Source organism: Hemiscyllium ocellatum, chromosome 19 (genome assembly GCF_020745735.1).
Source record: "Hemiscyllium ocellatum isolate sHemOce1 chromosome 19, sHemOce1.pat.X.cur, whole genome shotgun sequence".
Taxonomy (NCBI): Eukaryota; Metazoa; Chordata; class Chondrichthyes; order Orectolobiformes; family Hemiscylliidae; genus Hemiscyllium; species Hemiscyllium ocellatum.
In genome coordinates, this window is record NC_083419.1 from 5197502 (window position 1) to 5341680 (window position 144179).

General features: G+C 42.5%; 2 protein-coding genes across 4 annotated transcripts in view; one reads left to right on the forward strand and one right to left on the reverse strand.

The window, feature by feature from the left end:
- The first annotated feature begins 7191 nt into the window (after window positions 1-7191).
- Window positions 7192-88613, forward strand: LOC132824844 (carboxypeptidase M-like). Its single transcript, XM_060839621.1, has 9 exons — window positions 7192-7245; window positions 7414-7594; window positions 32374-32471; window positions 52826-53004; window positions 68409-68647; window positions 70478-70645; window positions 74914-75066; window positions 77782-77930; window positions 86773-88613. The coding sequence occupies exons 2-9, from the start codon at window positions 7429-7431 to the stop codon at window positions 86989-86991; spliced, it is 1371 nt and encodes a 456-aa protein (XP_060695604.1). The 5' UTR covers window positions 7192-7245; window positions 7414-7428; the 3' UTR covers window positions 86992-88613.
- Window positions 88614-98247: 9634 nt separating this feature from the next.
- Window positions 98248-144179, reverse strand: part of mdm2 (MDM2 proto-oncogene) — a 52693-nt gene continuing 6761 nt past the window's right edge. The window contains exons 5-13 of one of the 3 annotated variants that reach the window (XR_009645712.1): window positions 142201-142250; window positions 133454-133518; window positions 133047-133137; window positions 131228-131388; window positions 128057-128185; window positions 127899-127982; window positions 127229-127361; window positions 101042-101119; window positions 98248-98296 (exon numbers count right to left, since the gene is read on the reverse strand). Coding sequence is in view for 2 of the 3 variants with exons in the window: in XM_060839619.1 (XP_060695602.1) it covers window positions 126843-127361; window positions 127899-127982; window positions 128057-128185; window positions 131228-131388; window positions 133047-133137; window positions 133454-133518; window positions 142201-142250 (1099 nt within the window). In the remaining variant the exon portion in view is untranslated. Of the gene's footprint in view, window positions 98297-101041; window positions 101120-126339; window positions 127362-127898; window positions 127983-128056; window positions 128186-131227; window positions 131389-133046; window positions 133138-133453; window positions 133519-142200; window positions 142251-144179 lie in introns of those variants that run through there. The other 2 variants (XM_060839619.1, XM_060839620.1) reach the window with 2 other exon arrangements.

Consider the following 144179-nt stretch of genomic DNA (forward strand, 5'->3'; position numbering starts at 1 on the left):
CAGGTATTCTTTTGAAACCACAAGTTTTCAGAGTGTTGCCCCTTCGTCAGGTCAGGTTTCTTTATCACTTCACCTGAAGGGGCAGCACTCCGAAATCCTGTGGTTACAAATAAACCTGTTGGACTCTAACCTGGTGTTGTGTGACTTCTCAACTCAATTTAGGTAATAATCTGCCTCTCTGATTTTGCTTCCAAAGTGGATAACCTTACATCTATCCACATTACATTGCATCTGCCATGCATTTGCCTACTCACCCAGCCTGTCCAAATCACACTGAATCATCTCTGCATCCTCCTCACAGCTCACTCTTAGAGATATTACATTTATTTCCCTCATCTGAATGATTAATTTATATGGTGAATAGCTGGGGTCCAAGCACTGTTGTCTGTGGCATCCCACTGCCTGCCATTTGGATAAAGACCCACCTATCTCTACTCCTTATTTCGTGCCTGCTAACTAGTTTTCTATTCAAGTCAGTACACTATGCTAAATCTCACACATTGAAATTTTACAACTAATCTCTTAAGTAGAACTTTGATAAAAGCCTTCTGAAAATCTAAGCAAAATTCACCCATTGGCTCTTTCTTATCGACACTAAGAGTTACATCCTCAATTGTGAGAAACGAGGCTCACTCACTTCAATAATTTCAGTCCGAGACAAGATCTGAATCTGTAGTGTCATTTATTTCGCTCTTGCAAGAGTGTGTGGTGTCTACTGTGTACAAAGGCAGTCACACACACACACACTGAATTCAATTTGTACACATTCTTATGAAATTTGTTTCCCTTCTCTCCTCCCATTGCTCCTCCCCTGTTTACATCTCCCACTTCTCTAAGACAGGCGCCCATTACTCTTGTTTATCTCTTGCCTTATCTGGCCCTGTCTGTGACAAAATGCTTATTTCTGGCCTCACAAGGCCGTTTGACCACCTCCCTCTGTGGTCCATTGTTAGGGATATCCTCCTCCACTACCATCCGTTTCCTTTACTTATTATGACCTCATGACTTCTTGATTGTGGTTTGTTCTTGTTTTTGCAGAAGTGGGAATTAGATGTTTATAACTACTTTTTGTACAGACATATCTAGCTTAACCACTCCCCTCACAGCACCTTATCTACTTGTCTGTAACATCTACCATTATTTACAGGCATATTTCATTTTTGCGTGCACATTTTAGCTAATACAAAAACAATTATGTATTTCCTTCACATAGTTTTCATTCTTGTTGACTCAGCTCTTGGCTGAAACAATTATACACTGGTGTGAGTTCATTTACCTTCCAGAAGTAATTATGATTGCAGAAGTAACACTACTTTACCTATATCCCACATCAATGATTTCCAGAAGATTGATCAAGTATAATTTCCCTTTCATAAATCCATGCTGATTCTACCTGATCCTCCCACTATTCTCCAAGTACTCTATGTAGACTATCAAATTTTCCTCACTATCAATGGCACCTTTGGTAATATGCACCTTTGTGATTAGATTAGATTCCCTACAGTGTGGCAACAGGCCCTTCAGCCCAACAAGTCCATACCGACCCGCCGAAGCGCAACCCACCCATACCCCTACATTTACCCCTTACCTAACACTATGGGCAATTTAGCATGGCCAATTCACCTGACCCGCACATCTTTGGACTGTGGGAGGAAACCGGAGCACCCGGAGGAAACCCACGCAGACACGGGGAGAATGTGCAAACTCCACACAGTCAGTCGCCTGAGGTGGGAATTGAACCCGGGTCTCAGGCACTGTGAGGCAGCAGTGCTGACCACTGTGTCACCGTGCCGCCCTGTCACTTCTTACTTTGATTTTCCAATCTGCCCTCCATTGTGCTATCATTGGAGAGATCTCAACATTAAATTTCTATGCAATGTCCAATCACTCTGAGTCTGCTGCTTTCCTTCAAGGCTATCATCACTGTTAGGATTGTGCTGGAGAAAGAATTTTTGAGAATGATCCCATACTTTGTCTGAAAGCACATACTGGGACTCACCAGCCCTCTGCTTGGATTCTGACAAGCCTTTTAGAGCATTATCAAAGTGGGTGGCACGGTGGTTAGCGCTGCTGCCTCAGAGCGCCAGAGACCCAGGTTCAATTCCCACCTCAGGTGACTGTCTGTGTGGAGTTTGCACATTCTCCCTGTGCCTGTGTGGATTTGCTCCGGTTTCCTCCCACAGTCCAAAAACGTGCAAGTTAGGTGAATTGGTCATGCTAAATTGCCCGTAATGTTAGGTGAAAGGGTATATGTAGGGGAATGGGTCTGGGTGGGTTGCAGGTCGGTGTGGACTTATTGTGTCGAAGGGCCTGTTTCCACACTGTAAGTAATCTAAAAAAACTCTAGCAAATGTTTCCAGCCCATCAGCCTCACCGTCTCCAACTCCTAGTGACTCGCTTAAATGACATAGGCAAACACTTATAAATATCTTTATGTTGCAATGTTGTAAATTTTGCACAATAGTTACTCTGCTGCAGTTAGACTGGGACTTGGATTCTCCGTATGGCAGGAGCATTGCAACTACTGGAACCATGGCAGTGTCCACGCCCTCCCACTCTTGAGGGATTTCACTAATGAACCTCGACAGGAGTCGGGGCATTACTGGTGTTTTCATTCAGATTGACTGTTCAGCAAGATCACACCAATGTTCACTGAAGGCCAACTGACACCAAAGATTGGAATGCAGACAAATCCAATTATCTCAGTTGGCTTAATGACTGGTTTGTGATTCAGAATGATGCCAACAGTCCAGCAATCCCTATATCGCTAGCAGTTCCCGTGAAGGACCCTCAAGCTCATACCTAACCTAAGGTCCAATGCCCTCAAATTAAAGAGCTATTGTTCTCTAAAAGGAGAGATGAACTATGGTAGCTTTAACCTCATTTTAAATCAAATCTCCTCTCATTATGGGTGGGACCAGATTCTCCCAATCAATGCTACGTGGAAGCCATCTCCCGATCCCTCACACACACATACACACACACGCGCTAACACAGTAATCCAGTCAACTCCACATCAAACATGCCACTGTAGTCAACCCTTCTCCCTAGCACACACTTGCACCCCCACACTAACACTGCCATCACCCACTCCCCCCTATAGACACCCACACACGAACACTGTCATCACCCACTCCCCCCAATAGACACCCACACACTAACACTGTCATCACCCTCTCACCACGATAGACACCCACACACTAACACTGTCATCACCCTCTCACCCTGATAGATACCCACACACTAACACTGTCATCACCCTCTCCCCCCAATAGACACCCACACACTAACACTGTCATCACTCACTCCCCCCAATAGACACCCACACACTAACACTGTCATCACCCTCTCACCCTGATAGACACCCACACACTAACACTGTCATCACCCTCTCACCCCAATAAATACCCACACACTAACACTGTCATCACCCACTCCCCCCAATAGACACCCACACAATAACACTGTCATCACCCTCTCCCCCCAATAGACACCCCCACACTAACAATGTCATCACCCTCTCACCCCAATAGACACCCACACACTAACACTGTCATCACCCACTCCCCCCAATAGACACCCACACACTAACACTGTCATCACCCACTCCCCCAATAGACACCCACACACTTACACTGTCATCACCCTCTCACCCTGATAGACACCCACACACTAACACTGTCATCACCCTCTCACCCTGATAGGCACCCACACACTAACACTGTCATCACCCTCTCACCCTGATAGACACCCACACACTAACACTGTTATCACCCTCTCACCCTGATAGATACCCACACACTAACACTGTCATCATCCTCTCCCCCCAATAGACACCCACACACTAACACGGTCATCACCCTCTCACCCTGATAGGCACCCACACACTAACACTGTCATCACCCACTCACCTAAACAGACACCCACACACTAACACTGTCATCATTTCTGATTTTTATTTCTGTTTTTATTTCTGATTGCCAGCATCTGCAGTATTTCACTTTTATTTGTATAATGTCAAACTTGAACTGCTGTTACTTTTATAGCTTATGTGAACGGAGTATATTACTGAAAGAGAAACCGCTGCCCTATGAACCAGGATGGGCACAGTGTGTGATGATAACGTTAACACAGGGAGTGGCAGAAAGCCAGCATGGTCAGGATAACACATCGCTGGACTTGGCAAAGTGTGGGTCAGGGGCTGAAAGGTCCAGGGCAGAACCTGCTCTTCTCTCCCTCTAAACCAGCCCTACCCTCCTTAAGGAATGACATGGAGGTGCTGGTGTTGGACTAGGGGGGGACAAGTCAGAAGTCACATGACATCAGGTTATAGTCCAACCAGTTTACTTGAAATCACAAGCTTTCAGAGCACTGCTCCTTGGTCAGCCGGAATGACCAAGGAGCCTGACCTGAAAAGGAGCAGTCCTCTGAAAGCTTGTGATTTCAAATGACCTCTGACTCTTTAAGGAATCACAACAATGATGAAGCCTTGAAATGGGGTCACCGGAGGAAATGTGGCATGGGGAAAGTATTCGGTGTCAGTGGTAGTGACATCGACACCATAGCGATGTTGAGGGAGATGGATCTGAGCTATGTTCCTTTACCGCCTCAGAAATCCCTCTCAGTAATTTCTGAAGTAATCACAACTAAATTTTGAGATTAATTTTAGACAGAATGTCACATTAGTCTTTGTGTAACTTCTTTGTTTTTCATCTGAACGCCTCAAATTTTTCTAACCAGAAACTGAGCTGGATAAAATATAACAGTTGCACAAGCAGGCCAGAGGCAGAAATCAGAAGCTTAACAAAATTGCAGTGGTTCATGAAGGCGACTCCCGCCCACCTTCTCCAGGGAAAGGAGAAGTCCCCACAGTCCCTCTCTCTCATTACAGAGAGACGACTGATAGAGAGTTTAACCTGAGGGTCACCAAATCCCAGGTAAGAGGAGACATTGAGGAAAGCTCTTCCAGGTACACATAGCTCTCTGTGGAAAGGAGTTCCAAAGACTCAGAACCCTCTCACAGAAGAAATTCCTCCCCATCTCAGTCTTAAATTGGTGCCCTTTTATTCTGAGATTGTGCCCTCTGGTCCTACCATCTTGCACAAGGGGAAACATTCTCTCAGCTTTTACCCTGTCAATCCTCTTAAGAATCCTGAGTCAATAGATGAGAAGCTGGAAGAATACAGCAAGTCAGACTCATCCTGACAAAGGGTTTCAGCCCAAAACATTGACTTTTCCGCTGCTCAGATGCTGTCTGACCTGCTGTCCTGTACTTTATCTGCTTCACATCCATTGAGTCTAACTTCCACTCTGCAGTCCTTACTGTCCATTAAGAATCCTCTATGGTTCAATGAGGTCACCTCTCATTCCTCCAAATCCCAGTGAGTAGAATCCCAACCTGCTTGACCTTTGCACGTACGACAATGCGTCCATCCAGGTCAACCTTCTCTGATCTCTCTCCAGTGAAATTGTTCGAGAACCCAGGATTCAAGAGGTAAGGGCAGAAATGTTGGATCAGCCATGGTCCTATTGAATGGTGCAGCAGGTTCAAGGGGCCGAATGGCCTATTCCTGTGCCTATTTCTTATGGGTAACATCAACCAGCAGCAGGAATTGACCCTACGCTGTTAGCATCACTCTAGATTGTAAAACCATGCCCTCCAGCCAGCTGAGCTAACCAACCCCCTACCTTTCTAAGGGTAACTAGGAACAGGCAATAAATACTGGTGCAGCCAGCGACTCCCACATCCCAGCAGTAATTAAAAATTAATAAATGACAATGGAGGCGCTGAAGTGTTATAAACACAGAGAATACTGGCGAACCTCTGTGGGTCTGACAGCATCTATGGGACAAACTCCAGTACACCTCTCCTTCGGAACCTTGCCCTGCTGAAGAACAGTCACACTGACTCGCAATGTTAACTCCACTTCTCTCTCTCCACACAAACGTCAGCTTCAGAGTCGACTCAGACTCCCACCATCCAGAAATTTGATTTTACTGAAGTGTCCTTTTTGAGGTGTAATGTGGTTTTGTGCCAGGAATCCAGACACCCAGGTAACATTCTGGGAACCCCTGGTTCAAATCCCATCACGACAGATGGTGGAACTCAAATTCAATGAAAAATAGACTCTGTAATAAAGAGTCTAATGATGACCAACAATCCATTGCCAATTGTTGGGAAAGCCATCTGCTTCACTAATGTCCTTCAGGGAAGGAAAGTGCCATCCTTACATGGTCTCAGACTCACAGCAATGTGGTTGATTGGTAACTGTCCACTGGATCATTAGGCTTGGGCAATAAATGTTGCCTGGCCAGAGATACCTGCATCCCTTGATTGAACTAAAAAAAATGAAGTTACACACAAATTAAAAGTGCTGAATCGAGGCCATCCATCTAAAATGACGTATAAGTCCCAGTATGGACTGGAGTGGACAATGACAGGAGTTAGTTGAAAATGTGTTGCTGGTTAAAGCACAGCAGGTCAGGCAGCATCCAAGGAATAGGAAATTCGACGTTTCATCAGGAATGATGAAGGGCTTATGCCCGAATCGTCGAATTTCCTGTTCCTTGGATGCTGCCTGACCTGCTGTGCTTTAACCAGCAACACATTTTCAACTGTGATCTCCAGCATCTGCAGACCTCATTTTTTACCCAATGACAGGAGTTACACGAGTATAGCCCAACAGGTTTATTTGCAATCACAAGTTTTTGTAAGGCTGCTTCTTCATCAGGTGCTGGGCGACTCCTGACTTTCCCCGTCTGAAATGTTGACTTTCCTATCCTCCCTGGCCTTGAATGTTTCCAGCATGCTCTTACAACATTCCCTTCTGATTTGCAGCACTGGCTGTATGTTGATAGCATGAGGTATTATTATCGAGCTGGAGTTGGTGCTGAAGGGGGTGACTGTACAGGGGGAAGAGCTGAAAGATTACACCTATTCATGACACTGTCATCCTCCCTATCCCCCACGGGCAAGCCCAGATACCCAATCCCAGAGACAAAGGCGGATTCAGGGGGTGGGTGCAGACAGCAGGATCCCCCTCCTGTGCTGCTGATTGGCGTTCAGCTGACGGTGTAAAACCAATTGGAACTGTTCAATGGCTCTTTCTGCTGTCCATCAAAAAGGCCAATGCCTGGTGGCCAATCGGAGAGGCGCCGTGTGCCTTTCAAAGCGATAAATAACAGAAACTGCTCAGTAATGTGAGCTCTTGTGTTTATTTCAGGCATTTGGAGAGATTCGTTCACGTAAGGAATGGGTCTTCCCTGGTTACCCTATAGCGCGTGCATTCCTCGTCTTAGAACTTAGCGAAGGGTCTAAACAGTTTTGCTGTTCAAAAAAAAGATCACGGATATTTCTCGAAACTGAATTTTGACAGTGGCTAGATTTGTAATTGATGTTACTGTTTCTTTCAGAGAGCCTTTTGAAAGATGCTCCGCACCTTAAAGTTTTTGTGGATTTGGATAATTATTCCCCAAATTGCTGCACTGGAATTTAAATACCACAATACAAAGGAACTGGAGTCGTTTTTACGAGATATCAACACGAACTACTCATCAATTACCCACCTCTACAGTGTCGGGACATCTGTAACTGGTGGGTTTGTACAGAAAACGCTGAGGGGGGTTTGACTGAGTGTGTTAGCAATGGGTTTACAAAAATTACTTGTAATGTTTTGTTGCACTCTGCGAGAATTTCAGTTCTCTGCAAAAATACTTCTTTGCAAACTGCCTACATTTCGAAATATGCCAAGTAGTCGCTTGCGAATTTTGTTTAATGACTTGCATTAACTTATCATTTTAAAGTCAGCGCTCAGTTTCACTTGGAAGAGAAAGTTGATATGTGATGGGAATGTCAATGCTCCAGTCTTTCAAAGCAATGGGTTTGAATCCCATTACATTTGAATTCAGTATGAGGGTTTATAATAGTCAGTCTGGTGCCCACCTAACTATTTGTGACTGGTTTTTAAAAATCCAGCTGGTTCACTTCATTTTTAAGGAAGTCATGATTTGGAGATGCTGGTGTAGGACTGGGATGTACAAAGATGAAAGTCACACATCAGGCTATAGTCCAATAGGTTTATTTGGAAGCTGTAGCTTTCAGAGCACAGCTCCTTCACCTGATGGAGCACCACAACCGCCTGATTGAAGGAGCAGCGCTCTGAAAGCTAGTGCTTCCAAATAAACCTGTTGGACTATAACCTGGTGTTGTGATTTTCAACTTTTTAAGAATGGAAATCTCTCATTCTTATTTGTTCTGTATTTGTCTTCTTAACTATCCTTTGGGGCAATTAGGATAGGCAATAAATGCTTATCCAGCCAGTGACACCCACCTTCTGAGGCATCTAAAAGGAGTCTTATCACTGAGACCAGTAAGAGCCACAGAGAATTCAATTAATTTCCTGTGATTAGATTAGATTAGATTAGATTAGACTTACAGTGTGGAAACAGGCCCTTCGGCCCAACAAGTCCACACCGACCCGCCGAAGCGCAACCCACCCATACATTTACCCCTTACCTAACACTACGGGCAATTTAGCTTGTCCAATTCACCTGACCCGCACATCTTTGGACTGTGGGAGGAAACCGGAGCACCCGGAGGAAACCCACGCAGACACGGGGAGAATGTGCAAACTCCACACAGTCAGTCGCCTGAGTCGGGAATTGAACCCGGGTCTACAGGCGCTGTGAGGCAGCAGTGCTAACCACTGTGCCACCGTGCCATATTTCTGTGATCTGTGGCATATTTGTAGAACTGACCGAGGTAAATAATCCCAATCATCGTAGTGTCAGAAATCTTAAGAATTGTAACTGCACAATGCTGTGCAAATGCACACTGCAAATAAACCATGCTGTGCAAGTGCTATTCATCGAACTGTTTTGTATATGTGGGTAGGGTAGGGTTCCCTGGTTGACAAGACTCTTACCTTTTGGATGCTGTATTGTAACTGATCTCACTGGTTTAATTTTAATGATCTGACATAGCAACATTCCCCATGATTACAAATGGCTCCTTTACACTGTCCTGCAATGTGTTCCAACTTAGTTACAATCAACTCAAATTCTCCAGAGTAGAACCTGTTTGCAATTGGGCACTGACTTTTTTTTGTATAAAGTTTATTTTTCAAGTCTGTGGCATATTTCTGATTAAGACAATGTATGGTTTACTCATTTAAGTGTTGGATGTTTTCTAATCACCTGTTCAGAGACTTTGAACACCCCCCCCCCCCCCCACCCCACCACCACCCCAAAGAAAAAGCTCTGGAGCAGGTGGGAATTGAAGCTTTGTCTCCTGACTCAGAGGCAGGGATACTACCACTATACCACAAGAACTTTTTTAATGTCAGTGGATTGCAACCTGCTTTATTTCTTTGGTGAGGAGGTGCTGGTGTTGGACTAGGGTGGATTAGCTCGGAAGTCACAACAGCAGGTTATGGTCCCAACCTTTCAGAGCACTGCTCTTTCATCAGGTTTCTCCTTGTGATTTCAAGTAAACCTGTTGGACTATAACCTGGTGTTTGACTTGTGACCTTGTTTGCTGCTTGTTTAAGGACCTTACCCTGCCATGCCCTCTTTGAGTAAATTCAGTGGCAGTTTTGGAAGTAGACAACTGTAAAATAAATGTGATTCTTTTTCTTTCCCTGAATTGCACCTGTTTAACATCCCCTCTAAATATTCCTCCATTTAGTTGACAAACAGCAGCAATTTTCTAACTCCTTTTGGAATGTAGCTGAAAGGTATGTAGCAGAGACAGGCTGTACGCAGGACAGCAACACTTAAGGGTATGAATGACCTAACCATCCAATGGTTAGCAATAGTTGGTGGTGGCAGGGGATTTGGAGAACATGGCGGGGTGTAGAGGAGAGCAATACAACAGACGTTGAGGGGAACCCGACACAGTTTACTTTGCCTGGGAGGATTGAAGAAGGGGTGAGGGTGATGAGATGTCAACATCATGAGAGAGAGGGAGTAACAAATGTGCTTGGGCCAAGGAGTCGAGGTGAATCAAGAGTAGCTTTATTTGTCACTTCTACCATGTACAACTGATACAGTAAAAAATGACAGCGTTCCTCCATGACCAAGGTGCTGCATGGACAGCACAAACCACACTATCATACACAGGATGACATAAAGTGCTTAAGAAGGGGAAAACGCAAGACAGCACAGTAACTCGTGTGGACGGCACAGTGGCACGGTGGTTAGCACTGCTGCCTCACAGTGCTAGAGACCCAGGTTCAATTCCCACCTCAGGCGACTGACTGTTTGGAGTTTGCACATTCTCCCCGTGTCTGCGTGGGTTTCCTCCGGGTGCTCCGGTTTCCTTCCACAGTCCAAAGATGTGCGGGTCAGGTGAATTGGCCAGGCTAAATTGCCCATAGTGTTAGGTAAGGGGTAAATGTAGGGGTATGGGTGGGTTGCGCTTCGGCGGTTCAGTGTGGACTTGTTGGGCCGAAGGGCCTGTTTCCACACTGTTCGTAATCTAATTCCTGACACGTCAGGACAGGAATTGAACCCGGGTCTACAGGCGCTGTGAGGCAGCAGTGCTAACCACTGTGCCACCGTGCCGCCCACAATGGTGGTGTACAAATTAGTGTAATAAAAGAATGCTGACTAATAAACATTGCATGACTTCAAATTACTGCTAGAACAAAGAATTTCAGATGGGAAAGTATCCAGTCTTGCGGTGTTAAGGAGCCTGATGGCTCAAGGGGAGAAACTGTTGCACAGTCTGGCTGTGAGAGACCGAATGCTCCAGTACCCTCCACCAGATGGCAGGAGGGAGAAGAGTTTGTCAGGGATGTGAGGTCTTCCACAATGCTCCTAGCCTTGTGGATACAGTGTGTGGTGTAAATGGGATGGGGAGAGGGGGACAACATGGAATGGGATGATTTGAGGGAGAAAGGGATGGATAGCGCATGAGAAGCATGGAATGGGAAGCTTGAAAGGGCATTGCTCGGACATTTGAAGTACTGTTACAATGAAAAGTAAAGTGGGCAGAGTCCTCCACCCCAGGAGACAAGTGGTAGTTTAATCTAGGGCAAGGTGAGAGGTCCTGAAGGAGTCCTTTGTGGGAACATCAGACAATCTGGGAATTGAACCCACTCAGATGGCATCAGTTTGCATTACAAACCAGCTGTCCAATCAACTGACTCCCAAAGGTATTAACTTTACTGCCAATGTTTTGTTAGTGGTAAAAATAACTAATCAGTACAAAAGGTTAGCTTTTCAAAACCAAAGTACAAGCATCCACAAATAGGTTTATCTTGGCTATAAGCTACCAAAATATATTCAATGTTTAATATTTATCATTGAGGGAGAAAGTTGAGAAACATTGTAGAGTTATTTTGCTAAGAAAGTAAACCGATTATATTTGGTAATGAATGATTTTAAAATCAGCAGCTCTGTCCATGGTCCAACTCTTTGTAGATGGTCTCTTGGAGAAAGGGTTTAAAGTCTGAAACTCATGGCACATAACTTAAAAGCACTTGATCAACAGTAAGATTAATTTACCACCAATTAAGTCTTAAACTATGACATACAAAGTGCAAATGAGAATCAATAGATTGAAGTTTCTGTACAGGTGTCTCCTAAACAGACTGGCGCCAACATGAAACCTGATATTCCTTGTCACCAGCTGATGCCCAGAAAACTTTTTAACATCCTTTTGTGGGATGTGGGTGTTAATGGCTGTCCCAGCATTTATTGCCTGTCCCTAGTTGTCCTTGAAGATGGTAATGAGTGGTGGCCTGGAATTGCTGCAGTTTAGTTGTGCTTCTCTCTTGTCGCTTATTTGTCCTCTTGAGTTTTACAGCCCTGAATGTTTGAAGTGGGCTGTTACTTCTACCAATCCTGATATACATTTGTTTCGCTCTCGCGCTCGCTCTGGCTGTGTTTAATCGATGTACTTATTTTGAAGTGCAGTTACACTGCTGCCTCACAGCACCAGAGACCCGGGTTCAATTCCCGCCTCGGGCAACTGTCTGCGTGGGTTTGCTCCGGTTTCCTCCCACAGTCCAAAACTGTGCAGGTCAGGTGAATTGGCCATGCTAAATTGCCCGTAGTGTTAGGTGAAGGGCTAAATGTAGGGGACTAGGTCTGGGTGGGTTGCTCTTCACAGGGTCGGTGTGGACTTGTTGGACCAGGAAAGCGAAAATCATGGAGGTGGAGGGTGTGGGTGGAGTCCCGAACGTAGGTGGGGAGTTCTTGGATGAAGGGGGACAGGACCATGTTGAGGTCTGCAGAGATGAGTTCTGTAGGGCAGGAGCAGGCTGAGACAATGGGTCGGCCGGGGCAGTCAGGTTTGTGGACTTTGAGCAGGAGGTAGAAACGGGCGGGGTTGTGGGACTATGAGGTTACCTCGACACGGTCCTGTCCCCCTTAGTCCAAGAATTTCCCACCTACGTTCGGGACATCACCCACGCCCTCCACCTCCTCCATATTTTCACTTCCCCGGTCGCCAACGTCTTATCTTCACCATGGACATCCAGTCCCTGTACACCTCCATCCCCCAACACGAAGGACTCAAAGGCCTCTGCTTCTTCCTTTCCTGCCGCACCAACCAGTACCCTTCCACTGACACCCCCCTTCGACTGACTGAACTGGTTCTCACTCTGAACAACTTCTCTTTCCAATCCTCCCACTTCCTCCAAACCAAAGGAGTAGCCATGGGCACCCGCATGGGCCCCAGCTATGCCTGCCTCTTCGTAGGATATGTGGAACAGTCCACCTTCCGCAGCTACACTGGCACCACCCCCCCACCTTTTTCTCCGCCACATCGATGACTGTATCGGCGCTGCCTCATGTTCCCACGAGGAGGTTGAAAGTTCATCCACTTTACCAACACCTTCCATCCCTACCTTAAATTTACCTGGAACATCTCAGACTCCTCCCTCCCCTTCCTAGACCACTCCATTTCTATCTCAGGCGACCGAATCAACACAGACATTTACTATAAACCAACCGACTCCCACAACTACCTAGACTACACCACCTCCCACCCTGCCCCCTGTAAAAATGCCATCCCATATTCCCAATTCCTTCGTCTCCGCCGCATCTGCTCCCAGGAGGACCAATTCCAATACCCAACAACCCAGATGGCCTCCTTCTTCAAAGACTGCAATTTCCCCCCAGACATGATTGACGATGCTCTCCACTGTATCTCCTGCACTTCCTGCTCCTCCGCCCTTGAGCCCCGCCCCTCCAACCGCCACCAGGACAGAACCCCACTGGTCCTCACCTACCGCCCCACCAACCTCCATATACATCACACCATCCGCCGTCATTTCCACCACCTCCAAACGGATCCCACCACCAGGGACATATTTCCCTCCCCTCCCCTATCAGCGTTCCGAAAAGACCACTCCCTCTGTGATTCCCTCATCAGGTCCACACCCCCCACCAACCCAACCTCCACTCCCGGCACCTTCCCCTGCAACCGCAGGAAATGCAAAACTTGCGCCTACACTCCTCCACTCCCCCCCCACTTCCCTCCAAGGCCCCAAGGGATCCTTCCATATCTGCCACAAGTTCACCTGTACCTCCACACACATCATCTATTGCATCCGCTGCACCCGATGTGGCCTCCTCTTTATTGGGGAGACAGGCCGCCTACTTGCGGAACGCTTCAGAGAACACCTCTGGGACACCCGGACCGACCAACCCAACCACCCCGTGGCTCAACACTTCAATTCCCCCTCCCACTCCACCGAGGACATGCAGGTCCTTGGACTCCTCCATCGCTAGACCATACCAACATGACGGCTGGAGGAAGAGCGCCTCATCTTCTGCCTAGGAACCCTCCAACCACAAGGGATGAACTTAGATTTCTCCAGTTTCCTCATTTCCCCTCCCCCCACCTTGTCTCAGTCCCAACTCTCGAACTCGGCACTGCCTTCCTAACCTGCAATCTTCTTCCTGACCCCTCCGCCCCCACCCCCACTCCAGCCTATCACCCTCACCTTGACCTCCTTCCACCCATCGCATTTCTAACGCCCCTCCCCGAAGTCCCTCCTCCCTACCTTAGCCTGCTTGGCACACTCTCCTCATTCCTGAAGAAGGGCTCATGCCCGAAACATTGATTCTCCTGCTCCTTGGATGCTGCCTGACCTGCTGTGCTTTTCCAGCAACACATTTTCAGCTCTGATCTCCAGTATCTGCAGTCCTCACATTCTCCTATATGAAATCTGTAACCCATTCCAAAAAATGAAAGACTTTACAACAACCTAGGCTTGTTCAAAATATCATTTCAGCTGCATAACACTAATCTTTTGCTATAAATTGTCTTCTCCTTCTCCACACCTACATGATGGAGCAGCACTTCCAAATAAACCTGTTGGACTATAACCTCTTGTTGTGATTTTTAACTTCTATTGGAAGAATGTTGTGAAACTTTAAAGGGTTCAGAAAAGATTTACAAGGATGTTGGCCAAGTTGGAGGATATGAGCTACAGGGAGAGGCTGGATAGGCTGGGGCTGTTTTCCCTGGAGTGTTGGAGGCTGAGGGGTGACTTTAAAGTTGATAAAATCATGAAGGGCATGGATATGATAAATAGACGATGCCTTTTCCTTGGGGTGGGAGAGTCCAGAACTAGAGGGCATAGGTTTAGTGTGAGAGGGGGAAACCTTTGCTCATGTGGTTTGGGAGGGTTTAACCTAATTTGGCAAAGGGTTGGAAATCAGAGCTATATATCTGAGAGGGGGTGGTTGTAGATGCAGTGACAGGATGTAATGAATCTATCGGGAAGGTTTCTCTCATGATGAAATAAAGGGATTGGTTAAAGTGTCTGCTTTAACGCAAGGAGTGTCAGAAATAGCCATGAACTTTGAGCGTGGATCAGTATTTGGGGCTAGATGTTATGGCCATAAGAGACATGGGTTTCATAGAGGCAGGAATGGTTGCTAGATGTTCCAGGGTTTAGAACATTTAAAAAGACCAGGGAGGGTAGAAAAAGAGGGGGTGTAGCATTGCTAATCAGTGCTTCATAGCTACAGAAATGAAGGTTGTTGAGGAAGCTTTGTCTACTGAGTCAGTATGGGTGGAAGTGAGGAATAGCAAGGGAGCAGCCACCTCATTGGGGGTTTTCTATAGACCCCCTAATAGCAGTAGAGAGAGATTGAAGAACCGATAGGCCAGCAGAGTTTGGAAGAATGTAGATGTAGCAGGGTGGTTATTAGGAAAATTCAAGTCACCCGTATCGACTGGAACCTCCTTAGTGCAGATGGTTTGAATGGAGCAGTTTTTGTCAGGTGTTCAGGAGGGTTTCCATACTCGGTATGTAGACAGACTGACGAGGGGAGAGGCCATTTTGGATTTGGTGCTCGGCAACGAGCCAGGACAGGTGTCAGATCTCACGGTGGGAGAACACTTTGGTGACAGTGACCTCACATTTACTATAGCCTTGGAGGGGGAAAGGAGCAGTTACTGAGGGAATATATTTAATTAGGAAAAGGGAACTATGAAGCTATCCAACAGCAGTTGGAAAATATAGACCAGGAGCAATTGTTCCACAGGGCATAGCAGACATGTGGAGACCATTTAAGGAGCAGTTGTTGAGTGATGCATGAATTTCTTTCTCTGAGACAGGTAAGAAGAGGTATGAGTAAGGATCCTTGGATGACGAGAACAGGAGCTTTTAGTCCAAAAAAAGGCAGCTTACGTAAGGTGGAGGAAACAAGGATCTAGCAGAGCTTTAGAGGATTACAGGCTTGCTAGAAAGGAGCTCAGAAATGGACTGAGGAGAGCCAGGAGGGGCACGAGAGGCTTGGCAAGAAGAATTAGGGAGAACCCAAAGGCATTTTACTCATACATGAGGAATAAGAATGATCAGGGAGAAGGTAGGACCGATCAGGGTTAGCGGAGGGAACATGTGTGTGGAGTCTGAGCAGATAGGGGAAGCCCTAGTTTATTTGCTTTGGTTTTCACTCAGGGAAGGGACCTAGTTGTGAATGCAAACTTTGAGGAGCTGGGCTTGAACAGATCAAGATTAATGAAATTGATGAGCTGGACCTTTTGGCAAACATTAAGATTGATAAGTCCCCAGAGCCAGACCAGATTCTTCCTAGATCGCTCTGGGAAGCAAGAAAGGAGGTTGCAAAGCTGCTGAAGATATTTGCTTCCTCATTCTTCACGGGAATCATACCAGAGGATTGGATGGTTTTCAAGAAAGTAATAGGAAGCAGAGTCTTTAGGGACATTTAAGCAACTGCTGAACATGTACGTGGACAGCAGTGAATTGAGGGGTGTGTAGGTTAGGTTATTTTACATTAGGATTAATCCTTGGCACAACATCGTGGGCCAAAGGGCCTGTTTTGTCTTGTACGTTTTTATGTTCTCTATATAAAAGGGACTTAAGGGGCAACTTTTTCAGAGGCTGGTGCGTGCGTGGAATGAGCTGCCAGAGGAAGTGGAGGCTGGTACAATTACAGCATTTTTAAAAGGCATTTGGATGGGTTTATGAATATGAAGGATTTAGTGGGATACAGGCCAAGTATTGGCAATTGGGACTAGATTAATTTAGAATATCTGGTTGGCATTGAAGGGACTGAATGGTCTGTTTCTGTGCTGTCTATCTAATCTTGGCACAAGAATCAATTTCACTCCAATTCTCTCCAGTGTCAGGCTATGAATATTGCCATCCAGGTCCAGCTTTTAATCCTTGCTCAATGTGCAGTGACCAAATCTTCCAACTGGAATCAATAGATGTTGACTTACATCTGAAATTCTTTGGCTTGGTTCTTCTTGTCAACTGCAACCAAAGGTCACTGACCAATTAAAAGATCCCCACTGCTAGACTGACAGTCAGTGAGTCCAGAAAGAGTGATTCTTGATCTATTGGCCAAATGGGCTCAATTGATGAACTCCTGCTTGAATACAATGGAGGTAACTATACATAATTGTAAATATTCATGGTACAAAGTTTCAGACACTAGATTAAGGCCGAGTTTAGGGATTTCCCCCATCAGCTGTTGTAACCTTGAGGATTGGTGGAAATCCTGTTTATGTGCCTTCTGCTGAAGTTGCAGAAGGTTATCCACACTTTCTAGAAAACATCTGCATTATTCAAACCATCCACAAGATTTTGTTTAAGTCTGTTATTTCCACTCATTATGTCCATAGCAACTTGCAACCCCCTATCTTTCTATTTATTTCAGTTTTGGGTGAATTACAGGGGCCCTTGGCCAGGATCCTGTGGAAGATGTCACTGACTACTTTTTTCCTCCTTTATTACCATTCATTTCCAGCCTCAACAGCCAATAACAGAGCTATTAATCACTTCCTCATGTATTTCAAGGTCTTGAACTTTCCAACTTGGAAAAGTTGCTTCAGTTACCCATCCCAAGAACACTCCTTTGTTTTTTTTTTGGCATAATCTGGAGACTGTCTGCAATGAATCATGGCCAACGGGTCTGTTCCTATGAGACTGATGTACTGCACTTTATTTAACAAAAACATTACTATTTGCCATCCTTTAGACCTCGAGCAATACTTCAACTTGTAGGAAACTCTAACCTAACCAATGTTGGATTTCCTTATTATTTAAAGGCTTCCTGGACATATGGATCCAATGGTACAACAGATATAGAGTTTATTTGTAAAATTAGCTGTGTATCACAAACCACTTGCCTCTAATGTACCAAGACTAATATTTTCTCACTTCTGATGAAAATGAGAATAACCCATAAGTTATATTCTATCCTGATTCTCTGTAATCTTGTCTCCTATATTGCATTGTTTACTCATCATCCAAATTGGGACCATCGAATGGATCTGTGGCTTTGAAAAATATTTAATGTATAATTCAGTTTTGAAAATCCAATCTACTTCAGTGTCACTAGTTTTGATGCAAGTGTTTGAAGTTTTGGGACCCACCTGAAAATATTGGTGCCAGGAGGCATCTCTATGCCCATGCCAATGTTAATCCTAATGCCAGCTATATCCACAAGGTGACAGAACAGGACAGAAATCCTACTTTTACCCCCATTTAAGACCAAATAAATCAGTTTAAGAGCATATCATGGGGTGGCCTTTACATTTTTAATCTGATGGATAACTTGCCTGTGCTTTCAGAATGATGAGCTGAAGATGGGGAGTTGAAGTGGGAATTTATCAATTTACCATTACGTGGTAAATGGTGTCAAAGAGAGACTTCGCACTTAAAATGTGGTGCCTTGTTGTTGCACAGGTGTGAAGGGGAAAGAGTACCTGGAGCTTGGGTCTTGAAAAGAGCCAGTATCCACTGGCATTGCCAAGGACAGTTGGTCAGTCATCAACTCAGGAGCAAAGTTCCAGCTGGCAATGGGAACACGTCTGTTGATTTGGGCCCCATGGTAGAGGGGCAATGTCCTCTGAAAGGGTGTTCCCCAGACATCTGGAAGAAGTCATAGAATTCTGACAATGTGGAAGCAGGCCATTTGGTCCATTGAGTCCACACTGACCCACCAAAGAGCAACCCAACCTCCTACCCCCACCCCTGTAACCCTGCATTTCCTGTGCCTAACCCACCTAGCCTGTACATCTTTGGACTGTGGGAGGAAACCCTCACAGACACTGGGAGAATGTGCAAATCTCGACAGTTGCCCAAGGCTAGCATCAAACCCTGGTCCCTGGTGCTGAGGTAGCAGTGCGAATCACTGAGCCACTGTGCTGGTCCAAGGTATGAGAGAAAAGAGCAAGAAGATAATGAAATCAACACTCCAAAGCAAGTTCCACCTTTGGTGGCCAATATCTGGGTGATTAAGGACCAGTGCTGTGGAGATAGTCACAGGTCTGTGCCACACATTGTCAAACTCTCCACACACCTGGTCACTGTGACCTGTCAGTGGATTCAGATTCATCTGCCCTCAAATCGCTTCCATTTCCCCCTATGGACCTGACCATAGAATCATAGTCATAGACATACAGCATGAAAGCAGACCCTTCGGTTCAACTTGTCCATGCTGACCAGATTTCCCAACCCAATCTAGTCCCACCTGCTAGTGCTTGGACCATATCCCTCTAAACCTTTCCTATTCATATACCCATCCAGATGCCTTTTAAGTGTTGCAGTTGTACTAGCCTCCACTTCCTCTTGCAGCTCATTCTATCCAGGCACCACCCTCTACATGAAAAACTTGCCCCTTAGATCCCTTTAAAGTTTTCCCCCTCTCCCTAAACCTGTGCCCTCTAGTACTGGACTCTCCCACCCTAGGAAAAAGACCTCGTCTATTTATCCTATCCATGCCCCTCATGATCTTATGAACCTCTAGAAGGTCACCCCTCAGCCTCTGACACTCCAGTGAAAACAGCCTCCTCCTATTCAACCCCTCCCTATAGCTCAAATCCTCCAATTCTGACAACATCCTTGTAAATCTTTTCTGAACCCTATCAAGTTTCACAACATCTTTCTGATAAGGAGACCAGAATTCCATGCAATATTCCATAAGTGGCCTAACCAATGTTCTGTACAGCTGCAACATGACCTCCCAACCCCAGTACTCAAAGCTCTGACCAATAAAGGAAAGCGTGCCAAGCACCTTCATTGTCGTATCTACCTGCAACTCCACTTTCAAGGAGCTATGAACCTGCACTCCAAGGTCTCTGTTCAGCAACAATCCCTAGGAACTTACCTGTATAAGTCCTGCTGAGATTTGATTTCCCAAAATGCAGCACATTTATCTCATTTATCTAAATTAAACTTCATCTGCCACTTAGCTCATTGGCCCATCTGATCAATATCCTGTTGTAATCTAAGGTAAACTTCGCTGTCCATTACACCTCCAATTTTGGTGTCACCTGTAAACTTAATAAATATACCTTATGCTCACATCATGATCATTAATATAAATGATGAATAGTGGACCCAGCACCAATCCTTGTGGCGCTCCACTGGTCACAGGCCTCCAGTCTGAAAAACAACCCTCCACCATCCCCCTCTGTCCTCTACCTTTGAGCCAATTCTGCATCCAAATGGCTAGTTCTCCCAGTATTCTGAGATCTAACCTTGCTAACCAGTCTCCCTTGGGGAACTTGTCACACACCTTACATCCGTATAGATCATTTTTACTGCTATACCCTCTTCGATCCTCTTTGTTAGTACTTCATAAACTCAGTCCAGCTTGAGTCAGATTTCCCATGCACAAAGCCATGTTGACTATCCCTAATCAGTCCTTGCCTTTCCAATACATGTACATCCTGTCCCTCAGGATTCCCTCCAACTTGCCCACCACCGACGTCAGGCTCACTGGTCCATAGTTCCCTGGCTTGTCCTTACCACCCTTCTTAAACAGTGGTACCACATTAGCCAACCTCCAGTCTTCAGGCACCTCACCTGTGACTATCGATGATACAAATATCTCAGCAAGAGGCCCAGCAATCACTTTCCTAGCTTCCCAGAGTTCTCGGGTACACCTGATCAGATCCTGGGGATTTATCCACTTTTATGCATTTCAAGACGTCCAACACTTCCTCCTCTGTGATATGGACATTTTTCAAGATGTCACCATCTATTTCCCTACAGTCTATATCTTCCACATCCCTTTCCACAGTAAACACTGATGCAAAATACTTGTTTGGTATCTCCTCCATTTTCTGCGGCTCCATGCAAAGGCTGCCTTGTTGATCTTTGAGGGGCCCAATTCTCTCCCAAGTTACCCTTTTGTCCTTGATATATTTGTAAAAATCCTTTGGATTATCCTTAACTCTATTTGCCAAAGCTATTTCAGGTCCCCTTTTTGTCCTCCTGATTTCCCTCTGAAGTATGCTCCTACTTCCTTTATACTCTTCTAAGAATTCACTTGATCTATCTTGTCTATATCTGACATATGCTTGCTGCTTTTTCTCAGCTAAACCCTGAATTTCTTTTAGTCATCCAGCATTCCCTATACCTATCGGACTTTCCTGTCACCCTAACAGGAATACACTGTCTCTTGACTCTTGTTATCTCATTTCTGAAGGCTTCCCATTTTCCAGCTGTTCCTGCCAGGCCCCCTCAATGTTATTCAGGTAGTCTAGACCCAACCTTTTCTTTAAGGTAAATGTCAGATATTGTGTTCCAGATGAATTTGATTGGTCAAACTATTAAGCAAAACAATTTATTCAAATGCTATAGTTAATGGGCAGCAAAAGAAGCACTTGGAATAAATTAACTCTATTGGAAAACTTAACAGAATAATAAATGCTGTAACTACTGCCAATTAACAGTTCCAATATAGTAGCATCTCAAACACACCCTTGGCAAAAGGGCAAATTCAGAAAACACACGGTGTCTCATTGCAGTTCTCCAATCCTGAAGGAGAAAACATCAAAAGACATCTTGGGGAGTGTAGCAGCGAGGAGAGGTCCAATGTCTTCCAACTCCTGCTGAGACTCTGGCAACAACTGACTCCCATCCTGGAACTGACAGCTTGGCCACACCCACTTAGGCTGCTTCTATTGGTACAACCTTTTCAAAAAAAAACACTGAGGCCTCAAGTTTTATTTATCTTCTCATTGCTCGGCACCTGTTCCCCAAACTCTCAAGAAAGCAGGAGAAAACACATGTTAAAATGACAGGATCATTACACCACCAAGGATAAGATGGAGACCTTACTGGCAGTTCGTACAATAACCCAGTGCATCTCAAGTTGCTACCCTCTGCATTTAACATCAGACAGTCTCCCTGGGAAATTGGGCAGCGGCTATTGTCTCCAATGGACTGCACTCCATATCAAGGTATTATTGATCTCCATAGGCTGGGTGACCTATCAACTGGAAGGTTCTACATGCTTATGACCACAAGAACATCTTCCATGTGTTCACTTCCCTGGCAAAAGCCCTGACTCATTGCGATAGGCAAGGCAGTGGTGTTATGATAATGTCACTAGCAATCTAGAATCCATGCTGAAAAATGTGTTGCTGAAAAAGTGCAGCAGGTCAGGCAGCATCAAAGGAGCAGGAGAATCAACGTTTTGGGCATAAGCTCTTCTTCAGGAAATCTAGAATCCATGGCCAATATTCTGGGATATATTCAAATCCTGCCACTGCAGATTACAAGCTTAGAATTGAATAAAATCTGAAAAGGAGGAACAGCCGGTTGAATGGTAGTATGTAAATGCTACATTGAGTCACATTGCAAGGATGGTTTTTTAAACAACATCACTCTGGGCAATTAGGGATGGGCAGTAAATACAGCCCTAGCTAGTGATATCATGTCTGGTGAACAGATTTTAAATCTCCAATTCCAAGAAGCCTCAAATAATTTCTTAACGTAAGGGGACAAAGGATACCCCTTCAAATAATCACTGGAAGCCATTGCCTCCAGTGACACTTGTCTGTTGGGCAATGACTAAGCTGGTCACTGGGCCTCAGATGTAATTTGGTGCCAGTCAGGTGATCCTTTGAGGGTCTCCCTTGGTCTGCTGTGCTGTCCATCATATGGTGCTTCAGAGACGTGGACCTTGATTATTGCAACACCCTGTTGTGACGTCCATCCTTATTGGAATTCACTCTCCTCGGAAAGAGGTTGAGGCCAAAATGCCAAATGTTTCAAGTAGTTAGATACCCTTTGAATCATTTTAGCCCCTACGAGGGTATGGGGAGCAAGCAGGAACAGTGGACTGAGTTGGATGATGAGCCATGATCACAGTGAATGGCTTACTCCTATCGTCTGCTTTATTTGCGACAAGCTCAGTATGTTGCTCACTGGGGCTATAGTGGCTGCTCTCAAACTATTCATTTGGTAGTGAGAACTGTTAAATGAGAATTTTGTGGAAAAGCACAATGTTACTTGTGTTAATTTATAAACAAAAATAAAACTTGGCTATCATGCTGCTTTAGTTCCATTATTGGGGGGAAACCCCAGAGTGTTTGAAGTGAGGGGAACCAAACAGTAAATGTTGGATATTTGAAATATTCAGCAGACCCCAGCCAGCATTTGTGGAGAGAGAATACTTCTAGTACAAGGATTACAACCTGAAACCTCAGGCACTGTTGCTTCTAGTAAACAAGGGCATCAAATTAAAAGTTATCGGAGCATGCAATTGCCAGCAAAAGGTTAGTGGCCAAGATCCGGTTGCATAACATTTGGGGTAATCTAACAGCATGAGCTTGTGGTTAACTGAGAAGCCACAAGTCAGCATGAATAAGGCATTTTCAAGTTGGCAAGTTATGACTAGTGCCACTATGATCTGTGCTGGGGCCTCCGCTATTTACACTCTAATGACTTGGATAAAGAGCAGCGAATAATGTATTGATGTTTGCTAGAAGAAAATCAGGTTGAGAATATTTTTGCTGTGAAGAGACATGGATATTTTATTATCAAATGTGGGGAAGTGAGGTTCCAGTCACTTTGGCTGTATGAATAGAAAAGCAATGTTTAAGGGATAAAACATTTGTAACTGATCAGAGTCTTTGGGGTACTTGTATAACAGTCAGCACATGGGTAAGCAACTTTGCAGATTTTGTCTTATTATAAGAAATCCAAGTAAAAGTATTCTGAAATCTTTTACAGGGTTTTAGTGAGACTACACAAACAGAAGGAAGGATAGATTTTGGATTACAGGTAGTGCAGTGGGAGTTGATGCAATTGGTTCCTCATGAGAGGCTTACCAAATGAGTGGTGGAGTAAGTTGATTCCTGAAGAAGGGCTCATACCCAAAACATCGAATCTCCTGTTCCTTGGATGCTGTCTGACCTGCTGCGCTTTTCCAGCAACACGTTTTCAGCTCTGATCTCCAGCATCTGCAGTCCTCACTTTCTCGTAGAGTAAGTTGGGCCTATATTCCCTCCAGTTTAGCAGAGCTGGAGGTGACCTCCATTAGAGCACTTAAAATTATGATCAAACAAGAACTGCTGGGAAAACTCAGCAGGTCTGGAAGCATCTGGAGAGAAATCAGTTCGTGTTTCGGGTCCCATGCCTCTACCCCAGAACACTGAGGTTGTTTTCCCTGGCTGTGGAGTCTAAAACAAGGAGCACTGTGTCAGGGTCAGGTAGACGGGCAATCATTAAAGACTAAATGTACAAGATTCCAAAATCCAATTTCACATTCACTAAGAATCAAGGTCTGACCAAACACAAAACCACTCAGCCTCTGTGTTTTACATGAGGTTTGGAAACTTATGCAATTACTTTGAATTATAAACTGAATGAGAAATATACTTAAGGCAGGAGGCTCTGCATTTTCATGAAGGAATACTGTCAATATATCTTCTGAAATTCTTCCCTCTTTTGCTCTCCGCACAAGGCCTTTTAATGCTTTCTAAACCATAGTTACAGCATGGGAAGTGATATCTCTGAACTCTGATCTGAACACTGCATGCTAGATTCTGATAAATTAAGGTTAGGTTGGGCATGAACAGTGGCTGGTCTGCTGATGTTCTAGATGGAAAGTACGATAAAGTCATTGTCTGAGAGCTTATTCATTGTGAATTTTGAGAAATCAAATGCTCCCTTACCACTTTATATGTGCATTAACTAAATCAGCCACTTTTGTCAAATGATTGTGCTTTTTTGAAGACTTCCTGTTTGGGTTTGTTTTTCCTGCGACTGTTGGAAATTGCTATTTCACTTAGAATACAGATTTTAGTTTGGATTATAGCATATAGCTTTAAATATGACCCATTTCAGCATTTTCAAATTGGGCTGGGCAAAATATTCTTGCACATTTAGTTTGTATGGTAGCAAATGATAAAGTCCAAGGGGATTGAACAGTTCCCAAACTAATCACGGAACAGAAGTTGTATCTCCTAGTTTGGAAAGCTGCCCGTGTCGCTCCTCCCTTGAAGGGTGACAGAGGGGAAACTGGAATTTCATGACCAGTTAGCCTACCATCTGTGGGCTGGGAAAACTATCTGGGTCTCTGATCAAGGGCAGGGTAACTGATCCCCTCCAATCTCAGTTCATTGGTGAGATGAATTCATGCAGGGTATCATGCCTGATAAATCTCAGTTTTCTTGAGGTGGCAAGGATGGTGGAAAGAGGTAAGAGGATGTTTTTGGACTTCCAGAAGGCTTTTAATGAAATACCACATGAGATGAAGGTTAACATTAATGTGGAATTGAGGGAAAATTACTGATGTCAATAGGAAATCGGTTGAGTGACAAGAATTCATTGGAATAATGGGTGAGTACTTAAGTTGGCAGGATGTGACTGGTGATGCCCTGCATTAGGGCCTCAATTAGTCACAATATTCTTTTGATTTGGATAATGGTACAAAGAAACTAAATATTCAAATTTGCTGCTGACCCAAAATTGGGTAGCATTGTAGAGTATTGATGACAGGATATTGATAGGTTAGGTCAACGGGCAAAGCGATGGCAGATGGAGTTTAGTATAAGCAAGGATGAGGTTACCCATTTTTGGACTGAGGAAAAGAGATCGGGATTTTTTTTAAGGCACCAACTTAAAGACAATGGATGTCCAATGTGATTTGGGGATTTAGCTGCACAGCTCTTTAAAATGCTACACAAGTTTAGGAAATGTCAAGAAAGCTAGTGGAATGCTGCCCTTCACCTCTAAAGGGCTGGAGTATATGGATGCAGACCTCATGCTGCAATTATACAAAACCCTAGTTAGACCCTACTTTGCCTACTCTGGGCAGAATTGGGCATCACATCTTGGGAAAGTTGTTTTTGGCCTTGTAGGGCATTTAATGCAGGTTCATAAAGTTAAGACCAGTGAAGTTAAGACCAGTGAAGTTAAGACCAGTGAAGTTAAGACCAGTTTAGGCCTTTTATTCTCTAGATTTTAAAAGGTTACGGGATTATCTGATTAGTCTTCAGGAAAATTGGGAAAGACAGGGTAGATAAATTGTTTTCATTGGTTGAAGATCCTAAAACCAGGGTCATAGCCAGAGAATTGAAGCCAGTCCATTCAGGGCTTGTTAAAACTGCTACTACATGCAAAGAGTAGTGGAGGTTTGGAACTCTTCAAATGGCAGTCAATGTTAATTCAGTTATGGAATTTAAATCTGAGACAACTTTTTAATGCAAAGTTATGGCTCAATGCAGGCATCTGGCATTAGGCCATAGAACAGCCATGATGTTGTTGAAGGATGGAGCAACATCAAGGGACTGAATGGCCTACTCCTGTTCCTAGTTCCTAAAATATTTTATGCCTGTACTTTAATTAAACTTCTCATCCTACAAATAACTGTCTTCATTCAAAAGATTGTAAATCTTTGACATTCTCTACCTCCAGAGGTTGCAATTGCTCCATCCCTTAACAGGCCATAAGACAGGAGCAGAAATTGGGTCATTCAGCCTTTCAATCATGGCTGGTAGGTTTCTCGGCCTCGTTTGTCCTACTTTCTCCCCTTAACCTTTGATCCTTTACAATCAAGAACCTATCTCCACCTTAAATATACTCAATGACCTGGTCTTCCACAGCCTTCTGTGGCAATGAATTCCATAGATTCACCACTCTCTGGCTGAAGAAGTCTCTCCTTATCCCCATTCTGAAAGGTCTTCCCTTTACTTTAAAATTGTGTCCTTGGAACTTGGTCTCCCCAACAATGGAAACATCTGCCCAACATCCACTCTGTCCAGGCCATTCAGTATTCTAAGCTTCAATTAGATCCTCCCCACCCCCTCCCCCCCCCTCCCCCCACCATGCGTCTAAACTCCATTGAGTATAGACAGTCCTCAAATTCCTCATGTTAAACTGTTCATTCCTGGGACCATTCTTGTGACTCCCCTATGAACACATTCTCCAGGGCCAGTACATCCATCCTAAGATATTTGGCCCAATGTTGCCCATAATACTCCAAATGTGGTCTAACCAGAGTGTTATAGAGCCTTAGAAGTGCATCCCTGCTTTTATATTCAAGTCCTCTTGAAATAAATGCCATCATTGCATTTATCTTCCTAACTACTGATTCAACCTGCAAGTTTACCTTGAGAGAATCCTGGACTAGAACTCCCAAGTCTCTTTGCATTTCAGACTTCTGAATGTTCTCCCCATTTAGAAATCAGTGCATGACCTCACACTTTCCCACATTGTACCAAGTTTAATCTTATGTCAAGAGGAAGAAGGCTTATGTTAGGATGAGATGTGAAGGCTCGTTAGGGTGCTTGAGTTACAAGCTAGCCAGGAAAGAACCAACGAGAACCAAGAGGGGACATGAAGTCATTGGCAGATATAATCAAGGAAAACCCTAAAGCTTTCTATTGGTAGATCAGAAATAAAAGAATCGCCCTAATTTTTTTCTAGTCAATCAAGGACAGTAGTGAGAAGTTGTGCGTGGAGTCGGAGGAAATAGGGGAATCACTAAATGATTTTTTTTTCTCCCTATTTCCAGTGTGAATACTGACAATGTTGTTGAGGACAATACTGAGACACCGGCTACTAGACTAGATGGGATTGAGGTTCATAAGGAGGAGGTGTTAGCAATTCTGGAAAGTGTGAAAATAGATAAGTCTCCTGGGCCAGATTGAATTTATCCTAGGATTATCTGGGAAGCCAGGGAGGAAATTGTAGAGCCTTTTGCTTTGATCTTTGTTGTCATTGTCTACATGAATAGTGCCAGACGACTGGAGGATAACAAATGATGTTCCCTTGTTCAAGAAGGGGAGTAGAGACAACCCTGATAATTATAGACCAGTGAGACTTACTTCAGTTGTGAGTAAAGTTTTGGAAAAGCTTATAAGAGATGGGATTTATAATCATCTAGAGAGGAGTACATTGATTGGGGATAGTCAACATTGTTTTGTAAAGGGTAGGTTGTGCCTCACTAACCTTATTGAGCTCTTTGAGAAAGTGACCAAAAGGTGGATGAGGGTAAAGTGGTTGATGTGGTGTATACGGATTTCAGTAAAGCATTTGATGAGGTTCCCCATGGTAGATTATTGCACAAAATAGAGGCATGGGAACAAGGGTGATTTAGTAGTTTGGATCAAAAGTTGGCCAGCTGAAAGAAGACATGATGGTGGTTGATTGGAAATATTCATCTTGGAGTTCAGTTACTAGAGTTGTAAAACAAGGATCTGTTTTGGGGCCACTGCTGTTTCTCATTTTTCTAAGTGACCTAGATGAGGGCGGAGAAGGATGGGTTAGTAAATTTGCAGATGACACTCAGGTTGGTGGACTTGTGAACAGTGCAGAAGGATGTTGCAGGTAACAGAGGGTCATAGACAAGCTGCAGAGTTGGGCTGAGAGGTGGCCAATGGAGTTTAATGTAGAAAAGTGAGGTGATTCACTTTGGATGGAGTAACAGAAATGCAGAGTACTGCGCTATTAAGATTCTTGATAATGTAGATGAGCAGAGATCTGTGTCCAGGTACATAGATCCCTGAAAGTTGTCACCCAGGTTGATAAGGTTAAAAAGGCATGTGGTGTTAGCTTTAATGGTAGAGGAATTGAGGTTCAGAGCCACAAGGTAATGTTGCAGCTGTACAAAACTCTGGTGCAGTTGCACTTGGAGTATTGTGTACAGTTCTGGTCACCACATTCTAGGAAGGATGTGGAAGTTTTGGAAAGAGTTCAAAGGAGATTTACTAGGATGTTTCCTGGTATGGAGGGAAAGCCTTGAGGAAAAGCTGAGGGACTTGAGGCTTCTTTTTTTGAGAAAATAGTTGAAGTAACCTAATTGAGACCGAAGATATGCAGAAGGTTAGGATGAACAGTGAGCGCCTTCTTCATTGAATAGTGATGGCTGGCATGAGGGGACAGAGCTTTAAACTGAGGGGTGATAGATATAGGATAGATGTCAGAGGTGGTTTCTTTACTCAGTAGTAGGGGTATGGAACACACTGCCTGCAACGTTAATAAACTCTCCACCTTTACATGCATTTAAATGGTCATTGGTTAAATATATGGATGAAAATGGAATAGTGTAGGTTAGATGGGCTTCAGATTAGTTACAGGTCAGCATAACATCGAGGGCCGAAAGGCCTGTGCTGCACTGTTATGTTCTGTGTACTCCATCTGACACTACTTTGCCCACTCTCTAACCTGTCCAAATCCTTCTGCAGCCTCCCTGCTGCCTCAATGCTACCTGTCCCTCTTCCTATTTTTGTGTCATCTGCAAACTTAGCCAGAATGCCCACAGTTCCTTCATGTAAATCAGTATACTATAAAGTTGTGGTCCCTAAACTGCCTTGTGGAACACCACTTGTCACCGGTTGCCACCCTGAGAATGACCCTTTTATCCCCACTCTCTGCCTTCTGCCTTCTATCCATGCTAGTACCTTGCCTCTAACACCATGGACCCTTATCAAACTCAACAGCCTCCTGTGTGACACATTATCAAAGGCTTCCTGGAAGTCCAGATCGATAACATCCATTGGTTCTCCTTGATCTAATCTACTGGAATTCTTTGAGGAAATAATGAGCAGATTAGACCAAGGAGAATCAATGGATGTTACCTACCTGGACTTCAAGTCTTCAAGACTTTCCAGTCTCTAAAAGACAGATCTTTAGCTTTTAGGAACTAATGGATGTGGGAAATGAATTGAACGCTGAATCAGCTGTTCAAGGTCAATCAAATTGCATTAGATTGTTGTGCAATCGAAATGGATCACACGGGCTGGTTCTTGTATCCTGTCTCCACAGATGTTGTTATGCTTCATGTATTCCAACAATTTGATTTTTAAGTTCTATAGATTTTCCATAGATGTTATACATTAATTGTGGTTCTTCCATTGGAATTGCTTCATAGATTTGCAATTTAGGATACCATGATATTTCACCATAGCAAATTATTCCAGTTGGGAGGCAACAATTCTTGTTTGAAACCTTTTTTTCATTTTAGTGATTTATATTCTTTATTTACAATTTAATCCCTGACCACCACCAGCTAAAAAGGACATGAACAGCAGATACATGGGAACACCTCTTTGCAGGTTCACCTCCAAATCCCTCGCCATCCTGACTAGGAAATGTGTCACTGTCTAAATCCAAACTCCCTCCTTCATGGCATGATGGGACTGACATGACAGCAGCAACTCAAGAAGGCAGCTCACCATCCCCTTCAGGGCAACTCTGGACAGGCAATAAATGCCACACCAATCGCAGTTCCCACAAAAGTGACCAAGGGCTGAATTTAGTGTAGAGTGTGGTGGAGGAATGTCAGAATGAGGCCTCATTTCTGATGAAGGGTTTTTTGTCTGAAACATCAACTCTCCTGCTCCTTGGATGCTGCCTGACCTGCTGTACTTTTCCAGCACCCTACATTTGACTCTAATCTCCAGCATCTCCTAATGCTGAAATTGCCCAAAGATGGGCTAAGAGTACATTTCAGCACTCTCCTGCTCTTTTTTTTTTATCTCTGCACTTTACCTACTGAACCCAAAGCCTTCAGTTTAGTTTTTCCAACAGTGTGATACTCCTTCCATTCCTTACCCCACTCTCCCTATTTGAAGCCAGGTGCCTGGTCACCATTGCCCCCCACCTCTTCCACACTAACTTGTGTCCTCCAATGCAACATCTCTCCTCCCTCAGCAACCCCTGGCCCCATATATTGAGTTGACCTGGCTCTGTCCAGTCACTACAAAAGATTGTCCCACCCCAGCAGTTGCCCTGATGACCTGCATGACTTTCAGTGAACAGAACTCCAACCTCACCCCAGTTGGGCTATGGTCCCTATCACTCCTGTGGAAGGATAGTCCTGACTGATCTCTGCTCACTTCCCTGACTTACCGTGGTATCTCCTGACTAATTGATTGTCCAGGACCCACAAGCCTGAACATGGCCCCCTCAGACTGTGCAGCAATATAGAACTCCTCGTTGCCCCGAGCCCCTGCACAGAGACCAGGTTATGCCCTTTACCAACTGACAGAATCCTCCCATACTGTTAGACCTCCTTGACTTTTACTGAAGACTGCTCCCTTTGACTGAGACATGGCCATTGTGTTGATAAACATCTGTGTTTGCTGTATAAGCTGCTGGTACATGCTGTAAGTGTGCTGTTGGTAAAATACAGTGCAGTACAGCAACATGCTAACACATGCTTCTGCTTTTCCCCCTCCTGCTCCTGTGTGGGATGAGCTGCCTGGCTTTGTGAAATGCAAGGCAAGGTGGAAGTTGTGTGAACCTTTAAGCTCTGGATGAGGCAGCAGAACGCACAAAAGGAAACGGCTAGGCTGAGATGCGAGCATTATTGTCGGCACAGGATGATTGCATGTTTCAGCTTGCTGCAAGGTGCAGTATTGCTGTGGTGACCTATATTCTGTGAACTGAAGATGAGCCTTGATGAGGTGAGGCTAGGGCATGTCTGATGCCATCCTCCATGAACAGAGGGATGTGTGGGCAGGCATCACTCATGGAGTATGCCAGAGGTTGGTGATTCAAAAATGGAGGCCTAGAGGAATCCAGGGAGGTACCTGCTGAGTTTCACGTTGAGCTGTTACTATGCTCTCTACCATGTTGGAGAATGGTAAATGAGGCACACGTGGATCATTGAGTGAATGCAAGCAGGTCTCTTGTTGTTTTAGATTCTTATCTCCCTGGCAAAACCTTGGGTAAAAATGGTCCCTTTTATCTTAATGTTGCATTTTTTTTTCCCCAATTTTGCCTCAGCATTGGCCACTTTGCTCAGGGGTTGTGAAAATTTCAGTCCCTAAGCCCCTGTCTTCAGACAGCGTACCAGTGATTGGTTTTGAATCCTCCTTTTCCACTTTTGCTGTCTGGGGAGATGTTCACAATCTGGTTGGGACGGGATCTGACCTGTTGACGTTACCAACAATTGAACTGACTTCTGGAACTTTCTGAATTCAGTCAGTGAATGCCATGGGAGGAGATGATTGACCTCAAACAGTAACTTCCTTTCTTTGCATAGATGAAGACCCAAACTGCTGAATATTTACAGCATTTCCTGGATTTTTGACAAAAATATTTCAAATGTCCAGTTTTGACATTACTTTGCTTTTTATCAATGTTACTGTTAGCAGCTTGAGGGAAATCAGTCAGTTTCTGTTGTGATTTTTAGGCATTTCAGCATACACGTGAAGTTACCAGTGAAGGAGCGCTTGGACCAATCTGTAGCTGCACGGCAATCAGAGTCATGCCTCAATGGAGAATACTGACTGAAGGGAATATCATAGTCACACACCCCAGACAAGAGTGAACAAAAGTCAGAAATGGATATTCTTGGAATTTTGAAAACAAAACCATTAAAAGACTGTCAATCTCTGGAAAGTTGCATGAACTCAGTTGAGTTGTCCATACACTCTTCAGTATACATTCCAGATTGATATGATTTCTAATTCCTGATTTTTCTTAGACTGTTCTGAACAGTAATTTGCAGTTACACAGCAGTTAATGTTAAATTAATCCTGAAATGGTTGCTTGGGAGAAGATGAGAAGAAAATTTAAGGGAATGAAAAATCATTACTTTGCCTGCTTTTCCCCCCTTGAAGAACGATTCTTTTAATTGAACCTCCTGGTTAATAAAACATACTTTATTCTTGCATGTTTGTTTTTTTAGGTCTTAATCTCTGGGTTCTGGCCATTGGAAAATATCCAAAAGACCATACTGTAGGCATTCCAGATGTGAAGTACATTGGGAATATCCATGGTGATGAGGTAACTTTCTCTTCTTTGAATCCCATATAGTCCATTAAACTTGTCAATGCATTGCTGTGGCAAGGGTGAGTATTAACCCTTTAAGTCCTTAGACCAGATGAGACTTGGGTTTCTCATGTTTTAAATGTACATTCATGCATGCACAACATACATAATTCAAGGATGGTGTATAACTCATTTTTATTACAAATTTTTAATATCAATTTTACAGATCACAAGCTCACAATCAACTATTCCACAAAATAATTTCCAAAGTTGTATCTCATTCACTCTTTTATTCAATTGTGTTCACACTGTACTAACTTGGAATCTGAACTGATGACTATATTATCCAACAATACCATTACATGTTCACATCTCATACTTGTCACGACAAACCTTTTACAACTCCTTTCTCCCTCAGAGTCTCTCTTATTGGTGATAATGTCAATTTTCCCTTTCATGTTGGGCTTCAGTATATGTTTCAAAGCAAAGAAAGAAAAGACATTCCAAACCCCTGGAAAAAGTCTCACCTGCTTAAGATAGACTGGATTTTTAAACAACAGTCTTACATACTGCTGAACAATCTCAAGCCCTGCAAGATATTACTTTGTGTAATGTTCAGTGGTTTTGTGATTTTTTTATTTAAAAATTGCTTTAGTTCTGCCACGTATATTGCAAATCTTTATTTTGAACCCTGCAAAACTTATAAAAATTGAAGGATAACTAATCTGTTTTACTTCCTGGTTTATACCTGAGAATTTTCAATGTGACTGGTTGCTTGATATCAAAATCTCTTTGAATTGATGCTGGGTTTGCTGATGGAAATATCACTCAGGGTGATCACACATCTGGATATAAAAAAATTGCAGACCCAGGCACCGGTGGTTGCATGGTGGTCAAATGTTTAAAAAGAACATTAGTGATTTGGTGGTGGGAAAGCTGTTGGGTTTCATGAAAACATTCCAGACATAAAGTGGGAAAAAATAAAGCAGGCCCAGAGGAGCCCTTGTGGTGCAGTGGTAGTCTCCCTACCTCTAAGCCAGGAAACTTGGGTTCAAGTCTCATTTAGTCCTGAGGTAGGTAATAGCATCTCTAGAGAGGCTGATTTAAAATATGAAATTTTAAAAATCCAAAGATATATCTGCAGGCCTATCCCAGACTGAGACTAGTCTGTATGACGTAACTTGTGACATACAATGTTGGTGTTCAACAAGAACAATGCTACTTTCCTGTTGAAAATGTGTTGCTGGAAAAGTGCAGCAGGTCAGGCAGCATCCAAGGAGCAGGAGAGTCGACGTTTCAGGCATGAGCCCTTCTTCAGGAATGAAGAAAGTGTGCCAAGCAGGCTAAGATAAAAGGTAGGGAGGAGGGACTTGGGGGAGAGGCATTGGAAATGCGATAGGTGGAAGGAGGTCAAGGTGAGGGTGATAGGCCGGAGTGGGGGTGGGGGCGGCGAGGTCAGGAAGAAGATTGCAGGTTAGGAAGGTGGTGCTGAGTTCAAGGGATTTGACTGAGACAAGGTGGAGGGAGGGGAAATGAGGAAACTGGAGAAATCTGAGTTCATTCCTTGTGGTTGGAGGGTTCCTAGGCGGAAGATGAGGCGCTCTTCCTCCAGCTGTCGTGTTGCTATGGTCTGGCGATGGAGGAGTCCAAGGACCTGCATGTCCTTGGTGGTGTGAGAGGGGGAATTGAAGTGTTGAGTCACGGGGTGATTGGATTGGTTGGTCCGGGTGTCCCAGAGGTGTTCTCGGAAACGTTCTGCAAGTAGGCGGCCTGTACTTTCCTGTTGGGCTTCGAGAGTTATTCCACCCACTATGTCCCTGGTTCTAAACTCTCCAAATTGGAAACCATCTCACTTGCATCTGCTCTGTCTATCCCTTTTTTACGTTTGCAGGTTTCAATGAGATCGTTTTCATTCATTCTTTGAAAGACTAGAGGATACAGGCCCAGTTTGACCTCCTGTGCATGCTCTCTCATGCACCTTGGTTACACTCACTCCATGACAATAATATTTTTATTCTGAAGACAGGAGACCAAATTGCATATAATGCAGTTACTGTCTAAAAACCAAGCTGCTATAAAACTGAAGCCAGATTTCACGATTCCTGTACCCCTATCTTCTTCACAATACAGTGTGACATTTCATCAATTTCCCTGAATGCTGGCTGTATCTGTGCTAGCCTTTGGTGAGTCATTGACAAATCACCCACATCCTTTTTGTACATTTACACTTTCCAACCTCTTGCCATTTAAGAAATAATCTGTTTCTTCAAGCAAAATGGGGACACCTTTCTATTTTTCCACATTATATTCTATCTGCCATATCCTTGCCCTTCACTAACTCTTTCCAGATTCTTGAAGCTGTTTTACATCATCCTCGTGACACATTCCTGCTTGGTTTTGTATCATCTGCCAATTTGGAAATATTATATTTGGTCCCACCACCAAATCACTTATTGATTTATCATGAACATCTGGGGCTCCAAGTACTGATCTGTGTTGTTCCTAGTGTTTTCTATGAGCCAATTATTAATCCATATCAATGTGTTGACTCCTAACCCACTTTTACATTTTAATTTTTCTACTTGGCCTCCTGTCAGGGACTTTGTCAATGGCTTTCAGAAGGTTTTTGATGCCCAATGGCTTTCCTCTTATCTGTTTTTAGCTATATTCCTTCTAATTCCTGCAGACCTGAGCTCCTGCATAGCAGTGACTTGTGGAACCTGAATTCAATATGTCTGCACTCTGACCAACCTGCACAGGAAGGGAAATGTGATTTGTTAGTAACCTCTTCAAACAGCTCCTACTTTGTCAAGCACAATTTCCCATTATCAAATCTATGCTGAATTGATTTATTATCCAAATGTCTGTGTACCTCTATTCCATTCTTTAATAGACAATCGTAGAGATGTACAGTACAAAAATAGGGTTCAATTCACCCATACTGGCAAGATATTTTAACCTAATCTAGTCCCATTTGCCAGCACTTGGCCCCTATCCCTCTAAACCTTCCTGTTTATATATCCATCCAGATGCCTTTTTAAATGTTTTAATTGTACCAGCTTCCACTTCTCTAGCAGCTCATTCCAAACATGCACCACCCAGTGTGAAAACATTGCCCCTTAGATCCCTTTTATATCTTTCCCCTCTCACCCTAAACCTATGCCCTCTAATTCTCAACTCCCCCACCCCAGGAAAAATACTTTGTTTATTTACCCTATCCATGCCCCTTGTAATTTTATAAACCTCTATAAGGTCACCACTCAGCCTTTGATGTTCCAGGGAAAACAGCACTAGTCTATTCAACTTCTTCCTATAGTTCAAATCCTCCAACCCTGGCTACATCATTAAATCTTTTCTGAATCCTTTCAAGTTTCACAACATCCTTCAATAGGAAGGAGACCAGAATTGCACATTATATTCCAAAAGTGGCCTAACCAATGTCATGTACAGCTGCAATACCAATAAAGGAAAGCATACTAATTGCCTTCACGATCCTATCTACCTACGACTCCACTTTCAAGGAGCTATGAACCTGCTCTCCAAGGTCCCTTTGTTCAGCAACTCCCGAGGACTTTATCATTTAGTGTATGTGTCCTGCTCTGATTTGCTTATCCAAAATGCAGCATCTTACATTTATCAAAATTAAACTCCATCATTAGCCAATCTGATTAAGATCCTGTTGTAATTAGAACCTTCTTCACTGTCCACGACATCTCTAATTTTTGGGTCATCTGCAAACTTACTAACTATACCCCTGTGTTCACATCCAAATCATTTATATACATGACAAAAAGCATTGGACCCAGCACGATCCTTATGGCACACCACACGCCTCCAGTCTGAAAAATAATCCTCCACTATCTCACTCTGTCTTCTACCTTGAAGCCAGTTCTGTATCCAAATGGCTAGTTCTCCCAGTGTTCCATGAGATCTAACCTTGCTACCAGTCTCCCATTAGGAACCTTGTCAAATGCCTTGCTGAAGACCATATAGATCACGTCTACCACTCTGCCCTCATCAATCCTCTCTGTTTCTTCCTCAAAAAACTCAAGTTGGTGAGACATGATTTCCCACACACAAAAACATGCTGACTATCCCTAATCAGTCCTTGCCTTTCCAAATATATATACATCCTGTCCCTCAGGATTCCCTGCAACAACTTGCCCACCATTGACGTCAGGCTCACTGGCCTGTAGTTCCCTGGCTTGTCCTTACCACCCTTAAATAGTAGCACCACGTTAGCCAACCTCCAGTCTTCCGGCACCTCACCTGTGACTATCGATGATACACGTATCTCAGCCAGGGGCCCAGCAATCACTTCTCTAGCTTTACTGATGTGAGGCTAACAGGGCTGTAGTTCTTGGTTTTTCTCCCTCATTCCATCTTTAAATACGACACTTGCCACCTTTCAATCTGCTTCTTCCGCCGCCTTCGCCTCCGTGCCTACTTTCATAACCAAGACTCCCGCCCACCCTCTGACGACCCCTTCTCCCGCCTCCAACACACCCCATCCACCTGGACACCCCGTGCTGGCCTCCTACCCGCCCTCGACCTCTTTATAGTCAACTGCCGCCGTGACATTAACCGACTCAACCTGTCCACCCCTCTCACCCACTCCAACCTCTCACCCTCAGAACGTGCAGCCCTCCACTCCCTCCGCTCCAATCCCAACCTCACCATCAAACCCGCAGACAAGGGAGGCGCGGTGGTAGTTTGGCGCACTGACCTGTATACCGCTGAAGCCAAACGCCAGCTCACGGACGCCTCCTCTTATCGCCCCCTTGACCACGACCCCACCTCCCACCACCAAACCATCATCTCCCAGACCATCCAGGACCTCATCACCTCAGGGGATCTCCCATCCACCGCCTCCAACCTCATAGTCCCACAACCCCGCACCCCCCGTTTCTACCTCCTGCCCAAAATCCACAAACCTGCCTGCCCCGGCCGACCCATTGTCTCAGCCTGCTCCTGCCCCACCGAACTCATCTCCCAATACCTCGACACGGTTCTGTCCCCTTTAGTCCAAGAACTCCCCACCTACGTTCGGGACACCACCCACGCCCTCCACCTCCTCCAGGATTTTCGCTTCCCCGGTCCCCAACGCCTTATTTTCACTATGGACATCCAGTCCCTGTACACCTCCATCCCCCATCACGAAGGACTCAAAGCCCTCCGCTTCTTCCTTTCCCGCCGCACCAACCAGTACCCTTCCACTGACACCCTCCTTTGACTGACTGAACTGGTCCTCACCCTGAATAACTTCTCTTTTCAATCCTCCCACTTCCTCCAAACTAAAGGAGTTGCCATGGGCACCCGCATGGGCCCCAGCTATGCCTGCCTCTTTGTAGGATATGTGGAACAGTCCATCTTCCGCAACTACACTGGCACCACCCCCCACCTTTTCCTCCGCTACATCGATGACTGTATCGGCGCTGCCTCGTGCTCCCACGAGGAGGTTGAACAGTTCATCAACTTTACTAACACCTTCCATCCCGACCTGAAATTCACCTGGACTGTCTCAGACTCCTCCCTCCCCTTCCTAGACCTTTCCATCTCTATCTCGGGCGACCGACTCAACACAGACATCTATTATAAACCGACTGACTCCCACAGCTATCTGGACTACACCTCCTCCCACCCTGCCCCCTGTAAAAACGCCATCCCATATTCCCAATTCCTTCGTCTCCGCCGCATCTGCTCCCAGGAGGACCAATTCCAACACCGCACAGCCCAGATGGCCTCCTTCTTCAAGGACCGCAGATTCCCCCCAGACGTGATCGATGATGCCCTCCACCGCATCTCCTCCACTTCCCGCTCCTCCGCCCTTGAGCCCCGCTCCTCCAACCGCCACCAAGACAGAACACCACTGGTTCTCACCTACCACCCCACCAACCTCCGCATACAATGTATCATCCGCCGCCATTTCCGCCACCTCCAAACGGACCCCACCACCAAGGATATATTTCCCTCCCCTCCCCTATCAGCGTTCCGCAAGGATTACTCCCTTCGTGACTCCCTCGTCAGATCCACACCCCCCACCAACCCAACCTCCACCCCCGGCACCTTCCCCTGCAACCGCAGGAAATGTAAAACTTGCGCCCACGCCTCCACATTCACTTCCCTCCAAGGCCCCAAGGGATCCTTCCATATCCGCCACAAGTTCACCTGTACCTCCACACACATCATCTATTGCATCCGCTGCACCCGATGTGGCCTCCTCTATATTGGTGAGACAGGCCGCTTACTTGCGGAACGCTTCAGAGAACACCTCCGGGCCGCCCGAACCAACCAACCCAATCACCCCGTGGCTCAACACTTTAACTCTCCCTCCCACTCCACCGAGGACATGCAGGTCCTTGGACTCCTCCACCGGCAGAACATAACAACACGACGGCTGGAGGAGGAGCGCCTCATCTTCCGCCTGGGAACCCTCCAACCACAAGGTATGAATTCAGATTTCTCCAGTTTCCTCATTTCCCCTCCCCCCACCTTGTCTCAGTCGGTTCCCTCAACTCAGCACCGCCCTCCTAACCTGCAATCCTCTTCCTGACCTCTCCGCCCCCACCCCACTCCGGCCTATCACCCTCACCTTGACCTCCTTCCACCTATCCCACCTCCATTGCCCTTCCCCCTAGTCCCTCCTCCCTACCTTTTATCTTAGCCTGCTTGGCTACTCTCTCTCATTCCTGATGAAGGGCTTATGCTCGAAACGTCGAATTCTCTATTCCTGAGATGCTGCCTGGCCTGCTGTGCTTTGACCAGCAACACATTTGCACCTTTCAATCTGCAGCAATTTCTCCAGAACTACAGAATCTCAGAATAAATAGCTTAAACGGCTTAATTGACAGCACAAGTATCCAAAATTTACTGTGCCAAATTTGATTGACAGTTGCTTTGGCTCATACATATATTTTGGAAACCACTTAGCTAGTTTTAATCTTGAAAGGCATACTTGACTTAACTATTACATTTTAATTGGAATTAGTTTCATTTGAGCTGAAAACTAAATGCTGTAGAATTGTAGCTGTACAATACAGATCTGACCTTTTTTTTTGGTTAAATTTGTCCATGTTGACCAGCAAATCTAAACTGATCTAGTCCCATTTGCCAGCACCCGGCCCATATCGCTCTCTACCCTTCCTCGTCATAGACCCATCCAGATGCCTTAAATGTTGTAATTGTACCAGCCTCCACCACTTCCTCTGGCAGCACATTCCAAACATGCACCACTTTTTTTTTTAGATTACTTACAGTGTGGAAACAGGCCCTTCGGCCCAACAAGTCCACACCGACCCGCCGAAGCGCAACCCACCCATACATTATCCCTTACCCCTTACCACTATGGGCAATTTAGAATGGCCAATTCACCTGACCCGCACATCTTTGGACTGTGGGAGGAAACCGGAGCACCCGGAGGAAACCCACGCAGACACGGGGAGAACGTGCAAACTCCACACAGTCAGTCGCCTGAGTCGGGAATTGAACCCGGGTCTCCAGGCGCTGTGAGGCAGCAGTGCTAACCACTGTGCCACCGTGCCGCCCACACACTGTGCCACCGTGCTGCCCACCTCTGCATGAAAAAGTTGTCCGTCTTTAATTTTTTCCTTCTCACCTGAAACCTATACCCTAGTTTTGAACTTCCCTACCCTGCGGAAAAAAATCTTGTCTATTTACCCTATCGATGCACCTCATGATTTTTTTAAATCCCTCAGCCTCTGACGTTCCTGGGAAAAACAGTCCCAGCCGATTCAGCCTCTCCTGATAGTTCAAACCCTCCAACCTCGGCAATATCCTTCTAAATCTTTTCTGAACCATTTCAAGTTTCACAATATCTTTCCTATAGCAGGAAGACTAGAATTACATGCAGTATTTCAAAAGTGGCCTCTCCAATGTCTTGTACATCTGCAACATGACGTCTCAACTCCATACTCAATGCACTGACCAATGAAGGGGATTGTGCCAAATGTTGTTTTCAGCACAGTAAAAAGTGAGGTCTGCAGATGCTGGAGATCAGAGCTGAAATCGACGTTTCGGGCCAGAGCCCTTCATCCTGATGCTGATGAAGGGCTCTGGCCCAAAACGTCGAATTTCCTGTTCCTTGGATGCTGCCTGACCTGCTGTGCTTTAACCAGCAACACATTTTCAGCTGTTTTCAGCACAGTCTTGCTGCAAATTCACTTGCAAGGAATTATGTACCTGCACCCTAGGTCTCTTTGTTTGCCAACTCTCCCCATTAACTGTGTAAGTCCTGCCCTGGTTTGCCTTACTGAAATGTAGCACTTCTTATCTAAATTAAACTCTGTCATTCCTTGGCGCATTGGCCCACTGATCAACGTCTCGCTGTACTGAGGTAACCTTCCTTGTCCACTACACCATCTAATTTTGTCATTTACAAACTTACAATCTCTCATGTTCACGTCCTTATATAGAGCTGATGGTTCCCTATAATAGAAGGAAAATATTTCAGTATGTTTGAATTATCTGAAATGTTATTGACATGAATCTCCATAGAATAATGCAGCAAACAGAAGTTGCCAAACAATTTCACTGGCTTTGAAAATTAACTTTGTTTTTATAAATAGTGTCCCATTCCTGTTTCTCTTTGCTTTGTTTTATTTGTCGCTCTTGGTAATCCATCTCTTATTGTTACTCTGATTCTTCCATCTGATTTTTGGTTTGAGATCTGCAGGGATTTTTATCTTTGGTAATGGGAACTTTCCAATACAATTAATGTATAGACAAGTACAAATGTAATGAATGACTTTGTTTATTTGCTAATGACTGTAAAATCTAATGCAATGCAACCTTCAAACAGAATACTGTTAGCTGACTTGTGAAAATTCTTCCCTTCTTTATGAAAATTCTTCCCTTCTTTATGAAAATTCTTCCCTTCTTTATGAAATAAGTCTGTCCAAATGTAACATCATTTCAAGAGTTTGATTCCTCACTCAATCATTTTCTCTAGATGGCAAGATGCTTGGATTGCTTACATTCAGAAATATACATTTTCTTTTAAATGTTATTGTTCCCCTCACACTGCAAATTATTAGGTTTTTAACGATAGCTACATCAGTAATTGACTCCAGATGTTTTTTCCATTCTCTGTTCAGTCCACATTTAATCAGTGAGTTGTCAGAAAATGATAACCCAGTGTCTGAGAATTCAGAACCAGAACTCCAGGCTAAGAATACCGGCTAAGCTGTTCAGGACAGTGAGACGTCTTCACCTGGAGAGTAGTGAGCCTGTGGAATTCCGTACCACCAAACTATTGAGGCCAAATTTTGAATATTTTCCAAGTTAGATACCTTTCTTTGGGTTAAAGGGATCAAAGGGTATGGGAAGGAAACAGAAACATGGGATGGAGTTGGATGATCAGCCGTGATTATATTGAATGGTGGAGCAGGCTCAAAGGGCTCATGTTTTCTACGCTTGTCTTTCAAAGTAGTCATTCTTAAAACCAAGATTTATCATAACTGACCACACAGAGGATTCAAAGTATCCCTTAATCATCTTTCCTTCACATAAACAAAAGTTTAGAAGTATTTATTTAGTACATCCAATTGTCTGAGCTGGTTGGCCAATAGAAATAGCTGCAAAAGCATTCCCCAGTTCCTAATTACTGTTTCTTCCATGTTACTTTGTCCTTACTGATCAGGCTGGCCTTTGAGCCCACTGCGTCACACAATGTGATCATGGCTGATTATCCAAGTGAGCTGCTTCATTCTGGATGGTGTCAGTTTCTTGTGTTGAAGCTGTACCCATCTAGGGAAGTGGGGAGTATTCCGTCACCGTTCTGACTTGTGCCTTGTAAATGGTGGACAGGCTTTGGACAATCAGGACAGTCACTCACACCACCTTAATCCTAGCCTCTGACCTGTTCTTGTCATCACTATTTATATAGTTAGTCCAGTTCCATTTCTGGTAGAGCTAACCTCCAGGGTAATGAACGTAATTTGCATTTGTCGAAGAGTGTGGTGCTGGAAAAGGACAGCAGGTCTGGCAATATCAGAAGCAGGAGAGTCGATGGTTCCTGCCGAAATATTCACCAGGAATAAGGCTCTTTTCGGGCTTGTGCACAAAACATTGACTCTCCTGCTCCTCAGATGCTGCCTGACCTGCCGTGCTTTTCCAGTATCACACTCTTCGAATCCGATCTCCAGCATCTACAGTGCTCCCTTCCTCCTATAATTTACATTTGTGTCCATTTTACTCATGTCCCTCAGCACCTTGTAACAGTTTTCCACAGTTTCTGCAGCACCTTCATAGCAGTTGTTTTTATAAGTAATTACAGTGGTTCACTGTGTGGTTAGCCTTCTCTCTGCACAACTGTCAACAGTTTGGTAGCTTGCCACCATTTTTTCACTTCATTTCTACTGTAGAAAGAGGTGGCTCAGTGGTTAGTGCTGCCTCACAGCGCCAGAGACCCAGGTTCAATTCCAGTCTCTGGCAACTGTCTGTGTGGAGTTTGCACATTCTTCCCGTGTCTGCTTGGGTTTTGAGTGCTCCAGTTCTCTCCCACAATCTGAAGATATGCAGGTTAGGTGGCTTGACCATGCTAAATTGCCCATAGTGTTCAGGAACTTGTACGTTAGGGATGTTAATCAAGGATGAATGTAGAGTAACAGGGTATTGGAATGGGTCTGGGTGGGTTACCTTTCGGAGGGTCGATGTGGACTTGTTGGGCAAAATGGTCTGTTTCCACACTGTAGGGATTCTATTCTATGAAATCAGCGCAAACCACACTTCATTGAAGATATGATAGTTAGAAATGTAATGAGCTAGGTATCCATCTTTTTAAAAAGTATTTCCTTCATCTATTTAAATCTGATTATCAAGCACAGATGTAACATATATTTAGCCAAATCTTGACACAATCTCTGCAATAAATTCACAATTGTTTATTCACTTGAGACACTGATGTCGCTGGGCTAGCATATACTGCCTCTCCCAAAGCTGCCACTTTGAGCCACAGTCTGTGCTGTAGGTAGACTCCACTGCCCTTGGGGAAGGAATTCCAAGATTTTGACCAAGTGACGGTGAAGGAACGGTGATATAGTTGAGTCAGGACGGTAAGTGGATTGGAGGGGAACTTGCAGGGGGTGGTGTTCCCATTACCTGTTGACTGTTAATGTTTTGAGTCAAATGACTCTTCCTCAGATCCTTTTCTGATTTCTCTCCACAGATGCTGCCAGACTGGAGCTTTTCCAGCATCTGATTTACAGCATCTGCAGTTATTGGTTTTTCCAGTTTTTCTACTTCTCACCAATGTTCTGTTTTCCCTGTTTGTGCAGTTTCAGTTTATAAGACAATTAGTGTTTCAGTTTATAAGACAATTCTTTCTGCTTGCTTCTAAGTAATTTATTCCAGGTACAGGTAATAACTCTTGTTAGTATAGCCTGCTCCATAATTTCTATCATGAGCCCTTCCTGAAGAAGGGCTCATGCCCGAAATGTCGACTCTCCTGCTCCTTGGATGCTGCCTGACCTGTTACGCTTTTCCAGCAACACATTTTCAGCTCTGAACTCCAGCATCTGCAGTCCTCACTTTCTCCCATAATTTCTATCAACCTTGGTCTGAAAGTTGGGTGACTCAGGATACAGAGTATCATTTTCAAAATAAAAACTTTAACATTTGCGGTAACTTCAGGAATAGCAAAGTTCTATTTACAGTACACTTCCCTGGGGATTGTAACAGAAGTTATGGAGGAAAGGTCAGATTGTTCAGAGGCTTCATTTTTGCTCTGCCAGATGAATCTTTACAGTCTAATGACCAGCATTCTGAATAATCTCTCCAATAAACTATTTATGGTTAAAACATCAGGTACCAACTTGTTTTACTGTCTATGCACAATTTTTATCAGTCATCTCTAATTCATGCAGCAGACTGGAAATTATTTGCCCTCATTCCTGACTGATTACTAAGACTTGCCCTGAGCTAGTTACATTAATTCTCCTTAACATCTCCCTGTATGGTGACAAACTTCAAACAAAATTATTCAATCCATATCTTAGCCCAGTCAGCCATATTTCACACTATAGCAAATCTAAAGCATCTTGGATTGAACAAATTTAAACAATGCAAACTAATCCATGAGATGAAACTGTAGTGGTTAATTCTCCATACAAGTCAATAAGATTTAAATAGGCAGTTTAACTTAATGTTTCTTTAAATAATCTCAATCTTTTCAAAGTGACTAAACAAAATTCTGTCTAATACTCTGTCCCAACTCTGCCTGGCTCTGTTCCACCTTTCTCCATATAGAAACCTTTACAGCCTCAGTTACGCAAGTAAATGGTGTACAACAATGAAATTCAAACAAATGTTTCATTCTAGATATTCGTCCTTTATCCTGTCAATAGGAATCTGTTTGCACACTCGTCTGCTTTCAAGCCTTTATAGTGTGAGGTTCCTTTCTGGTCACATGGATCCTGAAGTTCAAGGATCATGCAGCTGAAATGTGCCTTGGACCACCAGCCATCTGACCTCTGTTGGAATCCTTTATAAAATTGTATTTGATTCCTGCTGCAAACCAGAATACTAATCCAACATGTGCATATTTCAGACAATATTTTTAAAATATCCAATGCCTAAAATGTTCCAAGTTAAAAATCACAACATCAGGTTATAGTCCAACAGGTTTAATTGAAGCACACTAGCTTTCGGAGCGACGATCCTTCATCAGGTGATAGTGGAGGGCTCGAGGGTAACACGATTGAGCCCTCCACTATCACCTGATGAAGGAGCATCGCTCCGAAAGCTAGTGTGCTTCCAATTAAACCTGTTGGACTATAACCTGATGTTGTGATTTTTAACTTTTGTACACCCTAGTCCAACACCGGCATCTCCAAATCATAAAATATTCCAAGCTTTAACCTGAACCAGTCTAACAGAAGGTCGTTTATCATGTGACCACAGCTGGTATGCCCTACTGGGTGGGTGTCTGAGTATGGGTTTGTTATGATACAGCATGCCCAAACTAATGGTCATTACACTATGACTACACATGCAAATGAGTCACTTGGGTGAAAGCTGCCAGAACATGTGGAAATGTACATTGGTGCATTCAGGGAAGGAAATTAGAGCATAATTATAGCAGGAAATGCTTTTTCTCTTTCGTGTTTTTGCTTGCTGACTTATTTGACTTTGTTTGGGTTTCTAAACACAAATCGGATTGGACTTAATTTTTATTCATGAAGCCTCTGATCTGACAAGTTCCTACCAAAACCTGCCAAGTTTTATCTTTCTTTCTTTCTTTCGTTCTTTTTTTCTTTCTTTCTCTTGATGTCTTTGATAATGCCTTGAGTTAGGAAGTTATATGCCTCAGAACTAACCCATCTGACTGAACTTCTGTTTTTCTGCGGCCAAGTTACCAGATGGATTTTTTTTGTTGCAAACTGATTCTGAACCACCTTTAGTCTAGTTGTTAGATCACATGGTTTTACTACAGAGACAGACTTTTCAATGTGTCATTCTCCTTTATCGGTTCTACTAATTACATCCTCCACGCCAGTCAATTTAGTCAAACATGACTTCCCTTTCAGAAATCCATATTGACTTAGATCAAATATAGTACTCCTTCTTCCACTCCCCATCCTGTTAAATTCCTATTGCATAATATTCAGACTGCTTTGAGCAATGTTGTAGTCTGACTTCCTCCAATTTTATCCACCACCCCTCAATGCTGACTCATAGGCTGTCATCTGAAATGTGAAGTGTAGCATAATACATGATTGAAATATATAAGCAATAAGGACAGATTCCCCTGGGCCTCACCTTCCACCCCACCAATCTCTGGATACAACTCATCATCTGCTATTTCTGCCACCTACAAACCGACCCCACCACTAAAGATATTTGTCCCTCCCCACCCCTATCAACATTCCAAAAAGGCCATTCCCTCCCTGACTCCCTTGTTAGGGTCCACAGCCCTTACCAACCCACCCTTCACTCCTGGCACCTTCCCTTGCCATTGCAAGAAGTGCAAAATCTGCACCATCCCCACCGCCTTAGGACCCAAAGGATCCTTTCACATCTGACAGATTTACCTGTACTTTCACACATCATCTAATGAGCCTGTTGCTCTCGATGTGGTCTCCTCTGCATTGGGGAGACAGCATGCCAACTTGTGGAATGTTTCAGGGAACAACTCTGGGACATGCACCAAATAATCCTATGGGCCCTGTGGTCGAGCACTTCAACTCCCCCTCCCACTCCGCCAAGTTCGTGCAGGACCTGGGCCACCTCCATCACTGAACTCTAGCCACCTGGCACCTGGAGGAAGAACACCACCTCTTCTGCCTTGAGGCCCTCCAACCACATGGGATCAATGTCAATTTCATGAGTTTCTTAATTTCCTCTCCCCCACCTAATCCCAGATCCAACCCTCCAACTTGGCATTGTCCAACCTGTCCCTCTTCCTTCCCACCTATCCACTCCAGCCTCCTTTCTGACCTATTGCCATCACCCCCTACCTCCATCCACCTACAGCATTCCCAGCTACTTGCTCCTCCAGCACCACCACCTCCCATTTTATCTCTTAGCCCCCTTGGGCCACCCCCTCATTCCTGATGAAGAGCTTATGCTCGAAACATTGACTCTGCTGCCTGACCAGCTCTGTTTCCATCACCACACCTTTTTGATTTGTTGGCCATGAGTTCAGTTAACAATTTTGTCCCAGGGAAGCTTAATTCCCCGCTCCCCCCCCCCCCCCTTTCAAAAACTGATGAAATAAACAGAACAAAAGGTGTTTTCACTGAGTTCATCTTCTCAATTTGGGCTTTATTGTCTTAATGCTTTCATCATGTGCTTTCCCCTCCTGCCTGATTTCATGACTAGTTTTCTACATGGTTACATCAAAGGAAATCCAACTTGGCCACATAGAAAAGGCGCTGGAGGAAATAATGGGACTGAAAGCTGATAAATCCCCAGTTCCTGGTTACTCCCCAGGTTACTAAAGCAGGTGGCCATGGGAATTGTATTTCAGCTGTCATCTTCCCAAATATTGTAGATTCTGAAACTAGCCCAGCAGACTGGAGGGTGGCAAATGTAAGTCATCAGTGCTTTCTTTTACAGAACGGGAGGGAATAGAAACTAGATTAGGTAGCCTAATGTCAAAATTAGGAAAAATATTATAATCTATTACAAATGAAAGGCTATTTAAGCCATCAATTGGATTAGACGAAGTCAACATGGATTTCTGAAAGGGATGATTTGGAGGTGCTGGTGTTGGACTGGGGTGTACAAAGTTTAAAAATCACACAACACCAGGTTATAGTCCAACAGGTTTAATTGGAAGCACTAGCTTTCGCAGCACCGCTCCTTCATCAGGTGGTAGTGGAAGACACAATTGTAAGACTCAGAATTTATAGCAAATGTTTACAGTGTGGTGTAACTGAAATTATACATTGAAAAATACCTTGATTGTTTGTTGAGTCTTTCATCAGTTCAAATACTGTGATAGTTTCACTTTTTTTCATATGTAAGTCACAAAACATTGTTTTAAAGTCATATTCTCAGGTTAACTATCACAGCATTTGAATCGTTGAAAGACTCAACAAACAATCAAGGTATTTTTCAATGTATAATTTCAGTTACATCATGCTGTAAACTTTTGCTATAAATTCTGTGTCTTACAATTGTCCTCCACAACCAGCTGATGAAGGAGCGGCGCTCCAAAAGCCAGTGTGCTTCCAATTACACCTGTAGGACTATAACCTGGTCTGGTGTGATTTTTAACTTCTGAAAGGGAAGTCTTGTTTGACTAAGTTGACTGGAGCAGAGGATGTGATTAGCAGTATAGATAAAGGAGAGTCACTTGATGTGGATGTTGATTAAAGTATCTCAAGAGGCCAATATGCAAGGCTTGGGATTGAGGAGTTGTACCGGCATGCTTAGCAGACAGGAAACTGGTATTATGATGTGTACTGTACCTTAAGAGTTAAAAGTTAGCAGAACTACCTGACAGCACCAAATGTTCTGAACAAGATATAATGTAACCTTTTTGTCCCAGTAGCTAGGGTAGCTGGTTACCTAGAAATGGCACAATAAATTTGAATTAGGCCAATCAGTTTAAATTATACCCTGAAAAATACCAAACTCCAAGTTTGAATTGAGTATATCGACAATATTAAAAGCCAATGACACAATCCAATGCTATAAGACTGGGGAAAATTGAACAGTTGGGAGGAGAACTGCCCAGCTAGCAGCATTAAAAGACTACTTGAAAAAAGCTCTTAAAGGTATCTTTATTGATCACTAATCTGTGAAACAGAAATCCATAAGAAAAGACAGGAAAATGTAAGGAGAAGATTCGACATCTGGCTGGTTTTGAAAACTTGAATTATTGGTAAATCTTAATTGGGGGTTTTATTGGAATAGTATTATAGAAGAGAAAGTAAAAGGTTGGAGGAAGGAGTTGTAAATAGTTGTTAGCTAATTATTGTTATACTTTGAGAAATTTAATTTTTACTTTAAATATTTCTTGGCCCCTCATTTTCACAGAATACTGCACAGGATAAATCTTGTGTTGCTGGTTTAAATTAAGCAGGAAGGTTTACCCCATGATGTAACACAGGAAGCATAAAGTTTTGTACTTTGGTGTGGAAGACAGTGATAAGGGAGGGGTACTGTAGGAATTGATGCTTGGTCCCTAGCTATTCACAATGTCTGCATCAACAATAAGTGGATCAAATGTAATCTTTGCAAGTTTGTTGATGACATGAAGCTGGGTAAGATTATGAATGTGTGCAAAGGGGTTGAGTGGCTAAAGATGTGGGCGATGCAATATGAGTGTGAAATAATCCACTTCAGTGGGAACAATAGAATGGTGTATTATTTAAATGAAAGATCAGGAAATGTAGATGTACAACAGATCTGGGTGTCTTTGTATACCAATCACTGAAAGGTAAGCATGCACATGTAGTAAGCAGGTAGATAAATGCAAAGTTAGCCATTGATGCAAATTTGAGTACAGGTAGCAATGATATCTTGCTGCAACTAAGCAGGGATTTGGTGAGACCATATCTGGAGTACTGTGCACACAGCTGTCCTTGCCAAACAAGTATGCACCCGACTGCTGGGATAGCAGGATTGTTGTATGAGGAGAGATTGAATCGACTGAGACTGTATTCACTGGAGTTTAAAAGAACAAGGGATTGGATTGAAACTTTTAAAATTCTGAAACGCCTGGACAGACTAGCTGTAGGGTGGATGTAGGGCCTCAGGAAGAAGGCTATTTTGGGACTGATCGGGAGAGATTTCTCCACTCTTGTGAATGTGTGGCATTCTTAACTTCCACTCAGCAGAATGGTAAAGTCACCTGAACATATTTAAGAAATATCTTATTAGATAGTAAAGGTGGCAAGGTGTATGGGGGGAGAGCAGGAAGAGTCATGAATGCATTAACTGATGGAACAGGCTTGATCAGCTGAATATCCTTTGTTCTTATTTTCTATCTCCTGAGCTTGTGATTTGCATATCTTCCTACTTTTGTTCTGATTGGCAGCTGCCTCATCTTCTGCCTGGGAACCCTCCAACCACAAGGGATGAACTCAGACTTCTCCAGTTTCCTCATTTCCCCTCCCCCCACCTTGTCTCAGTCAATTCCCTCAAACTCAGCACCGCCCTCCTAACCTGCAATCTTCTTCCTGACCTCTCCGCCCCCACCCCACTCCGGCCTATCACCCTCACCTTGACCTCCTTCCACCTATCACGTCTCCATCGCCCCTCCCCCAAGTCCCTCCTCCCTACCTTTGATCTTAGTCTGCCTGGCACACTCTCCTCATTCCTGATGAAGGGCTCTGGCCCGAAATGTCGAATTTCCTGTTCCTTGGATGCTGCCTGACCTGCTGCGCTTTAACCAGCAACACATTTTCGGCTACAGCTGCCATTTCAGGCCAAATGGGGAAGTCTAGTGTTGACCTGATTAATGCTTGATTGAATCCTATTAGTGCAGGAAATCAAGTTAATTTGTAAGTAAAAACTCCTACAGCGTGCATGCACCTGTTTGTCACACTTTAGCCAGAGCACCTCTGCTCTTATGATTAGAGAAATTGCATTTATTTTTACTTTGAATTTGGTATTCTTAAGTGACACATCACAGCAGGTAACTAGTTTCTCACTGAAATGGGGGGGGGGGGGGGTGAAATCTACTGAATACCCTGATTCTACGCTGTAACTTTTCTGCATGTTGTATGTGCACTGTATCTCAAAGGGCAATTTGACCCAGTCCAACATTCCCTGGCCTTCTCCATGTAGCCCTGTGTGTTCAGTTTGTTACACAATCCTTTCTCCAGCACCCTGATGGTCCCTGCATCCAGCACACACACTCCCGGTCATCCCAACTTGCTGCATGAAAGTTTCTCCACTTTTCTCCATAGCTTTTACATCTTGTCCACTCTGCCCACTTCATTATGCCTCTCTTCTGTGGTTTTCTTTTCTATTGTCTTGGCCTCAGATACCTGACCCCCCAGAGTGGGGCGCCGGTGACCAGGTGCTTGGAGCAGAGTGTGTGGGCAGTGGTCTTTGAGAACAGTGACATCCAGTGGTCAGACCACGGAGGCTGCTGGCACTGGTCTGCGAAGAGCTCTTGGAGAGAGACTTTGTCTTTATAATTTTAGAACATAGAACAGTACAGCACAAAACAGACCCTTCAGCCCACGATGTTGTGCCGACCACTGATCCTCATGTATGCACCCTCAAATTTCTGTGACAATTTTTGACCTATGGTTATACAGTTGGTTCTGCTATAACACACACTACTTCAATACAAATTGGCTATAATGTGATTAAAGAATTTAAAGCATTATTTGTAGAATGTGAACTTCACCTGTGTTGGCTATAGTACAATCTGGCCCCATTGGTTTAAATTGCATGGCTATTATGTGATTTTCTTATAAATGCAGAATCACACAGGCACAGAACTATTGTCATGTCAGAACTGACTGTAGCTGTATTGTAACTTTTCCTTCATGACTCTATTCTGTAACTAAGGATCGGACCTTGCTACTCTGTACCTAACATGGCACAGAATAAGAAATGGTGGACTTTGGTAGGAAAAATGGAAATATTACCTCAGACTTTAGATTAAAAAATTGAATTGCAGTGTAACAATTCTGGGACTCTATGTTCTTTGTGTCACTAAGTAATTCTTAGGAATAGTGCACTGGAGTGTGAAAAAAAACAAAGGGGCGAGATTGGGGATGGTGATGGAGGAACAAGATAGTATCTTGATCCAAAAACCCATTAATCCACTTCAGCCTTGCCATCTTCAACCTCCACATCAGCTTCACCTTGTTGCCAGCTCATTATTGTGGAATTGTACAATTTTGCTGCCTTGGACAGGTGTTGCAGTACTCTGCTTTTAAAAATAAATCCTGTTTCTCTTGTTTAAATCTTGGAATTAAGAAATTGAAAATAAATCCATCTATTTTAATGTTGCCTGTGGTGGTGAAATGTGTCAAATTTTATTTGTATGAATATAACTTTATTGGAGTCTTGTTTTTAAGATCACTTCTTTGGTTTGTTTGAGTTTTGGTTTTGGGAAAATAAAAGATTAATTTGTTTAGGTGGGTGGAGCAGTCACCTAATCGCATTTGTCGGAGCAGGATACTCTGGAGATTTACTGGAAGTTTTTTGAGCTATGCTGGGTTTACAATAGGGAGTGTAAACATTGAAATCATTTAGCTTGTTTTTGGTTCGGGATGGTCAGCATTGATGTTAGTTTACAAAATTTGAATGATTTGGAGCAGTTTCAAGGAAACCTTACTGGCCTCAAAAGCACAATTTTCTTTTAAAACAAAGGACTTTGAGGTGACTGTGCTTTCGAAACTATTCCAATGTAAAATGTTTAGTTTGTGCAACAGGAATGTTTGGTTAGAAATCTGAAAGTTATTCAAAAACTGGGAAAGTATAAGCTTAGGCTGGGAATCTTCATGTAAGAAGACTTCACAGTTCACTGGAAAACACTGAAGCAACTCTGTGAACTTGAGAGCGGTCATTCCTTTGATTTGAATCACTATAAAGTGGTGCTATTGGGGAGTAAATTGCAACTTTCATTAGCCATTTTAAGATTTTTGTTTTAAAAATTGGTCATGCTTAAATATGCTAGGAGAAAGTGAGGACTGCAGATGCTGGAGATCAGAGTCGGGAGTGTGGTGCTGGAAAAGCACAGCAGGTCAGGCAGCATCCGAGGAGCAGGAGAATCGACATTGTGGGCAAAAGCCCTTCATCAGGCCCTTCCTGATTTTGAGTTGTAAGTAACTGGAGTTGGCCTCTTGTGTACTTACAATGTACCCACAGCAAAATCTTCACTGAAATGTGAAGCATTTTTGGAACAGTTGAATTAATGCAGTTGTGGTTTAACACAGGTTGTGGGCAGAGAAATCCTGCTCCACTTGATTGAATACCTGGTTGGAATGTATGATAAAGATACCATGATAACCAATCTAATAAACAATGCTCGGATTCACATCATGCCATCCATGAACCCAGATGGATTTGAAATCACTCAACGTGAAAAACCAGATTGCTCTTCATCTGAAGGCAGGTAAGAAAAATCTTTACACTATCTCAAACTGCTGAAAATTACTGTGTCCACATTTCCATTTTTAAACTTGCAGCCAGCATTTAATGCCCATTCCTAATTACCTTTGGAGGTAACTCACCACTTTCACTTATTCGGCTGCAGCCCGTGTGTTGGTTTACAGTGCTGTTGGGGTGGGAGTTCATGGGCCTTCTTTGTGAGAGTGAAAGAAGGATGATTTGGTTCAACTTCAAATGGAGGATGGATTAGAGGGGATCTTGCACAGTGTTCCAACAGGTCGTCTGCTCTTTCCTTTAGGTGGTGGAGCTCACAGGTTTAGAAGGTCCAATCAAGGGAGTTAACAAATATGCACATAACCAAAGGAGTTTAGAAAGATAGCTTTTTAAAAATCTGCTTATTTAATAGATATCGTTGCCAAAGGGGAAGTGCAGCAGGGTGGTTGCAGGATCTCTTGTTAGAGTTTGAGCTGCTAACTGCTCTGTTCTGAAGAGGGGTCACTGGATTTGAATCATCAACTCTCTGTTTCTCTCACCACAGATGCTGCCAGACATGTTGAGTTTCTCCAACTTGTTTTTGTTTGGTTCAGATCTCTGGCATCCACAATTCTGTTTTAGATTAGATTACTTAGTGTGGAAACAGGCCCTTCAGCCCAACAAGTCCACACCGACCCGCCGAAGCGCAACCCACCCATACCCTTACATTTACCCCCCACCTAACACTACGGGCAATTTAGCATGGCCAATTCACCTGACCCGCACATCTTTGAACTGTGGGAGGAAACCGGAGCACCCGGAGGAAACCCACGCAGACACGGGGAGAACGTGCAAACTCCACACAGTCAGAAAAATAGGATGGTATCTCACTGAAATATATGTAAAACTGAGGACCAGGTGAATTAGATACAGGAAGTCTTTCCCTCTATCTGTGTGTGTGTCTCTGTGTGTCTGTCTGTCTGTCTGGGGGTGTGTCTGTGTCTGTCTGTCTGATTTCAGACTGTGAACTGCTATGGGGGAGGACTATGGGAATTGGAAATCTGAGTCCATATTTTCTCATCTGGATTCTCTACCAAATCTTCCTGTTTCTTCCCAAGAGCTTAGCTGCATCAGGAAAGCATTGAAACTTTTCTGGAGGTTTTTGTCTATTTTCTGGACAGTGCAAGGTTGAGAGAGTAGCTCATTGAAGACACAAGGGGCACCCTAGCTCCAAACCTTCAGCAGAAAGGCTTGAGCGTGCACGTTAGAGCATCAATTCATCTTCAGTCACTACAGTGACTCTGTCAGGATGGGATTTGAAACAATGCGTGAAATCTTCTCAATTGCTTAGTGACACCAACAATGAAAATTCACTTGGAGAAAATCTAGTCTGATCAGGAAAATGAGATACTGAATATCAATGGGAAAACTCATGGTTTTAATGGATCCTGTGAGTTATAGTCAGATGTTTACAGCTTAGGAAAAGATCCTTCAGCCCATTGAGTCAGGGTCAGTCGAAAACAATGACTTCATGATTCAAATCCCTTTTTCTAGCACTTGGCCCATTGCCTTTGTGTGGCCTGATGTCACAACTGTACATTTGAATATTACTTCAATCTTCTGCTGACCCTCATTAGTGGTGGGCAAGGTGGCTCAGTGGTGAGCACTGCTGTCTCTCAGCACCGGGAGACCCAGATTCGATTCCAGCCTCAGGCGATTGTCTGTGTGGAGTTTGTACATTCTCCCCATGTCTGCATGGGTTTCCTCCAGGTGCTCCAGTTTCCTCCAAAGATGTGCAGGTTAGGTGAATTGGCCATGCTCAATGGGTAGAATATTGAGGGTCAATGTGGACTTATTGGGCCAAATGGCCTGTTTGCACACTGTGTAGGGATTTTATGAATATGACTAGCATAACATTTATCCATATGTGCCCCCATCTTAATCTTACCTGCTTTCCATTTCTATGATTGCAATTTCCTATTCTCTTCCACAAGTTGAAAACCGTGACATGGATGTCTGAGCAGGTGCTTGGGACCTGCAGCTCCAGCTTGGCCGGTATCTCTGAGCATGCTCCATGGGATGGGGCTGCCTGGATTCTTCATCCGCAGGTTGGCATTGGACAGGCAGCAGCCTCCCCATTACTGTGGCATGTCTCTGACTCTCTCTCAAACAGTACCTTGGAGCTCAGTGACTCCACTGTGCAGTCCTGCAGCCAGGAACGAGCTCCCATCTCCCAGATCACATCACAGTGGATCCTAGAGCTTTTTGCTTGTTCTTTCAGCACTCACTCACTCACCATCTAATTTGTGTCCTACTGCATCCCTCCTGATCTTTGAAACATTAACTCTGTCTCTCTCTACAGATGCTGCCACAGCTGCTGAGTTTCTCCAGTTTCTGCTTTTGTCTCCTTGCCTTCTCTTGTTCTCACATTGCTTCAATCAGAACTTACAGCTTCGGTACTGTTGTCCAACAAAAATAGGTGCAGGAGTAGGCCATTCGGCCCTTCAAGCCTGCACCACTATTCAAAACCATTCACCACCACTACTGATCATGCAGTTTGAAGTAAGCCATCCTGCTTTCTCTCTGTATCCCACAATCCCTTCAGCAATAGCAACACCCACTTCCTCTGGAATATATCTAATGAACTGGCTTCCACAGGTTCACAAATGAGTGAAGAAATTCTTCCTCAACTTAGTCCTGAATGGCTTACCCCCTTTTATTCTTAGACTGTGACCCCTAGTTCTAGACTCCCCCACCCCCCCACATCAGGAACATTCTTCCCACATCTAGCCTGTCCAATCCCATCAGAGAATCTCCACTCACTCTTCTAAATTCCAGGTATCTGGTTTCCAGCATCTGCAGTCATTGCTTTTACCTTCTAAATTCCAGCTAGTACAAGCCCAGTTGATTCAGTCTTTCCTCATGTGTCATTTCTGCCATCTCTGGAATCAGTCTGGTGAACCTTCGCTGGCCTCCCTCAATAGCAAGAATGTCCTTCCTCAGACTTAGTCTCAGACTAAGGATCAGTGCTTGGTTAAGTCCAGGGGGCTGTTGTCAGTTGGATGGGTCCTGCAGCAGTCAGTAAAGGACCATCCAAGGAGAAGGAAAATCGATGTTTCAGGCAACAGCTCTTCATCAGGAAAGGCTTTTGCCTGAAATGTCGATTGTTCCTGCTCCTCAGATGCTGCCTGACCTACTGTGCTTTTCCAGCACCATTCTGATCTAAACTCTGGTTTACAGCACCTGCAGTCCTTACTTTTGCCTATTCAGTAAGGAACATCTGTCCAGGAGGTTTAGAAATGGCTTGTTGGCTACTTGAGCAGTCTTGCTTGGCCGTTCCATATTGTTACAGGCCAGAGAGTGGGTCTGTTCTTGGGTCCAGGGATTAGTTCAGCATCAGGAGATGTTAAAATCAACGAGGTAAAACAATGACTGCAGATGCTGGAAACCAGATTCTGGATTAGTGGTGCTGGAAGAGCACAGCAGTTCAGGCAGCATCCAAGGAGCAGCGAAATCAACATTTCGGGCAAAAGCCCTTCATCAGGAATAAAGGCAGAGAGCCTGAAGCGTGGAGAGATAAGCTAGAGGAGGGTGGGGGTGGGGAGAGAGTAGCATAGAGTCCAATGGGTGAGTGGGGGAGGGGATGAAGGTGATAGGTCAGGGAGGAGAGGGTGGAGTGGATAGGTGGAAAAGGAGATAGGCAGGTAGGACAAGTCTGGACAAGTCATGGGGACAGTGCTGAGCTGGAAGTTTGGAACTAGGGTGAGGTGGGGGAAGGGGAAATGAGAAAACTGTTGAAGTCCACATTTTTGCCTTGGGGTTGAAGTGTTCCGAGGCGGAAGATGAGGCGTTCTTCCTCCAGGCGTCTGGTGGTGAGGGAGCGGCGGTGAAGGAGGCCCAGGACCTCCATGTCCTCGGCAGAGTGGGAGGGGGAGTTGAAATGTTGGGCCACGGGGGGGGGGCGGTGTGGTTGATTGGTGCGGGTGTCCCGGAGATGTTCCCTAAAGCGCTCTGCTAGGAGGCGCCCAGTCTCCCCAATGTAGAGGAGACCACACCGGGAGCAACGGATACAATAAATGATATTAGTGGATGTGCAGGTAAAACTTTGGATGTGGAAGGCTCCTTTAGGGCCTTGGATAGAGGTGAGGGAGGAGGTGTGGGCGCAGGTTTTACAGTTCCTGTGGTGGCAGGGGAAATAGGGAACATCTTGGGGACACCCGCACCAATCAACTACATCACCCTGTAGTCCAACATTTCAACTCCCCCTCCCACTCTGCTGAGGACATGGAGGTCCTGGGCCTCCTTCACTGCCGCTCCCTCACCACCAGATGCCTGGAGGAAGAACGCCTCATCTTCCACCTCGGAACATTTCAACCCCAGGGCATCAATGTGGACTTCAACAGTTTCCTCATTACCCCTTCCCGCACCTCACCCTAGTTTCAAACTTCCAGCTCAGCACTGTCCCCATGACTTGTCTGGACTTGTCCTACCTGCCTATCTCCTTTCCCACCTATCCACTCCACCCTCTCCTCCCTGACCTATCACCTTCATCCCTTCCCCCACTCACTCATTGTACTCTATGCTACTTTCTCCCCATCCCCACCCTTCTTTCGCTTATCTCTCCACGCTTCAGGCTCACTGCCTTTATTCCTGATGAAGGGCTTTTGCCCGAAACGTCGATATCGCTGCTCCTTGGATGCTGCCTGAACTGCTGTGCTCTTCCAGCACCACTAATTCAAAATCAGGAGGTGTTAGCCAGACAAGACTTATACACTTAATGGTGAGGTTCTAGGGAGTGTTGGTGAACCAAGAGATCTTGGAGTGCAGGTTCATAGCTCCTTGAAAGTGGAGTCGCAGGTAGATCGGATAATGAAGGTATTTGCTATGCTTTCCTTTATTGGTCACAGCATTAAGTACAGGAGTTGGAAGGTCATGTTGCGACTGTACAGGACATTGGTTAGGCCACTGTTGGAATATTGCGTGCAATTCTGATCTCCTTCCTATTGGAAAGATGTTGTGAAACTTGAAAGGATTCAGAAAAGATTTACAAGGATGTTGACAGGGTTGGAGGATTTGAGCTACAGGGAGAGGCTGAACAGGCTGGAACTGTTTTCCCTGAAGCATTAGAGGCTGAGGGATGACCTCATAGAGGTTTATAAGATCATGAGGGGCATGGATAGGATAAATAGACAGTCTTTTATCTGGAGTTGGGGAGTCCAGAACTAGAGGGCATAGGTTTAGGGTGAGAGGGGAAAGATATAAAAGACCTAAAGGGCAATTTTTTCACGCAGAGGGTGGTACATGTATGGAATGAGCTGCCAGAGGAAGTGGTGGAGGCTGGTACAATTGCAACATTTAAAAGGCATTTGGATGGGTATATGAATAGGAAGGTTTGGAGGGATATGGGCTGGTGCTGGCGAGTGGGACTAGATTGGGTTGGAATATCTAGTCAGCATGGACAGGTTGGACCGAAGGGTCTGTTTCCATGCTGTACATCTGACTCTATGACTTCAGTAGACAGATGTGCGGTGGCTAAGGTCATCATTTGTTTACTCATAATTTGGTAAAAATGCAAGGAGCCTGTTTGTTTCCAGAAGCAAACACAGCTTTTCTGTTTTAGCTGAACAATGGGAAAAGGAAAAAGCAAACATTAACTTTGTCACTGAAGACTTCCCATCATGTGATACTGAGTTGAGCAATGCTATCCTCTACTGGGCATTGGGAAAAAGTGCACTCCTTCAGACAGGGCTCTATCACAGACATTTGTTTGTTTTGATTTGCAGCGTCTGTTTCAGGCTCCAGCATGGTATGGTGCTAAGGATGTAGTTTCTTTCTCATTGCTGAAGTTTCAGTGACAATCGAGTTGATGTTAAGAGGCAGAACATTCATGCTTGTGCCATTCTGTTTCCAAAGAAATTTCACTGATGCCAATTGTCCTTGGCTGTCCTCCCATGCTGTGAAGGGCTGGCAGCATTGAGGTAGTGCTCAGCTGGGCTTTAAATATGGTGCTAGCACAGTAGCTCCTGGAGTATGCCTGGAGCTGGTTAGAGCAGGGGAGGGCCACAGAGCATCAGGAGGTGAGCAGCAGATAATCACGTGCCCGCCTTCCTCGAGCCCCCCCTCTGTGGTAGCTCTCACATACAGAAGTACCTGCTGATGTCATGAGTCAAATTAATCAAACAAGATTGACCCATTTTATCCATGGCCAGAATGTGAAAATATTCCCTAAACAATCACAAAGCTCGAAGTTTTAGGAACTTTGAAAGCTGCAGTCTTGCTCAGACACAATAACAAAAGCTGCTTCACATGGTGATTCTCATGGAAAATGGAACAACTGAGCAGTCTCCACGATGCAACAAATCTGCACACGATTGCAATCCAATTCACTACTCCTGAATATGCCAGCAATATCCTTGAATTGTTTAATGCCCACTTCACTGGCATCAGCAAAGTGTTGCATGTGCATCACAATCTCTAATGTGCTTCCAGTCGTATATCAACAATGGTGATTACCATTGCCATCACATCAGAGAAGGAAACTTCAGTGTTCAATTGGCCTTAATGATGTTGACAAAGCTGGGGATGAACCTGTCCCATTGGCCTTAATCAATCTCTCAATATTCTTTACTCATGAAGAATGATTTGTTTCTTATTTCACTTTTTAAACTCTTTGGACTCCCTTCCTTTTCCTAATCTGTATGTAGATGTATTGTTGTTGTTTATCCTTGCGTTTAGTAACCAATAAATGCATTCTAAATAAAAAGGCCTAGTTAAATGTCTCATTAGGAGGAGTAAGATATCCACATGGGAAGTAATTGTTTTCAAATTAAACTTGTTGCAACCAGCTAAAGGGGCAGGTGAGGAGCCAATTGTCATCAAACTGAACTACCTGACAATAACGTTAAGTGATTAGAGTGAAGGTGAAAGGTGCTGGACACTGAATTTTGACCTCCAATACAGACAGCTGACAGAAACCTTATAGTGCCTGTATTTTATAAAGCTAAAAATCACAACAGGTTATAGTCCAACACATTTATTTGGAAGTGCTAGCTTTCAGAGCACTGCTCCTTCATCAGATAGCTAGTGGAGCAGTGCTCTGAAAGCTTGTGCTTCCAAATAACCATTGGACTATAACCTGGTGTGATTTTTAACTTTGTCCATCCCAGTCCAACACTTGCACTTCCAAATTTAGTTTTTAAACAGATGTGAAGGAATTTGACTGTCTGGAATTCTATATTCCAAAGAGTTGTGGAGGGTAGGTCACAAAATATTTCAAGAGGTAAGATTTTTATTTTTGAAATATAGGGAATGTTTTGCTCACTGGCATAATGGGTGCAGGAATGTGCTGCTTGATCAAACACTCCAGACAATCAAGAGGTCTACATAATCCAATGTCAAAACATAACACTAATAGAAACTTAATGCAGGGGGTATTTGCATCACTTTACTTACAACATAAATCTCTTTGAATAATGCAATTTTGCCTTCCAAGATGGCAGTGCCTGTGAGGTAGCCATTGTTCAGTGTCCTGGGTCCATCTGCACCAGGCAGCCACTTCCTTCAGTCATCACCCTTTTTGTTTGTTTTTTTTCTTCCTCCTGGCTGCAGAGAAGGTGACATTGAGGAGGAGAGCAGCTGGAGTGAGAGTTTTGGCAAGGTGATGGCCTGGTGGCAGAGCCAGGGATTTCTGGTTGTGGTGGGCCTGGAGCAGTGGCTCCTGTTTATCAGCATGGTGGTGGTAGCAGCAGCTCCTGGTTGTGGTCGGCCCAGAGTCAGTCTCCTGCTTATCAGGAAGGCAGCAGTGCCAGTGGAACTCCAGCCTCCTGGCTGGGGGAGGAGGGGCAAAGAGAAAGTGGAGAGAGGGTAAGGTGGTGTGGGTCCAGTGTAGGACTTGGCATCGTCAGCCTGTTGGCAAGATGGGCCCAGTAACCTTGGCATTTGAAGAATGACAACTCCACCATTGGTGGGTCTGGAGGGAGGGTTGGCAGTGCACGTATTATTAGTCAGCTGATACACAGCAAAGTTGGACTTTCTTTCAGCTTTATCTTTTTATTCAGTTGGAGATGTTCATTGTATGTTACTGTGCTGCTGACCAGAGTACAAGTACCAATAAATCATCATTCATCAAATAAACCTTCCAGGAACAGAGCCTTCTCACTCAAACCCTCCTGAATATTCGGGTAGATCATGGTATTTAAGGAGAAATTGACTCTAAATTGAATCAACTGTTGATATTTCGTGTAGCCATTTGATTGAACAGATACATTTACATTGAGGTAAATACATTTTTATATATATAAAGACAGAATGCCATAAACTTCTGGTATTTGAGGTACAGGTCATTCTATTATAATGTTTCATTAATTCAAATTCACGAAAATATGATTTACAATTTGGTGACACTGTTTCTATAATGTGAACTTTTAAAGTGTGTATTGGTTGTAACTGGATTCTGGCCCCATTAGTTAAATGGTGCTGTCATTACATGATTTTCTTAATACTGGGTTGTACGAGAACTGAACCACCACATCATAGCAGAATTGACTATGTAATTTTTCCAGTGTATAATGAGTGCTGGTTAAAATAAGGTTTGGTGTATTGGGAAATTGATGCTCTGACCTAGAATGAACAAAGTTGGAAGGCAGCTCCACATCATGATCTGGAATGAAAGAGGAGTTCAAACCATGGGGCAGATTAGCCATGAATGGTGGGATAGGTTTGAGGGGCCAAATGGCCAACTCCTGCTCCTATTTCTTGCATTCTCCACTCGCATTAGACTTCAAAATGTGGTACTCTAACTTTGCAGTCAGTTCAATAACAAGTGTGTCAGAACATGATTTCATCTACACTGAGGAGGTGAAGGCACATCGAACATTGGTTGTGCTGAAAGCAAACTTGTCACGTGACTTTCATGCCTTGGAGAATGTAACCTCACCCTAAAGATAAGTGCTTGTTCAGCAAAAGCTGGATTGAATTAGGTGTTCGGTAGTGAAGGAGTATCACCTGATCTGCAAAAAAAAACTTCAAAGCTTTTACAAAAGTTGTGGATCCTACAAATGTGCTGCTAGTGCTGACTCTACTGATACTTGCTGTATACTGTGGTCATCTCACTCCTGACCTTGCTGTGTCCACTCCGCCATTACAAGATTTGAAAAGAGACACAAAGTTGGAGTGGAGTAAATCTCACAGTTGCAAGCCAGATCTAACAATAGTTGTCAATAAGTTGCACAAATGCCAGTTTCAGCCCTGAGGAAATAACCCAGCTGGTCATGGATGCAAACAACATGATAGACAACACTTTAATCATTGCAACAGGAAGCAGATCACAATCACCAATATAGCAATGCAATTTGTACACAGGTGCACATGGGGCATTTTATATTTTCATCTTTTGTTGAATGAGCTTAGCTTTCAAAACTCTACAAAGCAAACCACCTCCTTAAGCAGAATGTTACATGCAAGGGCCCAGGAAAGCTCAGCAAGCAGACTATCCTTCAGGAAATCTGTTACCCATAATCCCAATAGGCATGACAAAATGGTGAAACAACATCTTTAACTAAACAAAGACCAAATAGTCATTCGGTTGTACCCAACTTGAGTAAAGCTTAAAAAAAACACAAAGCTTTTTGTCTTGCGTGCATAATTCATAATTAAAACTGACAGAAGATGAGGGAAAATTACCACTTGTTCTGTATTCGATTGTCTAATACACTGCATCAGTTGTGCATTTTTTGATAAATTATATCCTATGATCAAGCCCCACTAGCCTCCTGAAGAAGGAGCAGCACTCCAAAAGCTAGTGCTTTCAAATAAACCTGTTAGATTGTAACCTGGTGTTGTGTGATTTTTAACTTTGTCCACCCCAGTCCAACACTGGCACCTCCACATCGTTGATGTCTTGTGTTTGATGCCTTATTCGATCAACGCTCCCCATTTTGGTTAGTCCCCAGACAGACTCTCATGTTGATGGAGACATTTAGCTGCTTCAGTGTTTTAAAGTGGTTCCACTGTCCTCTTGGTTGTCTCCTTCCACATCTGAGTTCAGAGTAGAATGGTTGCTTTGAGTTTGGTGTTGAGTATATGAGGGACAGGACATGTCCCACACGGTGGAGTTGGTTTTGAATGATTTGCCCCTTGTTATTGAAATGTTGGCTTGGGAGAGAGTGCTGCTGTTGGCAACCTTTTTCTTTGACTTTGAAGGATCTTACACCACCACCGTCTTTGTATCGCCAAATGATTTGACCTGCCTGCTTGATGTTGTCCAAGTCCAAAAATCTGTAAGAACATGGGATCCCGGCTGTGCTGTAAACCATGACCTTGGTCTCTGATACAGGCAAAACTCTGCAGATCCTGGAATCTGAAACAAAGTGTGCTGAAGAAATTCAGCAGGTCTGAAACATCTTTCACACATCTGAAACAAAATGTGGCAGCATCTGTGGAGACAAACAGTTACAAGTTTTGAGTCCAGTTTGACACACTCCTTAGCAATTGAAAGGTGTTGGAATAAGGTGAAAGATTAAAATGGAAATTACACCAGAAAGATGAGCTGAATGTCTTCAAAGGAGGGTATAGCTGGAAGAAAATGTTGCCTATGCTACTAACTCTTGGGTTTGAGACCCTGGAGGCATGATGCCTTTCTTTATCTAGGTTTAACTTCACTCCAAGCAGGTTTGCAAAATGGTCCGCATTTTCTAGGATCTCTGTGTTGATACTAATTGACAGGGGGAGGTGTTGTACTGGAGCAGCTGGTTGGTAGAGAGCCTTAGTTTTCTGGGTGTTTGAGAAAAGGACCACGTTCCCATCTGCTTTGAAGAAGGAGTTAGCAATGACCTGGAGTTCAGTTTGAGTGGTCACACACAAGCTCTGTCTGCATAATGAAGATCAGTGACTTTGTGGGGTTGGGTCACTCTGGTTTTGAATTGAAGATGATGAAGGTTGAATAGTTTCTTGTCAGTTTTATATTTTCTGTCAATGTGTGTGGGTAATTTGCTGGAGGTGGAGTACAGTATTGAAGCAAAGATAATGAAGAGGAGATTTGATGCATTGACATAACCCTGTTTGACCTCCGTCTTCTTTGAGATGGGGTTATAAATGTGATTGTGTACACACACCATTTCACAATGTAACACTGTGGACTGCAGTCTTTCCAGCATTTCTGATAGGTCCATGAATCCAATAATCATGGTCAATTCTGCAATAGCCTAAGGATACAGGATATGCCAGTTAGGGCGAAAATGGGGATAAATTTCTTCAGCAAAAGTGGGGAGCCTGTGGAATTATCTGTTGCAGAACACGGTGGAGACCAAAGTGTTGACTGTTTTCAAGAAGGAATTAGATATTGTTCTTAGGGGTTGGATGATCAGCTATGATCATTTACATTACTTACAGTGTGGAAACAGGCCCTTCGGCCCAACAAGTCCACACCGACCCGCCGAAGCACAACCCACCCAGACCCATTCCCCTACATTTACCCCTTAACCTAACACTACGGGCAATTTAGCAAGGCCAATTCACCTAACCTGCATATTTTTGGACTGTGGGAGGAAACTGGAGCACCCGGAGGAAACCCACACAGACACGGGGAGAATGTGCAAACTCCACACAGTCAGTCGCCTGAGGCGGGAATTGAACGCGGGTCTCTGGTGCTGTGAATTATTGAATAATAATAATTCATATTGAATGGTGGAGCAGGATCAAAGGACTGAATTGCCTACGCCTACTCCTCATATTGGGTTGGGGGAGAGGGCAAGCAGGGTAATGGCCCTGTGGTATTATTGCTCCACTATTAATCCAGAAACTCAGGTAATGTTCTGGGGTCCTGGGTTCGAATCCTATAGATTTGATGGTGAATTTGAATTCAATAATACTAAAATTAAGATTCTACTGATGACCATTAAACTACTTTCAATTGTTGGAAAAACCTATCTAGCTCACTAATGTCCTTCAGGGAAGGAAATCTGCCATCCTTACCTGGTTTGGTCTACATGTGACTCCAACCCCACGGTAATGTGGTTGACTCTCATTTGCCCTCTGAAATGGCAGAGCAAGCCACTCCATTCAAAGGCAATTAGAGATGGGCAATACATGCTGACCAGTCAGTGACACAACATGTCCCACAAGTGAACAGAGAATTTCAACCTTTAATAGATCAACCAGCCAATTTTAGTATTTCTACTTTCTATCCATTCATTTTATTTTTCTAAAATATTTCAAATTATTTGCACTGCACTGTTAATTTAAATTAACTTCTTCATTTTTAATTTTGTTTCGTATTTCCTCCTTGAGGAAGCAGCATTTTTTGCTCTTTTGACCATACTGTTTCCGTTGTGTTCAGATATTATCTCTCTTCAGCCCAGTTCTCACTAACTTTTTGAAATCTTAAACTCTGAATTTCTGCTGTGTCAGATCAGGCTCTTACCATTGGAAAGCTGAGGAATAGTTCTTTGAGAGGTGTAAAGAATTTGTGATAAACTTGTGTATGGGCAAAGAAAAAAGGTCAATGGGACAAGTATAGAAACTGGCAAAGAGCAAATGCTAAACTTCAGAACCACAAACCCACAGAGGACTGAAATACAAAGATGGAATTGGAGGAATGAGAGACTTGGACAACTGCAGCATTGAGCATCCCCCAGAGTGAAAAATAATACAAGGCCTGCTGGAATTCTCCAGGTCCAGCGGAGCTGGTTTTGGAGATAGGGAGAGGGGAAATTGAGAAATAGAACTGGTGTTGGAGGTAGGCAAAGTGGGGTTGAGGAAACAGAGCTGGTTTTGAAGGTAGGGAAATTTGGGGTGTTAGGTTTAGGAAATTGGTGGACAGGTTTCCCACTGTGTTTTGGTGTCTCGCCTGGTTGCCAGGGCTGGTGGCACAGCAGCAAAGTAACATTGTTAGGTAGGACCTGTTTAGAGATGTTATTACGCACCTCTGGAGTAGGTGAAACCTTAACCTGGGCCTCCTGGCTTAGAGATAGGGACACGACCAGTGGTCGGCAAATCAATAAGACAATTAAGAGAGCGCTTTAGTGGCCGTTTAACTGAGTGGAGTCTAATTCTGGAAGAGTCATGCAACCCCCAGGCTGTGTTTTCACTTGAAGTTAGACTGCATTGCTGGTGGCAGCATTACAGGTGAATGAGATTTAACATTTTTGGGAACAGTCAATCTGAACAGGGTTCTGTTTTCAGTTTCTCACCAATGACCACTTTCTGACTGCATTGTAAATATTAATTTCCAATTGAAAACAATGTGACAAGACACAAGCCACACTTGAGAAGAATCTCTCCCTTTCTGTTTGTGCACATGTGCAGGACATACTCAACAAGCTGTGTTGTGGTGCAAATAAACAGCTTGAAATAAATGAAAACGTGGAAAAGCTCAACAGGTCAAGCAGAAACAGGATTAACCTTTCTGGTTGATAACTCTGTGATCTTAATTAACAATCCACCTTGTTCAGGCCATTGACCTGAGACGTTAACTGGGTCTCTCTTTGCAGATGCTTCCTGACCTACTGAGGCTTGCCAGCTTTGTTTTCTTTTTTTAAATTATTTCAGACTTCCAGCATATGCAGAGCTTTGCTTTTGTGGTGGCTTTAAATGATACAGGCAAGAAAAAAACTGGGACTGCTGTGTTCACCCTGTTTGGTGTGGAGGTTGTGGAGATGTATGTTCACAAGCGTCACAGATTTCCACTGGCTGGGTGTCGGCATCATTCCCTCCTGATCACACTATAGCTGCTGCCAATGGACTACACTACCCTGAACTCCTGACTTTGATCCCCGACTGTGGTTCCCAACTGGTTGGCGAACATAGAGGTGCTCCTTTAATTGGCCACCTCCCATATAATCGTACAAGAATGTACACTATTGACATGAGTAAGATTGTAGAAATTAACCCAATGCAAGTCTTGAAGGTTTCAGTCAAGTAATCAAAGGGAACACAAGCAGGAAAGAGTCACATGTGGAAAGATGCATTTTATTACTTTGCCTTCCTACAAAGTCATGTGAAAATTGACTAATGTAAATTCAATTTCTTTTCAGTAAGTTTCTGTCTAGGTTCGAATCAATCTAGACAAGACTGGTGTACTTTCCCAATTGAATAATTGTTTCAGTTATATTGAGGAAACTTAATTGATCTTCTTAACACTATGATCTATTCTCCATTAGAAACTGGCAATAAGTGATGTCTTAAATAATCTGCTTCAATCACTGTTTTGTTTTATTTCTATGATTTTCATTTGAGATTGATAACTTATTGAAAAATCACTGTGGTTTCTCAGTTGTGTGAAGTTGTCTATTTCTGTTGGGAGGCGACATTTTATGGCAATTTCAAAACTGAAATGAAGGAACTCAATTGATCTTGTTGAAAATTAAAATGTTTTTAACTCTACAACTGATACAATTTGTGCAGAAGGAATCGATAGTGCTGTAACAGAAACTGAAATTGCTGGAGCAACTCAGCAGGTCTGGTAGCATCTTTGGAGAAAAAGCAGAGTTAACATTTCGAGTCCAGTGACGCTTCAGAACTCAGCAGCTGGGAAAAGGTGGTACATATGCTGAAGACAGGGGAGTGTGTGTTCGCTTGCTTTTTTTGGGGGGGGTGAGGGGATTAAAGAGTGAGTGAGGAGAGGTGAGTGGATAGGTGGAGTCGAGCCCAGAGACACAAATATGAAAGGGCTGGACAGATAAAAGGATCTTTTGTAGTAGGCCAGGACACAAGATTTGATTTAATTTATTATTGTCACATGTACCAAAATACAGTGAAAATTATTGTTTTGCATTCTAACCAGACAAATCAGACCCTACATAAATATATCAGGGTTAAAGAACAGAATACAAAATAGTGTTCCAGCTGCAAACAAGATGCAGAGAAAGATCAACTCTCATATGAGAGGTCTGTCCATAAGTCTGATAACAGCGGGGAAGAAGCTGTTCTTGAATCTGTTGGTATGTGTTTTCAAACTTTTGTATCTTCTGCCCAATGGAAGAGAGCAAAACCGGGTGGGAGGGGTCTGTGATTATGTTGGCTGCTTTCCCAAGGCAGTGGGAAGTATAGATTGAGTCAATGGAAGAAAGGCTGGTACAATGACAACATTCAAAAGGTATTTGGATATGTACGTGAATAGAAATGGTTAGAGGGATAAGGGCCAAATGGGACTAGATTAATTTGGGATATCTGGTCAGCATGGACAAGTTGGACTAAAGGGGCTGTTTCCATGCTGTACATCTCACTCAATGACACTAAATGCCATGTTTTCCTCCTGCTATCAATTCTGATTAAGACTCAATGTTAACTCTGCTTTTTCTCCACAGATGCTGCTCGACCTGCTGAGTTTTTCCAGCAGTTTTTGTTTAAGACCTGCAGCATCCACAGTTCTTTGTCTTATTGTGTTGATATTGCTGTATTTGACTAAAAGGTGCTTTCATCTTCCACTCCTTTACTCAGATACAATAAAAGGAAAGTTGATTTGAATAGAAACTTCCCTGCTGCCTTTGAAAATAACACTTTATTACTAGAAAGGGAAACCTGTGCAATAATGGATTGGATTGAAAAAAATGCGGCACGATTTGAACCAGAAACCAGAGCAATAATGAGGTGGATAATGAATGAAACCTTTGTTCTATCTACAAGTTTGCATGGAGGGGCTCTTGTAGCCAGTTATCCATATGACAACATACAAACAGGTAATGTAGCTGAAACATTACCTTTTTGAAAAGGATGCAAATTAATTGTACAGTTATTAACACTGTGTTGATCACTTGCTCAGTGTAAAGATACTGAAGATTTATTCTATGATATTTAAAGTTTACTATTTAACATTACTGCATTTTACTGCATTAATTATTTGAACTTTTTTTTGGAAAGTTCTGTGCTTTGAAGTGATAATCATATTCTAATTCATGACTGGGACCCGTTTTCTTTTACTCATAAATGTGGATGTTGCCTTCTGAGCCAGCTTTTATTGCCCATCCCTAATTACCCAGAGGGCAGCTCAGAGTCATCCACATTGCTGTGGGTCTGGAGTCACATGTAGGCCAGACCAGGTAAGGGCAATTGCCTCCCCTAAAAGATATTTGTGAACCAGATGGGTTTTTCCTAACAATTGGCAATGGTTTCATGATCATCATTAGACTCTCAAATTCAGACTTTTATTCAATTTAGATTCCACAATCTGCCATTGCAGGATTTACACCCAAGTCTCCAAAACATTATCTGGGTTTCTGGATTAGTAGTTCAGTAGTAAAACCACTCGGCCATTAAATGATGGTCCAACGCAGCCTCAGTAGTAGAACAGGCAAAATGTGTCTGTATCTCACTCACAACAGATGGAAACCCCAAAGTGTTGTTTATTATCATGATTCAACATGTCCTGTGCACAATGATGCCACGTGCTCCTGGACTTGAACCTAGCTGTGCACAGACCAGCAAGTGTTTTCCTTAATGAAGCCCTCTCCATAGGCATGCAGGCAAAACCCCTGTAAATCCACTTCAAAGAATCAGAGGTAATATTTTCTCCACTGTTGACTGAAGTCCAAGGAAGGACAAAGAAAATGCTTCAAAGACATACTGGAGCTTACCCTGAAGCATGGTTAGAGAAGAGGCAGCTACCAAACATCCAAATTGGTGACCACTTGACTATCAAAATGCCTCATGCTTTGGCTCAGTGAGGATGCTGGTTGGTGGCTGTGATTTAAAGAAAAAAAAGCACATCATGTAACAACCAAAGCACAATACTGTACTGTACACAACACAATGCTGGAGAGAGAATGCTAAAGAAACTCAGCAGGTTTGGCAGCAAGTTGAGAGGAAAAACAGTGAATATTTCCGATCCAATGTGATTTCTTCAGTTCTGAAGAAAGAATCCTGGTTGATGGGAGCCCACTATGCCAGATGTAGGACTGCCCAGACAAAATCCTATCTTATACATTTAGGAAATTGAGAGTACATTATGGAAATGGGTTGGATTAGCCAAGTTGAACGAGCAGATTGTGCCAATTGAGCCAATACCTACAATGTAAAGCAAGACCACAGCATCATCGCCATCTGGTGGTCAGAGTAATTCCAAGTTAAAATCACGTAACACCAGGTTATAGACCAACAGGTTTACTTGGATGTACAAGCTTTCGGAGCGCTGCTCCTTTGTCAGGTAGCTGACGAAGGAGCAGCACTCCAAAAGCTTGTACTTCCAAATAAACCTGTTGGTATACAACCTGATGTTATGTGATGTTTAACTTTTGTCTGCCCCAGACCTACACCAACATCTCCACATCAGGAGTAATTCCCAGCATTTCTGCACCCATACTGCCTGATCAACCTCCAACTTCTCGGATCATTCAGTTATGCTTTAAAGTCCACCAACTTAAAACTTAACCTTGAATTTGCTATGATGTGTTTGCAGTCTAATTGCTTTAACTCCATGACACTCATCGATTGTCTGAAACAGATCACTGTGTTTATTCTTGAGGTTTCTTCAGCTTCATAACTAAACTGGAGTTCCTCCCTCTCTGTGAAAGCCTTAGATTACTCTGGCTACAGCAGGTGTCCTGATGATGATGTCTTTGTGCATCTTGCGAAGAATTATTCTTACAGCCATGCCTCCATGTACTATGGGGATGAATGTGAAACCACCCCAAATTTCAAGGATGGAATTACCAATGGAGCTGATTGGTATTATTTTTCAGGTAAACCTTGTAGCTAACTGTTTACAAATCAGATTGTGATTGTATTCATTCTGGGTAGGAATTAATGATAAAGAACCATGATGGAGAACTCTGATATGCAGGTTAATTACCTGCTTATTTATTGGGTGGGTGGTGGGGGGGGGTGTATAAGTCAAAGTTCTTGTCCTTTTTCAAAACATCTGTCCCTTGTAGATCACTCAGAAATAAATTTTGTTTTGTAATCCAGTAGAACCCTCTTCAACGCTATGGGATGAAAAAGTCAAATTTGGTGATTATTTCTAACCAGTAAACAGCTGTGATAAATGTAGTTTTGCAAAGGCTCAAATGTAATTTGACTGCGTTTTGAGACTGCTGTTAAACTGGTTTCCAGACTTGTTTTGGAAACCCATCTGCCCACAGCTAAGCAGGCATTACCTGGGATGAGGAATGAGTTAAGCAGTGATCACTGGAGGCTGCAACCTGACAAGAGTTTTTTCCCTCATTTTTACCTCCTGATTTGTCTGGAAAGGGCAGGATGCTCCTTTAGCTTCATGGTGCTGCTCTGGGCACCATGCTGTGTTCCAACATTCGTAGTCATCACGTTTTAATGATGTAGGGATAAAAAACTAACTTCCCATTGAATCCTCAGACACAGTGTAGCAATAACAATCAACACTTGCATTTCTATAGCCCCGTTTCATGTAATGGGAAAGTCAGTTCACTCAGCTGGCTAACTGGCTTGAATATGGCACAGAATAGCACTGTGAGGAAAGGAAATTCAGGAGAATGAAGAATAATTCCAAACTGAAAGACACTGATGTTAATTCATGGATCTTTGACTGAATCCAGAAAGTGAGTGTCCGGCAACGGTTCTTCCCTGTAGGCATTAGAGTTCAGATGGGTGTAGTTGCTGAAGATGTAGAATTCCTTTCAAAATGGATGAAGGTGCAGTGAATTGATGTTCACAATCTACCCCTGCCCCATGACTTCTCAATCAGCTTGCAGCAGTTGACGCAATCGCTTATAACATACTCCTCCAACACGTCTGGATGTCCTCACCCCTGAAATACAAATGGGTAGCTTGTAATAACGAGTTGCAAACAGAATATTGACTTTTATACAAGGTGGGGGAACTTTTAAAGGAAGGGAATCTTGCTACAATTGTGCAGGGCAATTGGTGAGAGCACACCTGGAGTACTGTGTATTGGTCCCTGTATTTAGGGAAGGATTTACTTTCATTGGAGGCAGTTACGGTAATGTTCATTAGTGGATTTCTGGTACGAAGAAAAGTTCTTTTAATGAAGGCAGATTGAGCCAATACTCAGTGGATTACAGAAGATTGAGACATATTTAAAAATCTGAGATGCTGCGAAGGCTTTAACAGCTGAATTAATGTTTTCCTTGGGGATTTATAAAACGAAGGGACAGTAGAGTCATAGAGATGTACAGCATGGAAACAGACCCTTCGGTCCAACCCGTCCATACCAACCAAATATCCCAACCCAATCTAGTCCCACCTGCCAGCACCCGGCCCATATCCCTCCAAACCCTTCCTATTCATATACCCATCCAAATGCCTCTTAAATGCTGCAATTGTACCAGCCTTCAGCACATCCTCTGGCAGCTCATTCCATACACGTACCATCCTCTATGTAAAAAACATTGCCCCTTAGGTTTCTTTTATATCTTTTGCCTCTCACCCTAAACCTATGCCCTCTAGTTCTGGACTACCCAACCCCAGGGAAAAGACTTTGTTTATTTATCCTATCCATGCCCCTCATAATTTTGTAAACCTCTATAAGGTCGCCCCTCAGTCTCCGACGCTCCAGGGAAAACAGCCCCAGCCTGTTCAGCCTCTCCCTAAAGCTCAAATTCTCCAACCCTGGCAACATCCTTGTAAATACTTTCTGAACCCTTTCAAGTTTCACAACATCATTCCGATAGGAAGGAGACCAGAATTTCTCAATATTCCAACAGTGGCCTAACCAATGTTCTGTACAGCCGCAACATGACCTCCCAACTCCTGTACTCAATACTCTGATCAACAAAGGAAAGCAAACTAAACACCGCCTTCACTATCCTATCTACCTGTAACTCCACTTTCATGGAGCTATGAACCTACACTCCCCAGTTTTTTTGTTCAGCAGCACTCCCTAGGACCTTACCATTAAGTGTATAAGTCCTGCTAAGATTTTCTTTCTCAAAATGCAGCACCTCGCATTTATCTAAATTAAACTCCGTCTGCCACTTCTCAGCCCATTGGCCCATCTGGTCATGATCCTGTTGTAATCTGAGGTAACCTTCTTCGCTGTCCACTAAACCTCCAATTTTCATGTCATCTGAAAATTTACTAACTGTACCTCTTATGCTTGCATCCAAACCATTTATGTAAAAGACAAAAAGTAGAGGACCCAGCACCGATCCTTGTGGCACTCCACTGGTCACAGGCCTCCAGTCTGAAAAACAACCCTCCACCACCACCACCCTGTCTTCTACCTTTTGAGCCAGTTCTATATCTAAATGGCTACTTCTCCCTGTATTCCATGAGATCTAGCCTTGCTAATCAGTCTCCCATGGAGAAACTTGCCGAATGCCTTACTGAAGTCCATGCAGATCACATCTACCGCTCTGCCCTCATCAATCCTCTTTGTTACTTCACCAAAAAACTCAATCAAGTTTGTGAGACATGATTTCCCACACACAAAGCCATGTTGACTATCCATAATCAGTCCTTGCCTTTCCAAATACACGTACATCCTGTCCCTCAGGATTCCCTCCAACTTGCCCACACTGAGGCAGCTCACTGGTCTATAGTTCCCTGGCTTGTCTTTACCGCCCTTCTTGAACAGTGGCACCACGTTAGCCAACCTCCAGTCTTCCGGCACCTCACCTGTGACTATTGATGATACAAATATCTCAGCAAGACACCCAGCAATCACTTCTCTAGCTTTGCACAGAGTTCGAGGGTACACCTGATCAGGTCCTGGGGATTTATCCACCTTTATGCGCTTCAAGACATCCAGCACCACCACCTCTGTAATATGGACATTTTGCAAGGTGTCACCATTTATTTCCCTACATTCTATATTTTCCATATCCTTTTCCACAGTAAATACTGATGCAAAATACTCATCTAGTATCTCCCCCATTTTCTGCGGCTCCACACAAAGGCTGCCTTGCTGATCTTTCAGGGGCCCTATTCTCTCCCTAGTTACTCTTTTGTCCTTAATATATTTTGATTCTCATTAATTCTAATTTGCCAAAGCTATCTTGTGTTCCCTTTTTTGCCCTCCTGATTTCCCTTCTAGGTATACTCCTACTGCCTTTATACTCTTCTTAAGATTCACTTGATCTATCCTGTCCATACCTTATATATACTTCCTTCTTTAATTTAAGATTAACATCCTGCTTACTTAAGAAGAGATGAGGAGGAATTTCTTCTGATAATCGTGAACCCTTTAGAATGCTGTAGTTTGGATAGCTAATGGAGATGAGGTCATTGAATATATTCAAGGCTGAGGTAGACCCATTTTTGAAATATATTCTAGGGTTATGGGGACAGGCAGTAAAATGGAGTTAAGGCAGAGATCAGATATTCCCAACAGTTCCAGCAAATCCAGTGCTTTTGCTATATAGTTTAATTATCAACATTATTGAGTGCTCTTTCATTGTTTTCATACCCCTGTGGTGACTGAGACCGGAAAACCGTATGTTTCAATAGACATGCACAGGACAGTTATAGAGGATTGAGAGAATAATATTCCTCTTTGAGAAATCTGACTTTATCAACTTAGGAATGGGAGGAGCGAAAATCACAACTGAATTTAGACTTGTCACTAGCTGGAGGATTTGAATAGTGATCAGTAGGAGGACCTTGCTAGACTTCCCCTCCTTAACATGGAGCATTTTGCCACCTTTAATAGCTTTTCCACGGGCTAAGATCAGCTAGCTCAGCTAAATCTGGGACTCTTACTTGTAAATTGTTACTCGTTATGACTTATTAGAACTTGGTATACACTGACTAGAACTTGGTATTGTAAATGAAGTACTGGATGACCCATCAATTCACCATCCCTAATTCATTTTCCATTAATGTACTACAACAGCAAAGCCAATTTTCCATTACCAGTGATATGTCCCCAGAATAATATGTACACATAATTATTTTTGTCATCTGTTAACCATTTGTCAGTCTTTAACAGTCTTTAAGAAAAAAATATGAAACAAATATAACTATCAGAATATGTTATGAAGAAATAATATCAACCTTTCAAATTTTTTTCTGTTAGGTGGAATGCAAGACTTCAACTATATTTGGGGACAATGCTTTGAGCTAACTATAGAGATGTCATGTTGTAAAAATCCACCAGTATCCTATTTACAGGAATACTGGAATGACAATAAAGAATCCCTGATTAATCTCCTCAAACTTGTTCATCTTGGTATGTACAAATTCTCATCTCTTGGGCAACAGCAATGGGGTAGGTAGCTGTGTCTACTTGAAGATCAAATTTATTTTGTCATAAATTGGACAAGTTCAAAAGACCAAATCATTCCATCATTATTTGATGTCTAGTTCATTTAATTATGTTGGTGACCACTTCTTTGTGACTGCTTATTCTTTTTCATTGGTTCTAGTTCTGAAGAGCCACTGAATATGTTGTATGTATGTTTAGGCCACCTAGCAACTGTGTGTAGCTTTACAGAAGCATGACTGACTCTGTTGGAACCAAGATTCTTCCTTCTCTGAGTCTTTCTCTTTCTCATAATGTAATAGAATCATAGAATTCACAGTGTGGAAAGAGGCCATTCGGCCCATTGAGTCTGCACTGACCCTCTGAAGATATCCCACCCAGACCTATAACCCTAAGTTTACCATGGCTAATCCACCTAGCCTGCACACCCTGGACACTACAGGGCAATTTACTAAGGTTAACCCACTACCAGTACATCTTTGGACTGTGGGAGTACCTGGAGGAAAACCACACAGACAAGGGGAGAATGTGTAAACTCCACATGGACAGCCACCTAAGGCTGGAATTGAATTTAGGTCCATAGCTAACCACTGAGCCACCGTGCCCCATAATCTTTAATCATCACAGTGAGAGGTATTATACTGTTCTGGGTATCAACATTTTCATACCCATATACTACAGAATATTTAATCTAAATGGTATTTGAACCAGTACTTTCTAATTGTCTAGAAACAGTTATAGTTGTAATCTATAATCTGACTTGTACTTACTTAGTTCATTCCTCATTATATTTTGAGGAACGCATCCTCTTGTTGTTGTTGTGTGGTAAAAGTTGGTTATAAAATGTAAGTTAAACTCTCATTCCTTCACTTTGAGCTTGAAATTGGTTGGATTTTTTCCCTCCTCGGTAATTTTATCAAGTTGTCAACAATGATTCCGCTCTCCTCCCTTCAGAAATAAAGGTGTACAACTCTTTCAACATATCTTGATCTTTACTGTCTCTTTCAACACAGTAAGTGACAGATTGGGAAAATTGGGTGGTAAGACCTACCACGTCCAGCCATCTTGAATACACTGACACGCCTCCTTGCAGAGGTCTGTCAATGGCCCCCTCAAAAGTCCACTGTATGTGAATTGTGACCCAGTGTATGAACTGGCCTTTTACACTGAACTCAGTGGTTCAAGGGACCACAAGAGGAAGGTGGTGGTCATCCCGAGGGTAGTACTGGACATCTCTTTTGAGATACAACAGAGGTACTCACCAGATCAAGGCCCAGACTTAACCTGTGGTAACTTAGCATCTTTGGAGAGTGAAGCAACTGTTATTCTCAGGGGCTGTTTCTCTTTCAATAGCTTTCCCTCTCCTCAGGGCCTACAGCAGCACAGAATATCCCTCTGGAAGATTTCCCTGCATAATTCATGCTGACCCAGACAAACAGATGGAATCCATTGCAGGCTTAATGTAGCACAAAGCAGGCACTCCCCCCCCCCCCAATGTCTCTGGGATGTTTGTAAGATAATCCAGACCTATATTTCCTTTGCTGTGGGCCTTGGCTTATAAATACAGCTATTGAAGCTTCCAAGTTATTTTCACTGCCAATTATTTTTAAATTTGCAAAAGTAGAATAGATGTAAAGAATAAATATATATAGTTATATGGAAGAGACTGATGCAAGACTGTTAAGTTACAACACATGTTTGTGAGATGGGTTTTAAGATTTTCCATTGGATTTGAGAGGAGTAATTGGAGGTTGAACACAGTTCAGAGCTCCAAGCTTCAAGCATAGCACAGAAATGTGCAGGAACATATCGTGAATGGTAGTTCTGACAGGGTTTGACCTGGGAAGGGCTGGGGCTTAAATTTGGCACAAATTGCTGAAGGTCCTAGGAGCAGTAAATACCTCCATTGCAGGGGACAGCAAGATGAAGGCAGAAATCCTTGCAACATTTCAGAAGTATTTTGATGTGCACTTGTGAAAGCAAGGATACAAGGCTGTGGGCCTGAAATAATTGCACAGAGGCCAGTATCCCTTCACCAAGTCACCCATTATTTAGTTGTGCACAGTACACTGGCTGTGGCCAGCCAGCTCAGTCAGTCCTCAACTGAGGAAATTCCAGTCTCCTAATTATATATTATTTGAGGTCATCGCTGTGAGACTGAGGTCTGTGATAGATGGTTATGGAACAAAGAGGAAGAGACATACTGGCCCTCATCTTGTCTCCTGCAGATGCACCTGACATGACAGCATTGGTGAAATAAATGCACAGAGGCCAGTGTCCTGTCACCAAGTCACTCGTTATTTGCTAGCGCACAGAACACTGACTGTGGTCAGCCAGTTTGGAGTCAGTCCTCAACTGAGGAGATTCTAATCTCCTAGTAACATTAGTCATCCAAGGCTTTCCTGATTGGGGTAATCAAAGTAATTGTAATTAACAAGGTCCACCTGGTACCAATCACTACAGTGCCAAATGCCTGAAAATAGGATTAGAAAACTTAGGGTTTTTTTGCTGGTGCAGAGTTAATTGGGTCAAAGGGCTTTTCCTTACACATGCCCTCAGTGTGTATGTATACATAATAATGTGAGCAGCAGAGTTATCTCACATAGAAACTCTCCATGAAACTCCTTGAATTGACGCTTAGGGCTGTTTTATAATTATTTAATATCATTTCTGTTTATGCAGGTATAAAAGGTCAAGTCCTGAACGTGGATGGTACTCCTATAAAAAATGCAAAAGTAGAGATTCAAGGCAGAAAAAACAAATACCCTTTTCGAACTAATGAATGGGGTGAATATTACAGACTCCTGTTACCTGGATTATATACTGTGAATGTAAGCTCAATTTATACGAATGACTCTTGTGCCTAGTCACATCTACCTTGCAGTATTTTGTTGTATTTATAATTAATGCAGACAGGCAGACCGTTCAATCCTTCTTTCTGGAAAGATGAGTTGTCACTCAACAGGTAATGGGCTCAGCTGGGCAATACAGCATTTACTCCAAGATTCAGCACTGACTTTGTACTGTAGCCTTTAGATTTAAAAAGTATCTATTTATAAACTGAACATACATGCATACAAGGTAGAATGACCTATATCACTGGCGTTCAGTGAGTGGTTTTATGTAAAAGTCAAGATGAAGTGACATAAGGATCTCAGAAGATCTTCAAGGAGCTTTTAAAAAAACGTCTTGGTTAAGTCCTATGTCTTTTAAAACAAAATTGAAAGATCTGAAGACCTCTGTGTAGAAATCAGCAACATATGAGACTCTTTAGCCTATTATGCTCTGACTGAGTCTTTGAAACTGTCATTTCTTTGTCATTGTATTTCCGTTTGAAGAAATTAGGCGAGCAAAGTCTGCTCCATTCACTCAAAGAATTAGTTTCCAGTGAGCTGAGCTTCAGCGATCTACAATATTTTGTTTCTGGAAAACATTTACATGCACTCATCTTGCAGCACTTTATATTGAAACATTCTTCAAGATGAGATCTTGAGATTAATTGTAGTCACAGGTTGACAGGATGGTGAAGAAGGTGTTTGGTATGCTTGCCCTTATTGGTCAGTGCTTGGAGAATAGGAGTTGGGAGGTCATGTTGCGACTGTACAGGACATTGGTTAGGCCACTTTTGGAATAATGTGTGCAGTTCTGGTCTCCTTGCTATAGGAAGGATGTTGTGAAACTTGTAAATCTTTTCTGAACCCTTTCAAGGATGTTGCCAGGGTTGGAGGATTTGAGCTACAGGGAGAGGTTGAACAGGCTGGGGCTATTCTCCCTGGAGCATCGGAGGCTGAGGGGTGACCTTATAGAGGTTTACAAAATTATGGATGGGATTAAAAGCTATGGTCTTTTTCCTGATGTTGCAGAGTCGAGAACTAGAGGGCATAGGTTTAAGGTGAGAGGGGAAAGATTTAAAAGGGACCTAAGGGCAACTTTGTCACGCAGAGGGTGGTGTATGTATGGAATGAGCTGCCAGAGGAAGTGGTGAAGGCTAGTACAATTACAACACTTAAAAGGCATTTGGATGGGTATATGAATAGGAAGAGTTTAGCATATAGGCCAATGCTGACAAATGAGACTAAATTAATTTAGAATATTGGTGTGGACTTGTTGGGCCAAATGACCTGGTCCAAACTATAGGCATTCTATGATTCAAGAATATCTGGTTGGTATGGTCAAGTTGGACTGAAGGATCAGCTTCCTTGCCATGCAAGTCTATGACTCTATATTTTAAACACTAATTTTCAACACTCAGTTCAAATAAAGTATGATTGCCTGATTGCAATTTGAACAAAACATTCCAGCTGGAGTTTTTTTTATATTCATTCATGGGATCTGGGCTAGGCCTGCATTTATTGCCCATCCCCAAATGCCCAGTTGACTGTTAGGAGCCAACCACATTGCTGTGGGTGTGGAATCATGTGTAGGCCAGACCAGGAGAGGGTGGCAGTTTCTTTCTCTAAAGGACATTAGTGAACCAGATGGATTTTCCCTGACGATAGACGATGGATTCATGGTCATCATTAGACTCCTAATTCCAGACTTCTATTAAATTTGAATTTCACCATTTATCATGGGATTTGAAGCTGTCTCCTCAGGACATGACCTGGATCTCTGGATTAACAGTCCAGCAATAATGTCACACTGCCTTCACCTTCCCAGTGTGTGTGTACTCTCTGTTGAGGATTATCGTAGAATTTTACAGTGTAGAAGGAAGCCAGTCAGCCATTGTGTCTGTACTAGCTCCCAAAAGAACTGCTGTGTGCACTCTTTCAATATACCACACACAAACACATGCACAGTCATAATCTGAAAAAAAGACTTGATTTGTGCATTGCAGCCCTTTTAATGTTGTTGGACACTTTGATGTGATTTCTACAGATTTGTATATAGAGAAACAGGGAATAAAACAATTGATTGGTCCACAATGTCATCTTTCGCTTGTGTGCACCATTAAAACACTACAAGCTCCCTTCTCCATGGCCCCACACATCAAATAATCATTGTCATCGGTAAATCATTGGTCAGACAACATTTGGAGTATTGTGTTCAGTTCTGAGGTCCTTATTTAAGGAAGATATTAAAGCCTTGGACAGAATGCAATGGAGATTTACTGGAATAATACCAGATGAGAGATTTTAGATGCAAGGTAAGTTTTTGGAGAAATTGGAACATATAGAACATAGAACATTACAGCGTAGTACAGACCCTTTGGCCCTCAATGTTACGCCAACCTATGGAACCAGTCTGAAGCCCATCTAACCTAAGTATTCCATTCTCGTCCATGTGCCTATCCAATGACTATTTAAATGCTCTTAAAGTTGGCAAGTCTGCTACTGTTGCAGGCAGTGCATCCATGCTCCTACTACTCTCTAAGTAAAGAAACTACCTCTGACATCTGTCCGATATCTATCACTCCTCAATTTAAAGCTATGACCCTTTGTTCTAGCCATCACCATCTGAGGAAAAAGGCTCTCACTATCCACCCTATCTACCCTCTGATTATTTTATATGTCTCAATTAAGTCATCTCTCAACCTTCTTCTCTGTAACAAAAACAGCCTCAAGTCCCTCAGCCTTTCCTCGTAAGACCTTCCTGTCATATCAGGCAACATCCTAGGTAAATCTCCTCTGAACCCTTTCCAGAGCTTCCACATCCTTCCAATAATGTGGTGACCAGAATTGTAAGCAATACACCAAATGTGGCAGCACCAGAGTTTTGTACAGCTGCAACATGATCTCATGGTTCTGAAATTCAATCCCTCTACCAATAAAAGCTAAAACACTGTATGCCCTTTTAACAACCCTACCAACCTCGGTGGCGACTTTCCAGGATCTATGTACCTGGACACTGAGATCTCTCTGCACATCTACACTACCAAGAACCTTACCATTAGCTCAGTACTCTGCATTCCTTCCAAAGTGAATCACCTCACACTTTTCCACATTAAACTCCATTTGCCACCTCTCAGCCCAGCTCTGCAGCTTACCCATGTCTCTCTGTAACCTACTTCTTCACTATCCACAACTCTACCAACCTTAGTGTCATCTGCAAATTTACTAACCCATCCTTCTATGCCTTCAACCAGGTAATTTATAAAAAAGACAAACAACAGTGGACCCAAAACAAAGACTCTTGTGGCACACCACTGATAACTGAACTCCAGGATGAATATTTCCCATTAACCCTCTGTCTTCTTTCAGCTGGCCAATTTCTGATCCAAACCGCTAAAACACCCTTAATCCCATACCTCCGTATTTTGTGCAATAGTCTATGGTGGGGAACCTTATCAAACACCTTACTGAAATCCAGATATACCACATCAACTGCTTTACCTTCATTCACCTGTTTGGTCACTTTCTCAAAGAACTAAATAAGGTTTGTGAGGTATGATCTACCCTTTACAAAACCATGTTAACTATCCCTAATCAACTTATTCCTCTCTAGAAGGTTATAATTCCTATTTCTTATAACCCTTTCCAACACTTTACCCACAACCCAAGTAAGGCTCACAGGTCTATAACTTCCAGGATTGTCTCTACTCCCCTTCTTGAACAAGGGAACAACATTTGCTATCCTCCAGTCTTCTGGCATTATTCCTGTAGACCATGAACATCAAAAGAAGATATCTGCTTTTCCACCTATCCGCTCTGCCCTCCTCCCGGGCCTATCACCTTCATCCCAGCCCCCACTCACCTGTTGTACTCTATGCCACTTTCTCCCCACCCCCACCCTCCTCTTTTATTTCTCCACCCTTCAGGCTCTCTGCGTGTATTCCTGATGAAGGGCTTTTGCCCGAAATGTCGATTTTACTGCTCCTCGGATGCTGCCTGAACTGCTGTGCTTTTCCAGTACCTCTAATCCAGAATCTGGTTTCCAGCATCTGTAGTCATTGTTTTGGCCCTAATCTTGCTCTAGTCATTCTTTTATTCCTGATATACCTATTAAAAAGCTGGATTATGGTTTGCTCGCTGAACTGGAAGGTTCGTTTTTAGACATTTCTTCACCATTTCTTCTGAAAATGAAGCTTCCAGCTCAGTGAGCAAACCTACACCCAGAACCTCAACCTGAGCTATAAATCTTTGCAAAACTCACTCACCTGTAAAAAGCCTTAAGGTTTTCCTTGATCCTATCTGCCAATGACTTCTCATGTCTCCTTCCTGCTCCTCTTAGCTCTCTCTTTTAGGTCTTTTCTGGCTAACTTGGAACTTTCAATCGCCCTAACTGAGCCATCACATCTCATCCTAACATTAGTCGCCTTCTTCCTCTTGACAAGAGATTCAACTTCCCCTTAGTAAACCAGGGCTCCTGCACACGACAACTTTCTCCCTGCCTGACAGGTACATACTTATCAAGGACATGGAGTAGCTGGTCCTTGAATAAGCTCCATATTTCAATTGTGCCCATCCCCTGCAGTTTCCTTCCCCATCCTATGCATCCTAAATCTTGTCTAATTGCATCATAATTGCCTTTCCCCCAGCTGTAGCTCTTGCCTTCCAGTGTATACTTATCCCTTTCCATTGTTAAAGTAAACATAACCGAATTGTGGTCACTATCACCAAAGTGCTCACCTACCTCCAAATCTAACACCTGGCCGAGTTCATTACCCAGTACCAAATCCAATATGACCTCGCCCCTTGTTGGCCTACCTATATACTGTGTCAGAAAACCCTCCTGCATGCATTGGACAAAATCTGATCCATCCAAAGTACTTGAATTATAGTATTCCCAGTCAATATTTGGAAAATTTGAAGTCCCCATAACAACTACCCTGTCACTCCTGCTCCTATCAGGGATCATCTTTGCTCTCCGATCCTCAACATCTCGAACCATTTGGAAGCCTATAGAAACCTCCTAACAGGGTGACCTCTCCTTTCTTGTTTCTAATCTCAGCTCATACTACCTCAGTAGACGAGTCCTCCAACGTCCTTTCTGCAACCATAATACTGCTGTTGACTAACAATGCCACACTACCCCCTCTTTTACCATTTTCTCTGTTCTTACTGAAACATCTGAACACCGGAACCTGCAATAACCATTCCTGTCCCTGCTCTATCCATGTCTCTGAAATGACCACAAAATCGTGGATACCAACCCATGCTGCAGGTTCACCCACCTTATTCCATATGCTCCTGGTGTTGAAGTAGACACACTTCAAACCAACCTCTTGCTTACCAGTGCCTTCTTGCAATCTTGAAGTCTTAGTTCTGACCTCACTACTCTCAACCACCTGTATACTCGAACTACACCTTAGTTCCCATCCCCCCCCGTGCTGAATTAGTTTAAACCCACTTCAACAGAATTAGTAAATTTCACCAACAACCACCCTCCGCCCCGCAAGGACATTGGGGTTCAAGTGAAGACCATCCTGTTTGCAGAGGTCCCACCTATCCCAGAAAGAGCCCTAATTATCCAGGAATTCAAAACCCTCCCTCTGCACCATTCCTGTAGCCATGTGTTCAACTCCTCTCTCTCCCTATTCCTCACTTCGCTAGCATGTGGCACGGGTAACAAACCAGAGGTAACAACTCTTTTTGCTCTAGCTGTAAGCTTTCACCCTAGCTCCCTGAATTTCTGCCTTAAATCTCCATCCCTTTTCCTACCTATGTCATTGGTGCCTATGAAGATCATGACTTGGGGCTGCTCCCCCTCCCCCTCAACGATCCCCAAAATACGATCAGAGACATCACAAACCCTGGCATCTGGGAGGCAACATACCAACCGTGAATCTCTTTTGTTCCCACAGAACCTTCCATCTGTCCCCCTAACTATGGAGTCCCAATGACTAATGTTTTGCTCCTCTTCCACCTTCCCTTCTGAGCAACAGGGACAGACCTGTGCCCCATTGATTACCCCAGTAAGTCGTCCACCCCCAACAGTATCCAAAATAGTATACTTGTTGAGGGGAATGGGCACAGGGGATCTCTGCCTGGTGGTTCCCTTTCCATCCCCTGACGGTAACCCATCTATCTTCTTCTTTTACTTGAGGTGTGACTATCTTCCTGTAACTCTTTTTCAATAACCCCCTCCACCTCCCGAATGATCCAGAGTTTATCCAGCTCCAGTTCCCTAACACTGTTTTTGAGCAGCTGGAGTTGGATGCACTTTCCACAGATGCAGTCAGGAGAGACAACCAGTGACCCTTACCTCCTACATTCTGCAGGAGGAATATTCAACTGCCCTAACCTCCATTCCCACTATTCTAAATTCTCAACAAGACTACTGAAAATCTTAAAAAAAGATAAACTAGTGATGCACTAAACTGATGCACAGAACCTTATTTTTGGTTAGAGGAGAAGGATGGGTGGGAGACACTATCCGAGAAGTGTTTTGAGTAAAGCAACCACCCAAATATTAAGCCTCACTTACCCAGCAGTCCCATGTTCACTCTTGCTCAGTGAGTGCTACCTGTACATGAGGTAAGCTTTTATATCTTTTAAAACTTTCCTTCCTGTCAGGCCTCTGGTCTTCGCTGTCGCTCCTCCCACTCCAACTGCTGCTGAGAAAATGGAGAATGCTGAACTCCCAAGGAAAGCTTTTATATCTTTTAAAATTTATTTTCCTGTCAGGCCTCTGGACCGTGATGTTGCTCTTCCAATTCGAACAACTGCTGAAAAAATGAGCATAGATATTTAAGAGGTGATAAAATAAAACAAGGGCATACTGGAGATTCTGAAACAAAACCAGCAATTGCTGCCCAAACTCAGCAGGTCTGGCAGGATCAGTGGGAAGAAGGCAGGGTTAACGTTTCGAGCCTGGTGACTCTTAAGCGTCGTAGAGATATACAGCAAGGGAACAGACAATTCAGTCCGACTCATCCATGCGAACCAGATATCCTAACCTAAGAGATTACCTTACTGGGTGTTCAAAATTATGAACGATTTTGACAGGGTAAAAAAAATATTCTATTTCTACTAGTTGGTATGTCAGTAACTAAAGCTTACAATTTCAAGATTGTCAGCAAGAGAGCTAGGAGCGAGGGGAGAAACTCCCTTATTTAGAGAGTTTTTAGGATTTGGAGTACACTGCTTCGGAGAATGGCGGGGGCAGTTTTCATAGAAGGTTTCAAAAGAGAATATATATTGGGAAGTAATGAATTTAGAGGGCTATGGAGATAGGATGGAGAATGGGACTGACTGGCCAGCTTTTTCAGGAGCCAGTACAGACAAAGTGGATTGAATGGTCTCTTTCTGTGCTGTATGATTCTATGATCCTCAAGAAAAAAAGAAGCAAAATGTAGAGAAATTAAGAATCAACAAAGGAATTCAAGCAAGGGTCAGATGTCTACACTAAATGTTTGACATGGGCTCACCACTCTCTGAATGAAGAAATCTCAGTATCCCTGTGATCCCTGGTTCAGGACTTCCAGTCATTGGGAACATCAATCCCTCATTTATCTCGTGTTAGAATTTTATAGGTTTCTATGAGATCCTCTCTCATTCTTCTAAACTCCAGTGAATATAGCTCTAACTCATCTGGTGTCTCTTCCTACATCAGTCCTGCCAAACCAGGAATCAGTCTGGGGTAAACTTTTGAGCACTCCCTCCATAACCAGAACATTCTTCCTCAAATAAGGAGACCTAAACTGAATACAATACTCCAGATGTGGTCTCACCAAGTAAAAAATAAGGTCTGCAGATGCTGGAGATCACATCTGAAAATGTGTTGCTGGTTAAAGCACAGGTTAGGCAGCATCTCAGGAATTGGGAATTCGACGTTTCGAGGCTTATGCTCGAAACGTCGAATTCCCTATTCCTGAGATGCTGCCTAACCTGCTGTGGTCTCACCAAGGCCCTGTACAACTGCAGCAAGCTATCCTTTCTCCTGTACTCGAAGCCTCTTGTTATGAAGGCCAAAGTCGGAAGTCTGACGACACCAGGTTATTGTCCAACAGTTTTATTTGAAATCACAAGCTTTCAAAGCATTGCCCCTTTGTTAAGTGAAATGAGAGAGAAGCACAGAATTAATGGGCAGAGAGATCAAAAGATCATACTCTTCATCTCACTTCACCTGACAAAGGAACAATGCTCTGAAAGCTTGTGATTTCAAATAAACCTGTTGGACAATAACCTAGCGTCACCTGCCTTCTGACCTTGTCCACCCCAGGCCACGATACTACTTGCCTTCTTCATTGCTGATATGCTTACTTCCAGCAAGATACCCAGGTCTCAATGCACCTTCCCCCTTTCTCAATCTAACACCATCCAAATAATTGCAGCAAGACAACTTTACTCCTTTACTCAAATCCTCTCACAATGAAGGCCCACATGCCATTGTGTTCTTCATCACCTGCTCCAACTGCATGCGTTTCCTGTAAAATAGGCTACTAGTCTAAACAGATACTGTGAGTAATAGAAAGCCAGGAACCATGATAAAATACACATATTTTTCAAACATTAATCCAGAAATCAGAAGATTTGTTAATAGAAGCAAAGTTCTATGTTTTATACAAAACTATAATTTACTCTCTCATTCCTGTCTTGATTCTTTCATTAATTATATGTTCTTAAAATCAAACCATAGAAACTACCCCACTAACCTTTCAGATTCAGTTGTTAAAACTGTTCTAAATTGTGTGTTGAGTAATTTACTCGATCTCAAAGGAAAATATCTTGTTGTTGATAGTGATACAATAGAAATCTAACAAACTGAATCTTGTAACTTTTTATCTTCAAGGTTACTGTGCCAGGAGTTGGATCAAATATAACTGAGTTGCAGGTTTTGAATAACCTGCAAAATTTCTCTGCAATGGTCTTTGACGTTCACTTCAACATTCCAGCCAAAGGCTCGTCATCTTCGAATGTTGCTCTACAAGACTTTGGCACTGCAAGCGGATTACAGCAAAACATAATTTTGTTGCTCTTAATTGTAACGTTCTCTGTTTTAATTTGTTAAATAATGGAGAGAGATGTTCTGATGCTATAAGTATAACCTGCAGCCAAATCCTGTTGCAAACACATCTTGTGAGACTTAGCATGACAATCAAACCAAATCAGAACTGATGACTTTTGAATGTTTATTTTAAAATAGTGGTAAAATCAACTTTAATCTAAAAGATTGAAATTCTGGAATTGTAAGTATTGTCACAGATTTATCATGTTAATGACCTTTCAATTGCATTGTGAAATCCAGATACTGAGGAAGTTCTCAGCACCTTAACCCAAGTTACCAGTATTATAAAAGGTAAAGACAATCAACACTCATAGCAGTTCCCATATGTATCTGATTTGATATGTTTCACAACGTGGAACATAAGAAACAAAAGCAGATGTTGGTCTTTCAACCATATGTTATTCTAACATATATTTGTAAACTTTACTATTAATGTTTGAAGTCATGGCTGAGGTGCTTTGTTGAATTTGGGCATCTTTTATATTTAACACTGGGCTATTATGTTAAGAGTTTACTTTACCATGAAGCATTTCACCAACTTTATTAAAATATTGAAGAGTTACATTGGTTTACACAAAATTTACTTTGAATCTATAGCACAGAAACAGGCCATTTGGCACAACAATAAGATCTAGAAGCAGAAGTTGGCCATTCAGCACATTAAGTCTGTTCCGCCATTCAATGAGATCATGGCTGATCTGATAACTCTCAACTCCACCCTCCTGCCTTTTCCACATAACCATTAATTCCTCTTTCTGATTAAAAATCTATCTCAGCCTTGAATGTACTAATGACCCAGCCTCGACAGCGCTCTATGGTCAGTATATCCACAGATTCTCCACCCTCTAAGAGAAGAAATTACTCATCCTCTATCTTCAAAGGGTAATGTTTATTCTGAGATTGTGCCTTACAGATATTAAACTAAACTTTGTTGGGTTAGTTGAAATTAAATGAGAAGGAAAAAATATATGAACCCTGATGATGATCTAATGATTAGAAAGGTCATTGTGTTTGCTGAAGCAATGTGTGTGTTTAGATTTTAAATTCTGTACTGGGAGTGAACTGTCAGTGTGTCTTGGAAAGGCTCGTTTTGAAATGGACACTGCTGAAAAGGAGAAACCAGAGAACTCTAAGCAGTTAAGCACAACAATGCCTCTTCTTCCTCAGGAGGTAAAGGAACTTTGGCATGTCCATAAGGACTCTCACCAACTTTTCCAGGTGCACCATAGAAAGCATTCTATCTGGATGCATCACAGCTTGGTACAGTAACTGCTCTGCCCAGGACTGTAAGAAGCTACAGAGAGTAGTGAACACAGCCCAGACCATCACACAAACCAACCTCTCATCCACAGACTCTATCTACACCTCTCATTGCCTTGGAAAGGCAGCCAGCATCATCAAAGACTCCTCCCACCCCAGTTATAATCTCTTCCAACCTCTTCCATCAGGTAGAAGATACAAAAGCTTAACCACATGTACCAACAGTTTCTTCTCCACTGTTATTAGATTTCTCAACAGATTTCTCAAAATTCAACTTGGCAAAAGTGAGTACTGCAGTTGCTGGAAATCAGAGTCTAGATCAGAGTGGTGCTGGAAAAGCACAGCAGGTCAGGCAGCATCTGAGGAGCAGGAAAATCAACGTTTTGGGCAAAAACCCTAAGCTTTTGCCCGAATCGTCGATTTTCCTGCTCCTCAGATGCTGCCTGACCTGCTGTGCTTTTCCAGCACACTCTAGATTTGAATTTTGAGAACTAGGTTAATGTTGATCTTGCCTTCTGTGCACCTTCTCTGCAGCTGTAACTTTGTGTTCCTTGCTCTGTTCCATCACCCTATGTTCTTTGCGTCTTTGTATGGTGTGATCTGCCATACTGCACACAACAAAACTTTTCACTATACTTTAGTATATGTGACAATAATAAATCCAATCAAATCAATTGATTGAACCAGCTGTGGAAAATGACGTATTTGTGATGTTTGTCAGTGGTCAAACTGATCATTGACTGGAGTCTGGATAGTGACAAAGTTTGAATACACAGTTGAATTTGTGATGAAAAGTGTATTAAGAAACTAGCTCAGAAAGTCGTATGATCAGTGCTGGAGGAGAGGATAGAGCAGGAAGATCATCTATTCTTGGTCTGATCCTCTGTCAAGTCCATATAAATGTGATTGTAAGCATTGTATGGGTAAGACCTTTGGAGTATTTTTGCCATGTACCTTGCTTTAATAAAGAATATTGGGTAGATCTCATTGTTAGAAATGCCTTGTGTTATTGATATTCAGAGTAAACCCAATGAACCACGGAGAGTGGGAATAAAAGCCTACACTCTCTGGTCCTAGACTCTCCCAAAAGGAGAAACAGCATCTCTATAGCTGTCAAACCCCAAAGAATCTTGTATGTTTCAATAAGGTCACCTCTTAATTTTCCTTAACTCCAATGAGTACAGGCCCAAACTACTCAACTTCTCCTCGTTAGACACTCCCTCCAACCCCAGGATCAGCCTAGTGAAGCTTCTCTGGATTCCCTCCAATGCCACCATATCTTTTCTTAGATAATGGACTCAAATCTATTCACGTCTGTAGTCTACACTAGCATTCATCATCCACAAGAGTTTCCTCCCAGCCATCTTCAATCAACTTTCTTTCATCCTCATGTACTGATGCAGATTCCCCTTAAATATACTAAGTTCAACTATTTATCATTTTTTAAGGTTGCTCTTGAATTCTTTGTTGAATTTATTAGTAACTATTTTGAATTTCTGATCTTCAGTTTGAGACTCTTTGTTTGAAACAACTTCTTTATGCCTATTGTATTAAACCTTTTTCCTTGAGGTAACCTATTAGACTTGTATTTCTAGAGAAAAGAGGTCCCGTCTGTTCCACCTTTTCCTTACAATGTATCCTTCCGGTTCAGATATTCTCCTTGTACATCTTTTGTGGACATTCCCCACTTTCTCTATAACATATGAACATGGAGGAGTAGACCATTTAGCCCCTCGAACCTACTCCACCATTTAATAAGACTGTGGTTGATCTGATTACCACCACAAATCCACATTCTACCTTGCTCCTGATAACTTTTCACCCCCTCACTAAACTGGAACTTATCTACTTCTGCCTTAAAAATATCCAAAGTCTTGGCTTCCATTGGTTTCTAGGAAAGAAAGTTCCAAAGTCACATGATTCTCTGTGAAAATGTGGAGACCAATATGGTGCACAGTTCATGAAGTTTTAAAAGATTTAGTGCAATTCCTGCTTTATGGTAGAGATTGCAGTGTGAAGAAAGGCTAAAAGTGCATGTTACAATACATCAGAACTTTATCATGCAGAGAATTAGTTTCCTTCTACTTATAGGAGAAAGTGAGGACTGCAGATGGTGGAGATCAGAGCTGAAAATGTGTTGCTGGAAAAGCGCAGCAGGTCAGGCAGCATCCAAGGAGCAGGACAATCGACGTTTCAGGCATGAGCCCTTCTTCAGGAATGGATTCCTGAAGGGCTCATGCCCGAAACGTCGATTCTTCTGCTCCTTGGATGCTGCCTGACCTGCTGCGCTTTTCCAGCAACACATTTTCAGCTCCTTCTACTTATAATCAGGATGTGGCTGACATGAGTGTTTCCTCTTAGACTGTGAACTACTGCAGTAGCCTAGAAATTTCTCTTCAGATGATCTCTTTAGGTGAGTGCTTGGTTATGTAAAATGAGAATGTTAGTGGGTGAACTCCATTCTCATACCAATTAGTTCTCATAGCCTATGGAATGGCTGAGCAAACAGTACAGGGATACACTAGGAATGTGTGGTAGACATGGATCAGTCAGCAATGTCTGCAACGGATCTAAAAATTAAAAACTATGGTTTACGGAGGATAAGGGAGGCCTCTTGTGTTGGAGTCTTACCTCTGTGCCAAGAAGAATCACTAGACCTGAAATGTTGACTCTGCTTTGTCTCTACAGATGCTGCCAGACCTGCTGAGTTTCTCTAACAATTTCTACAGTCATCGAGTCACACAGCACGTAAACAGACACATTGGTCCAACAAGTCCACGCTGACCATAATCCCAAAGTAAACTAGCCCCACCTACCTATGCTTGACCCATATCCCTCCAAATAGTTCTTATCCAAATACGTTTTAAACTTTATAACTGTCCCGCCACTCCCTCTGGAGGTTAGTCCATACACAAACAACTGTGTAAAATAAAATTGCCCCTCATGTCTTTTCTAAATGTTTTCTCCTCTCACCTTAAAAATTTGCCCCGTAGTCTTGAAATCCCCACTCTATGGAAAAGAATTCTGCTATTCATCTTAAGTCTACCCCTCATTATGTTATAACCCTCTATAAGGTCATCCCTCAACCTCTTACAATCCAGTGAAAGAAACTCCCAGCCTATCCACTCTTTCCTTCTGTTTTTGTTTCTGAGCCAGGAGAGCTGGGTTCATGTTCGACCTGCTCCAGGGGTATGCACTAACATCTCTGAACAAACTGATTAGAAAATGTATAGAAGGTCAGTTAGAGCTCTTGTGGTGCAATGGTAATGTCCCTATCCCTGAGACAGGAGACTGAGGTTCTGTCTGCTCATGAGGTGTGTTATAACAGCTCTGAACAGGTTGATTACAGAGGGTCAATGCAATATTTTTAATTCCCAGTGCTCTTTTACAGTTTAACAAAATTACCTTTACTCCTCTGTGCTCATATGGAAGTCTGCAAATGACGGAAGGAATACGTATCCTTTGTAGAGAATGTTTCGTGCACATGAGCATCAAGCCCAAAATGACAGGTTTGTTTGGGTACAATTATTCTCAATCGTTGGGCTATAGATTTTTCTGGACTGACCATTATTTTATTAAATAATTGGATTAAAGACTATTAAATTTAAATTTAAACAGTACTTATGTGTTTGAAAAAAATCCAGATATAGCTTCACAACGAGTATAAACCTGGAAAGTGTAAAGGAATATGTTTGGCTGCTCTAAGTATTAGAAGACAACAATTAGTCTGAGGTTTCTCACTCAAAAAAGTTTGCAACCTCTGTTCAATGTATTCTTAGCTTAAAAATTTCTCATCACTTACCATGACTTCAAGTTTAAAATTCACTGTGCTTTCCAGAATACTTTCACTCAATTTAAAGATCATATGGGAAAAATGTGACTTCACTTTGGACAAATAAAGAAAATGGGAAGGAGGGAAGTTACTGCAGGAAAGTTATCTTTCTTGGCCTGTTTGAGCGATTGGCAATTCTTAATCTGAAGAGATTAAGAGTTGTGACATCATTTTAAAAATATTTGAAACTACAATAGGTATTTATAAAGCTCAGTTAAACTTCGCCGAGTTTTACAATGGTAAAACCCAATCAAAGTATCAGTTCACTTGCACTGCTGTCAAATCAGACAACATCGCAGTTCTCTTATGTGGGCCTTCTAATGCAGGTGCAGAGTTGGGCTTGTCTCAGTCCAACACCATTATGTACCTATAGTAAAAAGCTATTGTGTCAGCTTTTCCTTAAATCAAATGAAATTAATGAAGAGCATTCCCATGTAGAAAATGACCAGAAAGAGAAAGCAGTATGCGAATAAAAAGGTTTAAAACAAATTTACCCCAGATGTGTACTGCGTTTGTTTCAAAATATTGATAATGGAGACATAGAGTCATAGAGATGTACAGAATGGAAACAGACCCTTCCGTCCAACCCATCCATGCCGACCAGATATCCCAACCCAATCTAGTTCCACCTGCCAGCACCCAGCCCATATCCCTCCAAACTCTTCCTATTCATATACCCATCCAAATGCCTCTTAAATGTTGCGTGAAAAAGTTGCCCCTTAGGTCTCTTTTATATCTTTCCACTCTCACCCTAAACCTATGCCCTCTAGTTCTGGACTCCCTGATCCCAGGGAAAAGACTTTGTCTATTTATCCTATCCATGCCCCTCATAATTTTGTAAACCTCTATAAGGTCACCCCTCAGCCTCCGACGCTCCAGGAAAAACAGCCCCAGCATGTTCAGCCTCTCCCTATACCTCAAATCTTCCAACCCTGGCAACATCCTTGTAAATCTTTTTTGAACCCATTCAAGTTTCACAACATCATTCTGATAGGAATGAGACCAGAATTGCAAGCAATATTCCAACGGTGGCCTAACCAATGTCCTGTACAGCTGCAACATGACCTCCCAACTCCTGTACTCAATACTCTGACCAATAAAAGAAAGCATACCAAACGCTGCCTTCACTAACCTATCTACCTGTGACTTCACTTTCAAGGAGCTATGAACCTGCACTCCAAGGTTTCTTTGTTCAGCAACACTCCATGGACCTTACCATCAAGTGTGTAAATCCTGCTAAGATTTGCTTTCCCAAAATTCAGCACCTCGCATTTATTTGAATTAAACTCCATCTGCCACTTCTCAGCCCATTGGCCAACCTGATCAAGATCCTGTTGTAATCTGAGGTAACCTTCTTCGCTGCCCACTACACCTCCAATTTTGGTGTCATCTGCAAACTTTCTAATTCTGCTTCTTATGCTCACATCCAAATCATTTATGTAAATGACAAAAAGTAGAGGACCCAGCACCGATCCTTGTGGCACTCCACTGGTCACGACCTCCAATCTGAAAAACAACCCTCCACCACCGCCCTCTGTCTTCTATCTTTGAGCCAGTTCTGTATCCAAATGGCTATTTCTCCCTGTATTCCATGAGATCTAACCTTGCTGATCAGTCTCCCATGGGGAACCTTGCCGAACACCTTACTGAAGTCCATACAGATCACATCTACTGCTCTGCCCTCATCAATCTTCTTTGTTACTTCTTCAAAAAACTCAATCAAGTTTGTGAGACATGATTTCCCATGCACAAAGCCATACTGACTATCCCTAATCAGTCCTTGCCTTTCCAAATACATGTACATCCTGTCCCTCAGGATTCCCTCCAACTTGCCCACCACCGAGGTCAGGCTCACTGGTCTATAGTTCCCTGGCTTGTCCTTACCACCCTTCTTAAACAGTGGCACCACGTTTGCCAGCCTCCAGTCTTCCGGCACCTCACCTGTGACTATCGATGATACAAATATCTCAGCAAGAGGCCCAGCAATCACTTCTCTAGCTTCCCACAGAGTTCCCGGGTACACCTGATCAGGTCCTGGGGATTTATCCACCTTTAACCATTTCAAGACATCCAGCACTTCCTCCTCTGTAATCTGGACATTTTGCAAGATGTTACCATCTATTTCCCTACGTCTATATCTTCCATATCCTTTTCCACAGTAAATACTGATGCAAAATACTCATCTAGTATCTCCCCCATTTTCTGTGGCTCCACAGAAAGGCCGCCTTGCTGATCTTTGAGGAGCCCTATTCTCTCCCTAGTTACCCTTTTGTCCTTAATATATTTGTAAGAAACCTTTGGATTCTCCTTAATTTTATTTGCCAAAGCTATCTCATGTCCCCTTTTTGCCCTCCTGATTTCACTCTTAAAATACTCCTACTGCCTTTATACTCTTCTGAGGATTCACCCAATCTATCCTGTCTATACCTGACATATGCTTCCTTCTTTATCTTAACCAACCCTCAATTTCTTTAGTCATCCAGCATTCCCTATACCTACCAGTCTTCCCTTTCACCCTAACAGGAATATACTTTCTCTGGATTCTTGTTATCTCATTTCTGAAGGCTTTCCATTTTCCAGCCGTCCCTTTACCTGCAAACATCTACCTCCAATCAGCTTTCAAAGGTTCTTGCCGAATACCGTCAAAATTGGCCTTTCTCCAATTTAGAACTTCAACTTTTAGGTCTGGTCTATCCTTTTTCATCATGATTTTAAAACGAATACAGTTATGGTTGCTGGCCCCAAAGTGCTCCCCCACTGATACCTCAGTCACCTGCCCTGCCTTATTTCCCAAGAGTAGGTCATGTTTTGCACCTTCTCTAGTAGGTACATTCACATACTGAATCAGAAAATTGGCTTGTACGCACTCAAGAAATTCCTCTCCATCTGAACTTTAATACTATGGCTGTCCCAGTCGATGCTTGGAAAGTTAAAATCCCCTACCATAACTACCCTATTATTCTTACAGATAGCTGAGATCTCCTTACAAGTTTGTTTCTCAATTTCCCTCTGACTATTGTGGGGTCTATAATACAATCCCAGTAAGGTGATCATCCCTTTCTTATTTCTCAGTTCCACCCAAATAACTTCTCTAGATGTATTTCCGGGAATATCAGCACACCCGTAATGCTATCCCTTATCAAAAATGCCACTTTGCCTCCCTTTCTATCGTTCCTGTAGCACTTGAATCCTGGAACATTAAGTTGCCAGTCCTGCTCATCCCTGATTCCTGATGAAGGGCTCTGGCCCGAAACGTCGAATTTCCTGTTCCTTGGATGCTGCCTAACCTGCTGTGCTTTAACCAGCAACACATTTTCAGCTCTGATCTCCAGCATCTGCAGACCTCACTTTTTACTGCTCATCCCTGAGCCATGTTTCTGTAATTGCTATGATATTCAAAGTTTGGGAGAAGATTTGTAGCTCGGGTGCTCGTTGTTGTGGTTCTGTTCGCCGAGCTGGGAATTTTTGTTGCAAACGTTTCATCCCCTGTCTAGGTGACATCCTCAGTGCTTGGGAGCCTCCTGTGAAGCGCTTCTGTCATGTTTCCTTCGGCATTTATAGTGGCTTGTCTCTGCCGCTTCCGGTTGTCAGTTGCTGTCCGCTGCAGTGGCCGGTATATTGGGTGTCCGCCTGATAGCAACTGACAACCGGAAGCGGCAGAGACAAGCCACTATAAATGCCGAAGGAAACATGACAGAAGCGCTTCACAGGAGGCTCCCAAGCACTGAGGATGTCACCTAGAAAGGGGACGAAATGTTTGCAACAAAAACTCCCAGCTCAGCGAACAGAACCACAACAACATTGCTATGATATCCCAGTCCTATGTTCCTAACCATGCCCTGAGTTCATCTGCCTTCCCTGTTAGGCCCTTTGCATTGAAATAAATGCAGTTTAATTTATTAGTCCTACCTTGTCCTGCCTACCATGACTGTTTGATTCACTTCTGTTCACAGCTGTACCCGTCTCAGATCGATCTCTTTCCTCACTATCTCCCTGGGATCCCCCTCCCCCTCCAACCACCACCACCGCTCCCCCCCCACCCCCCCCCCACCCCCTCCTTACTAGTTTAAATCTTCCCAAGCAGTTCTAGCAAATTTCCCCGCCAGTATATCAGTCCCCTTCCAATTTAGGTGCAATCCATCCTTCCTGTACCGGTCACTTCTACCCCAAAGGAGATTCCAATGATCCATAAATGTGAATCCTTCTCCCATACACCAGCTCCTCAGCCATGCATTCATCTGCTCTATCCTCCTATTCCTGCCCTCACTAGCTCATAGCACTGGGAGTAATCCAGATATTACTACCGTTGAGGACCTCCTTTTTAAATTTCTGCCTAACTCTCTGTCATTTCCCTTCTGAATCTCAACCTTTCCCCTTCCTATATCATTAGTTTCAATGTGGATAATGACCTCTTGCTGGCCCCTCTCCCCCATGAGAACATTCTGCACCCTCTCTGAGACATCCTTGATCCTGGCACCAGGGAAACAACACACCATTCTGCTTTTTCTCTGCTGCCCACAGAAACGTCTGCCTGTACCTTGGACTATAGAATCCCCTAACACAATTGATATCTTGGAAGCCGACATACCCCTCATTGCATTAGAGCCAGTCTCAATACCAGAGACTTGGCGGTTCGTGCTGAGAATCCATCACTCCCTACATTTTCCAAAACAGCACACCTGTTTGAAATGGGTATATCCACAACAGACTCCTGCCCTAGGTGCTGACCTCTCTTACTCTTCCTGGAGTTAACCCATCTATGTGACTGTATCTGAGACTTTCCCCCCTTCCTATAACTGCCATCCATCACATACTGTTGCTGTTGCAAATTCCTCATCGCTTGTATCTGTCTCTCCAACTGTTCCACTCAATCTGATAAGATTCGTATCCAACAGCATTTATGGCAGATATAATCCTTAAACTCTCTTTAAACTCCCACATCTGACAAGAAGTACATATCACTGCAAAGGCCATTTTTTGCTCCTTCACAATCTACAGACCCAGAAAATAACACTGTCTTATTCCTCTACAAAACACTGCCCCAGGTTAAATTAGTAGCTATGGCTTATATTTTAAGTTTAATCTCCAAAAACATATAATCAAGAAAGAACCCACTGTACTCACTACTGCAGCCTTTCTCTTGGACAGACTTAAAACAACAATTAACTTATCTGATTCTGTGTTGTGAACTTCGCCCAAACCGGTTCCTCCAAGATTAGTTGTGAAATTCACTGTTTATTAATTTTCCCAGGTGCACTCCGATGTCCAGCGACACTTGAATTCAAAAACAGCAAAGGCAGCAACTGTGCAGGTTCTCTCTCTCTCTCCTGCACTGTCCTCACCATGTGCTTCCTTTATCTGCTCTTCTCCCTTTTAAAACTGCTGTTGTTTTGAGTTTTTTTCCCCAAAGTTCCAAAACAACGCAACAGCTTATAAAACAGTAATTGCTGCTCCTAGAATTCGAGGAAATCACCTCCAACACCTAAAATACCTCAAAAAAAGGAGCAGCTCTTACAGCCTGAAATTTTTCCCGTCCTCCATCTTGGATTACCCAGAATCCACGAGGCGAAAGTGAGGTCTGCAGATGCTGGAGATCAGAGCTGAAAATGTGTTACTGGAAAAGCGCAGCAGGTCAGGCAGCATCCAAGGAGCAGGAGAATCGACGTTTTGGGCATGAGCCCTTGTTTCTTTCCTCATTCCTGAAGAAGGGCTCATGCCCGAAACGTCGATTCTCCTGCTCCTTGGATGCTGCCTGACCTGCTGCGCTTTTCCAGCAATACATTTTCAGTTCTTACCCAGAATCCAGTAAAAACAAAAATAGAATCATAGAATCCCCACATTATGGAAGGCCACTCAGCCCATCAAGTCCACACTGGCCCTCTGACAATCCTCTTAGGACACTCCAGAGGTGACCAGGCCCTACCTTTCCACCCTGCCTGTTCTCTTTCAATTGGTGGAAACTCACGTTGAGGAGGGTCAATTGATTCCGGCAAGAAGACCCTTGCTATATCAGGGCTGTCCAAACACAAAGTCACCAGACCAAACCTCCAGGACCAATACGTTCCATTGCTGAGCAGGTCACTTTCCTGATGAAGAGTTTATGCTCAGAACATCGATACTCCTATTTCTTGGATGTTGTCAGACCAGCTGTGCTTTTCCAGCACCACACTCTTTGACATGGTGCCTTTCATCCCAAGTGCAGAACCAGGGCCTATACTGAGACATAATGGGAAAGAGAGGAGGAAGGAACATCTATTGGAGGCTCCATGGTGACATGGGTGACAATACATTGTCCATGAATTCTCATGTTTGTATACATTTCTTTGCATCACCCCCACACCTGTTTGCCTCTCTGTGCAGTCCTGACTGTAACTGTGTGACACCTAACTTCCTATCCGCACAGGATGTCCCATGGATCAATGCCTGTGTTGAGAGATTGCTGCAGCATCTGGAAACAAGAGTGCACAGGGCACAGGGTCCTGCTGACACCATTGTAACATCCCTACTCTTTCTCTGGTCTCTGTGTCCAAAATGGTTGCAGTGAATGAGTCCTGTGCAGTCCATGTGTAATGCTGCTTCCCACATCAATGCCTCCCTTACAGGCCCACTTCTTCCTCATTGTGTACTTCTGATTTTCAGAGAATGGAAGGCAGCAAGGTGCACTCTTCATCCGGTGGTTTCCAGCCTCAGTCTCTGTGTCAGTGAGGCCTGGAACATTGAGACACCTTTCATAATGAACGCTTCCTGAGAACCCACACATTTCACAGCGCCCTAGCTCTTCAACCAAACCTGTCGACAGGACCCCACACCTTTCCAACCAAGCCCCTGGAGTATAAGGTGACTGTGCCAGGTGCGGTCATACATTGTCTTCTCCTTTGAAGCCAGGGGTCTCCTGACTGTGGATAACCCCCATCCCCACAGCCTCCCCAGCCCATCCATGCTTTACTATACATCCCCCACTATTTGTCTGTTCAGAACTGTCAACTTTCTCTCGCCTGCAGCCCCTAATTCTGCTGAATACGTTCCACAGAATGATCCATAGAATCCCTACAGTGTAGAAACAGGTCCTTTGGCCCAACAAGTCCACACCGACTCTCCAAACAGTAACCCACCCAGACTCATTCCCCTACTATCCTGACTAATGCGCTTAACCTATATATCCCAGAATACTTGGGCAACTTAGCATGGCCAATTCACCAAACATCTTTGGATTGTGGAAGGAAACTGAAGCACCCAGAAGAAAACCATGCAGACACAGGGAGAATGTGCAAACTCTACACAAATAGTCCCTGGGTCCCTGGAGCTGTGAGGCAGCAGTGCTAACCACTGAGCCACCATACTGCCCTACTGACTCTTCTCCCAACAACAGACTTCACCCTCCACTCTTTTCCTCTTAGCTTCTGTGGATGAATCCAATGGAATGATCGTGGAATGATGAGCTAATCCCACAGCCCTAGAGGGGAAGTGCCAACACCCCTGACTGATGGCTGTACAACATCCTAACTGCATTAGCGCTAATCCCCAGGCTGTCCACTGTGGAGCCACAGGACTGACCGTGACCCAGTCCAGCCCCTGTTTTGCAGAGGCACGGACCCCTGACTGGGAACACTTCGACTAGAGTCTGACCATCACTACTCTCCTGGACTGGCATTGGAGGCTGCCCCTTGACTTACTGCCCAGACCCCTTGATTGATGAGTGAAGTGTGCCCCCTAAGACTGACACACAACTGCTTTCTTGTTGTATGTGCAGGGAGTACACTGCTGGTACATGGTGGGGGTGTGAGGTTGACATAACACACTGCCACAGAAAGAGGACTTCATTGAGGACTGATGGTCAGCAAGGCAAACTGCCTGGTTATGTGTGTGTGTAACTGGCAAAGCAAGGCAAGGCATCGATACTGTAAGCATCTGGGTCAGTGCTGAACGAGTGAATGAACAGCTCTGAGATACAACTTGAGATGCTCCAGTTCATGAGTTGGATGATTGTCCATGTGCACAAAGCACTGTTAAAGGTGCATCTCAATGCTAGTTGTTGGTGTGACCTGCAATGTATGTTTGTGCTTCCTTAGAATCTTGCAAATAGATTGGAGAAGTGTCCTGATAGTCATGAGGTTCGATGAGGCAAATGTTGGGCATCAATATCTATAACGTGGCGTGCCCATGGCTGGTGCCAGTGAGATATCATTTGGTGCTGAGCCACAGGGATGCTCCTGAAGGGTGGCACGGTGGCTCAGTGGTTAGCACTGTTGCATCACAGCACCAGGGATCGGGTTCAATTCCTGCCTTGGGCGACTGTGTGGAGTTTGCACATTCTCCTCACGTCTGCGTGGGTTTCCTCCGGGTGCTCCGGTTTCCTCCCACAGTCCAATGATGTGCAGGTCAGGTGAATTGGCCATTCTAAATTGCCCATAGTATCAAGTGCATTAGGCAGGGGTAAATATAGGGTAGGGGAATGGGTCTGGTTGGGTTACTCTTCGGAGGGTCGGTGTGGACTTTTTGGACCAAAGGATCTGTTTCCACACTGCAGGGATTTTAATCTTCTAATCTAATCTCCCCATAGCCAGCAGTAATCTGCCGTCACAGCTGCTCACTCCGACTTCTATGGCGAAAATTCTCCATGTCGAGTTTGTGAGAAAGGAAGTAGAATATTAATGAGATAGGTTGGACCATAAACAAAACGCTCAACAATTTCCCTTAATCGGCAACTCACCACTATCTAGTGAGAAACTTGCCTCAACCTTCAGGCAAATGCATAAAAGATGCAGCAAGACGTTCCCAAAGCTGAGATAGGCCTTACTAGTCCAATTCTGGCACAAATCTCATCATGGCCCCATGTTGCTTAGATCCCTGCAGAATTCCACCCATAACTTCTAAACAGTCAATGGCCTCTTGGCGGGGTATGCAAGCAATTGGCTTGCTCTGTCACTCCGTAACTTGTTAAATTATAAAATCCTGACTCACCTTCCATTGTTCTTGTTCATTTCTTCATTCAGGGAAATGGCTGGCTTCAAAAAAAAGGCAGCAAGACTGTTCATCCACCTAAAATAAAAAGGGAAAGATTAGCAAAACAGACAAAAAAAAGTGTTACAACAATAACAGAAGATGTATTGAAAGGTACAACAAAATACTGACATTTCAATTTGCAAATCCTTACACTTGATAAGTCAATAGTTTTAAGCTTAAAAACCATTAGAGTCTCAACAACCCATCGCATAAATGCTCTCAGATTACTAGGACATTACTAGGTAGATTAATGACTGTCTTGTCAGGTATCTATTTCAAGTCATAGAGATGTACAGCTCAGAAACAGACCCTTCAGTTTAACTTGTCCATGCTGACCAGTTATCTTAATCTAATGTAGTCCCGTTTGCCAGCATTTGGTCCATATCCCTCTAAACCCTTTCTATTCATATACCCATCCAGTTGCCTTTTAAATGATAAAATTGCACCAGCCTTCACCACTTCCTCTGGCAGCTTATTATGAACATGCTCCAGCCTCTGCGTAAAAACGTTGCTACTTAGGTTCCTTTTATATCTCCCTTCCTATGGGGCAACTTAACATGGCCAATTCACCTTACCAGCACACCTTTGGACTGTGGGAGGAAACCACAGCACACAAAGGAAACCCACGCAGACACGGGGAGAATGTGCAAACTCCACAGAGTTGCCCGAGGGTGGAATCAAACCTGGGTCCCTAGCATTGTGAGGCAGCAGTGCTAACCACAGTACTACAGTGCTGCACTATCAGTCCTTAGTTTCCTCAAGTAATCCAGTGAAACTCAATGTAAAGTCAACAAACTCAAAATATTGTGGATTCCGGAAAGCTAAAGCAAACACAGAGAACGTCAGAGGAATTCAGCAGGTGTGGCAGCATCTGTGAAACTCAGTTAACATTTTGGGTCTTCTTTGACCCAGCTTCAGGATCATCTGATGAAGGGCTTTTGCCCGAAACGTTGATTTCGCTGCTCGTTGGATGCTGCCTGAACTGCTGTGCTCTTCCAGCACCACTAATCCAGAATCTGGTTTCCAGCATCTGCAGTCATTGTTTTTACCTTCAGGATCACCTGCTGAGTTTCTCCAGCATTGCTAGTGTTTCTAAGGTCAACATCAACTCAATTTTTAAATGGGCACTTCCAAAACTCTGGAGTCAACAGGAGGTGGAACTATTTTAATTTGTAACCTCTACCTCATTTTGTTTCATTTCTGTTCTTTTTCTCTTTTTGTTTCTTTATCTTACCTTTGAAACAGCAGCTATTTAGTACCTTGCCATTTACACCTTCTCTACAGACAATTTGTTTCTTTACTTGTCCCACTACCTTTAGTCTGTTAATCTGTTCTCCCTCTTCCCTTATCCCAGATCCTCCATTTTGATCTCCTTCCCACCCTCTTCCCTCGCATTTGCTGAAAATCTATTACATTTCTATTTCTTCACAATTCTGAAACGCTATACTTTGCTCTCCTCGCAGATGATGTCAGACCTGATGAGTCTTTCTAGAATATTCTCTTTTTAGACTCCTAATATCTGCAGTTTTTGCTTTTGTAAAATACAAAGTAAACTGGATTACTGTTGAAAGGTTATAAACTCTGTTGCTATTTCTCTGTATGCACAAAAAAAATCACAATCACGCTTAAAGATAAAGGATACTGCCTTCTAATTTACAGTTGTAAAACACACTATAAATGCAGTAGACTTTCCAATAGCATTGCAGATATAAATTCCTTATAGTTTGAATTCTCAAAGAACTGAATATTATGAATGTGATGGCTTACTGCCCCAGAGTTTGTAACTTCTAAAAGTTTGGCCAAGAGCTATTTATTCTTTGCCAGTTTTCTGTCAGCTCAAATTATGAGGGTTAATGGCTTTTACTTTGGCACCAATAGTAGAAAAAGAAAATACATTTAAGTATAGAAGCATATAAAATAATAGGCCATTCAACCCTTTGAGCAATGGCCATCAAATATTTTTGCCCCTTGAGCCTGCTCTGTCCCTCAGTATGACCATGGCCGGTCATTCAATTTGGTCCCCTGACCCTTGCTCAATTTTTGACTTAAGAGCTATATCTAATTCGACTTGTCAATATTTTGACCGCAAACTCTTTCTGTAACATAGAGTTCACGCCATCGGTTTTCTTTTTTTCTCTTTTATTTCCATTCTTTCTCTTTTGCTATATTTCTTTTCTGTGGTGGGTTGGTAGGCTTGTCCCTGAGGAAGTGAATGGGAGCTGCATGCAGAGTGAAGGACATGGCTTCTCCTGGAGATGAGGGCCAGCAGCAGCAAAGTTCCTCCAGTGATCAGGGTTGCTGGCAGCAGATTCAAGGTGGCGGTGCTGGCAAGGTGACAACTGCAGCCAAAGCAGGACCTTTGGCATGGCAGCGGCCTGGCCTGGCAGTGGAGTCAAGGACTCTTGGTTGCAGTTGGTTCAGAGAAGGGACTCCTAGTGTCGGCAGGGCAGCAGCAGAGCCAGGACTCTTGGTTGCAGGGAGAGTGTGAGTTCAGTGGCTTTAGCGAGACGGGTCCAGTAGCAAGGTGATGGTGCCTATGGTGTGGTGACTCCAATGTTATTGGGTGTGGCACAGCAGATGATAAGGCAGTCTCTTTTTCAGTTTCTGAAGGCTAAGTGTCATTGTGGACTGGGTTGGAAAGCCTGTTATTCTGAACTTTTTATTTCTTCATTTTCCTAATTTATTCCTATGATCGGTAATGCTGAACTTTCCATTTCTGTTTTTTTTCCTAAGACTTGGTCCTTAACAATCTTTACCCTTGCACATAAGTTGGTATTGTAATATGGAAACTTGCAAATTTTCACTGTACTCATTTGAGTGCATGTGACAATAAAGCTAATTTAATTCACAATTCCATTGGGTGAAGATAATTCTTCTCATTTCAGTCCTAAACCTACTCCGTATCCTTGGATCTGGACTCCCTGGTGATCAGGATCATCTTTCCTGAGTTTAACCTGTCAAATCCTGTTAGAATTATGCATGCTTCTATGATATCTACCATTTTTCTTTGAAACTCTAATGAATATAGTCCTAATTAATCCAGTTTCACTTCATATTATGGTCCTGTCATCCCAGGAATCAGTCTGGTAATGATGGTGTAGTACAACTCAAAAAAAGAGTGACTTTGTCAGTTTGGCCTCAATGTCAGAGAATATTGCATCTGGGTCCAAACATGGAACTGTCAACAACAATGCAGATATTTTTCATCAACCTGGTCAGGCTTGTTATCACTCACCTCCCCAGGTTTTCAAAACCCAGGGAAATGGACATCACCACTGCACCACAATAGTCACTCATAAATACTATAAATTTGTTTAGAGAGTTAGAAAAGACAGTAAATACTTTATAGTTAATTTACAATTATAGGTTGTTTTATTTTACTCATGGGACGTGGGTGCTTTGGCTGGGCCAGCATTTATTGTCTGTCCCTAATTGCCCTTGAGAAGGTGGTGAGGAGCTGCCTAAACAAAATAAAAAGAACTGCACTTGCTGGAAATCAGAAACAAAAACAGAAATTGCCAGAAAAACTAAGCAGGTTTGACAGCATCTGTGAAGAGAAAGCAGAATTAAATGTTTCAGGTCCAGTGAATCTTCTTCAGAATGGATGATACATGTGATGAGCAGCCTTCTTAGCCACTGGTTGGTTATCGCATGATAAAGTCATGTGTTCAATCTCCATACTTCCAGATGAGAGTGTAATGAGATATGTGTTTGAAAATCATGAGGGGCATTGAGAAGATAAATAGTCAAGACCTTTTCCCTCAGGGTAGGGAAGTCCAAAACTGGAATGCAAAAGTTCGAAGTGAGAAGGAAAAGATTTATAAGGGTCTTAAGGGCCAACGTTTACACATAGAGGGTGATGCATGTATGGAATGAGCTGCCAGAAGATTTTAGAGGTATATAGGCCAAACTGGACTAGATTAAATTAGAATATCCAGCCACCATGGACAAGTTAGGATTGAAAGGTCTAGTTCCATGCTGTACACCTCTATGATACTGTACTATGACATGTGCTGTGGGGTTGACTCACAATGCCTTTATGGAGGGAATTCTAGGATTTAGACCCAGAGACAGTGAAGAAACATGATATATTTTCTAGCCAGGATGGTGAGTAGCTTGGAGAGGAACTTGCAGGGGGTGGTGTTCCCATTTACCTACTGCTCTTCTAGATGGAACAACTAGAACATTCTTTCTTAATTTTAATGATCACTTAAAATATTACGAGAAAGAATTTTGACTATGATTCACCAGTTATTTTGGTTGGTATATCTCAACAACTTGCACTTGTATACGGCCTTTAATTCAGAAAAACCAAACCTCTTTGACAAATGGCCACCTGGTCAAATATTAGGAAATTCAAAATAAAAGTTAAAGAGGTGTTTAAGAAAACATAAGAAGCAAGTAGTTGTCTAAGTACTGAAGTTAATTATCTGTAAACTGTCAAAGACTGGGCAATAGGAAAATTCAATGAAAGAAGGTTCGTGTGGCTGGAGGACTGTTGTAATAATTGTATGGCTGTAGGAGATTATAGTGATAGGGAAATCATCAAGAGATTTAAACTTGAAATTTGGAATCAGAATGGGGAACTTATAGAGTTGTCGAGATCTACAGCATGGAGACAGACCCTTGGATCCAACTTGTCCATGCTGACCAGATATCCTGACCTAATCGAGTCCCATTTGCCAGCATTTGGTCTATGGCCCTCTAAACCCTTCCTATTTTATTCCAGTTTGCAAGGATACCACTGCTGGGTAATTAGGAATATTGCAGTTTCAGAAAATAGCTGATGGCTGCAAAGTCTAAAAGGTGAATTGAATTAATTTTATTGAATTAGCTTTATTGTCACATGCACTCAAAATGTGCACAGTTAAAAGTTGATAAGTCGCCATTTACAGCACCATCTTAGTACAAAGGTAGAGCTTCTTCAGATACAGATTAGTTACAGTGGAACAATGTCACCAACACGTGGCGCCATTTGAGGAACAGAGTAGCTAGGTACAATCCTTAGTTACAGAATAGAGAAATAAAGGAAAACAGTTACATTACAGCTAAACACAGCATAACCAGGTCAGAAAACCAAGAAAAGTTAAAAAGACAAACATCACAAAAGGTGGGAGATTCATTATAACAGCATTGGTAATAGAAGTGTGTTTTAAAAATTCTTTCATGGACCGGTATTTATTATGCATCCCTAATTGCCCAGAGACCAGTTAAAAGTCTATTACATTGCTGTGGGTCTGGAGTCCCATGTAGGCCAGGCCAGGTAAGGAAAGCAGACTTCCTTCCCTGAAGAACATGCGAACCAGATGTTTTTTTGTATGACAAGTAATTGCGGCTGAAAATGTGTTGCTGGAAAAGCGCAGCAGGTCAGGCAGCATCCAAGGAACAGGAAATTCGACGTTTCGGGCATAAGCCCTTCTTCAGGAATTCCATGGTGGATTTCAAATCCACATCCCCAGAATATAGGATAAATAGACAAAGTCTTTTCCCTGGGGTCGGGGAGTCCAGAACTAGAGGGCATAGGTTTAGGGTGAGAGGGGAAAGATATAAAAGAGACCTAAGGGGCAACTTTTTCATGCAGAGGGTGGTACATGTATGGAATAAGCTGCCAGATGATGTGGTGGAGGCTGGTACAATTGCAACATTTAAGAGGCATTTGGATGGATATATGAATAGGAAGGGTTTGGAGGGATATGGACCGGGTGCTGGCAGGTGGGACTCCATATCTGGTCGGCATGGACACGTTGGACCGAAGGGTCTGTTTCCATGCTGTACATCTCTATGACTCTTAAACATTCGTCTGTGGCGCTCATTAATCCACTGATATCACCACTTTACCACCTGAGTGCCCAAGGATGACACTGGCACTGGGCAATTAATAAAAGTAATTATGATGGGTTTTGGTTGACCTTAAAGGGAAACACTGTTTCTATTAGGCAAAAGAACCAAAAAGAGGAGAATTTTGATGCAGCGATCCTTTAAAACCCAGGATACACCATTTGAAAGATGGTGGAAGTGAGTTCGATAGAAACTTTCAACGGTACAGCTTTTCCAGGGTTAGCCAAGTAATGACCAGAGAATGGATGCCTGAGACACAGTGTCAGTAGAGGGAAGAGAGAAACGAAGAGGGTGATAAGAGTTCAATCCTCTGAAGGACCACAAAATAAATCCCAAACCAGTAAAAAGCCACAACTGCCTGGCTGTGTTCTGAGAGGGGCACATGTGACTGGGCTCTAGTCCTAATAGGTAGGGAGATCAACTATGTTTGCCCCACAGTATGTCACCCACCTGGTGACTGGAAATTTCCTGTCAGCATGGGAAAGAGGCCTTTATAAATCCCTTAATTGTGTAGTTGTCAACCTGTCTCTTGCAGGCAAGGTAGGTAATCCATGATGATGTTGGCAAACTATCGTGCTTTCCAGCACTGGGCCAGCCTGACCACGGGTCCCAACCACATCCTCTCACAGAAATGTTTTTACAGCTCACAAGACAACATAAGGTGAAGAAAAAAACAATTGATGGGAGGGGAATGTGTGTGGTGGTGGCAGCTCACTGAAAGTGGGGACATAAGACCATATCTTACAGGAGCAGAATTAGGCTATTCAGCCCAATGAACCTACTCCGCCATTCGACCATTGGATGATACTTCTTAACCTCATTCTCCTGCCTTCTCCCCATAACCCTTGGACTCCTCACTAATCAAGAATCTATTTCAATCTTAAACACACTCAATGACTTGACCTCCACAGCCCGGTGAGGCAATGAGGTCCACCAAGTCACCATACTCCAGCTGAAGAAATTCCTACTCATCTCAGTTCTAAAGGGTTGACCCTTCATTCATGTGTTTTCAGATCCTAATCTTCCCTACTGGTGGAAATATCATCTCCTTGTCTACTCTATCCAGGCCCCTCAGTATCGTGTAAGCTTCTAAAGTCTAAGAGCACATATCCAGAGTTCTCAACCGCTCCTCATATGACAAGCCCTTTATCCCCAGGATCATCCTTGCAAATCTCATCTGGATCCTCTCCAATGCCAGCATATCCTTCCTTAGATAGAGCCCAAAACTGCTCATGATATTCCAATGCAGCCTGACCAATGCCTTATAAAGCCTCAGCAGTACATCCTTACTCTTCTTTCTTAGCTGTCTTGAAATGAACATCAACACCGGATTTGACTCTCTAACCAACTGAGTAGAATCCTCAACTCTGAATCCCAAGTTCCTTTGCACATCACATTTCCGAAGCCTTTCTATTTAAAAAAAACTTACGCCTCTATTCTTCCAACCAAAACGCATAACCTCATGTTTTCCCACATTGTATTTCATCTACCACTTCTTTGTCCATTCACTTAGCCTGTCCAAGTCCTTCCATAGCCTCCCCACCTCCTCATCACTACCTAGCTCTCCACCTATCTTTGAGTCATCTGCAAACTTAATAGCTGCTACAGCAGTGGGAGCAGTCAGCCTGAGGTCTGCCGGTATCTGTAGGGGAGATTGAGTCAGCGCCAGGGAACAAGTCCAGGACGGCTAAGCATTTAATAAAGACTGTAATGCTGAACTTTTAACTTTACTTCTTTATTCTTCTACCTTGCACCTCAGGTTTCGTTCCTAAGATGTTCTCGGGAATGGTAACTTTATACACTTTTCACTGTACTCCAGTATTTGAATACACATGAAAATAAAATCTAATTCTAGCAACTGTGCCCTCAGATCGTTAATGTATAATGTGAAGAATTGTGGTCCCAACACTGACCCCTGTGGAACTCCACACGTCACTGGCTGTCACCCTGAAAAAGACCCCTTTCCCTGCTAGATTCCACAGGAAGTTTCAAAAGAGAACTGGATATATATTTGAAAGTGACGAATTTTCAAGAGGGCTACAGAGATAGGACTAGCTGGGTAGCGCTTTCTGGAGCCAGTACAGATATGATGGGCTGAATGGCCTTCTATACATTAAAAGTCTATGATTCTGTAAGAATGAGAAGCCAAAAATAGAAGCTTGAGGAATTATGGAGTAAAAACTGGATTAATAGCTCCTTAACCTACAATGCATCCTAAAACTATTCTTGAGATAGAGGTTGAGCTTATGGAGAATTCCTACAGCATGGAAGCAGGACATTCAGCCCACTGAGTCCACACCAACCATCCAAAGAGCATCTCACTCAGACCCATTCCCCTATTCTATCCCTACAACCTTGCATTTCCCATGACTAACCCAACTAGCCTGGACACACATGGATACCATGGGCAATTTAGCATGCCCAATCCACCTAACCTGCACATAGAGTCATAGAGACGTACAGCATGGAAACAGACTCTTTGGTTCAACCCGTCCACACCAACCAGTTAACCCAACCCAATCTAGTCCCACCTGCCAATATCCCTCCAAACCCTTCCTATTCAAATATCCATCCAAACGTCTTTTAAATGTTGCAATTGTACCAGCCTCCTCCACTTCCTCTGGCAGCTCATTCCATACATGTCCCACCACCTGCGTGAAAAAGTTGCCCTGTAGGTCCCTCTTATATCTTTTCCCTCTGAGCCTAAACCTATGCCCTCTAGTTCTGGACTCTCTCAACCCAGGGAAAAGACTTTGTCTATTTAACCTATCCATGCCCCTCAATTTTTTAAACCTCTATAAGGTCACCCCTCAGCCTCCAACACTCCAGGGAAAACAGCCCCAGCCTTGTTCAGCCTCTCCGTATAGCTCAAATCCTCCAACCCTGGCAACATCCTTGGAAATCTTTTCTGAATCATTTCAAGTTCCACAACATCTTTTTGATAGGAAGGAGACCAGAATTGCACACAATATTCCAACAGTGGCCTAGCCAACGTCCTGCACAGCCGCAACATGACCTCCCGACACCTGGTCTCAATACTCTTGACCAAAAAAGGAAAGCATACCAAATGCCTTCTTCACTATCCTATCTACCTGAGACTCCACATTCAAGGAGCTATGAACCTGCACTCCATGGTCTCTTTGTTCAGCAACACTCCCTAGACCTTACCATCAAGTGTGTAAGTCCTGCTAAGGTTTGCTTTCCCAATTTGCAGCACCTCGCATTTATTTGAATTAATCTCCATCTGCCACTTCTCAGCCCATTGCCCATCTGGTCAAGATCCTGTTGTAATCTGAGGAAACCTTCTTCGCTGTCCACTACACCTCCAATTTTGGTGTCATCTGCAAACTTACTAACTGTACCTCTTATGCTCACATCCAAATCATTTATATAAATGACAAAAAAGTAGAGAACCCAGCACCGATCCTTGTGACACTCCACTGGTCACAGGACTCCAATCTGATAAACAGCCCTCCACCACCACCCTTTGTCTTCTACCCTTTGAGCCAGTTCTGTATACAATTGGCTAATTATCCCTGTATTCCGTAACCTTGTTAACCAGTCTCCCATGGGGAAACTTGGCGAACGCCTTACTGACATCCATATAAGGTCACATCTACTGCTCTGCCCTCATCAATCCTCATTGTTACTTCTTCAAAAAACTCAATCAAGTTTGTGAGACATGATTTCCCATGCACAAAGCCATCAGTCCTTGCCTTTCCAAATACACGTACATCCTGTCCCTCAGGATTCCCTCCAACTTGCCCACACTGAGGCAGCTCGCTGGTCTATAGTTCCCTGGCTTGTCTTTACCGCCCTTCTTGAACAGTGGCACCACGTTAGCCAACCTCCAGTCTTCCGGCACCTCACCTGTGACTGTCGATGATACAAATATCTCAGCAAGAGGACCATAATCACTTCCCTAGCTTCCCACAGCATTCTAGGTTGGGAGATAACCAGAGTACCCGGAGGAAATCCATGTGACGGAGGGTGGAATCGAACCCAGCAATGCTAACCACTGAGCCACCTACAAACCCAGTGAGCGAACAATGGAGTACTGCATTGAGGAGGATGGTGTAACAACCACAGAGAATGCGAGAGAAACTCAGTAGCATTTGTGGGGAGATAAACAGAGTTAACTTTTCAAATCTGGTATAACTGTTTCAAAATTGAAAGGTGTCAGGATTTTTTATATACTTTCAACAGAGGAGTAACAAGGAGCCTGATAGAATAGACCATCAGTGCAAAGACAAAACAGTTGTTAATGGTGGTGGAAGAGAAAAAGTGGTGCAAAATTGGTGCAAATTAAGGTGTGAAAGAGAGAGGTCTTCTGCTGCTATATTCACAGCAGTCAAAGAAGAGGTATACTATGCTACACTTGCAATCAGAAATATTTTTATCACAGCCATTTTGGGAGAAGCAAAATTTCATTGCCAATCCAAACAAGTTGTGTAAAATTCTGTAATGATACATAGATCAAGAGTCTCAGAAGCCATTTGACCAACACAGAACTAAGAGACACAAGAGGTCAATTCCATGTACACCTATGGTAGTTCTTTGAATGAACAGTCCAATTGCCATCATTTCAACCTAGCTCTGAATGTGTTATCCAGGTGCCTTTCAAATATTGCTTTCATTATTATTTCATGATTTGGAGATGCCGGTGTTGGACTAGGGTGTACAAGGTTAAAAATCACACAACACCAGGTTATAGTCAATTATTATTTCAAGCAGTGCATTCCAGATCATAACTTGCTGTGTAAGGTTTTCATATCTCTCTCAGCTCCTGTGTGAATTAAGCTGAAAGTTGTAACCTGAGACTAATAACTTTTCTTTCACTGGAATCTGCTCCTCTGTATTCACTCTCCAAATTCTTCTATGCATTCAAACACCAGTATCAAATGGTCTAACAACCTTTTCTGCTGTAGGGGAGAATAATCCCAGTTCCTTGACATTTGGATACAATTTCAGTAAATCTCTGCATCTCTAAAGCTAAAGTCGAGTGCCATGATTTCACCATAATATTGCAGATGGGCCCCCAAACTAGTGTTCAAAGATAAGGGTCAATATAATTTCCTTGCTTTTGTACTTAATGTTTCTAACTAGTAAGAAGTCAAAATCCTCCATATTGTTAAATGGGGTTCTCAATTTGTCCTTTCATCTTCAAGGATTTATGTCTATACATACAGCCACATGCCACAGGTGCTGCATCCAATTTAAAACTATCACTTGTATTGCCTCTTTCAATTATTTATCCTTACAAAATGTATAATTCCACACTTCCATTAAATGGCACCTATCCGTTTGCTTATTTCACCAATCTATGTCCTCCACTCTATTATACCCAAGTTTGTTACCTGCAAACTATTAGGCTAAAACACTTATAGTCAGGGAGAACAAGTTATATGTTTGTAGCGGAGTTTGTGTGGGGGCAACTAGAACAGCATAAACAGTGGAAATCTTAGATCAGAACATGATCTCTTTTTGACATCACCTTTAGTTATTATGGATTATGGAGGTTACAACCTGACCTAGTCTATAAATAGTTCCTGATGAAGGGCTCTGGCCCGAAGTGTCGAATTTCCTGTTCCTTGGATGCTGCCTAACCTGCTGTGCTTTAACCAACAACACATTTTCAGCGCTAGTCTATAAATAGACTCCTTCCATATCTGCAGAGAAGCAAGAAGACATCCACTGAAGTGTTCAGCAATTTCTGCCAAGTTGGGTCCATGGTGATGGACAAATGCTCTTTTGATACTAAACTAGATATGTACACAGAGAAAGCAGCTAACACTTACAGTTTTTCATGAAGTGTACAGAGAATAGCATGATGTTGGCCATCAGGACCAAGCCGATTATTCAAAAGGTATGTGTTCTTGACACCTTTATTGTTATGGCAGTGAAACATGGACGATTTAGAGCTTTGAAGAAAACAATTTCCCTTCAGTGTATGTGGCATATTGAGAATATCATAGCAAGGCAAAAATCATATGACAGTGCTCTCAAAGACAGAGGAGCCCAACTTTGCTGACACTTAAATCACTAAATGTGATTGACTCTCAATTGCCCTCAAATAGTCCCAACAGTCATTAAGTTGAATCAAAACAACTACAAAGTCTATAGCAGAATTTAAACAGACGGACTAGCCATTGTAGACCAAAGCAGCAGAACAGCCCTATTGATCCTGCAAACGTCTCCTTAGTAACAGCTTTTGTTTGGGGATTTGGGGTGGGGGGGGGGGGGTTTGATAGGGAGCTATACCAAAATCCTGAGATGCTGCCTGGCCTGCTGTGCTCTGACCAGCAACACATTTGCAGCTGTGATCTCCAGCATCTGCAGACCTCATTTTTTACTAGCCTCATAATAGTCAAGTAACAGACTCAAGTTGACTGGTCTGATTCGGAGTATGGTTGCGTCTCAGACACTACCCCTAGGTACACGACACCAGCACAATGGACCCACCAGAAGTGGTGGCACAGTGGTGTACACTCAAGTGGGACTTACCTTGAGAGCCCTCAACATTGACTCCGGACCTCATGAAGTCACATAGCATGAACAAAGAAACCTCCCGCTAATTACCACCTAATGCCATCTGAGAATAATCCTTGTTCCTCCACATTCTGATTAAACTCAAGTTGATGAATCAGTAATCTTCCATTCTAAATGCAAAAAGGCATTGAAGGTGCTAAGAGTACAGAAGGTAATCTGGGGAATGTCAATGTCCTTCAACTGTGGCTTGATAGCATCACTATTGGGTAAAAACAATGACTGCAGATGCTGGAAACCAGATTCTGGATTAGTGGTGCTGGAAGAGTACAGCAGTTCAGGCAGCATTCAAGGAGCAGCGAAATCGACGTTTCGGGCAAAAGCCCTTCATCAGGAATAAAGGCACAGAGCCTGAAGCGTGGAGAGATAAGCTAGAGGAGGTGGGGAGAAAGTAGCATAGAGTACAATACGTGAGTGGGGGAGGGGATGAAGGTGATAGGTCACGGAGGAGAGGGTGGAGTGGATAGGTGGAAAAGGAGATAGGCAGGTAGGACAAGTCCGGACAAGTCATGGGGACAGTGCTGAGCTGGAAGTTTGGAACTATGGGGAGGTGGGGGAAGGGGAAATGAGGAAACTGTTGAAGTCCACATTGATGCCCTGGGGTTGAAGTGTTCTGAGGCAGAAGATGAGGCGTTATTCCTCCAGGCATCTGGTGGTGAGGGAGCGGCGGTGAAGGAGGCCCAGGACCTCCATGTCCTCGGCAGAATGAGAGGGGGAGTTGAAATGCTGGGCCACGGGGCGGTGTGGTTGATTGGTGCGGGTGTTCCGGAGATGTTCCCTAAAGCGCTCTGCTAGGAGGTGCCCAGTCTCCCCAATGTAGAGGAGACCGCATCGAGAGCAACGGATACAATAAATGATATTAGTGGATGTGCAGGTAAAACTTGGATAGAGGTGAGGGAGGAAGTGTGGGCACAGGTTTTACAGTTCCTGCGGTGGCAGGGGAAGGTGCCAGGATGGGAGGGTGGGTTGTAGGGGGGCATGAACCTGACCAGGTAGTCACAGAGGGAACGGTCTTTGCGGAAGGCAGAAAGGGGTGGGGAGGGAAATATATCCCTGCTGGTGGGGTCTTTTTGGAAGTGGTAGAAATGTCAGCAGATGATTTGGTTTATGCGAAGGTTGGCAGGGTGAAAGGTGAGACCAGGGGCATTCTGTCCTTGTTACGTTTGGAGGGGTGGGGTCTGAGGGCGGAGGTGCGGGATGTGGACGAGATGCGTTGGAGGGCATCTTAACCACATAGGAAGGGAAATTGCGGTCTCTAAAGAAGGAGGCCATCTGTGTGTTCTGTGGTGGAACTGGTCCTCCTGGGAGCAGATACGGCGGAGGTGAAGGAATTGGGAATACAGGATGGCCTTTTTGCAAGAGGTAGTGTGGGAAGAGGTGCAATCCAGGTAGCTGTGGAAGTTGGTGGGTTTGTAAAAAATGTCAGTATCACGTCGGTCGTCATTAATAGAGATGGAGAGGTCCAGGAAGAGGAGGGAGGTGTCAGAGATGGTTTAGGTAAATTTAAGGTCAGGGTGGAATGTGTTGGTGAAGTTGATGAATTGCTCAACCTCCTCGCGGGAGCACGAGGTGGCGCCAATGCAGTCATCGATGTAGCGGAGGAAGAGGTGGGGAGTGGTGCCGGTGTAATTACGGAAGATCAAATGTTCTACGTAGCCAACAAAGAGACAGGGGCCCATATGTGTGCCCATGGCTACCCCTTGGGTCTGGAGGAAGTGGGAGGATTCGAAGGAGAAATTGTTACGGGTGAGGACCAGTTCGGCCAAACGAATGAGAGTGTCGGTGGAAGGGTACTGTTGGGGACGCCTGGACAGGAAAAAACGGAGGGCTTGGAGGCCCTGGTCAATGTGAACTTCAACAGTTTCCTCATTTCCCCTTCCCCCACCTCAGCCTAATTCCAAACTTCCAGTTCAGCACTGTCCCCATGACTTGTCCTATACCTGCTTAGCTCCTTTTCCATCTATCCACTCCACCCTCTCTTCCCTGACCTATCACCTTCATCCCCTTCCCCACTCACGTATTGTACTCTATGCTACTTTCTCCCCACCTTCCTCTAGCTTATCTCTCCATGCTTCAGGCTCTCTGCCTTTATTCCTGAAGAAGGGCTTTTGCCCGAAACATCAATTTCACTGCTCCTCGGATGCTGCCTGAACTGCTGTGCTCTGCCAGCACCACTATTGACTGAGTTGGCAGAGTCCTAAAGAACGTAGCTGCTGGATTGGTCGGTGGCAGGTGGCGAGGGAACAAACAGGAGGGAAAAACCTACTTGATCTTGTCCTCGCTGATCTACTTATTGTAAATACATCGGTTCATGGGAATGATCACACAGCCCTTGTGGAGACAAAGTCCCATCTACAATGAGAACACGGCTGAGCTGAAGATCCTCAAATCCACTTTCCTGTCTTTTCCCTGTAGCCCTCCATTTGTTCAGAAACCTGCCTGTCTCAGCCTTCAATGAACTCCAGAAGAATTTCCTCATTTCTGTCTTAAATGTGTGGTCCCTTATTCTGAGATTATGCCTCCTGGTCTTAAACCCTCCTACAAGGCAAAACAATCTTTGACTCTACCCTGTTAAGTCCCCTAAGAATCTTGTATGATACAATAAAGTTGCCTCTCATTTTTCAAAATGAAAATGACGGAATCTACTCAATCAATCTTCATAAAACAGTTCTTCCATACCTGGCGTCAGCTTAGTTAACCATCTTGGACTACCTCCAATGCCAGTATGTCTTTCCTTACAAAAGGGGACAAAAACTGTTACAGTACTCCTGCTGCAATGTATGATCTTGACTAGATGGAGTAAAACCTCCCTATTTTTATATTCCACTCCCTTTGAAATAAAGGCTAACATTCCATTTGCTGTCCCAAATACCTGCTGAACTTAGATGCTAGCTTTTTGCTAATCATGAACAAGGACTCCCAATCCCTCTGTTCCACAGCTTTCTTTAAATAATATTGAGTTCATATATTCTTCCCACCTATGTGTATAACTTCACATTTTACCATATTATATTCCATTTGGCAAGTGTTTGTTCACTTGCTTAACCTACTTATATCTCTGTAGACTGTGTCACCCTGACCACTTGCCTTCCCATCGGTGTACCATTCACAAACTTGTCTACAGTACATTAAGTTTCTTCATCCAAATAGTTAATATGTATTATCAATAATTGTGGCTCCATCACCGATCCCCAAGAACATCACTGCAAAAGTTCCTCCGAGCTGTGTCCTAGGCCCAACCATCTTCAGCTGCTTCATAAATGACATTCTCTTCTTAAAATCAGAAGTGCAGGTGTTTGCTGATGATCGCCATTGTTCATAAGCACCATTTGTGACTACACTCAGCACTAAAGCAGCTTGTGGTCATGATAGATCAAGACATGGACTTTTCCAGGCTCAGGTCGGTAAATGGCAAATAATACTTGTGCCACATAAATGCCAGTCAATGACTATCTCCAACAAGAGAGAATCTAACAATCAGCCCTTGACACTTCATGGCAGTACCATTGTTGAATTCATCCTACTACCAACATCTGGGGTTACCATTGACCAGAAACTGAACTGGATCAACCATATAAATATTGTAGCTCAAACAGCAGGTCAGAGTCTAAGAACAGAGAGGCGAAGGCCTTGTGTTATTTTTGCTAGATTGTTAATCCAGAAACCCACAGCTAATGTTCTGGGAATCCAGGTTTGTATCCCGCTATGGTAGTTGGTTGAATTTGAATTCATTTAACAATAAAATCTGGAATTTAGAATTTACTAATGCTCATGAAACTACTGCTGATTGTCCGAAAAACCCATCTAGCTCACTAATGTCCTTTAGGGAAGGCAATCCACTAGCCTCAACTGGTCTGACCTATATTTGACTACAGACCATAGCAATATGGTTGACTCTTAACTGCCCAGTGAAATGGTGTTGTGAATCAGTCAATCAATCTAAGAGTGTCTAGGGAAGGGCAATAAATGCTGAACAGCCAGCGATACCTATGTTCCATGAGTTAAAAATATTTTTAAAAATCACCAACTGTCTCCCCTCAAGCTGATTACATCATGTTGCCTGGATGGGCACAGCCTCAGCATCACTCAATCCAAGACAAAACAGCTGATTTTAATGGCACCCTGTCCAACTCCCATCAACACTAACACATAGTAACAATAGTTTGCATCATTTACAAGATGCATTGCAGTAATACACCAAGCCTCCTTGTACTGTAGCTTCAATATCCCTGACCTCTACCATTGAGAGCAAAGGTAGCAAATGTATTGAAACACTACCATTTCCAGTTCCTCTCCAATCTACACACCATCTTGGAACTTCATTTCTTCCTATCTTTGGATCAAAATCCTGGAACTCCTTCCCTAACAAAACAACGGATACCCCTACACCCCAATGATTGCAACAGTTGAAGAAGGCAGTTCCTCACCACCTTCTCGCAAACAATAAATACTTCCTTAGATGGCAAGGGCCAAATCCCATTAATGAATGCCTTTCTTTCTTTATCAACTCACATATTGTCTAATATGGGGAAAACCTTAGGATGCATGTAGATTTGAGGTTATCTGACTATTGATGATGTGACTAATGAAAACAAAACTATCATTGATACAAAAGTAATTCAATGCATTGAAACTCCTTCTTCTAATGTCAAGAAATCTTCATTTTTGTGATGGGCTCCCTATTGTGAAAATTGTAGATTGTGAAATCTGTCATGCTGTACAAACCCAATAATGGCTTCGGTCAACAGAGAGATTTAAATGCCTAATACTTTTATTGACTTCACACATCTTTTGGACAGCTTTTGACAGTTCATTGAGGGCTTGCCAGTCCCAATGAGATCATGCACATTTTACACACATGCACATAGAACAAGTGGCAACTTATTTTGCACCTCATGAAAATAGGAATTGCCATGTTTTCAGGGGACAGAACTTGGGATTACTGAGGACTTATGCTACCTCTGCCATGTTGGAGACCCACACCAACATGAAAATGTTGGCCATTGTGTCTTTGTTGTTGTCGGTCTTTCCCCCTCCCACTGTCTGCGTCTCAACTGAAAAATATAACATTTCTGTTCAATGCCAAGTCTGGGGATAGTTTATGTTGTCAGCCAAATGCATTCCTAACGATTGGTCTTTCTGTACTTAAAAAAAAATCTTTTGTTTGGTTTATAATTGACAGCTACAATAGTATATAAACATTACTAAGTGTATTTTCTAACTTCCAGCATTAATCCTGTTGCTCGCAACATTCTAAAGATTGGCATTGCACAAGGAAGCATTTGGACTCATTGGCCATATGATGTGACTTCAAGAAAGAGATGTCTAATGAATATAACAATTTAAAATACCTCCTCCTTCATAAAACTTTTAAAGAGCAGCTTCAAAAACATTTGTTTTCCATATTTGCATGTATAAACTTTTCCCATTTTGCTCCTTTCTCTTCCTTCTGAGCAACTATTGCAGCTCTATCATACAGATGAAGGCTATGCAGGTTTGTCCAAAATGTTAAGTGAACACAATTAGGTTTTTTAAATTATACATAATGGGAGTAAATATTTTGAAAATTACTCATGATTTTAACATTTCTGCTTGAACTCCTTCCTACATTAAGCCTGACAGTTGCATTGATAATTTAAGCTATGATCTAACTGATGTATATGGTAGTTTTAAAAATATATAAAGTTCTTAACATTCAATATAATATGTATTAAATACAAATATTAAGAACTGTATACATGGATAAGGTGTTTGATTGCAATTGATAAGCAAAGTGCTCTTTAAGTTAAAATTACTTGCAAAATTTTATGTAGTTGGTTGAATAAATTGTGGAGAAATGAAATGCTTGATTTTTTCCACATAAAAGGCACATTTAAATATTACAATAATCAGGCCAAAGTCTAGCGGAGAGCACGCTTTTGGTTTGTTTCTGACATTTTAGGTTTGAAAATGTTTTTGATTGCAACACTGCTGACAATGCAGCGAAGGTTTCGAGACAGTTGGAACATGGTGAACATTAGACACAATGTATATACTAATCCAATACTGTAAACTTAATGAATTAATAAATAGACAAAAGGGCAACTCTAGCACTGAACTGAATTTGCAGCATTGAAGGTAGTGAGACTGTATATTTGTGTATTTTCATAAAGCATTTGATAAATACCATGTAACAGATACTTTTATAAGATTGAAATCTTTGTAGAGATTAATGAAATGTTTGCCTACAAATTGGGGGAATGTGTAAAATTGCTGCCCTTCAGAATTACAGCTTACTTATGAGTTCTAGATTCTAAATCTATTCAGTTTTCTTTAATTATATAGTTTTATTCCATTCTATTTTCTATTAATAGCCCATGCATTGTTTATTCAAAGCATAATTCCTTTGGCATCTTTCCTTCCATGAAATTCCATGAAGGTGGGTTCCTTCATTTAGTTCACCTTTACTGAAAGCTAAGGAGACCAGTCATTCAGAGGCCATTGTCCTACCACAAATGCTTCTTGTGTAGCTACCAGATGTCATTGTTGGCAAGTTCCTACTGATCATGCTGTTGCAATTTAGCTCACAGAAGGTATATCTATATTCTGATAGTCAGATGCAATAATTGTTTAGAGGCTTGCATCCTTGAAAGAGAGGTTTGGCCGTCCTAGAGGTTGGCTACATCAAAATTCAGAAAGTCTTGGGTACGTGACTTGTTTTGCATTGCAGATGTCCCTAAGACAACAAAGCCTTCTTGATATTTTTATGGTTTGGGGGTACTTGTGGCATAAGTGGTAGGAGAAAACTGGAGGGCTGGCAAAAGAGGCATAGGTGGTATAAGGGGCTATGGAGAAAGTGATGCAGCATCAAGAGGTTAGGATGAAAAGCCATAAGAACACTAAGAAGGTTTTGTGCTGTACCGGTGCGAGGAGGTGGAGGAGCCCTTTGTTTACATGCTGGCATTGGTTGATTTGCCCCCTAAGGAACTCTATCAAACCAGAAGAGGTTTGTGGAGCTGGGAAACATCGCACTAGTGATGAAAATCTGGGCCAGAGAAAGTTTGTAACAGAATTGCAGAAGGACAGACAAAAGTGAGCAGTTTGCTCACCCTTCCCATTTGCAACATGTATGTTACATATGCAAAACAATACTGTTAGCAACAGCAATTATCAATCCAGAGATTGAATTGTGAAATAAAATAAGGTAGTAATATTTATTTTGAGGGGATTCAGTCATTTAAGTTTGTACAGGTGAATGACCATGTAGGTGGTCTCAGAGTAAGTTTGCAGATGATATGAAAATTGGCAGAGTTGTGGATAGTGAGGAAGGTTGTCAAAGGACAGCAGGATATATATATCAGTTTGAAAGTTGGGCAAAGGAATGGCAGATCGAGTTTAATCTGGACTAGTGTGTGAAGTGATGTATTTTAGGAGGTCAACAGTAAATAGGAATTGCTACAGTCAAATTGTAGCAGGATCCATAGGAGTGTCACTATTGAGAGGGATCTTGTGAGGTGCAAGACCATAGCTCCCTGCAAGTGACAACGCAAGTGAATAGGATGGTAAAAGTGTACAGCATGCTTGCTTTCATCAGTCAGGGAACTGAGCATAAAAGTTTCAAGTCACACTGCAACTGTTTATAAAATAACTTTAGTTAGGTCACATTTGGAAAACTGTGTGCTATTCTGGTTGCCACATTATGGAAAGAATGGGGAGTTTTTGGAGAGGGTGCAAAAGAGGTTTACCAGGATGTTGCCTGGATTGCAGCGTATTAGCTTTAAGGAGAGGTTGAAAAAAACGTGGACTGTTTTCACTAGAGTGTCAGAGGTTTGGGGCAGGGGTGCAGAGCATGAAAGTGTATAAAATTATGACAGGCTTAGACAGGATGGATAATTATTTTCTCAGGGTGAAAATGTCAAAAACTAAAGGAGCACAGGTTTAAGGGAGAGGGGGAAAGTTTAAAGGTGTGCAAGAAATTTTTTTTAAAACAAACAAGACGGTGGTAGGTGACTGGAATGCACTGCCAGGGGCAATGGTACAAGCAGACTCAATAGTGATGTTTAAGGAGGTATCTAGACAGACAAATGCCTCTATTCCCTGGTCATGTGGATCATGTGCAGGCATATAGGATTAGTTTAAAATGGTATTGTGGTCGGCGCAGACATAGCAGGCTGACAGGCCTGTTCCTGTGCTGGATTTTTTTATGTATTAACCAAGCCATGAATATATTTGAAACTTAAGGCAGCCACATTTTCTAGCTACAGGCAGCTATTTTGCTTGCTAGCCATTTGAGTTACTCAGATATCTGATAACTGAAATGCTTAGAACTCATGACTATGCATATGCAGGAGTGTCTGTTTTCCAAATTGCCTCTATCCAGCAATTCCATTCTTCAACACACAGGTCTGCTCAGTAGTATCATTGACTCTCTAGTGTGGAAACAGGCCTTTCATCCTATCCAGCCTACACTGATCTTTCAAGAGTATCGTCTACCCTATCCTGGTAATCCTGCATTACCTCTGGCTAATTCACCGAACTTGTATGTCCCTGGACACTTCCAATGCACTACAAATATAACACTCTACAGAACTATTTCATGAAAATAATTCTGCAATATTAAAAAGCAGTATAAAAGTATTGCTTGGAGCTTTGCACATTAAGAACATCTTTAAAGGAAAAAGCAATCATATTGACTTAAATTTAAACTCGAGATCCTGATTAGGTTAGATTAGATTACCTACAGTATGGAAACAGGCCCTTCGGCCCAACAAGTCCACACTGACCTTCCGAAGACTAACTGACCCAGACCCATTCCCTTACATGTACCCTGAACACTATGGACAATGTAGCATGGCCAATTCACCTGACCTGCACATCTTTGGATTGTGGGAGTTAACTGGAGCACCTGGAGAAAACCCAGGAAGACACTGAGAATGTGCAAACTCCACACAGACAGTTGCCCAAGTTGGGAATTGAACCCGGGTCCCTGGCACTGTGGGGCAGCAGTGTACCTCCTCTTCCCTCAATTATCCAAATAGTAAGTTATTTTAAATACTATGCACCTCTTGGTCTGAGGAAAAAAGTGACTTAAAAACCTTTCTTCACTAAATATCATTTTAAAATTAGTGAATGGTAGCTATTTATGATTTAGGTTCCAGTTAACTGCCAACCGTGTTGGGCAATCAAAACTACTGATAAAACTAATCGCTCAACATGATCATTTGACCTCAATCCAGAGAAAATTGCCTGATTTAGATAAAAACCAAAAGCACTACAGATGTTTGAAATCAGAAACAAAAAATTACTGGAAAAGCTCAGCAGGGGCTGGCAGCATCTGTGGAGAGAAATCAGAGTTAACATCCCTCTCCTCAGATGCTGCCAGACCTGCTGAGCTTTTCCAACAATTTCTGTTTTTGTTTGCCTAATTAGAATCGTTTCAGGTTCACAACTGTGGGAAATGTACTATAGGTGAAATAAAAGCCCATAAATCACAAGTAATCTAATTTGGACTGATATAAACGAAGCACAAAATCATGCAATGCCTTGTAATCAAGAGCTTGAAAAAAATCTTCACATTTCTACAGTTTAGAACGTGGTGACAAAAGGTATTTTAGTTCTCCCTACACCAAATCACTGACTGTTACTCAAAATTATTTCTGTTTACTCTCAGGTTCCTTGCCTAAGTGGCCAATCCTTACCAAATCAAACAATCCATTTTTGTAAATTACTTGATCAGGAGCCAGATTTAATCATGTTGTGAATGTGACGTTGAGTGATAATCAGAAATCACAGCCAATGGTTCACTACAGCCAACTGTAGCACCTACAGTTGCTTTGACAGAGCAGGCATAAAACCCCAATTCTTCTGTCCTCTACGACAGTCACACACTAGCTTTACAAATATCACTCATTCAGAAGTTCAAAGAAATTAAACATCTACAAATGAGATACAAAATCCAGATAAATGTTCCAATCAGTAACTTTGACAGATCCCTTTGTGTAATGAAACTTGCTATTTGATTTGAATAAAATAGTTGAGACGATGCAACATTTACTAAGAATTACCAAGTTAAAAATGACAACACTAGGCTATAGTCCAACAGGTTCATTTGGAAGCACTAGCTTTCAGAGCACTGCTCCTTTATCAGGTGGTTGTGGAGTATATGATCGTAAGACACCATTTATAGCAAAAGTATACAGTGTGATGTAATTGAAATTATGTATAGAAAAAGACCTGGATTATTTGTTAAGAGTCTCATCTTTTTGAATGACCATATTGGTTTCAGTTCTTTCAAATGTAAATCGCAGAACATTTAAAAGTTACATTCTCAAGTGAACTTTAACAATTGTTGTCATGTCAGCCCAGATAATGCATTTAAGGTGTGAGCCACCTTATGGGAGACTGCGCCACAATGGTCAGACTGATTCAATTTTAAAAATGGATTTACAGAATCTTACATGGATTCATGCAGTTTTTGAGCGAAGTAAAATGTAATTCTGCTTGTCCAAATTCAACCCACAAACTTATGTGTGTATGTTGCTTGTGGGTGGGTGTGTGTGGGGTGGGAGGGGTGGGGGGTCAGGAGTGTCTCCGAGAGAATGTGTATGTATGTGTGAGCATACGAGAGTGGGTCTGCATGAATGTGTGTATCTCTAAGAGTCTGTGCATGTGCACATCTGTCTGTCTGTATGCATGCATAGTGCAATGGGGTCACCGGTAGTGCGTGACATGAACCCAAAAGGTCCTGGTTGAGGCCATCCCCATGGGTATCAAACTTGGTTATCAGCCTCTGCTCGGCCACTTTTCGTTGTTGCCTGCCCTGAAGTCCACCTTGGAGGACGGTAACCTGAAGGTCTGAGGTCGAATGTCTTGGACCACTGAAATGTTCTCTAACTGGGAGGGAACACTCCTGTCTGTTGATTGTTGTGCGGTGTCCATTCATCCATTGCTATCGCCTCTGCTTGGTCTCACCAATGTACCATGCCTCTGGGCATCCTTGCCTGTCGTGTACGAGATAAACAACATTGGCTAAGTCACACGAGTACCTGCCATGTAAATGTTGGGAAGTGTCCCGACGTGTAATGGTGGTATCCAATACCACCATTATGCGTGGGGACCATGCATGTGGCAGGTACTCATGCAACTCAGCCAAAGCTGTCTATCGTATACGTTATAGGCAAGGATGCCCTGAGGTGTGGTACACTGGCAAGACCAAGCAGAGGCTATGGCAACAGATGAATGGACATTGCACAACAATTAACAGACAGGAGTGTTCCCTCCCAGTCAGAGAACACTTCAGCCGTCCAGGACATTCGACATCAGACCTTCGGGTGACTGTCCTCCAAGGTGGACTTTGGGACAGGCAACAACGAAAAGTGGCCGAGCAGAGGCTGATAACCAAGTTTGGTACCCAGGGGGGTGGCCTCAACTGGTACCTTGGGCTCATGTCACACTACAGGTGACCCCATTGCACTAAGTACACGTACACACACACACACACACACACACATTCATACACTCACACATGCACCCTCTCATTTATGCCTCTTTAGACTCTCAGACACTCATAACCGCTGTGAACCCCCCCCCCACCCAAACACACACAGGTTTGTGGGGTGAATATGTACTTGCAGAATTAGATTTTACTTTGCTCAAAAACTGCATGATTTCATGTAAATATTGTCGATCCGGACAATCACAAAGGTCAACCTCCCATCTATAGCCTCCATCTACCAGGCCTGCTAGCATTCTCAAAGATCCATCCCAACCTGGCAATGTTTTTCTACAACCTCTACCAATGGGGAGAAGGTACAGATGCCTGAACACAAGCGTCAGTCAGTTTCTTAAGTTTCTACCCTACTGTTGTTAGAATACTGAATGGACTCTCAATCTCTAAACATTTGCCTGTACCTGTGTTTTAGTTATTTAACTCTGATCTGCCTGTATTGCTTGCAAGACAAAGCTTTTAACTGTGCCTCGGTACATGTGACAAATTCAATTCAATTCAATTCATAAGAATCTGTAAATCCATTTTTTAAGATTAGAATCAATCTGACCATTGTGGCACAGACAGACAGTCTCACACAGGGTAGCTCACAGCTTAAATGCATTATGACACCAAGTGTTAAAATTTCACTTGAGAATGTAACTTTTAATTGTTCTGCGATTTACATATGAAAGAACTGAAACCAACATGCTCATTCTAAAAGAATCCAGCAAACAAACAATCCAGTCTTTTTCATCATATTATTTCAGTTACATCACACTGTATACTTTTGCTATAAATTCTGTGTCTTACAATCTTAAACTTCATAACCACCTGAAGGAGCAACACACCGAAAGCTAGTGTTCCCAAATAAGCATGTTGGACTATAACCTAGTGTTGTGTCTTTTTTAAACTTTGTACACCCCAGTCCAACACCTGCATTTCCAAATCACAAGAATTACAAAATTATTTGAAAAAGCAGAATTTTTTTTTGGGATCACAACTTGGACCGCAGACAATAAATGCATGAAATTTTCTGTGCATATAGTTTTCGTTAAAAGACTCCAATTTTTTTTCCAGCTGTTTGCATGTTCATGTAATTTCCATCAAGGTAAATTTGCCTGAGTCATTCATAGTAAGAAACACTTTGCAAATGTCCCAAGTGATCTAAGATAAAACTTCAAATCACACAGAGCATCAGCTCTTAGAAGTTAACATTTTGATTTTCCTAATATCTTATTTTATGCAGTGCAATGGATATGAACATCACTCATGGTTAAATTGTAGTGTAGTGCAGTGAAGCATTAGAACTGTCAGAAATGGATCTTCCCATCTTATCAAGATTTGAGGCTTTGTAATTTTAATTAAAGTTTGAAATCTAACCTAAACTTTGATTTAAAAAAATTAGACATCAACAAATAAATTAGTTTCACATATAACAGAAAACTAAACTTCAAATATACCTCTTTTTGCTGTGAATTGCCCTGGTGCATACAACAAATTATACAAATCTGTGCATCTGGACAAGCTAATTTGAAGATCCAGCAAGGGATATGGGGATTGTACTGTATAAATTATTCTTAATCAAATTGTGCAAACAATAATAGATATTTTTGTATAAAGAACCATTCATCATAACAAATCAAATCAAATCAGTTGAATAGGTATTTACAGAATTAAATTGGGAACATAGTAATACTTGTAACCCTACTAAATAGCAAGTCATATTCTTTATGAAGTTCTTATTACCTCACAAGGATCTGCCATTATTAGGATGGAGGAGTGAAGAGGTAGTCAAACACTTGCAGAAGTTACCATAAAATCTAGGCCAATATATAGTTAGTAGCCATCAAAAATTTGCTTTTTTTTTGGAAATAAAGTCCATCTTCAAACAGTAATAAATAATTACATTTAACTAAAGTAGGTCAATACAACCAATTGGATTGGCTCTCTGCACAATGGACATGGTTTGTTTCTCTTTTTCAGTTTCTTTGCACAAGTGTAACAAGCGAGAAGATGGCCTGTCCTACCATGAACAATACAACCATTCTTTGGTCGTGCCTGACATATAACACAAGCTTCCAAAGGTCCCAAAGTGCTCAACTCGCCTTTCTCTCCCTTGCCTGTACTTTCTTTTTCAAATTCCTGGCTGCAGCAGTTGAAGCTACCAGAAGTAGAAGGTTCCGAGCACTCAGTTTCTTGTGACTCTGAGCATTGAGATGCCTCACTGATTAAATCCGAACAGTTTGATTTCTTTGACTCAAGTGGTGGCTTCTTGCAATCAGGAACGTCAATACCTTCATCCTGCATCTTGTCAAACTGAAGTTTAGATTTATCAGGAAGCCAATCTTGACGGACAGACCAACATCGATGACAATGTCGTGGCAATGGAGGATTCAGCTCTTCACATTTGGAACATTTCCAATAATCCTGCAATTGAATGTTATTGCTGTAAAGCTATTGTTAAAATGAAGAAAAACCTTACTAAATAATATCACCCATTACCTTTTTATCACGATGATGATGCAGCAAATTGAAGGTGGTCATAAAAATACAAGCTAACCTTTGTTATTTAGTTGGTTATCTCAACTTCAGTGAAGTTCATAAGGAAGGAAACAAAAATAAAGATCACTGACGTACTGCTACATGCTTAGAATAGACTTAAGAGCAAGTTATGCACTCTACCACTGATGTGCTACCCTGTTGGTTCCATACCAAAAAGAATATTCAGTTTGGAGAGAAAACCTTTAGCTTCTGTTCAATGACAGAAGTGGACAGCTGTTACAAGAGTCAGATCAGTAATCCATTAAATCAATGTGCTGCTGCTCAAAAAAAAATTATGGGTACTATGGAAAGTTAATGACTTGTGGACATAACAGCAGGAAGAGAGTTATCAACACAGGGATAACAACACTGCAATACAAATATGCCAGCTACTCCAAATTCCCAAAAGAACCACTAACTTACAGCTTCAGATATTTCCGGATCAATTTCTTCAACAAAGGTGCTTTCATCACTGTCAGCAGCTTCAAAAATGGCAACTTCATAAATCTGCAAAACAGCTACGCTTAGTATCTTTGATTTCAAATGTCTCTTGAAAATGAAAGAATTTCTTTGAAGCTTGCCTCTTTGTCACTTTGGTCTTGTGAGTCCTCACTGAAATCACTATAATCTTCAGAGTGAACTGATTCAACTTCAAACTCAACACTAAACTTATCACTGGAGTCTTCACCTTCTGTACCAATATGAATATCCTGCAACAGAAAAGCAGCCAAGTTAGAACCTACAGGAGCAAAAGTAAACAAAACTATTTTAAAATGTATATAAAATTCACAAAGGATTCTTGCAGTTGACAACAGGTATGTCTTGCATAACAGTGAACACTAATCCAAAATATACTATTCTACCTTTTGATCAATGGAGTTTGGTCTCATTGACCTTCAACTATATCATTTTTTAAAAAATATATACATTTTCCCAAATTTAAAATCTTTTTTTATGCTTAGTTTCATTTGCAGAGTTTCTCTGTGAACTTGGCGCTGAGAAATCTGCAGACCAGTTTGTCTATATGCAACTCGAAGTGAAAAAATGGACTGAGTAGTTTAGTGCTTTATAATAAAAAAAACTGAAGAAGGTGTTTGGTTCCTTTATTGGTCAGAGAATTGAGTACAGGAGTTGGGAGATCATGATGCGGATGTACAGGACATTGGTTAGGCCACTGTTGGAATATAGCATGCAAGTCTGGTCTCCTTCCGAGCGAAAAGATGTTGTGAAACTTAACAGGGTTCAGAAACGATTCACAAGGATGCTGCCAGGGTTGGAGGATTTGAGCTATAGGGAGAGGCTGAACAGGCTGGGGCTGTTTTCCCTGGAGCGTCAGAGGCTGAGGGGTGACCTTACAGAGGTTTACAAAATTGAGGGGCATGGATGGGATAAATAGACGAAGTCTTTTCCCTGGGATCGGGGAGTCCAGAACTAGAGAGCATAGGTTTAGGGTGAGAGGGGAAAGATATAAGAGAGACCTAAGGGGCAACTTTTTCAAGCAGAGGGTGGTACGTGTATGGAATGAGCTGCCAGAGGATGTGGTGGAGGCTGGTACAATTGCAACATTTAAAAGGCATTTGGATTAGTATATGACTAGGAGGAGAAAGTGAGGACTGCAGATGCTGGAGATCAGAGCTGAAAAATGTGTTGCTGGAAAAGCGCAGCAGATCAGGCAGCATCCAAGGAGCAGGAGAATCGACGTTTCGGGCATAAGCCCTTCTTCAGGAACAGGAGGGAGACGGGCCAGGTGTTGGCAGGTAGGACTAAATTGGGTTGGGATATCTGGTCAGCATGGACAGGTTGGACTGAAGGGTTTGTTTCCATGTTGTATACCTCTGTGACTAAGTGACAGGAGCCCCAGAAAATTCCAGGCAGACTGGGAGTTATCAACAATATAGATGGTAGAGGGAGAGGGAGACAGTCCAGAATGAGAGGAAGAGGGTCCATCGATTGCTGGCTGCATGATAATTCCAAATAATGAGAAACTTACTATATCGAATTGTAAGGATATTGCTGGGAGAAAGGAAATGAAAGTCCTTTTCTGGTGTTTGCAATTAAATCTTACCAACATCTTTACCTATTGTAACTGTTCACATTTTTATTTTTAAAAAATATTACATTATAGAGTCACGAGATGTATAACATAGAAACAGTACCCTTCTGTCCAACTTGTCCATGCTGACCAGTTATCCTAACCTAATCTAGTCACATTTGCCAGCATTTAGCCCATATCCCTCTAAACATTTCCTATTCTTGTACATCCAGTTGCCTTTTAAAATGCTGTAATTGTATCTGCCTCCACCACTTCATTCCGAAGTGCACCACCCTCTGCATGAAAACATTACTCCTTAGGTCTCTTTTATATCTATCCACTCCCACCCTAAACCTTTGCCTTCTAGTTCTGGACTCCCCTACCCCAGGGAAGAGACTTTGTCTACTTATCTTATCATGCCCCTCATAATTTTATAAACCTCTATAAAGGTCACCCCTTTGACTCTGACACTCCAGGGAACACAGTCCCAGCCTATTCAACTGCTCCCTGTAGCTCAAATAGCTGGCAACATCCTTGTAAATCTTTTCTGAACCCTTTCAACTTTTACAACATCTTTCCAATAGGAAGATCAGAATTACATGCAATATTCCAAACGTGGCCAAACCAATGCCCTGTACAGCTGTAACATGACCTCTCAACTTCTATACTCAATGCTCTAACCAATAAAGGAAAGCAGATCAAACACCTTCTTCACTATCCTACCTACGTATGACTCTACTTTCAAGGAGCTATGAACCTGCACTCCAAGGTCACTCTGATCAGCAACACTCCCTAGGACCTTACCATTAAGTGGAAAGTCCTGCTCTTTTTGTTAAAAGTACACAAAAAGACTCTTGTGAATGTTTTCACGAAAATGACCACCACATTAAAACAAAGCTATGGGCTATTAAATTAGTTTCATCTTGAGTTTACATACAATCATTCACATAAATTAAGAGAAGGGATAGACCATTTGTTCCATAGGCTTGCTGCGCCACTTAAATAGATTATAGCTGATCTGATTGCACTCTGAATCCTATTTTGACTGTCAAAAATAAGAGAAATGTGCTGAACTCAAATAGGATAGAGAGTAAACTTCTTATTCTGTTAAAAAAAAACAAATGTGTGGTACAGTGCCCAGCAAGGTCATTGGCATTTTGAATACGGTCTACTTTTTCAAAGAAATGTGTTATTTCAAAAGAAGGATCAGAACATTAACTTGCTGGTTCCCTTCACAAATGCTGACTGTGTTTTGATCACCTCACATCTCATTTCTAGGATCTGCAATATTTTGCTTTATACTTTTAGGTACTCTACCAATTAAGCATAGTAAAGGTCAGCAATCCTTTATGTGCATATCCGTAAACTTTAAAGACAAAAGTCTTTTTGAAGGGAGACCCGAACAGACCTAAAAGCAATCTTATTTTCCAAAGGGCCCAAACCTAGAGTGCCTACAGGTCTTTTTGGGTCCTTTCGAAAAGAACTTCACTTTTAGGTTCAGTCAGGACAATCAAAGTTTTCTTTCTAAAAGGGCGCAAATGAACTTATCAGGATATCCCCAATCTGAAAAGCAGTTCGTCCTGAGGTTTTCAAATACAGGATTTTCGACCTAGGATATTAGCAACACTTCACAGCAGGGGGATAATACAAAGTAACCCAAAAATTAAAATTTCATCTTAAAGCTACCAATCCAAATTCCAAAATTTTGATGTTTACAAACCAGATGACTGGGAGAATCTGATGATTCACTGTTTCCATGTTCTCGACGCAACTTGCTTATCAGACACAAAGACAGATCATCCCAATGGAGAGAAATGCTATCAGATCGATGACGCTTTCGCCGTCTAGTATGAAACTGCTCATCAGGTGAGGCATCGTTATCTAAAACATAAATGTCACACATCAGTTTTTAAGAACAGCTCCAGTAAAGTCTAAGTGAGCTTGCTCACTTGACAATATCATCAATTACCAGTACTGTAGCTTACTGAAACAGCAGGGGTGCAGCAAGTTTTGGAGTATAAATCTTGAATAACATAGAACATAGTACAATACAGCGCCGACCTGTGAACTATTCTCAGCTCGTTCCCCTACACTATCCCAAAATCATCCATGGGCTTATCTAAGGATTGTTTAAATCTCCCTATGTGGCTGAGCCGACTACATTAGCAGGCAGGGCATTCCATGCCCTTACCACTCTCTGCGTAAAGAACCTGCCTCTGACATCTGTCTTAAATCTATCACCCCCTCAATTTGTAGTTATGCCCTCGCGTACAAGCTGACATCATCATCCTAGGAAAAGTCTTTCACTATCTACCCTATCTAATCCTCTGATCATCTTGCATGTCTCTAACAAATTCCCCCATTGCCTTTGTCTTACCAATGAGAACAGACCCAAGTCTCTCAGCCTTTCCTCATAAGACCTTTCCTCCAGACCAGGCAATATCTTGGTAAATTTCCTCTGCACCTTTACCAATGCTTCCACATCCTTCTTGTAATAAGGCGACCAGAACTGTACACAATATCCCAAGTGTGGCTGCACCAGCGTTTTGTATAGTTACAGCATGATAATGAAAACTAACACACTTATGCCTTCTTAACAGCACTATCCACCTGGTTGGCAACTTTCAGAGATCTATGCACATGGATTCCAAGATCCCTCTGCACATCCACACTACCAAGATTCTTTCCATTGACCCAGTACTCTGCATCCCTGTTATTCTTTCCGAAGTGCATCGCCTCACATTTAGCTGCATTGAACTTCATTTGCCACTTCTCAGCCCAATTCTGCAGTTTACCCAAGTCCCCCTGCAACCTGTAGCATTCTTCCAAATTGTCCACTATTCCACCGACTTTAGTGTTGTCTGCAAATTTACTAATCCAACCACCTGTGCCTGCGTCAAAGTCATTTATAAAAATGACAAACAGCAGTAGTCCCAGAACAGATCCTTGTGGCACACCACTAGTAACTAGACTCCAGACTGAATATTTTCCATCAACCATCACTCACAAACATTGCCAGAATGTTGTGAGGGCCAATAGTTCTTGCAGTATCCAGTGCTTCCAACCGTTTCTTAACATTACGTGGAGTGAAATGAAATTGACATTAGTGACACTGGAGATCTCTAGTGCTACCATACTTTTTTTCTAATTTATCATTCAACACACACTTTTGTTAAAATTCTCTGAGAATGCTGTTGACATTTGCCATTACTCTCTGTTGCAATATGGTTCCAGTGGCACTCAGTCTGCTCCTTCAAATATAGATGCAAAAGCCTGGACTGCTACATTTTGCAGGTCATTACAATTATACACAAAGTTGGTACTGGTTCTGGTTAGGCGGTGGGGTATGGGAAAGAAAGAATGGCCTTGAGCATCAATCCAATGCTCTATGCACAAATTGAATCTAGAGTGAGACATAAGGCAATTAGGTCAACGGTGATTCCTCAGCAACATCAGCTGAGGAGGTCAGCTAACTCTGCATAGATCTGGTGATTCAAGAAATTCATTGATCCTTTTTACACAGTCACCACAGTACTTACCAGAGTCACTGCAATTAGATCTTCTGCCTGTTGCAGGAGAACAGGAAACATTGCATGACGTGCAAGCATTCCCATCATTTGGAATGACTGTCTACAAAGCAGAACAAACACTGCTAAATACAGTGCATGACAAAACACTAGATTACCATATTGAACTCAACACAATTGAATCCCTTAAAATTCTGTATCATCTACAATAAATTTATATCAATGTGAAAGAAGTACACAAATTGGCATTAGATGCTGCAAATTATGGTATAACTAGGCCATTTAGTTTACTTCAGGATGAAAAGCTAATGCTAGCATTCAAAATTTACAAGTGCATCAGAACTGCATTCCCAACCAAATCAATGTGTACACGGCTATTGGAAAACATGCCCAAAGCTTACAAGTCAAGAAAATCTTACCATGAGGCAATCTTCACCCCCAAGCTGGTTGGTAATCTTTCCAAGATTGAGATCATCTATAGAATCTACATCACACAGAAAAACTTTTCAACATGTGCTTGCAATTGTTCCAAAAAAAAGCTTCACTCAATATAAAGAGTTTAAAATTTTGTTTAAAAATGGCATTAGACCAGAACTTTCAAAAACTTAGTATTTCAGAGTTATTAGAAGTTTGCATAATATAATAGCAGAAACTCAGAGGTAGCATGACAATAACAGAAGAGATATGTTTACTAATACGTGAACCAGGTTGATCCCAACTGGAAATGAGCAATTTAGAGGGCCTGGAAAGAAACAATATTGGAGGCACACATTTAAGAGAAATCAAAGGAACTGGCAAGGCTAGATGACATTCAAGTCCATACGAATGAAGCAAAGCAAGTCCACAAACCAATGACAAAAGTCCTCTGCCTATCAACAACTGCGTGATTAGTTGTCAGGTTGCTAAACAGCCTGGGCTGTGAACAGGAGAGGAGGCAACCCTGAAAAATCTAGCTCCCAGTTTTTGCAGTAAGTCAGTTTGAATTTAAAGAAAATGAGCTTATCTTTCCTTCAACAGATGCTGCAAATTGTGCCTTTGAACTGAATAGGGCATAGACTCATCATGAATCAAAAAGAGCCACTCTAAGCCTTTTGCAAACCAGTGTAATCAAAGAAAGTCAAGGGGAACTCTGCAGGCCATTAAGAACCAACATAACAGACACTACGGGTCTGATTTTCTAGTTTTCCCTCAGCCAATGTGGTTTTCTTCTGTTTAGGTTTGCCTGCCAGTGTGTCTTTGTCAGGGTTTGGAATCTTAATTTGTAGAGTTCACTTAACTAAGATTATTACAATTCATTAGATTCTAGTTGCAGTTATAAAGTAATTTCTTAAGTACAGAATATGTTCAATGCTTTCGATCAACTTGACACTGAAAAATCAGGAGAACATTTGGGGAAATTTGAATATTTTTAAAAAGACTTTTGAGATGTTTTTGGGAAGAGTTGAACTTGATTTCCAGTACACTACCTAGGGAATCATGATAGCTGTAAAGTTAATTGTGACTGGACTTTACATGGCAAAGTTAATTAAGTTAATCATTAACACCAGTTAATGATTGATAGTCAAGAGCAAGGTTTTGTTTAAAATTTCAAATCAGGTAATTTATTGTCATTGCCCTGAGAAAATGAACCATCTATTTTGTGGAGCTGTAACAGGAGCAATGTGTGTACGTGCCCTTAACAATCCTGAGTATGCAAAACACTATACAGTACTGAAAACCAATTTAGCATTGTCAATGAGGACTGCAATGTGGCATACTTGCATGTACTGGAAGTTACATGTTAAAATAACAGGGCTGAATTCTTGAGAGACAAAAAGAAGATGGCTGTGCATTTCAACTCAACAAAAATCAATTGCAGCCATTCATTGGTTCATTCATAAGAAATGATTTGATCAATCGACTTGTCTGGGTTTAAAGTTTAAACAAAGCCTGGCAGTTAACTGCCAGACATCAATAACGAGTACATTTGCCAAGGCAAAATCTCTACCAAAGTCCGCTTGCTTAGTGAGCAAGTGGGCTCAGTTTTAAACTATTGGCTTTCCCCTTAAACCAGTATTCTTGAGACCTGTCCTGACAAGTATAAGATGAAAGATTACCATAAAATGTATTACTTTTCAGTATTAAATTACTTCTAAAAACATTGCTGCCATGCAGGTAAGCACAGCTGCAATATCTACAAAAAGTGAATATGATCAATTTTCTGTTTCTTGTGGTGTTGTCTGAAGAACAGATAATGATGTTTTAAGAGCAGAATTCAGTCTTTCAAAATATATGCAAAATTTGCTTTCTAATTTTGGTCTCTGGAGAATTCGTGATTTTAAATGCTCCAGCTTTCAGAGTGTAGCCCCCTCGTCAGGTGAAGTGAGAGGGAAGCACGCATAACAAAATTTATGGGCAGAGAGATCAAGAGCAAAGAGATCAAAGGATTATACAAATTGTGTGAGTGGAGTGTTGATCAATATGTTTCTGCAAGTGACCAGAAGTATTCGTTGGTGTGAGTAAAGTGTCAACAGCTGAATAACAAGGGATGATGTATAATCTGATTAAATAAGGCAAAGAGATAATTACAAAAAATTTAAAATAAAAAAGGTGGTGCTGGAGGCAAACCAAATGACTGGAATAACATGGAACAAAAACAGAAGCCACTGGAAAAGCCCACCAGGGCTGGCAGCATCTGTGAAGAAATGCAGAGAAAGTGTCATTTCTTCAAAACCACCTTATTTTAAATTTTTTGTAATATCTCTCTGCCTTAATCAGATTATAGGCCATCCCTTCCCATGTTGTTCAGCTGTTGATACTTTACTCACACCATCCGACACTTTTGATCACTTGCACAGATTTATTATTCAACACTCCACTCACACCATTTGCATGATACTTTGATCTCTCTGCCGATAAATTCTGTGTTCTGTGTGCTTCTCTTTCATGTCACCTGATGAAGGGACTACGTTGAATCCTTGTGACTTCAAATAAACCTGTTGGACTACAACCTGGTGTCACAGAATTTCTGACTTTGTCAATACCAGTCCAACTCTGGCATCACCACATCAGCAACCCTATGGGCAACACTTTCAAAGTGCTTTCAAAATCTTTCTTTCTGCCCACAAGACCCTTGCATGTGCACACACAGAGGGAATTTTGTATGTGGATTAGCATTTTAACTAGTAGAGATACATGTTGATAATTCATCATTGCTTACTTAGTTAGAAATTATTTGCTTCTAATAAACAGCAATTCTTGTTAAGTACAGAAATTCTGTGCAATATACATAAGTTGGGAGAACTAGCCATTTGGATACAGAACTGGCTCAAAGGTAGAAGACAGGGGGTGGTGGTGGAGGGTTGTTTTTAGACTGAAGGCTTGTGACCAGTGGAATGCCACATGGATCAGTGCTGGGTCTACAACTTTTTGTCATTTACATGTTCACATTCCAAATCATTTATAAGAGGTATAGTTAGTAAGTTTGCAGATGACACCAAAATTGGAGATGTAGTGGACAGCGAAGAAGGTCACCTCAGATTAACAACGGGACCTTAGTCAGATGGGCAAATGGGCGGAGAAGTGGCAGATGGAGTTTAATTTAGATAAATGTGAGGTGCTGCATTTTGGGAAAGTAAATCTTAGTAGGACTTATACACTCAATGGTAAGGTACTAGTGAGTGTTGCTGAACAAAGAGACCTTGGAGTGCAGGTTCATAGATCCTTGAAAGCGGAGTCGCAGGTAGATAGGATAGTGAAGAAGGCATTTAGTATGCTTTCCTTTATTGGTCAGAGTATTGAGTACAGGACATTGGTTAGGCCACTGTTTGAATATTGCATGCAATTCTGGTCTCCTTCCTATTGAAAAGATGTTGTGAAACTTGAAGTGGTTCAGAAAAGATTACAAGGATGTTGCCAGGGTTGGAGAATTTGAGCTATAGGGAGAGGTTGAATAGGCTAGGGCTGTTTTCCCTGGGAGTGTCGGAGCTGAGGGGTGACCTTAGAGGTTTATAAAATCATGAGGGGCATGGATAGAACAAACAGACAAAGTCTTTTCCCTGGGTTGAGGAGAGTCCAGAACTAGAGGGCATAGGTTTAGGGTGAGAGGGGAAAGATATAAAAGAGAACTAAGGGGCAACTTTTTCACACAGAAGGTGGCACGTGTATGGAATGAGCTGCCAGAGGAAGTAATGGAGGCTGGTACAATTGGAACATTTAAAAGGCATCTGGATGGGTATATGAATAGGAAGGGTTTGGAGGGATATGGGCTACGTGCTGGCAGGTGGGACGAGATTGGGTTGGGATATCTGGTTTGCATGGACGAGTGGGACCAAAGGATCTGTTTAGGTGACGTACATCTCTATGACTATAAGTGAAGGCTTTTTTTTGAAAATTTACGTCCAATAAATGTTAAATTGGGAACTTTTGCATACTTTCTAAAATCTTTAACTTTGAGATGACTCAATGAATAGCACTGCTGGATTTCAAGCACACTTCCCCCATTAGCCATATCATCATGGACCACTACTTCTTAGTGTCTCAGTTTTTTCAGCTTAATTAAGACTGTGTACATTAAATAGTGATGCCATTGTGGAGCGTAACCAGATCTTGATCATGGATAACTATACTATATTTAAATCACATAGTAACCATTGCTATGTATAAACTGTATCAGGTATTTGTGCTCTTTTCCAATGAGAACAGCTCAAAAACCAACCAGGGACTAACCTTCTTCTGGAGGTATAGTGATTGGGATCAGGTTGACCTTGTTAACTACAAAATTTCTTGAATGCCTCAGGTTAACAATACCAATCAGGAAAGCCCTGGCTGACCAATACTAACAGGAGATTTAGAATCTCCTCAGTTCAGGAGACTGGTTGTGGCCAGCCAGTTCAGAGTCAGTCTCCTGTGCACAAACAAATAAATGGTGATTCGGTGACAGGACCTGGCTTACATGCAGTTATTTCAGGAGGAAAGTATGATAAATATAGAGTTGAAAATTTGCTGATAAAGTTTGGATTAGACTTAATAATATGTAGCAGAACTAGTAATCATTTCTTGTAATCAGGTAAATTTGCAGCATTACACTGCTCAGCTGATGGTCGATGAGACAACATGCATCACAAAATTGAATTAGGAGAAAGCTACAGCTTGTTCTAACACTGCACCAGACAAATCATATAAACAAAGCCATAACAGGTGATCCTTCCTTGACAAAAAAAATCTCAATGCACTCTGATAACCAGTACAATTTTGGCAGTACCAAAATAACAATACTACCAGTATGATGCAGACACTCACATTGATACTAAAACAATAAATTAAGTTTGGGTTTTTGAGTAGTTAATTAACTATTACTTAACTAATAAACTTTGTTGCCCTGGAGATTTAAAACTGTGTGGGAGGTCCAGTGTTTAAATTTATGGGTTTACGTCCACTTTGGTAGCGCTTTATTTTTCTGTGTCACAAAGTATCAGTTTAGAAAGTCAGGAGAGATTTTCTTAAGATTAAGGAAAACACTCATAGCAGAGAGCATGTGAGAATGTGAGCAAGAGCGCACAAGAAAAATATTACTGTTACTTTGAGCTTGGAGCATTTCTGTGTAAAGATGGTTTTATAGGCCAATGCTCATGAGAACAGAAGAATAGAGTGAAGCAAAATTATTGGTCTAGTGGCAGACCAAAAGTACTGGAATTAATATCCAAAGAGATTACTTAATGCAAAGTCTGTTAAGCTCAAATTTGTAACAGTTCCTTGAAGAAGCTATTTACAGTTTTGTAGCCTATAAATTAAAGTCACAGCAACTTAAACCTTCCAAGGTGTTTGAAACAGAGATTGTAGTGTGAGTTACAGTATGAGTAGTGTTTTTGGGTGAGTGTGTAATTTTAGATACTATACAAAAGCTATCTCTCTTTCCAATTTGTAAAGGTCTTCTGGAAAACTACTGAGGTGACTTACAAAAGCTATTAAAATTTGAGGCAAGAGGTAATGGTTTTGGCTGTGGTAATGAATGATTTGAAAATTATTCATATGCCTGGAAAGGAAAATGCCATCATGTTTGCCACATTGAGAATATACATGCCAAAGATTGTGAGGTGTAAAAATACTTCCTGTCTAACTCAGTGTATAATTCATATAGACAGATACGAATTAGTGACAAGATGACATTTGACGAACAATAAAAATGTCGAAGGTAGATATTTATTCTTGGGGGTGGAAGGTCTGATGTAGACTGATTTATATATTTTAATATCATCTACTGTAAGTTTGGGTTTGAGTTATTAACATAGTAAAACCTTCCTCAGACTCCTGCTCATTGAAGACAGAGCTGCAGTCAACACCATTATCTCATCCAGCCTAATCTCAAAACTCTGAGATCGAGGTCTCAGCTCCACCCTCTGCAACTGGATCCTCAGCTCCCTGACCCATAGACTGCAATAAGTAAAAATAGATAATGGCATTTCATCTCAACATTGGAGTGCTAAGGATGCATTCTCAGCCCCTACTGTACTCCCTGTACATCCACAACTGTGTGGCCAAATTCTGAACAAACACTATTAACAACTTTACTGACAACACCCCTGCAGTGGGATGGATATCAAACAACGATGAGTCAAAATACAGAAAGGAGAGGGGGAACTTTATTATTGGTCTAGTGGTGCAATAATAACAACAACAATCTCTCTCAATAAATTGGCAAAACAAAAGAACTGACTGTTGGCTTCTGAAAGAAAGGAGAAGTTGCCCCCATCTACATCAACAGATGAGACAGTTGAGATTATCAAGTTCCTAGAAGTGACGATAACTGTCAACTGTCCTGGATTCCTCACATAGATGCAACGGTCACCAAGGCACAACAATAGTTCTTCTTCCTCAGTTGGCTTATGAAATTTAGCATGTCTATGAGGACGCTCACAAACTTTTAGATGCACCTCAAAAGCATATTATTCAGGTGCATTACAGCCCCAAAGGGCAACTGCTCTGTCCAGGACCACAAGAAACTACAAGATTGTGTGCACAGCCCAGACCATCATGGAAACCAACCTTTCATCAATGGACTCTATTTACACCTCTCGCTGCCACGGAGAAGCTGCTAGCATCAAAGACCCATCTCACCCAAGTAATGCTCACCTACAAACTCTTCCATCAGGCAAAAGGTACAGAAGTTTGAACACATGCACCAACATGCTTCTTCCCTGCTGTTATTAGGCTGATGGACTCTCTAACTTCAAATCATGTTGATTTTATTAACGATGGTCTTGGTTTGTGCACATCCTGTGTGGTTAATTAACCTGTGTGCCTCACTCTGTCTAGATATTTTCACCCTATGATCTGGATGTCCTTGAGTACTATGATCTGCTTGTACTGCTCGCAAACAAAGCTATTCGTTGTACTTAGGTATATTTGATAATAACCCAAACCAAACCCGTCTGAAGTTAATAATTGGCTCAACATATTTCTGCAGTCATGATGATTTATTTTAAAACAGTTTTTGAAGCCTAGCTTTAGAATAAATAGATTTGTATGTTTTTGATAGGGTTTTATGACAGAACAATTTAAACAAGTTCAAGTTTAGGAAGCTAAAGTTGAAGCTCAAGCGAAACATCTATAGCTAAAAAGGTTACTTTTTTTTAGTTTTATTTCAAGTATTGAGCAGTCTTGTGAAGTCAATGGTTGAAGTTGGCTGTATGGGCCAGTGCTCCTGAGAAGGGAAGGATATAGTGAAACAAAGTTAAGAGTCGGTGTTAGTTCTAGACCAGATATGTTGGGATAAAACACTTAAAAAGATGAATAAAAACATCAATCTAAAAGTTCCAATCCATAATTTATAGTCACAAGTGACATAGGCCTACCAAGATATTTGAATCAAAGATTCTGCTGTGTTCAGTGAGTGCGCTGTGGTACTATAAATAGAGTGCTTTTGGACACTGTACCAGACTTGTGTTTTGGATACTAAACAAACCTGTTGTTCATCTTTCCAATTTATGAAGTTGTGTTTTGGAATTAGTGGGATTATACTTCTGTTGTATGTTTAGAAATCTTTGGATTTGACATTATTGACAGAGTTTGGTTTATTCTACTTTATTTTTGTTTCTTTCATCAATGAATATCTTTTTTGTGAAGCAAAGTCTGCTGCATTATGTGCAGTGAGAAAAAAACAATTTTGGTCATATTTTGATTTTTGTTTTAGTTGTAACAATCAAGCCAGGTTTCTATTTGGAATGAGACCTGTCCAGTAATAACGTCAGGTAGGAATGTTAGGGCAGCATAGTGGCTCAGTGGGCAGCACTGCTGCCTCACAGTGCCAGGGACCAGGTTCGATTCCTGCTTTGGGCGACTGTCTGTGTTGAATTTGCATTCTCCCAGTGTCTGTGTGGGTTTCCTCCAGCTACTCTGGTTTCCTCCCACAATCCAAAAGGTGTGCAGGTCAGGTGAATTGGCATGCTAAATTGCCCGTAGTGTTGTTAGGTGCATTAATCAGAGGTAAATGTAGGGAAATGACTCTCAGTGGGTTACTCTTTGGATGGTTGGTGTGGACTTGTTGGGTCAAAGAGCCTGTTTCCACACTAGGGAATCTAATCTAGTAACACCACATGCATATTTAAGTGTGCCCAAGCCTGGGCGATGTCAATTCATGTAAACTCCCTGCATTTAACTACTTTTCAGGTATCCAATTAACCAAAAAAAAACAGTAATCTAAACAGTTCATTGTGACAAGTTTTCAGCTAAAGCCCAAACATTGTAACATTTCAACTAATCTAAAAACTTCCCAACTCTTCTGACTATTCTCTTATTATTAAAGGGCATTCAGAACTAACAAGAACGTACTAATCACTTGCAAGCAATGAGTGCATAATGTTGGCATTGGCGTCCTTAATTCAGAGATCAAAACCATTTCCACTACATGTACAAGGCAGGTAATTGAACAGCACATGATTAAGCTTTTCATTTCACTGTGCAACTGCAATCATTTTTGACCTAAAACACATATCTACTTCAAGAAAGTATGCTCTCTCTAATTTAAAGTGCAATTAAATTAAAATCTTCAGTAACTAGCTTTCATTTTGTTCTGATGTCAATTTGAAAACAGATTTTCCTTCTGACTTTCCCTTCCCAAATCCTTTTCTTAAAAGTGACATAATTGAAAGTAGTTAGTGCAGACATTATTAAAATCAAGGCAACATACCTTCATGGCCCACTGATATCAAATTTTTTGACAGCATGGCATATAATGTTCTGGAAAATATAGAAGTACATGTTTATATAGGTTGTGTTCAGCATATTACACAACTAATAGTGTGACATATATCTCATTACAATTTAAGGAACATTAACTTTATATTATATTATTCTTAAGCTGGTCTCTGCAAGAGATATTACAATAAAGGTAAAGTCACCATAGTTTGAATGGACCAAACAGCTACTCTCTCATTGGAGAGAGATGACTAGTGGTGCTGCTAGTACTAACTTCAGCAACTCTGATGCTACTGGTTTATTTGGTGAGTGGTTTATCCACCCTTTGCAACCTAAGCAAATTTCAGATTCAGAGAAATAAAACTGATGACAACTTACTGCGGATACCATATCCTATCCATAGTTAAGCAAGATTTGGAGATGCCGGTGTTGGACTGGGGTGTACAAAGTTTAAAAATCACACAACACCAGGTTATAGAATTTATAGCAAAAATTTGCAGTGTGATGTAACTGAAATTATACATTGAAAAATTGATTGTCTGTTAAGCCTTTCATCTGTTAGAATACAGTAATATCACTGTATTCTATCACTGTATTCTAACAGATGAAAGGCTTAACAGACAATCAATTTTTCAATGTATAATTTCAGTTACATCACACTGCAAATTTTTGCTATATATTCTGTGTTACGATCGAGCCCTCCACAATCACCTGATGAAGGAGTGAAGCTCCGAAAGCTACTCTGCTTCCAATTAAACCTGTTGGACTATAACCTGGTGTTTTTAAATATTTAAGCAAGAACTGGAAAACCATGGAGTGGTGGGGAAATCTATGCTGGAAGACAGAAAAAGACACTTGCCTTTAAATGAATAATGTGCAAGACGTAAGCCTGAAATTAACAATTGCTCTTATTGTCCTCACACCAAACACATATTATAATAAATCTTTACTTCACTATTTTGTCAAAGGTGAATACATTTAATTTAATGGATTAATATTTTAAACCCCTTGCAATGCAGCTATTATGACATTATACAACACGGTGGCTCAGTGGTTAGCACTGCTGCCTCACAGCACCAGGGACCCAGGTTCAATCCCAGACTTGGGCAACTGTGTGTGGAATTTGCACATTCTCCCAGTGCCTGTGTGGGTTTCCTCCGGGCGCTCCGGCTTCCTCTTACAATCCAAATATGTGCAGGCCAAGTGAATTGACCATCTAAATTGCCCCTAACGTTAGGTGCATTTGTCAGAGAGAAATGGGTTTGGGTGGGTTACTCTTCGGAGGGTCAGTATGGACTTGTTGGGCCAAATGGCCTGCTTCCCTTCTATAGGGAATCTAATCTAATCTAATGTAAATCACTGATAAAGATTATATAGAGGTCTGCATTTTCTAGAAGCATAAACATGTGAATAAAGATCTGCACGGCTTCACAAGATTAGAAAATAATTACAACGGGCCAAGGAGAAGGAGATATTAACAAGTGTGAGTATAACATGTAAATTTTGAAGACCATTTTAAAGCAGAGTTAGTGAAGAGTTTGGTGAGACACTGAGGAGGACACTTCAGGCTCAGACTTCAAGTATTCATAAACTGAACAAATAAAATAAGAGATGTATAAGAAGTCAGAGTTAGTTTTCCACATTCTGAGCTTCTGGTCATAATTTTATTGGTAGATGTACAGCAGCTACAAGATACACAACAATGACAAGATGTTGCAATCTCGCCATACCTAGTGCGTTTTTTAATTCGCACTGCCTTGTCTAGATAGTACTTTAATTATTGCATTTTAGTATTTAAATACTTGTGCATCATCATATCATATTCAATTAATATTTTATGATTATAAAGGTTTTGTCAGGTTAACAAATGCTGAAATAAAAAGATTCTGCTACAGATACTAGAAATCAGAAATAAAAAAGACTGGTGAAACTCAGTAATCCAGCATATCTGTGGTGATAAAGTTAATGTTT

Excerpts from the sequence above, each read along its gene's own strand:
- LOC132824844 (XM_060839621.1), top strand. The coding sequence starts at position 7,429 with ATGCTCCGCACCTTAAAGTTTTTGTGGATTTGGATAATTATTCCCCAA. Across the intron at positions 53,005-68,408 it reads TGCTCTTCATCTGAAGGCAG|ATACAATAAAAGGAAAGTTG; the intron begins GTAAGAAAAATC and ends TCCTTTACTCAG. Across the intron at positions 68,648-70,477 it reads ATATGACAACATACAAACAG|CCTTAGATTACTCTGGCTAC; the intron begins GTAATGTAGCTG and ends TCTCTGTGAAAG.